Below are 111,958 nucleotides of genomic sequence, written 5' to 3' on the forward strand. Positions count from 1 at the left end.
GATTGAATGAATTCATGGAGTACAAGGGCAGTAAGAGTATATCGACGAGGGAAATCAGTAGGGCAAAAGGGGATATGTGATAGCTTTGGCAAATAGAGTTAAGGAGAATCCAAAAAGGTTCTATAAATACTTTAAGGGAAAGAGTCAACATTTCAGGCAGAACCCTTCATCAGGACACCTGCTCCTCTGAACTGCTTGATCTGCTGTGTTTTCTCCTGCTCCATATTTTATTGACTCTGGTTACTGCGGTTAGGTCACATGGCATCCAAAGGGAGCTCGTCGATTGGATACAAAATTGGCTTGAAGGTAGGAGACAGAGGGTAATGGTAGGTTGTTTTTCAGCCTCAAGGCTTGTGACCAATGGTGTGTGACCAGATTCAGTGCTAGGTCCACTGCTCTTCATCATATATTTAAATGATTTAGATAGGAATATAGGAGATATGGTTAGTAAGTTCACAGATAAAAGTAGGTGTTGTGGACAGTGAAAAAGATTATCTCAGAGTACAATGGGACCTTGATCAGATTGGCTGATGAAGTTTAATTTAGATAAACATTAGGTGGGTTGTATTTTGGTGAGGCAAACCAGGAAGGACTTCCATCAGAGCCCTGGGCAGTGTGGCCAAAAAAAGAGACACCTGTGGAGAAGATACATAGTTCCTTGAAAGTAATCACAGGTACACAAGGATAGTGAAGGCAGCGTTTAGCACACTTGCCTCCATTGGTCATAACATTGAGTACAAGAGTTGGGATGTCATGTTGCAGTTGTATAGGACAGCGATGAAGCCACTTTTGGAATACTGTACTACATTCAATTCTGGTTGCCCTTCTACAGGATGTTACTCAACTTGAGAGGACACAGAAAAGACTTACAAGGCTGTTGCTAGCACTGAATGGTTTGAATTATAGGGAGATGCTGAATAGGCTGGGGCTTTTCTCCTTGTAGCATTGGAGGTTAAGGGGTGAACTTATAGAGGTTTATAAAATCATGAGAGGCATGGAGAGGGTGAATAACCAAGATCTTTTTCCTAGGGTGGGGGAGTTCAAAACTAGGGGGGAGAGGGGGGGGCATAGGTTTAAGGTGAGAGGGAAAGGACTTAAAAAAAGACCTAAGGGGCAGAAGGTGGTGCATGTCTAGAACAAACTAGTGATGGAGGCTGGTACAATTACAACATTCAAAAGGCATAAGGATGGGTATATGAATAAAAAGGGTTTAGAGGGATATGGGCCAAATGCTGATAAATGGGCCTACATCAGATCGGGATATCTGGTCAGCGCAGATGAGTTAGACTGAACAGTCTGTTTCCATGCTATATGACTTGCTGTAAATAATACTTGGCCTTTCGGTTTTTCCTCATTGAAATATAATGAGCCATGTTGTGCGGCATCTGCCATGCATTTGCCCATTCACTCAACATGTCTAAATCATCTTGAAGGTGATGAAGGGCTTATGCCCGAAACTTTGATTCTCCTACTCCACGGATGCTGCCTGACCTGCTGCGCTTTTCTGGCAACACACTTTTCAACTCTATCACCATGAAACCTACTTACAGCCTCCTCCCATATTGCTCACACTGGGACTGTTTCAAAATATAGTCTCTCTAAAGAGCAGAAAAAACACAGCAGAAAGTGTCTAAAGCTATGAGGGGCATGTTTTTAGCCCCAAGTGAAGGGTATGTATTCAATACTAGGGAACAATGTGAGAAAGAGTCTATAGATCAATACATAATGTATTTAACTCCACGTGCAGACCAGTGAATGTGTGCAATTAAAGGAGGAGTTCATTAGATGCAGGACTTATGTTTAAAAATAAGGGATTCAAAAATGACAGCCTGCCTATGGACAGAAGACAAACTTAGGAGAGCAACTGACAGAAGTACCAAAGTTGTGAATCAACAGACTGAGCAGACGCATGGCTGAGCAGACCAGTTCTTGCATTATGAAGACAGATAGTTCAGGTACAGAGGGCAGAACAATCACAAAGCATGGGATGCAAGTACTGCAGAGGACATCAGACAAAAACAAAAACATATCTAGCATGAGGGAAGCAGTGTTCTCTTTCTACAAAAACTGAATAATCTTGCACACAGATATACAGCTAAAAAGAGTCACAACAAGCAGATACAGCTGGCCACTGAACAGATAGCAGCTAAAGATTCGGATGAATCAGTGTAGTCTATACGACAGGTTGATCCAGTCAAATCAAGAGGGAAGTTATGGTTTGTGACTTTTGGAACGATGAATTCAGAAGGAGAACATCAAGTCAACATAAAGTGTTAGATAAACACTGTTGCAAATCATGACTTTGACAGACCTATGCAAAGTGGCTCAACATAGCAAGCCAAACATTGAAGCCCTTCAAAGTAAGATTAGGCTTTTTGATAACACCATACTCATTCCAACAGACTAGATTAATGAACTAGTAACTCTCAAGAGTGCTAAAAGAGATCTGCAACGTGTTGCAGTGCACTAAATTACAAACTATGAAACACATTCCAGATGAGTGCAAGAACGTGTCCATCTGCCATCAAGGCCAGGCTGAAAAATAAGATACAAGAGCTGGAAAAGATGGAAGCAAGCAAGAAAGTGATGACTCCCACTGAATATCAACACAGCAGCAATGAAATGACCTAGCAAACAGTGAATGCATCAATCCATAGAATCCAAATGAAGTCTTGAAGAGATTGCAATTCCCTCCAGTCAACTATTGAAGCAATTTTGCCACAACTTGGAGACAAACACTTTTGCTAGCCTAAAGCAAAGGATGGTTACTGGCAAGTAACACTGGATGAAAGCCGTCCTTTTCTAACCACATTCTGCACACTCTTTGGGAGATGCAGATGGTTGCAAATGTCATTTGGCATTTCCATTGCTCTAGAAGAATATCAACACAGGCAACACAAGGGAGGCAGCGAATTTCCTGGAGTGGAAGCTATATTGGATGATCTGCTAGTTTATGGATGGAGACACAATGGTAAAAGATATTTCTGACAGCGATCAAAACCTAGTGTGTGACTGATTGACAGAGCTCACTAGGTGATACTGAAGTTGAAGAAAAAAAATTACTTTACAAGATGCCGGAAATCTTGTAGATAGGCCATATACTGACAGCAAAAGGTATCTGACTAGATTCGGAAAAAGTGGACGCAGCAACCAACAGACGTAAAGGCGGTGCTATGATTCGTCAACTATATGGCAAAATTCTTGGCCAATTTGTCATTGGAGTGTGAACCATTATATAAGCCCTGAGCCAAGGACCTGCAGTGGTACTGAGGCACAGACACAGATTCTGGATTAGTTGTGCTAGAAAAGCACAGCAGTTCAGGCAGCATCTGAGAAGCAGTAAAATCGACATTTCAGGCAAAAGCCCTTCATCAGGAATACAGGTATAGTGCCTGAAGGGTGGAGAGATAAATGAGAGGAGGGTGGGGGTGGGGAGAAAGTAGCATAGAGTACAATAGGTGAGTGGGGATGGGGATGAAGGTGATAGGTCAGGGAGGAGGGTGGAGTGGATAGGTGGAAAAGAAGATAGGCAGGTAGGACAAGTCATGGGGACAGTGCTGAGCTGGAAGTTTGGAACTGGGATGAGGTGGGGGAAGGGGAAATGAGAAAACTGTTGAAGTCCACATTGATGCCCTGGGGTTGAAGTGTTCCTCCAGGCGTCGGGTGGTGAGGGAGCGGCGGTGAAGGAGGCCCAGGACCTCCATGTCCTCGGCAGAGTGGGAGGGGGAGTTGAAATGTTGGGCTACAGGGCTGTGTGGTTGATTGGTGCGGGTGTCCCAGAGATGTTCCCTGAAGCGCTCTGCTAGGAGGCGTCAAGTCTCCCCAATGTAGAGGAGACCTCATCGGGAGCAACGGATACAATAAATGATATTGGTGCATGTGCAGGTAAACCTTTGATGGATGTGGAAGGCTCCTTTAGGGCCTTGGATGGAGGTGAGGGAGGTGGTGTGGGCACAGGTTTTGCAATTCCTGCGGTGGCAGGGGAAGGTGCCAGGACGGGAGGATGGGTTGTAGGGGGGGGGGGTGGACCTGACCAGGTAGTAATGGAGGGAACGGTCTTTGTGGAAGGCGGAAAGGGGTGGGGAGGGAAATATATCCCTGGTGGTGAGGTCTGTTTGGAGGTGGCAGAAATGTCGGCGGATGATTTGGTTTATGCGAAGGTTGGTAGGGTGGAAGGTGAGCACCAGGGGCGTTCTGTCCTTGTTACGGTTGGAGGGGTGGGGTCTGAAGGCGGAGGTGCGGGACGTGGACGAGATGCGTTGGAGGGCATCTTTAACCACGTGGGAAGGGAAATTGCAGTCTCTAGGAGGAGGCCATCTGGTGTGTTCTGTGGTAGAACTGGTCCTCCTGGGAGCAGATACAGCAGAGGCAGAGGAATTGGGAATATGGGATGGCATTTTTGCAGGAGGTAGGGTGGGAAGAGGTGTAATCCAGGTAGCTGTGGGAGTAGGTGGGTTTGTAAAAAATGTCGGTGTCAAGTCGGTCATCATTAATGGAGATGGAGAGGTCCAGGAAGGGGAGGGAGGTGTCAGAGATGGTCCAGGTAAATTTAAGGTCAGGGTGGAATGTGTTGGTGAAGTTGATGAATTGCTTAACCTCTTCACGGGAGCATGAGGTGGCGCCAATGCAGTCATCAATGTAGCGGAGGAAGAGGTGGGGAGTGGTGCCGGTGTAATTACGGAAGATGGACCGTTCTGCGTAGCCAACAAAGAGACAGGCATAGCTGGGGCCCATACGGGTGCCCATGGCTACCCCTTTGGTCTGGAGGAAGTGGGAGGATTCGAAGGAGAAATTGTTAAGGGTGAGGACCAGTTCGGCCAAACGAACACAGAGCACCATTCAATAAAATCAAGTAGTGATAGCAATGCCAATGCTGAAAAACTACAACATAATTTATGAAGTAAAACTGTGATGTGCTGCCAGCGAGACTGGACTTTGTGCAACCAGCATTTGAATCCAGGGTGCTAATACAAGCAGAGAGGCATTATGACCAGATTAAGCAAAAGTGCCTAGCCATTGATTTTGCTTTGTGCACATTTTCACCAACACCTAATTGGGAGAGAGAGAAAGTGACAATAAAGTCCAACCACAAGACACTTTAAAGCGTTTTGCTCAAGCCGCTACCTACTCCAAAAATATTACTCTGATTATAGAGCTACTACTTGGATGTGATACACAAGTGTTATGGACCAGACCAAACCCCCTCAAAATATATTAAACAGATAGTCTAGACTCGAATGTTTTCTTATTTTAAAAAGATAAGTGTAAGGCTTTGTGTTCCAGATGCAATTCTATCAGTCAAACTACCATGCTTGAGACAAAAATACACTGTACATGAAGTAGCAACTCGCCATGCACTGGAAGTAATTAACTCGCCAAGACACTGAATCTAATCGTAAAGTTCTTTTTCAAATCAAGCAAATTATCCAAGACGCACACCTCCGAGGGGTGTAAAAAGTCAAGGTGAAGGGCTGGTCCGAGAGCATCAAGGACAAACCTGTTGCTGTAACAGCATATTAGGCAGACAGAAGTGAATTGAAAGGTCAGAGTGGCATACCATGCAAAGGAAATATAGCCATTATCCTGAAGGAGTTGAGAGGAGAAATGCAAAAGTGCGTCCATGACAGCCTCAGGAATTAAGTCAAGTCTGAGAAAGACATGAGATGTGCTCTATTGGCCAAAAATGAAGGCATTGAAGTTGGAGACCACATCAGCCAGTGAAGTACTTGTAATGGGAACCACACTAAACAAACTAGACAGCTACTGAGGGCACATGACATCCCAGACAGACCATGGATGAACAGGTGGTTTCATCCTAGTTTTTGGCTTATGGGTATACCCCCCACCTTTTCCTCCGCTACATCGATGACTGTATCGGCGCTGCCTCGTGCTCCCACGAGGAGGTTGAACAGTTCATCCACTTTACCAACACCTTCCACCCCGACCTCAAATTCACTTGGACCGTCTCAGACTCCTCCCTCCCCTTCCTAGACCTTTCCATTTCTATCTCGGGCGACCGAATCAACACGGACATTTACTATAAACCGACCGACTCCCACAGCTACCTAGACTATACCTCCTCCCACCCTGCCCCCTGTAAAAATGCCATCCAATACTCCCAATTCCTTCGTCTCCGCTGCATCTGCTCCCAGGAGGACCAGTTCCAAATCCGTACAACCCAGATGGACTCCTTCTTCAAGGATCTCAATTCCCCCCCAGACGTAGTCGACGATGCCCTCCACCGCATCTCTTCCACTTCCCGCTCCTCCGCCCTTGAGCCCCGCCCCTCCAACCGCCACCAGGACAGAACCCCACTGGTCAACACCTACCACCCCACCAACCTCCATGTACAGCGGATCATCCGCCGTCATTTCCGCCACCTCCAAACGGACCCCACCACCAAGGATATATTTCCCTCCCCTCCCCTATCAGCATTCCGAAAAGACCACTCCCTCCGTGACTCCCTCGTCAGGTCCACACCCCCCACCAACCCAACCTCCACTCCCGGCACTTTCCCCTGCAACCGCAAGAAATGCAAAACTTGCGCCCACACCTCCCCCCTTACTTCCCTCCAAGGCCCCAAGGGATACTTCCATATCCGCCACAAATTCACCTGCACCTCCACACACATCATCTATTGCATCCGCTGCACCCGATGTGGCCTCCTCTATATTGGGGAGACAGGCTGCCTACTTGCGGAACGGTTCAGAGAACACCTCTGGGACACCCGGATAACCAACCCACCCCGTGGCTCAACACTTCAACTCCCCCTCCCACTCCACCAAGGACATGCAGGTCCTTGGACTCCTCCATCGCATGACCATAGCAACACGACGGTTAGAGGAAGAGCGCCTCATCGTCCGCCTAGGAACCTTCCAACCACAAGGGATGAACTCAGATTTCTCCAGTTTCCTCATTTCCCCTCCCCCCACCTTGTCTCAGTCAAATCCCTCGAACTCAGCACCGCCTTCCTAACCTGCAAACTTCTTCCTGACCTCTCCACCCCCACGCCACTCCGGCCTATCACCCTCACCTTGACCTCCTTCCACCTATCACATTTCCAATGCCCCACCCCCAAGTCCCTCCTCCCTACCTTTTATCTTAGCCTGCTGGGCACACTTTCCTCATTCCTGAAGAAGGGCTTATGCCCGAAACGTCGATTCTCCTGTTCCTTGGATGCTGCCTGACCTGCTGCGCTTTTCCAGCAACACATTTTCAGCTTATGGGTATACTTAGCTTTTAAAGAACCACACCTCTTAAAACACAACAGGACTGGTGCACAAAATTCCAGAATGACACCAGTGAGGGAGTGCTGCAATGTTTGTGGTACCATCTTTCAGATGGGATGTTACATTAGACCCTGTCTGCTTCTGTCAGGAGAAAAACTCATAGCACTCTTTCCAAAATGAGATACCAATATCTTTATCAACAAAACACTGACCATTATCATCTTATATTTGCTTTAAGAACTGTGGGAGTTTGCTGTCTGCAAATTGTCTCCCCATGCACAACAACAGGACCACAATTCAAAAGAAAACTAAGTGATTGTAAAGCAGTCTGAGACATCTTTCAGTCATTAAAAAATCTCCTATCACTGCATTGGAACAGGATATAAATGCCAAGGATTTCATTCCTGTGCACCCACTGTTGCTACCTCCCTGTGCTGCCCCACTTACAACTACCCTACTTTCCACATCATTCTCCCATTCAGTTCAGTCACTGCTCACTGTTCTGTTCTCTTCACTCACTGCTCAGCTTGCCACCTGGCTTGACAGCAGGGCAGCGAGAAGAGCAAAAAGGTGGATGTTAGCAGGACAGTGAGTGAGCTGGGAAATATGGCAGTGAGGGATTGGGAAGGGGACCAGCAATTGATCTTTCGTACATGCTGTGGCATCACAGATGCTGTTTCAGTGGCAGCAAACAGCCCCATATAAATTCAATTCTTTCTCTTGTGTCTGTTGTGGCTCTTTGAAAGTGCATTTCTTCCCCAAGAACACCTGCCTCATTACTCAACTTTCTCTGTCCTTTCTTCATAAGAATCACTAGTGTCTTTGATTGTACAAAACAAATGTAAAGTCACATCACTAATTAACTAGAGTCAAGATGTTATCTGGAATGCATTGCTTGAAACGACTGCAGCCAAAAGATTAAAATTTATTCTGACTTAAATTCTGGCATGTAACATTTTCCTCATTAGTGAATGTGCTGTAGCTAGACATTCAGGACAGTGATCACCAAGAACAGCAAAATGAAAATAAAAGTGAGTTCTTCAGCAATAGATGTGATGTGGAAATACTCTTATGTCACTGATCATAAATTCCAAGCATTTTATCTTTGAAGCAGCAGTTATCACATTTATAAAGATTTTTTTTTCCAAAGTTGCTTGTTTTTAACAACAAGGAAACCAGCAACAAGATGCACGGTCATTAAAAAATCTTAAATCGATTCTTGTAAATAAAATCAAGTCACTTTCCAATTTATACAAGTTTTATTTTTATTAGAAGTACTAAGTTACAGATGTTAGGATTCATTTTACTCATTTACATGTATTTTGGTTCTATGGGAAATGCAGATCTTTGAGCATTATTTTATTATGGGCAAATTGACAATTGCTAAGGGTTTGGCTAGTATTAAATATCCAATTTTCTAAGTGTTTCTGCCTTCCCAAATAGATTGAATCTGAGATGGTATATAATTTAAGACATCTCTGGTTTTTAGGAAATACTCTAAGATAAATGCTCATTCTTGGTATGCATTGCTCAACGTATGGGCACAATGAGTAAATACTGCACACGATTTAATTTTCCTCACAAATAGTTAGTATTAATGTTTTACCTAACCAACACCCCACCACCGTGATTTTTAAAAAAATATTAAAAGTAAAGCAAGTGTTTTGATTAAAGTATGACAACTGAAACTCGAACTACCTACATTACAGCTGTTAAAGTACAGAGAACTTAAACCATGTTGTATGGTCATATTCCTCGCCGGGTCTCAACAATGCATCTGGGAAATTTGCCTGCAAAATAAAACATTTGAATGCATCAAATTAAAATGTAATGCAACTATCAGAAACAGTAAGCAACAGTTTACTCTCCTGGCCAGCTTTCCAGTGCTCAGAGCACCCCAGTACACTTAAATTCATCAAACGTTCTGCAACTTGCATCAAATTTTATCTGGTAATGTTCTCATGAAGCCCCTTAGGAGGTTTTACCACAAAGGTGCTAGGAGTGCAAAATGTTTTTCTAACAATTTGCAACTTGTCCTAATTTGACACACCATCTGTTTTTTCTTCATCTTAGCAACACAGTTTTTTACACAGTTGCAGGAAACATTATGTTATGCTTTTCTTTCAAGTTAGAAGTAAAGGTTTAACTTAAATTGTTTTCATAATCCATATGTCAACCTTGGGCACATTAACAGAAATTTTATTCAACCAGAATTCTTATATTATTTCTAAATTAATGCACATTAAAATGTGAACAGGTTCCTTTCCCCTCTCCTTCAAACCTTGTTAACAGCATCAGGCCAATTCTGAGTTTCCAAACAAAAAGCTGAATGCTTAGGGTACACAGCCCCTCCTTTGCCCTTCAAACTCCCATCCAGAAAATTGGCAGTGTAGAACTGAACTCCAGGCTGCGTGGTCTCGATCTCCAGTAACCTGCCACTTGGCTGGTGGTAAACCCTGTAAATAAGAACAATATGTCTTCACTGGCCATCCTTTTTTCATCCCCGAGACCTGAACACAGTCGATCCGTGGACGATACTGAAATCGTCATCTCGGATTCGAAATATTAACTCCATGCTGCCAGACCTGCTAATCTTCTCCAGCATTCTTGATCATTGTTTCAGAATTCCAGTATCTGCAGTATTTAGCTTTTATTTTAAATAGAATCCCTACAGTTTGGAGGCAGGCCATTTGAGTCACAGATGAGTCAGAGCTGTTCAGCACGGAAACAGACCCTTCGGTCCAACTCATCCATGCTGATCAGATATCCTAAATTAATCCAGTCCCAGTTGCCAGCACTTGGTCTATATCCCTCCAAACCCTTCCTATTCAGATACCCATCCTGATGCCTTTTAAATGTTGTAATTGTAACAGCCGCCAACACTTCCTCTGGCAGCTCATTCCATACACGCATCACCCTCTATGTGAAAACGTTGCCCTTAGGTGTCTCTTAAATCTATCCCTCTCACCATAAACCTATGCCCTCTAGTTCTGGGACTCCCCACCCCAGAGAAAAGACCTGTGTATTCACCCTAACCATGCCCCTCATGATTTTATCCGGGTCGCCCCTCAGCCTCAGACGCTCCAGGGAAAACAGCCCCAGCCTGTTCAGCCTCTCCCTATAGGTCAAATCCTCCAACCCTGGCAGCATCCCTGCAAATCTTTTCTGAACCCTTTCAAGTTTTCACAACATCCTTCCTAGAGGACAGAGACCAGAATTGCATACAATATTATAAAAATGGCCTAACCAATATCCTGTACAGCTGCAACATGACCTCCCAACTCCAATACTCAATGCTCTGACTAATAAAGGCAAGCATACCGACCACCTTCCCTACAGTGTCTACCTGCGACTTCACTTTCAAGGAGCTATGAACCTGCACTCCGAGGTCTCTTTGTTTAGCAACACTCCCCAGGACTTTATCATTAAGTGTACAAGTCCTACCTGATTTCCATTTCCAAAATGCAGCACCTCGCATTTATCGAAACTAAACTCCATCTGTCACTTCTCAGCCTATTGGCCCATCTGATTAAGATCCCATTGTAATCTGAGGTAACCTCCTTCGCTGTTCATTATACCTCCAGTTTTGGTGTCATCTGCAAAATTACGAATCATACCACCTATGTTCTTACCCAAATCATTTATGTAAATGACAAAAAGCAGTGGACCCAGCACCAATCCTTGTAGCACACTACTGGTCACAGGCCTCCAGTCTGAAAAGCAACCTTCCACCATCAACCTCTGTTCTCTACCTTCCAAACAGTTCTGTATCCAAATGGCTAGTTCTCCCTGTATTCCATGTGATCTAACCTTGCTAACCAGTCTACTATGAGGAACCTTGTACAATGACCAACTGGTCTATATAGATTACATCCACCGTCCTGCCCTCATCAATCCTCTACGTTGCTTCTTCAAAAACCCTAGTCAAGTAGTGAAACATGGATTTCCCATGCCGCATCCCTCAGGATTCTCTCCAACAATTTGCCCACCACCAATATCAGGCTCACTGCTCTGTAGTTCCCTGACTTTTCCTTACCACCTTTCTTAAGTAGTGGCCATGTTAGCCAACCTCCAGTCTTCCGCCACCTCACCTGTGACTATCGATGATATGAATATCTCAACAAGAGGTCCAGCAATCACTTCCCTAGCTTTCCAGAATTCTAGGTTGCATCTGATCAGGTTCTGGATACTTATCCACCTTTATTCATTTTCAGACATTCAGTAACTCCTCCTCTGTAATATGGTGACATTTTTCAAAATGTCACCATCTGCCTCCCCACATTCTATATCTTCCATGTCCATGTCCACAGTAAACACTGATGCAAAATACTCATTTAGTATCTCCCCCATCCCCTGTGGTTCCACACATAGGCTGCCTTGCTGATCTTTGAGAGGCCCTATTCCCTCCACACCCTCTGCTAGTGAAGGGTTCTTGCCCAAAACGTCAATTCTCCTGCTTCTTGGATGCTGCCTGAACTGCTATGCTTTTCCAGCACCCCAGCCTCGAAGTGGGCCCTATTCTCTTTCTAGTTACCCATTTGTCCTTAATGTATTTATGAAATCCCTTTGGATTCTCCATCACCCTATCTGTCAAAGCTATCTCATGTCCCCTTTTTGCCTTCCTAATCTCCCCCTTAAGTACACTTCTACTGCCTTTATACTCCAAGGATTCACTTGATCTCTGCTATCTATACCTGACATATGCTTCCTTGCTTTTATTGACCAAAACTTCAATTTCTCTATAGTCATCCCACATTCCCTCCACACCAACCCACTAGAGAGCATTCCACCTAGACCCATCCTCCTACTCTATCCCTGTAATTCCCATGGTTAGTCCACCTAACCTGCACATTCCTGGACACTATAGGTAAATTAGCATGGCCAATCCACCTAACCTGCACATCTTTGAGATTGTGGGAGGAAACTGGAGCACCCGGAGGAAACTCATGCAGACACGGGGAGAATGTGCAAACTCCACACAGACAATTGCCCGGTAGAATTGAACTCTGGGTCCCTGGCACGGTGAGGCTGCAGTGCCAACCAATGAACCACCGTGCTGTGTCACATAGATGCTATTTGCTCTCTGTTCAGTATCTCTCAAGATGAAAATGGAAGTCATCAACTTGTGAATTGAGACTACATTCCTTCATTTAGCTGCATCTCTCAACCACGCAATTCTACTTTTAAAATCCTGTTGGAAACCTTAACTACACAACTTATCTTGTTGGTTGATCTTATTTCACAAACCTCCTGGGGTCAAGTCCCTCCAGAGACTTGAGCACAGAATCGAGGCTGATGCTTGGTGACAATACTGACAGTGTGCCACATTACCATAAATGTTGTTTTCCAGAATGGACATTAAATAAGAGATGCTGCTTCCCCTCTCAGATGGGAACAACTCGCTTTTAGCAATATAAAACATCTCAAGTTTTACAGAATAGTGAACAAATGCTTAAAATATACTACTTCAACCAAGCTGACTCTAAGAGAAAGATAATGATTGAGTTTTATGGAGCACATTCTGTGACTGCATGGGTAAGAGTTGAACAAGGCAAGGTTAGTCCCTTTCATTTAGCCAACAGAGGCATTCAAGGAGAATGGTGAGCTCAAATGTGGCAAAGGCTAAAGGAAGAAGAACGAAAAGGAACACAGGATCATGAGTAGGCCATTCAGCCCATCAAGCCTGCCTATCATTCAATACCATCATGACTGTTCATTTACTTTAATACCTATTCCCACACTATACCAGTGTATCTTTATATTGTAGATAGATTTCTAAATACCAATCTCTAAACATACACAATGACAGAGCTTCCACCACCCTCAAGGATACAGAATTCCAAAGATTGATAATCCTGTGAGTAAAGTAAAATTCTTCTCATCTTGGTCCTAAGTGGCTTCCCCCTTATTTTGAATTACCCCTTGGTTATAGATTCCCCAATAAAAAGGAAAAAAAAGGCTTACCTGCATCTATCCTTTTGAGCATTTTGTAGGTTTCGGTGAAATAATCTCTTATTCTTTGAAACTCTAGAGAATCTAGGCTCAGTTTACCCAATCTCTCTTCTAGGACAGTCCTACTATCCCATGAGTGAACCTTTATTGCACTTCTATATGGCTGTAATATATTTTTGAAAGGGGATCATATTGCACATTAAGTACTCCAGGTATGAGCTACCAAACATCTATACAATTGAAACAAGACTTTGCTACTCCTGCTTACTTATATCTTCTTGCAAAAAGTCCATCATACCCTTAGCCTTCCTTATTACCCACTGCATGTTAACCTTGTGTCTTAGTGCCAAGGATACCTAGGTTCCTTTGTACATCTACCATTTCTAACCCCTGCAAAAATATTCTGCACATCTATTCCTCTGACCAAAGTAGTTAGCCTCACATTTTTCCACAGTACATTCCATCTGCCAGGTTCTTGCCCACTTAATAAGTCTGTCTAAATCTTCCTTAAACCATACTCGGGGTTAGTACTCCATGGTCACATTCACATAGAATGTCACTTGTGATTTTGATCAAATTTGTTTCAACATTGATGTAGGGACAGAAACCTGATTGAAGAGGTTCAGTGACAGGATTGTGGAAAAAATTGGCACAGATTAGGGAGGCAGCAACACATTCTTCAAGGTCCTTGAGGAGAAAAGGGTGGATGGAAATGGGACAGTAATTTTCCAAGGAGGAGAAGGTGAAGACTAGTATTTATTGAGGGCAAGGTGATGATGACAGATTTGAAAGGAAGGGATTAGTGTCTCGAAATAGTAGACCATTAATGATATCAGCTAACAACAGCATCTCTAAAATAGATTATTTCTTAATTCTCACCCAAAGTATTGTGGAATCATACAATGTTCAGAAAACTGTCTTATTACATATTTCAACAGTGATTACATTTCAGAAATACTTCATTGGTGTTTAAGATAGTGAAAGACACCATGTCAATGGACGTTTTTCTCTTTAAATAATCATCCCCAAAATTGCTACCGCTAAATCCCAGCAGTTGAGTTTGGAATAAAAACACAAAACATACCTTAGACTTGGGAAAAGGTAGACTTTGGGGCGGCACAGTGGCTCAGTGGTTAGCACTGCTGCCTCACAGCACCAAGGGATCCGGATTCCAGCCTGGGGCGACTGTCTGTGTGGAGTTTGCACATTCTCTCAGTGTCTGCACGGGTTTCCCCCAGGTGCTCCTGTTTCTTCCCACAATCCAAGGATGTGAAGCTTAGGTGAATTGGCCATGCTAAATTCCACATAGTGTCAGGGATGCGTAGGTTAGGTGCATTAGTCAGGACAAATGGGTCTGGGTGTGATACTCTTCGGAGGGAGAGTGTGGACTTGTTGGGCCGAAGGGCCTGTTTCCACACTGTAGGGATTCTATGATTTAAGTGCAGTAATATGAACACCTGGGGTTTTGGTTAAATTATTGTTTCAGTGTGGCTGATTTATTTTAAAATAAAATAATTTCTGAAGAAATTATGCAAACTTATTTTTACAAATGAAGAAAATCACAAGTATAGCTAGCAGCACAAAACATACACAATTATGCAAATAAGGCAAACCTAAATTCAAGAGGAATATAAGTCCTTTTCTCAGGTTGGTTACCTTGCACAAGGAGATTGTTGTTTTGAGGAATTTAAACAGAAGTTGTGGTCAAAGCCTCCAGGTAACTTATTTGCGATATGGTCTCCAAGAACTACCGGGTTCCTCAAGTCAAAACCTGTGTTCTCCACCGCAGCAATCTCTCCTTTATAAACGAGAAATACTGAATGAAGCACAGGATATAAAAAAAATGTCTGGTTATCTTTTGTTAATAAGGAATAAAAGTACTGATAGTCTTCATAACCTTCAAAGTCTTCAAGTGTTAGCTGTGATGTGTTGGTTACCTTCCACCTCCGAATCAGAAGATTGAGATTTCAAGACCCCCACCAGACATTTGAGCAAAACATCTAGGCTGAAACTCCCAGCTCAGTATGGAGACATTGCTGCACCTTCAGAGATGGCAGCTTTCAAATGAGATGTTAAACTGTGATCCTGTTGACCCTCTCAAGTGGATAGGAGATATCCCAGGACATGATTAAGGAGGAGCGTTCTCCATGCTGTCCTGGCTGATATTTATCCCTAAAAGCAGATTATATGCTCAACATCATGCTTATGGGAGCTTGCTGTGCATAACCTGCTTGCTTTGATTCTTACATTGAAACGAAAACAAAAATTGCACTTCATGACTGTAAAGCACATTGGGAAATCCTGAGGTTGTGAAATATACTACATAAATGCAAGTCAGTCGTGTGTTGTAAGAATGTCATAACATTTACTTCCTCTGAAGGCTCTCTGCATAACTCTTCCTCATGTCCACCACAAGGTGGGTTTACTTACTGTACAACTTTAGTTTTACATCAAAGTTGGAGAGACTAGAAAAAAAACAGGTTAGTTCTAGTTTAAAGAGGAGATTATAAGGGGTGTTCAAAATAATGAAGGAATACTACAGAGAAAAGCAGCTGTTTTCAAACACAAGTGAGTCAGTAACCAGATATTGCTGATCTATTGACAAAAAAAAGAGTTACTGGGAGACAAAGTGGATTGTTTTACATGCGGCCAATTGTTAAGTCTAGAATGTATTGCCTGAAAGAGTGGAGGAGGCAGAATCCATAGGTACTCAAAATATTTAAAAGTGAAATTGCAGGGCTATAGGGAAACAATAGGAGAGTTTACCTAAAAGAGCTAATGCAGTAAAATTAATGGCTCCCTACACATTGTATGATTCTAGATTGTATTGTAAGTCTAGACTATTTAAAACTGAAATCAGAACCAGCTTCAAGAACCAATTGAAATGAGTCTCCATGTGCTAGCAGTTACTGCCTTTATTTCAGATACAACTATGTCAAAAAGCTGTAAAACAGATTAACCTTTTTTTTTGGCTTTGACCTTTTATTGGCACTTAAATGCTGATGAGGTACATCAGTTCCTAAATATCACCAAACGTAAAGGAAACAGGATTTCTCCTCACAAAACAGGAAGTTGCATCATTCATCAACTGCTTATTAGATAAAATCAACACTGGTTTAATGATGCAGTATAAACATTCACCTCTGGAAGGCAATTAGAACGAATGAGAAAATAGATGAGGTGGTTTTTTTTTAAAATCAAGAGAAAGGTGCAGTTACCTTAGCATGAAAACAGAGAATGGTGAAAAAATAATAAGTTAATTCCCTCCTGACAAACAACCGGTAACACAGGATGCGTACCCTTAATCTGTTCCTCTGAATGTATCTTCTGACAAATAGTTTACCTGATCGAATAGGAGATAACTTGGCAAATTGGGTATAATTTGTCTCTGCTTTGACTCAATAGTTTGCACATTCACCCTGGCTGTGGTTACCTGTCTCAATCCAGAGATGTGAGCTCATTGATGCTGACATTTCATGCTAAGGAAGGTGCTGCCCCTGTCTGCTCTCACAAATGGATATAAAAGCTCCCAATGCACTATTTTGAACAGCCTGCCATTACAGCAAATGTTTATCTCTGAAGCAACATCATTGGAACAGATTATTTAGTTCTGCATCACATCACTATTTGTTGAATCTAGCTTTGTACAAATTAGCTGTCATGGTTCCCACATTACAACAATCACTGACAACTTAAAGCGACAGTACATTGGGGGTCATCCTGAAGGATTTAAAGGCACTATATAAATTCAAGGTTTTAAACACTACCAATAGTAACCACGATCATGTTTACCGTCTTTAAAGGCTATGTGTATATCCTGGAATCAACACAAACAGATTGACTAGTTATTTGTCTTTTTGTTTACAGCAGCCTTGCTGTTATTACTGATATACTAATTACCACAATAATTAATGGTAATTGATTCACAGTGAACTATTTTAAAAACAGCAAAGAGGATGTGACCAATACTTTGCAAAGTACAAAAAGTTTCTTCATCGCATTTGTGCCTGCAAGCTGAGAATTCAAATCTGACAATACAGATTGGAGCATAAAATCTGCAATAATAATTTGAAGCATTACAATGCTGCATTCTCAGAACTGCAGCCTTTTGACAAACATCAAACCTATCTGCTCTCAATTAATTCACGCTGAGAAAGAGAAGGGAGCTGTTCTGGCCTACTGGACAAAATAAGTCTCTCAAACAGTATCACCAAACAGAGATTATTAGATCATTATCACACGATGTGGAATCGTACTGTGTGCGAACTGGCTGCTATATTACAATGAGAATCTTGGAATTTACCTGGAAAATCGTTTGATTACAGAGATCTTGAGGACTGCTGAGAAAGAGACATGTCAAAGCTGTTCATCTTGCATTCATGTCAGACACAAGAATACTTAATATCAAACAGAACAACAATTTATACTGCCTGTGAAAACAATGAGTACAGGGACTCTAAGTGAGTGAAGCATTGCCATGGACAATGCAGCTGGGAACAAATATCCCAACCATTCAAATTCAGAGTCAAGTAGATTCTGATTGGTTAATGTATTGCCGTGGGAACTGTTGCCCCTCGTATTTGACGAATATAAAAGATAGAAGACCTTATTCTACTTTCTTTCTGTTTACTGATGACAAGGTTTTACACAACAATATATACAACTCCCAATAAGCGCTGGTGAACCACATTGCAAATCTAATTTATAATCTTACACTGGCTGTTAGTGCAATTCCTAGCATACTTGGGACTCTTCAGTATGTGCTGTCCTATACAGACTCCTGGACATTACGGGCAGAATCCTGTAATTTTGGGGAGAGACCTGTACTGCCACTTCCAGGGGTGCCTCACTGAATCTAATGTGAAATAGGATTGGCAAAGCCAGTGGTAAGCCTTCAGTTGGAACAAAGATCTCAGGGAGGGGGGTGCATAAACATCCCATCCAGTAAATACTGCCAACCAATCTTACGTGCTGCAGCACCTCATACAGATGACCGTAACTAGTGCTGAAAAAATATTAAAGAATGCAGAAGATATTGGAGCAAGTAAATGATTTTTGAGTGGAGGGGAGATTTATAGGGATTGGGGTTTATGGGCAAGGGCCAGTGATAGACCACAGGCAAGGAAATGGGAGCTAAGGTTGAGTGTGGGCACCCAGTGGACACTTCCCTGCTCTGTGTCCAATCCCTTGATCAGGCATTGACCACATCTGATCAAGGGACCACAACTATCTCCCCAGCTCCCAAACCACACAACCCCAGCTGATAAACTGTCTGTACAAGTTGATCTGTTGGATGTACCACACGGTAACAGACCTGCTTGCGGCCGGGTTAAACTGAGGATTAGTGAGCTAAGGCCCTAAAGTCTTCCCATAGTTGGCCACTTGGCTTCAAATGGCAACAAGGCAACAAATGGTCCTTTTTGTCCTGATCTTAATTCCAGTCAAAGCAAGAGGTGGCAGAGGTTTGGTTAATCCAGGATGGGACCATTCGCCACAGCAGATTCACCACCAACAATTAGCCATGCCCTTTGACCACCGAGGATGCTTAGCCACCGTCCATTGGCCACTGAAGATGATTCGCCACCGCAAATAAGTTTAAAATGTTAGAGAACAAGCATATCTAAACTATATAAAATTGGCATTATATTGGTTAAGGTAGTGTTTGCGCTGTTTCAGTAACAACTTATTTTCATTACAGGAGAGTTTTTTAAGCTTTTATTTCTTTTCCCATTTACCCTCAAGTCTTCAAAACGGAAACAGAAATTATTAGTAAACGTGGAAATAAGAAGTTTTACCACGATGGTTTTATATATGTTTTTGATAAACTGTCCAAGAGTGATTCAAGTATTAAGTTTTGGTGATGTGAACATTCTTATTGTGTTCTTATTAACGAATGCATAGCTGATGTCCCTCAGTCAGTCCTAGCATCTTTACCTACGACAAGCAGCATGAAGAAAATAATTCAACGTGAAAGGAATGATAGGAGACGCAGACAATAGAATACAAACAATTGTTCTTGAATACGGTAAAAGAGATTGTTTGGAATATCTTAGAGGAATAGCGCATAACTATCAAATTAACTAAAAATTTCATTGTTTAATATTAATGTGAGATTTTACTGCCATTATAAAGATTTTAAAAATATATTTCCTTTTTCTGGTTAAAGTTTGTAACTCATTTTTATATATAAACCAATAAAATGATATTTATTTTACCTTTTTTTTAAAATATGTAGTATGTAGTTGTATAAATAAAGGGGAATGAGAAGTATGAAAGAACAGGTGAGAGGGAAAACAATCAGTACATATATATATTTCCCGTGGTGAATAGTCTCCAGAGGTCAAACGACCCCAGTGGAGAAACGCTGGTGGAGAACTGGCAGTGGCTAATCATCAGCGGCAAGTAGTCACCAACCCAGTTAATCACCACCTCCAGGAATGGATAATTCTGCCATAAGTTCTGAGTTTTGCCATCAAGGGGCTGATTGAGTAGAGTCAGTGTCTACCTGTTCTGAGCAGCTGAAGAGACAACTCGAGTGCAATATATATTGTTGTTCCCCTTGGAACTTTGTGGTATTCTTGCTTACTTTTTATATGGAAGGACTACTTTGAAAAAGGCTTCCTTCCTTTAGTTTCTAATATTTCCCTTCACTAACTTTTACTGACCTCCTCACTGAAATGCTCCAACCCAGGTAATACCCTACTGAATCTCTACTGCATCCTCTCTAGTGCAATTACATCCTTCCTACAGATGGTGACCAGAACTGCATGTACTACTCCAGTCATGGCCTATCTAAAATTATAGAGAGCTCCATCATAACCTCCTTGCTCTTATATTCAGTGCCTCAACCAATAAAGACAGGCATCCCACATACTTTGACCATCTTGTCACCTGTCCTGCTGCCTTCAAAGATCTATGGACATTGTTGATGCTGTTATTCTTATTGTTCTGTATTTTTGATTGTAGATTGAAATGGGAAAAGCATAGTTTTAAAACTAAGGATTTAGGAAGGAATCACTGCTCTTTTAAACAGCAAGCTGTAAGTCATGCTTACGCTGCTGCCTTGTCCAAGCAGTGGGGAAGGACTGTTTGCAGAAGCACTGGCACTGGAGGGTGTATTTTAAGTGAGATTCAGCCAGCGACAGATTGCTAATTAGTTTATGGAACTGTGAAGAATTGTGGATGACAAAGGCCATTAGACTAACAACTACCCAACTGGCTCGTGGGCAGCTGAGCAGTTTCTAGGTGGGAACAATACTGGCAGAAGCCTATGGACCTCTAGAAGGGAAGGTGGAGTGTCTGTGCAGCTTAAAAAAAGAACATTAAGTTTGAAGAAAGCCACTTTTATTCTCTCACCAATTGCTGCAAGCTATTGTTTTTAAACGAAGAGCTAAGAGACTTTGCAGTTAACTCCTGCAAAGGGGTGAAAAGGTCTAGAGAGGTTGAACAGCAGCAAGTCCTGACAAACAAAGAAAATTTCAACGAAACCTGTGGGCTACAGGCTATTAAACTGCTTTCCCAGGATTTTCCCTCCATTTTTAATAGTACTGTTTTTTAATCTGTCTATACATGTGCACTAGAGTAGCATTTTAACTGGGAGTGTTATTGAGGAATTTTGGATACTTTGATAAGTACTCCGGGAATAGCAAGGCTTGATTTCCAGTGCACTACCTCTGAGGTATAACAAAATGCACACTAAGGTCTCTGTGATACAATTCCAATGGTGCATTCATTTTTTTCTATATACATTCACGTTCATCATACATAATCCCCCAAAAGTGCAACATCTTATACTTCAGAGAGTTAAATTTCATTTGCCACTGTTCAGCCCATCTAACAAGCCTGTCAATGTCATTCTGTGGTCGAAGTCTTTCATCTTTGCTATTTACCACATCACTAATTTTTGTTAAAAATCACAACACCAGCTTATAGTCCAACAAGTTTATTTGGAAGCACTATTTCTTCATCAGGTGGTTGTCACCTCCAAATCATGACTAATTTTTGTGTCATTTATTAAATTTATTCATCATAAATGCTGCAATCATGTAAAGATCATTAATGTACACAACAAACTGCAAGGGAGCCAGCACCGAGCACTGTCATATGCTGCTGGACACAGGCTTCCAGTCACAAAAATAGCCATTAAACATCACCTTCTGCTTCCTGCCATTAAGCCATTTTTAGATCCAATTTGACAAACTGCCCTGGTCCCTAATGGCCTCTTAGCTTCTTAACCAGTCAGCCATTCAAATCATTATCTAAAGCATTACTGAAGTCCACGCGGGCTACATCAACTCCATTAACCCTCATCTCCACCTCAAAAATATTCAAATTTGATACCTATGATCTCCTCTTGATAAGTCCATGATGAAAATATTAATTCTGTCCCTCAGAACTTTTTCCACTAGTTTCCTGACCTAGTCAGACTCACTTAACTGTATTTTCCTGGTTTATCCCTCTCATCCTCCTTGAATAATTAAGCCACATTAGCTGCCCTCAGTCCTTTGAGCACCACATCTGTATCTGGAGAGGATCTGAAAAATAATTCATTGTCTTCCACACCAACATGGGATATATCCCATCTGAACCTGATGATTTATCTACTTTTAAGCCTGATAAAACCATTCATGTCCCTACCTACTAAATGCTAGTTTAAGTATATCACAGACCCCTCTTTGATTTCTATACTTACACTGTCCTTCTCTACAGATGCACAGTACTCAACTGAAACCTCACTTAAGTCTGCTGACTCCACACGAAGATGGTCAAATTGGTCCCTCACGGGCCTACTGTTTCCCTGATTATTCTCTTGCCCCTAGTATATTTTGGACTTTAACTAGACAGTATTTTTCATTACACTCGTCCCTTAAAGTTGTCAAAACTGCATGGCTGTGTATGATGTCCGGAATCTGGATGACCTCTAAATTTGCCTAACAGGCCCACTGTTCCGTATGTCTGCCTAAGTGGTGAAAAACAAAGTGACAGGAAATAATGCAGTGAAGCCCAAACTCATTCTCAGCCACATTTCATTGAGCTCTGTGTGCCTCAGTTCCAAATGTCACATGACGTACTGGAAAAGCATGTTCTTGCACATTCCTCCCACAGAATGAATCATCTATATACACTTTAGTTTTTAGTAATTCACTACCATAATTTTACACATCACTAGTTAAAAAGCTAGGCATCTAAAAAGAATTTATAACAAGGTTTTCTTTTTAAATCAATGGCAATGGTGAAGTAGTAAACATCGAAGAAGAACATAGATCATGACAGCGCAGAACAGGCCCTTCAGCCCTTGGTTGCACTGACCTGTGAAACTAATTTAAAATCCACCTAACCTGTGCTATTCCATTAGCATCCATATCAAACCTTAAAGTTGGTGAATCTACTCAAAGTTTGTGAGAAGATTTGTAGCTCAGGTGCTTGTTGTTGTGGTTCACCGAGCTGGGAATTTGTGTTGCAGACGTTTCGTCCTCAGTCTAGGTGACATCCTCAGTGCTTGGGAGCCTCCTGTGAAGCGCTTCTGTGATGTTTCCTCCGGCATTTATAGTCTACTACTGTTGCAGACAGGGTATCCCATACCCTTACTAATCTGAGTAAAGAACCTACCTCTGACATCTGTCCTATATATCACCCCTCAATTTAAAGCTATGTCCCCTCGTGCTAGCCATCACCATCCAAGAAAAAAAGGCTCTCACTGTCCACCCTATCTAATTCATCTTGTATGCCTCTATTAATTCACCTCTCAACCTTCTTCTTTCTAACGAAAACAGCCTCAAATCCCTCAGCCTTTCCTCATTAAACCTCCATACCAGGCAACATCCTGGTAAATCTCCTCTGAACCCTTTCTAATACTTTCACATCTTTCTATAATGCAGTGACCAGAACTGTATGCAATACTCCAAGTGTGGTCGCATCAGAGTCCTGTACAGCTGAAACATGACCTCATGGCTCCGAAATGCAATCCCTCCATCAATAAAAGCTAACACACCGTATGCGTTCTTGTTGGGGAAAAGTTAACATTATTTGCCTGGAAGCCATTTTCCTGATTCGGCTGAGGGTTCCATTTTGTTCCCACAGCCAGAACTTGCTGGCTATGCATTCCTTACTATGAGTTAGTGTGAAAGGTTGTCCTTATCTTCCCTCTCAAGATAGTGTCTCCTCCCTTTGCTGAATGATCAACGCAGACTGTAGAACCAGTCAAGCTGATATAGACTTTCCAATTAGTCCCCCTTCCTCCTCTAGTTATTGCCTCTTTACGGTCATTCAGCCAGTTAAGGATATCTCTGCTTAGTATTAGCAATCTGTGTAGCTAGAGCAGGTAGTGAAACAAGTTGATCTGTCCACTTGTGGAATGCATAACAGTGCTTTAGTTTTAACCTTAATGACTAACCTCTAATTTAATACCAACTTGTAAGCATGCCAAACTGCATAATTAACGATCAGCTCCTAGCTGTTTTCTCTATATAACCCTGTAGTACACTGATGTACTTTGGAATAACACTGAGCCACAGTTAGGACGGTGAATTCTCCATGATATATCATTTAATAAACTAATCAGTTTGCAAAGTCCAAGTCTGAGAGTTTTCTTCAACAGTTCTTACAACCCTCTCAACCTGGGTGGCACCTTTCAAGGATATATGTACCTGGACACAGATCTCTCTGCTCATCTACACTACCAAGAATCTTACCATTCACCCAGTACTCTTTATTTTCGATGTTCCTTCCTAAGTGAATAATCTCACTTTTCCACATTAAATATCATCTGCTACTTCTCAGCACAGCTCTGCAGCATCCTTCCACTGTCCAAAACTCCACCAACCTTAGTGTCATCTGCAAATTTACTAACCCATCCTTCTACGCCCTCATCCAGGTCATTTACAAAAATGGCAAACAGCAGTGACCCCAAAACAGATCCTTGCAGAACACCACAAGTAACTGATGGGATGAACATTTCCCATCAACCACCACCCTCTGTCTTCTTTCAGCTAGCCAATTTCACCCTCAATCCCATGCCTCCATATTTTCTGCAATAGCCTACCATGGGAAATCTGATCAAATGCTTTACTGAAATCCATGTACACCGCATTAACCACTACCTTCATCCACCTTTTTGGTCACCTTCTTAAGAACTCAATAAGGTTTGTGAGGCACGACCTACCCTTCACAAAATCATGTTGACTATCCCTGTCTCATTCCTGATGAAGGGCTTATGCCAAAAATGACGATTCTTCTGCTCCTTGGATGCTGCCTGACCTGCTGTGTTTTTCCAGCACCACACTCTCGACTCTGATCTCCAGCATCTGCAGTCCTCATTTCCTCCTAAAATTCAGGTTCTCACCCCCCTGCTGAATTAGTTTAAACCCTCCCGAACAGCATTAGCAGATTACACCCCCCGAGATATTGATGCCCCTCTGGTCCTTGTGCAGACCATCCCATTTGTATAGGTCCCACCTACCCCAGAATGAGCCCCAATTATCCAGGCATCCAAATCTCTCCCTCCTACAACATTCCTGTAGCCACGTGTTCAACTGCTCGCTCTCCCTATTCCTTGCCTTGCTAGCACGTGGCACGGGTAACAAACTAGAGATAACAACGCTGTTTGTTCTAATTCTAAGCTTCCACCCTAGCTCCCTAAATCTCTGCCTTACATCCCTATCCCTTTTCCTACCTATGTTGTTGGTACCCATGTGGCAATTGAAACCACTCCCTGTGCTCATCTCATAGCCCTATATCTTCCTTTGTTTGATTTACTTTTCTCATAAAAGCCACTTCACAACTTCAAATGCCCCTGTGCTGAAGTAATCTGTGTCCTAATCATCCTTTGCACAAATAAATCATTCCTAACTTCTCTCCTCATTCTTCCTATGACATCTATACCCCAGAATATTAAGCAGTCAGTCCTGCATATCACTGAGCCACATCTCTGCAATAGCTTTGATGTCCCATACCCATGTTCCCAACCATGCCCTCAGTTCATACTTGTCAAGATAAACTGCACTTACTTCAATACAAGTTATTAGTTTTACCTCGTTCTCTGCCAAGCTCTCGTCTGCCTTGATGAAGAGACTTGTTCCCCTTATTTACCGTATCAGCATCAGCCTTTTCTCACTATCACTTTGGTTCCCACCACTGCATCTGCATCCCCCCCCACCTACTAGTTTAAAGCCTCTCAAGTAGCACAAGCAAATCTCCCAGCAAAAATATTGGTCCTCTTCCAATTCAGGTGGAACCCGTCCTCCTTATATAGCTCATTTCTACCCCTGAAGAAATCCCAATGATCCAATAATGTGAATCCTTGTCCCCTGCACCAGCTCCTCAGCCACGCATTAATCTGCTCTCTCCTCGTATGCCTATTCTCACTAGCACATGGCACCGGTAGTAGACAGATATTATTACCTGCACATTCACAAATGTCATTTACTGTATCCGTTGCTCCCAATGCAGTCTCCTTTACATTGGGGAGACTGGATACCTTCTTGCAGAGCGCTTCAGGGAACATCTCTGGGACACCCGCACTAATCAACCCCACCGCCCTGTGGCCGAACATTTCAACTTCCCCTCCCACTCTGCCAAGGACATGCAGGTCCTGGGCCTCCTCCACCGCCACTCCCTCACCACCTCATCTTCCACCTCAGCACACTTCAATCCCAGGGCATCAATGTGGACTTCACCATTTCCTCATTTCCCCTCCCCCCATTCCCCCCCACCTTGCCACCCCATTCCAACCTGCCAGCTCAGCACCATCCTCATGACCCATCTTACCTGCCAATCTTCCTTCCCACCTGTCTGCTCCACCCTCTTCTCCGACCTATCACTTCATCCCCATCTCCATCCACCTATTGCACTCTTGGCTACCTTATCCCCAGCCCCAACCCCTCCCATTTATCTCTCCACCCCAGAGGCTCCCTGCCTCATTCCTGATGAAGGGCTTTTGCCCAAAACGTCATTATCCTGCTCCTTGGTTGGCCTGGCCTGCTCTGCTCTGCTTTTCCAGCACCAGTTTAATCTTGACTCTGATCTCCAGCTTCTGCAGTCCTCATTTTCGCTCGATATTACTACCATCAAGGACCCACTTTTTAAAACCTTCTGCCTAGTTTCCTATATTGTCTCTGCAGAACCGCATCCTTTTCCTTACCTGTGTTGTTGTCAACAGCCTGCACAACCTGCTCCTGCTGGTCACGCTCCCCTTTGAGAATATTCTTCACCCACTTCAAGACATCCTTGACCCTGCCAACAGGGAGTCAACATGCTATTCTGATGTCTCACTGATGGCCTCAGAAACCTCAGACTAGAGGACTTTCTATTACAATCGATCGCTTGGAATCTGAAATTCCTCATGACAGCAGAGCCAATCACTACCAGAAACCTGGCTGTCAGTCTACACTCCAGAGATGCCACCCCTACTACAGGATCAGGTGGACCAAATAGCCTACACCTATTCCTATTCCTATTTCTTATGGTCTTAAATCACTCCTTAACGTGTATTGAATACAATTTATATCATTCATTATAATTTAATTCTTGGAGGACAGGCATCATTCTGGTAAATCTACACTGCACTACCTCCACAGCCAACATGTCTTTCTATAGGCAAGATGTCCAAAAGTGCACACACTACTCCTGGTGTGATTTAACTGTGGTTTTGTTATTGCTGAAGCATGACTTTTACCTCCTTGTATTTTAGTCCTCTAAATATAAAGGCCATCTTTGCATTAGTCTTCATGATTATTTCAAAGCCTGTTCAGTTAGGTATTTGGACCCTACTCCTCCCTCCCACTAACATGCTCTGAAACAGATTTGAATCAAAACATTTTGTAGATTTCCACTATTTAAAAAATACTATCTTTTTATTTAGTTTGAAATGTTGCTGACCTTATGTTTGCCTATACTGAAATACATTTGCCATAGATTTACTCATTCATTCAAATGATGAAAGTCTCATCAAAATATTTTTTTGTATTCATTCATGGAAAAAGGAACATCACTGGCAGTTTGTTACTCATCCTCAATTGCCCTTGAGAAGGTAGAAATGAGCTGCATCCTTGAACTGCTACAGTGCACATGCTGCAGATATACCCAAAATCCTGATACGGAGGAACTTCCAGGATTTTATGCTTCTAGCAATACTGATTACAACTCTGGACATTTTTCGTGTCATCGGCAAATGTGGATATATGGCTTTCAATTTCATCATCTAAGTCATCTAAACACCAAATAGTTCAGACCCAAGAACAGATCCTTCCAAGCCACCATTTTGTGTACTGTTAAATAAACTACCTGCCCATTATCCTTGTGGTATGTCTTCTCCTGCTCAATGTTATGGAAGATGTCAAAGTGTACTGTACCTTTAAGAAAGTTGAAAGCTAACAAGGACTTAGAGAAGCACAGAGTGCTAGAGAATTTACAATGTAACTTTTGATTCAGAACAGCTAGCTCTGGCTTGGCTGCCTGGAGACAAAAACAAATTCAAATTTGGCTAATCAGTTTACATTATACCCCAAAATACCAACCTCCAATCAAGTTTGAACTTAGTATATTGACAATATTAAAAACCAATGAAACAATCGATGCTTTGGGGTATAAGTCTGGGAAAAATTGAGCAGTTGGGAGGAGAACTGTCAAGCCACCAACATCTGCAGACTGCCAAGAGAACAGCTCTCTTAAAGGTACTGTTGTCTATCGATGACCTGTGAAACAGAAATCCTTAAAGAGAAGAAAGTCTACTGAGGAAAATACAAAGGAAAGATTCAATAGCTGCCAGGTTTTGAAATTTGAATCTTACTCAGGGGTTTTATCGGACTAGTATTATAGAAGGGAAAGTAAAAGGTTAGGAGGAGGAGTTGTAAATAGTTGTTAGCTAATTATTCTGTTTTACTTTAAGCAATAAAATTGTTATTTTTTTTCCTTAAATACTTCTTGGCCTCTTGAAGTTTCACAGAATACAATCTTTTCTGTGTTGCTGGTTTATGTTAGCAGAGGGGTTTATCAGTGTCATAACATCAACAAAGTCCTAATCAGGTCAATAATAATGCCTTCAATTTCATGAACTTCAACTTTAACTAATAGTCTGTTATGGGGGACTTTATCAAATACCTTTCCAGAAGATCACAAATAACATCCACAGGTAATCCTTAGCCAGTATTTCAGCTGCCCCTTCAAAAGATCAATCAGATGTATTAGGCGTGATCTAGTCTTTGTAAAAAGCATGCCGGATCTCAGTAATCAAGTTTTCAAGGTGCCCAGAAAACCATAGTACAGAGAACTGACCCCTCACAATGTCACCAGGAAAGAATGTTAATGGCAAGCTGAACAGATGGAGAACAAGATTTGCCACCTACCAGAAGGGGGTGAGGATTGTGAAGGGATGGGTTTCAAAGGCCATACAAGTAATAAGGGAGGGATGCAATACCTTGAGTGCCCATGATGAGCCTTCCTTCCTGCGGTTTTAAACACTTTCCGAAAAGTGCAAGCTCTTCTGGCAGTGGTAGTGTCCCTCCATCCAAGCCAGGAGACCTGGGTTCAAGTCCAAGTTGCTCCAGAGGTGTGTCCTAATGTCTCTGAACAGGCTGATTAGAAAATATATACCCACTCCCACCTATCTGCCCATGCCAGGTATTACCGTGTCAGCAGAATAACACTGGGCTCAATTGAGCTTTTTTGATCTCCCCCCCTCCGCCTAAGTTCAGTTGGCCCTTAATTATTTACGTACAGGTTCCAATTTCAGTATTCATTACCGCACCCTGTAAGAGTGAGTTTAGAAGTTGGTGGGAAGATGGTGAGCTATACACCTACCCTACTTTACTTGCCCCTCCCCCAACAGCAATCCCAAATATGAAAATTCAGCTTGGCTAGGGGCATGGAATATCGAGCCCCAATTTCCACCCATTTCCTAACAACAGATGTTAGACTAACTGGTCTGTAATTCTCTGGTTTTCTCCACTATCTTTATCAGGCACAATTTTCCAATCTAAATAAATTGTTCTTAGGTCTACAGAGCTCTGAAAGATCAGGGCACTTGCAATGTCCTCATCTATTTTCTTTAAAACATTAAGATGAAACCTCCTAGTATTGGATAGTTTTTGGTGCCAATATTTATCTCATTGTTACTTTGCTTAGCTTAATTATGGAGAATACTCCTGATTCAATAATTCCTAATACAGGAACCAAAATATAAATAAAATAACCTGCATATTCTTACCAGTTGGAATTGATGTTTTATCGACCGGCAGGTAGTTCTCTGCTTCTATAGAAACCTCATGATCATAAATATTAGGGAATCCCTAAATGGAGAAAGGAAAAAGTGAAAATTCTGATGTTAGAATATCTTCCTTAAGATAGAACACAGAACAGCATATTACAGGCCCTTTAGCCCTCAATGTTGCGCAGACCTGTGGAATCCATCTGAAGCCCATCTAATCTATACTATTCCATTCTCATCCATACACCTATCCAATGACCATTTAAATGCCCTTCAAAAGTTAGTAAGTCAACTACTGTTGCAGGCAGTGCATTCCAAGTCGTTACTACTCTGAATAAAGAAATTATCTCTGACATTTGTCCTATATCTATCACAAGGTATTAGAAGGTATCTATCTACAGTAATTATTATAGTTCATGCTCAAAACAATCCATGGTCTCACCTCATTTTACCTATGATCAGAACTCACTCTCCCTCCATTTCTGGCCCCTTGCACATCTGACTTCCTACGTCCCGTCATTAGGTAAAGACCAAAATGCTCTGGCATACTTATTCTAAGCTGGATTTTTAAATGAGGTGTTCACATTAAAAATCCATGAAGATCCTGCGTGGGATCAACCCATCTAATACCTCAATATTTAACACTAAAAATTCCTCCTCAAACATCCCCATCCTCCACCAATCTGTCCCTTTCAGACTCTCCTTAAAATTTACCCAAGCTTATGGTCACAATTCCTAATGTAATTTTTATTGAATTAGTGGGAATTTCTTTTCTGTGGAGCATCCTGAGATCTTTTGTTACATTAAGAGGTGCTACTTAAATTCAAGTTATTGTTTTACTGCACTCAAGAAATTCTAGAAATGGCAAGTTACAGTTCTCTCTGCAGATGAGATTATTTACAATTTACCCTGTGTATTTGGAATAGAAATGAAAACTATGTTGTGTCAAATGCAAGAATTTATAAAACTAATATTTCTGGGTTTCATAGTAATAGAACCAGGAGTAGGCCATTCATTAAGATCATGGCTGATTTACCCATCATCTCAGCTCCTCCTATCTACATTATCCCCATAACCCTTAACTCCCCTACCATGCAAAACCCATCAACTGTGTCTTGAATATATTTATTGAAGCTGTCTCTACTGCTTCCTTGGGCAGAGAATTCCATAGATTCACTACTCTCTGGAAAAAGCAGTCCCTCCTCATCTCAGTCCTAAACCTACACCCCATAATCTTGAGGCCACACCCCCTAGATCTAGTCTCACCCACCAACAGAAACTTGCCTGCCTCCACCTTATCTATCCATTTCATAATTTTGTTTCTATAGGATCTCCCCATTCTTCTAAATTCTAGCAAGTACAGTGCCAGGCAGCTCAACCTCTCCTTGTAAGGTAACCCCCTCATCTCTGGAATCAACGTGGTGAAACTCCTCTGCACCACCTCCAAAACCAATATATCCTTCTTCAAGCAAGGAGACCAGCACTGTGCGTAAAGCTCCAGGTGCGGCCTCACCAACACGTTGTACAATTGCAGCAGAATCTCCCTGCTCTTAAATTCAATCCTTCTAGCAATGAAAGCCAAATTCCATTTGCCTTTCTGATTACTTGTTGCACCTGGAGGTCAACGTTGAGCGATTCATACATGAGCACACCTCAGTCCCTCTGCACAACAGCATGCTGAAATCTTTCACCATTTAAATAATACTCTTGACCTACTATTTTACTTCCAAAGTTGATAACCTCACATTTACTAATATTGTGCTCCATCTGCTACACCCTTGCCCACTTACTTTATCTAAATCTCTCTGTAGACTCTGCACAGTTTGCCTTTCCACTCAATTTAGTGTTATCACCAAATGTCACACTGTCTCCTCTTCCAAATCACATATCACTAACAGCTGCTGGCCCAACACTGACCTCTGTGGCACCAGAGAAATACCCATTTATTACAACTCTCTGCTTTTTATTGGTTAACCGGTCCTCTCTACATACTAGTATATTCCCCGCAACTTCATGCATTATCTTATGGAGGAGTCTTTTATGTGGCAGCTTGTCGAATACCTTCTGGAAATCCAAGTATACAACATCCATCCACCATGCTTGTTACATCCTCAAAGAACTCCAGTACACTTGCCAAACACTACCTTCCCTTCCCTTCCTGAATCCATGCTGTGTCTGCCTGATGGAACTCTTTCCATCCAGATGTCCCTCTATTTCTTCTTTAATGAAAGCCTCTAGCATGTTCCCGACTACAGATGTTAAGCTAACTGGCCTATAGTTACCTGCCTTTTGCCTACACCCTTTTTTAAGACAGCGGTGTGACATTCGCTGTCTTTCAGTCCACCAGAACCTGCACTGAGTCTAGTGAATTTTGGTAAATTACCACTAACGCATCTACTATAACTTCCACTATTTCTTTCAGCACCCTTGGGATACATTCCATCAGGACCAGGGGAATTTATCTACCTTTAGACCCTTGAGTTTGCTCATCACTACACCTTTAGTGATAACAATTGAATTGAAGTCTTCATCTCAATCATTCTTTGACATGTTAGACACATCTTCCACTGAAGACTGACACAAAATAGTTATTCAAGCCTTGGCCGTTTCAACATTACCCAATATTAATTTCCCTTTCTCATCCTGCAAGGGACACACATCTACTTTAGCCACCCTTTTCTGTTTAATATAAAAACTTTTCCTACCTGTTTTTATATTCTGTGCTTGCATTCATAATATAACTTTCCTTTCTATATTGCTTGCTTTGGGAAAACTTTGAAAAGCAACAAAGAACCACAATCTTCCTGTTTCCCACTACTCTTGGCTACTTTGTAAGCCTGAGCATTTAATTGGATGCCTTCCTTTATTTCCTTGGTTATCCAAGGTTGGCTCTTCCTCCTCTTACTATCCTTGTTTTCGACTGGAATATACTTTCCTTGAGCTCTGTGAAAAATCTCTTTGAAAGGCCTCCACTGTTCCACCATATTACTGGTGTTCAGTCTAATTTAGCCAATGCCTTCCTCATCCCATTATAGTCTCCCTTGTTTAAGAATAACACCCTTGTTTTAGATGATACTATTTCACCTTCCAATGTATCCGGAATTCTACCATAATTTGATCACTCTTTGAGAGGATCCTAACTACAAGATCATTAATTTTACCTGTGTCATTACATAGGACCAGATCTAAGATTGCTCGCTCCCTTGTAGGTTCAGTAACATGCTGTTCAAGAAAGTTATCACGGATGAGTTCTCTGAACTCCTCAACATTGCCTTTACCGATTTGATTCGGCCAATCAATGTGCACGTTAAAGTCACCCATGTAAGAATGGAATGGCAGCAGTCATATGTCAGATATTTCTTGATTACTGTCGTCATGTGGATATGGTTCAGGGTTTCAGTCACTGATTTGACGAGATCACAAATGTGAGGTACCAACTGAATGCCATGGTTTATTCCAGCTGGGGGTAAGGAATAATAACGAGGAATGGTCAAGTCCATACACATCCTGGGCATCGTCTTGGCCCAGAATTAGCAACAGTTTGTGAACAGACCATGCAACAACTAAAAAGGGAAGTCCGGTTAGGCAAAGGAGGAGTTAACAATATTGAAGAAAAAAACCAAGCGGAAATTCAAATCATTAAAATATCCACGAGGTAAAGGAACAATCATAAAAGTCTGTATTCCTGCAGCAGACTAACTTAAACTTGTGAAAAATCCTTGTTTGACAAATCCTGGTCAGAGACCACCAAACATTTCCTCTTGAACACTGATTAGAATATTATCGACTGATTAACTTGATTTGAGCTATTATTGTCACATATACCTGTGTACAGTGAAAGTTTTGTTCTGCTTGCAGTACAGGAAGACTATATCATACAAAGATCACAGGGTGATAGAACAGAGCAAGAAATACAAAGTTACAGCTACAAAGAGATGCACAAAAAGCAAGATCAATATTAGATTTGAAATTAGGGAGGTTCAAAAGTCTAATAACAACGGGAAAGAAGCTATTCTTGAACCTGTTGTACCTTTTGAAACTTTTGTATCTTCAGCCTGATGGAAGAGTTGGAAGAGATTACAACTAGTTCAGAAAGGGTTTCTAGCTGCTCTACTGGGCAGAAAAGTGACCCTGGGATGTGTTCCCAGCAAGTGACTGATTTATTTTTGCATTAAATGATACAGCGAACTTTTAAAATTAACCAGCACTTATAGGACCAAGAGTGTGCCAGTAGATCAAATATTCTGGTTGATCAAGAGGGCCATATAATATAAAAACCATACACCAAGTAATAGAAACATATTGCAGGGGGTATACGCATCACTGATTTACTTGATTTATAGCATAAATTACTTTAATAATAGTGCAACTTTGCCTTAAATAAAACTTAGTAGAGAGCACCTGCACACACATACACACAATACAGTAATCTTCCAGTATTTGAGTTACACAATTTTTGCCATTTTTCAGTTCATAAGATGCTGGTTAAAACAAAAATTGCTGTAATGTTTTCTTTTTTAAAAATTTGCTGCAAAAAAGCTGATTTGTTAGGTATCAGCATTGGCTCAAATGGTGGCATGCATGCTTCTGAGCTTGAAGGCTTGAACCCCATTCCAAATGTTTGAACACAAAGATTAGACCAACAATTCAAAAGGATTACTGAGGGAGTTCTGTATAGCCAGAGCTGCCGAATTTTGAATGAGATGTTAAAGTGAGCCATGCGTGCAGCTACGTCCAAAATATATTTTAACTAAAATATTTTTTTTCTGCCTTTGGTGGTGAGCAAATTTTCCAACAGAGAAAGGTAATTACAGCTTTGTAGAGGTGCAGGTCATGTTTCCAGCTTAAATGCCTCTGTCCCTCCTTGGTGACTTCATGGTATTTATTGTACAATCCCTATAAACTGCAATATTTTTAAAAAGAAAGGGATTCCCACAAGATCAACAGAAAGTAGTGGACAAAACTACATTTTAAAAATTACTGCAACAAATCAGACAAAGCCAAAGTACCTCAAACATTAGTTGATGGGTGAAGGATATTTGAAACAAAAAGTCATTTTTATAATCAATACAAAGGTATACTTCACATTGTTGCAAACTCTTGCATTAATTTTGTATAAATGAGGCACACAATCTCACAGTCTTTCCAAATTAATTTCAGTTTTGAAGTATTTCTGATTTTCCACCAAATAATTTTAGTCATTGAGTCACAATCACGAGCAACTGTATTCCATTCAAAGTCCCAGGACAACGTACACAATGCCAAGGCATACATCTATGAACCCTCTCTCTCACCCCTGTCATGACAGTCCTGATGGCACAGATTCCTCAGTGACTCCCTTCTCCAAGCCATTTAAGCGGTCAGAGAGCCCTTATATAATTGAAACAGCAGCAATGAAATAGTCTAATCCACAATCCATTGTACCTAAATCTGTCTCTTTCAAGTATATAACACACGCTTACAGTCTCTGCTTTATTCTCAGAATATACCATAAGAAAATTTCCCCATTTGGGGAGAACATTAATTTCTCCTTCTCCTGATCCATGCATCTCCATGACAACGTCAAGTCACGTGTAAACCAATTAATCTTCTTTCAGAATACACCCCAGTATACTTTGGTCTTCGAGGGATTATTGCACAAAAGTAAAATCCTGTTTCTAAAAAAAAAAGACATTTTGTCAAAGCTTCTCATTTTGTTTCATCAAGACAATTTAGAAAAAATACCAATATATAAGGAAAACAACATGCAAAACATGCATGAGAAAGAGTGCTGATTGGAAATTATGTTACCATGCAGGATTCACCATTTAGTTGATGACTGACAGGCTTTATTTAAATTTTAATCAAGACGTTGACATTGGTGGGTCAAGACATTTAAGTGACTGTCAGCTATTTTGTTGAATTGAAACAGATGCAATATGTATACTTTTTTTCTGCCTTCAAAAGAATATTGTCCTGTGCATTAATACATGTAGCTTCTGGTACATGAAAGTGTGCCATACTCTGAACCCAACTGACATTTCTCATATTCAGCATAATTCTTAGCACACTTAGTAAATGTTGTCCAATCACAGAATCTTAGTCAAAACATGTGGTGCTGGAAAAGCACAGCCAGTCAGGCAGCATCTGAGGAGCAGGAGAGTCTGTTTTGAGCATAAGGACACTGCCTGACCAGTTGTGCTTTTCCAGCATCACACACTTTGACTCAGAGAATCATATCTAATATTGGACCTTGTGTGTTGAATTTTGCAAGTGCAGGCTGGTTGGGTAAGATTGATGGTGATACCAAACAGTATCTTTGCTTGTTATCAACTATGGAACCTGCAGCCTACACACCCAGTGTCATAGACTACATTACTCACACGTGTGACAGGCAGAAGATGGTTTTGATTTGAAGGCAGCTTCCTATTAGTGGCGAACACCATTTATGCAGTTACTGTACAGGAGCACATGAAACAGCAAACTTCATCTTTTGCTCAAACTTCAAAAACACAAACATGATGGCCCCTCACATCCCATGACCAGTTCTGCAAAACTTAAATTGACCAAGTAACAGATGAATTATCACCACCAGTTCTGAATAAGTTTTCACTCATATGGTGAAGGATTCCTTCATTTTAGAACTTTGTTTCCACACTGTAGGGAAACTAATCTAATTTTTTTTTTAAATGGGCAGTGGCTCGATGGTTAGCACTGCTGCCTCACAGCACCAGTGATCTGGATTCGATTCCAGCCTCGGGCGACTGTCTGTGTGGAAATTGTACATTCTCCCAGTGTCTGCGTGGGTTTCCTCCAGTTTCCTCCCATAGTCCAAAGATGTGCAGGTCAGGTGAATTGTCCATGCTAGGTTGTCCATAATGTTAGATGTATTAGTCAGAGGGAAATGGGTGGGTTACTCTTCAGAGGGTCAGTGTGGAGCTGTTGGGTCAAATGGTATGTTTCCACACTGTAGGGAATCTAATCTAATCTAATCTAAAACCTCCATATAGGACATGCAGATCAATAGCAATATTTGTGCTCATTTGAGAGAACTAGCTTTTTCAACTATGTATCAATGTGAAAACAGGATGCATCATTGCCACCCTGTTCAGATCATTCCTTGCTGTTGTGTTATTCCTAAAAAGCACCTACCTCAGATTGCCCTGGAAGGATATCTCAGATCTATGAGCAACAGGTGAAGCTAGCAATTTACAGATAATCCTTAGACTGTAAGAATTACAGTGACAACCAATTTTGGATTGTTAATTAGGCTCACATTGTGACCTACTAGCACATACTAGAAACTACATATATTAACTACCAGGGCTTTGCTCTTGTAGAGAGAACAGATCCATACATTGAGACTGTTACAAATCAACAAAACACATGACAACCACTTTCTGATTCATTTCTCAGGGAAATGCCTTGACCAGAGTCACTCTGCCCAGTTCAAAACTTAAACAAAGCCTGGTAAATAACTATCATTCATCATCTCACTGGTATTCGCCATGTCAACACCTCTACAATAATCCATTTGCCAGCCAATCAACATCTCTTCTCTCATACATGTTGTTTTCCTTTACTTTAGCATTGTCCTGATGGTTGAAAGATTCAAGGGCTCAGCAAAATATCTTTTTTAAACCTCTCAGGTTCAATACTACAGGCTTTTCCCAATGCACATGGGTCATCACTGTGAACCTAGGTTCACCCACAGACACTGTCAGATTCCTCTGAAGATCCAGTGGACACATATTCCCAACACACGCACACACACGCGCACACACACACACACACACAGAAGCCACTCTGACTAAACAACTTGGTTTGGGAGTCAGACAGAGGCTGCTCACCTCTCAAGGGTTCATCCCAGATATTCTGTTACATCCCAGTTATCCATGATGCCTGGCAAATTAAATATTCCTCCAGCACACATCATTCTTAAAATATTGATTTGTGGAGAATGGACACACCAGCAAGCTAACTGTTTGTTGCTTATTTCTAATCAACTTGAAAGATGTCGGTAAGTCTCTTCTTGAATGGTGCTCCTTGAGATGAGGATATTCCCAGAGCCATTATAGCAGGGATACAAGCCATGGCTACCCACTTCTGCCACCACATTCCCTCATAATGGTCCGAGTTAGATAAGTGAAGAAGTGCCAGAGATGAGGACACTGAGATGGGTGGATAGAAGCTAAAGATGCTAGAAATAGAACAGAGAGGTTAAAGAAAGATTTCAGAAGTACTCAAATTAAGAAGAGTAATTCAGGAGAATTCAGTTCCAATTGACAACGCCGGCAATAAGCAAGCACAGATTTAAGGTGATAAGCAAAACATGATGTCATAACAAAGCAAATTTTCAGTTATGATCTGGAACGTGCTACTTTGGAAAGACATTAGAAACAAATTTAACACTAAATCTCAAAATGAAATTGAATGAGTAATTGAAAAGGAGGGCATTTCTAGTGTTTGGACAAAGGGCAGGATAATTGGATAGCTCTTTTAAAGAGCCAGCAGAAGAATAGCCTTCATCTATGTTCTCTGACTGTATGACTTCATCATTACTCAACCACTACACCATGATAAGCAGGAGAGGCTCAGGGTCCAAAGTTTGCTAGTCACCAGTTTTTACGACAATAGGTTGCGGGTCAAGTTGTCCGGTCTTGGAGAGGTAGGGCAATACTCTTAACTTTCCTATTTAAGTCCACTCTCTCAGTATCGCAGAAGACAAAATCTAAATATAAAAGCTCAAGTTGGGTTTCCAGGGTTCGGGATATTGAACTGCTAAACAGTGACGTGAAAAGCCAGCTGCAACAGCTAAGAATATTTTGGAGCACCTGTCATGAGCCAGGAGGTGCAGAAGGCTCTTCCAAATTCCTTGAACATTTGGCCTCTTCTCCTGCTCATTGTGATCCCTCAGTGCTGTGATCAGCTCAAACCCTCTTCTCCAACCACCAAACTTGAACTCCTTCCCTTACTATTATTGTGCTCTCACTTCTCCCAGCACCCTGATCTGTCTCTCTGTCTCTGTCTCTCTCTCTCTCTCTCTCTCTATTAGAATTTGGGATTGGCAATTCACACAACTATATTAAGAATATTGCATCACCCTGGTGCCTAAACGTTGAGAAGAGCTCCCCAGCCTGCCCCCCACCAGCCCAAACCTCTTACAGTCCTTGCAGACCATCCAAATAGTCCTCAGCTGTGGTCTCCTGTCACTGCTTTTAAATTTCGACAGGGTCTCCATGATCCCAAGACTTCTAGATTTCCTTTTCCCTCTAATCCCTCACCTTACCTCCATGAATAATGGGCCCTGAAATTCAAATAAATCCAAAACTGATGGACAATATGTAGCGAAGGAACTTCAATGGTTAATGGGACAAAAGGTCTTCGAGGAGAAAGTGAGGTCTGCAGATGCTGGAGATCAAAGTTGAAACTTTATTGCTGGAACAGCACAGCAGGTCAGGCAGCATCCAGGGAACAGGAGATTCGACGTTTCGGGCACAGGCCCTTCTTCAGGAATGAGCAGAGAGTGTTCAGCAGGAGAAGATAAAAGGTAGGGAGGAGGGACTTGGAGGAGGGGCGTTGGAAATGTGATAGGTGGAAAGAGGTCAAGGTGAGGGTGATAGGTCGGAGTAGGATGGAGGCGGAGAGGTCAAGAAGAAGACTGCAGGTCAGGAAGGCGGTGCCGGGCTGGAGGGATTCGGCTGAGACAAGGTGGGGGGAGGGGGGATGAAGAAACTGGTGAAGTCCAAGTTCATCCCCTGTGGTTGGAGGGTTCCCAGTCGGAAGATAAGACGCTCCTCCTCCGACCGTCGCGTTGTTGTGGTTTGGCGGTGGATGAGTCCAATGACCTGCATATCCTCGGTGGAGTGGGAGGGGGAGTTGAAATGCTGTGCTACAGGGTGGTTGGGTTGGTTCGTCCGGGTGGCCCAGAGGTGCTCTCTGAATTGCTCCGCAAGTAGGCGGCCTGTCTCCCCAATATAGAGGAGGCCACACCGGCTGCAGCGGATGCAGTAGATGATGTGGGTGGAGGTGCAGGTGAATCTGTGGCAGATATGGAAGTTTCCTTTGGGGCCTTGGAGAGAAGTGAGGGGGGAGGTGTGGGCGCAAGTGTTGCACCTCCTGCGGTTGCAAGGGAAGGTGCCGGGAGTGGAGGTTGGGTCGGTGGGGGGTGTGGATCTGACAAGGGAGTCGCGGAGGGAAAGCTGATAGGGGAGGGGAGGGAAATATATCCTTGGTGCTGGGGTCTGTTTGGAGGTGGCGGAAGTGACGGCGGATGATGCGCTGTACATGGAGATTGGTGGGGTGGTAGGTGAGGACCAGTGGGGTTCTGTCCTGGTGGCGGTTGGAGGGGCGGGGCTCAAGGGCGGAGGAGCGGGAAGTGGAGGAGATGCGGTGGAGGGCACCGTCGACCACGTCGGGGGGGAAATTGCGGTCCTTGAAGAAGGAGGCCATCTGTGTTGTACGTATTTTGAACTGGTCCTCCTGGGATGCGGCGGAGACGAAGGAATTGGGAGAATGGGATGGCGTTTTTAGAGGGGGCAGGATGGGAGGAGGTGTAGTCCAGGTAGCTGTGGGAGTCGGTTGGTTTGTAGTAGATGTCCGTGTTGATTCGGTCGCCTGAGATAGAAACAGAAAGGTCTAGGAAGGGGAGGGAGGAGTCCGAGACTGTCCAGGTGAATTTGAGGTCGGGGTGGAAGGTGTTAGTGTAGTGGATGAACTGTTCAACCTCCTCGTGGGAGCACGAGGTAGCGCCGATACAGTCATCAATGTAGCGAAGGAAAAGATGGGGGGTGGGGCCAGTGTAGTTGCGGAAGATGGATTGTTCCACATACCCTACGAAGAGGCAGGCATAGCTGGGGCCCATGCGGGTGCCCATGGCTACTCCTTTTGTTTGGAGAAAGTGGGAGGATTGGAAAGAAAAGTTGTTCAGGGTGAGGACCAGTTCGGTCAGTCGAAGGAGGGTGTCGGTGGAAGGGTACTGGGTGGTACGGCGGGAAAGGAAGAAGCGGAGTGCTTTGAGTCCTTCGTGATGGGGGATGGAGGTGTACAGGGACTGGATGTCCATGGTGAAGATGAGGCGTTGGGGACCGGGGAAGCGGAAATCCTGGAGGAGGTGGAGGGCGTGGGTGGTGTCACGAACGTAGGTGGGGAGTTCTTGGACTAATGGGGACAGGACCGTGTCGAGGTATGCCGAGATGAGTTCGGTTGGGCAGGAGCAGGCTGAGACGATGGGTTGTCCGAGGCAGTCAGGTTTGTGGATTTTGGGCAGGAGGTAGAAACGGGCGGTGTGGGGTTGTGGGACTATGAGGTTGGAGGCGGTGGGACAAAAGGTCTGACTTATTAGGACCATCATGGGATTCTTATCTTCATTCCAGTCACTTCAATATTAAACTTCAACAGATCAATCTACTGCAGTGAACTTGTTTAAGAAAATTGATCTTACGTGTCCTGCCAGATTGAAATAGGAATGATTGGTCAGGTTTACAGGGGTGGTCTCAGTGGTTTGGGCCTTGTAATTAATAGCCAGCACTGCTCCATCAAGACTGTACGTCACACAGACTTTCAGCTCTCCAGGATACCCTTCTTCACCATCAGCACTTGTCATGGAAAACCTCACTCCATTTGATAATATTTCGGATGTCCAAAGCACCTATAAGAAAAATAATTTGAATTAAAAATGCATTCAATTGAAATGACTAATCAATGACGAGTCTAAAGAATAATGCAGTCCAAAGATGTGCATGCTGGGTGGATTGGCCATGGGAAACTCAGGGTTGCAGGGATAGGGTAGGGGTACTTTAAGCATCTAAAACTCAGGAACAGTTCCAGTTCCTTCACCATGCTCTTGCAGCTACTCTCAGCCTCAACGCTTCAATGTCACAGACCCATCCACTGCCTTCAGGCTTCTCCGAGCACCCAACTACTCACATCCAGCTCCAATTGCCCTCAGCATATACAGAGTCTTTTGAAGGAAGACAGCTGGAGGCTAGAGCCTGGACAGGATTCAGAGACTGCTGTTACTTTCACAGGTGCAGTGTTGGCAGCACAGGCTTTTTGCAGAAAGACCCACTGCATCACCTAACAAATCAGGCAATTGGTAGACTGTCCAGAAACCTTCCTGCTCCAGCCTTAATCAAGGTGAAGGCAGGAAGGTGCCACTACCTCCAGTGGAATTAAATGGCTCCCTTGCCACTAGACATACTACAGGGGACAGCACAAAACTCTTTCATATATCTAATACTTAGAAAAGATTTTGACATTCCAAACAGTAACTTCTAATAACCCTATGTCACAAGTGAAGAACCACCTGTACGTAGGTCTTGAAGTTATATTCAAGTTTAATTACAACTAAAATTAGGAACGTTACTCTAATCCTTCTAAAATATCACAACACAGTATTAACCGTCTAAAGAAGTGTAATAAAGTAATGCAATATATTTTAAAAGGGGGAGGAAGGAAACTTTTCTTTGGTTTCAAAAATTGAATTTCTCTCAAACTCCCTTTCACTCCAGTGGTTAAACAAAACAGATAATTAGTGATCAGGTTACAAGGCTGGTATGAAATAGACAGGGATGGGGAATTCCAATTGGAACAGACATCAATGTGAGTAGTTCACAAATGTCTGTCAGACTTGCATTTACTTATTGCCTTTCATGACCATTAATGTCCCAAAGTGCTTTACAGCTAATGAAAAACTTCAGAAGAGTTATCATTGTTGAAATATAGAAACCATGGCAGCCAGCTGACATAAAACAAAGTCCCATAAACAGCAAAGCAACATTGACAGAGATCTGCTTTAGTGAAAAAATAAACATTATAAATATCGCCTCATACACCAATGAGCTCTCCATTTTGGATTTTCTGCATTCAGCTGAGAGGACAGTTAACTCAAAAATAAAGGCATCTCCAACAGTACTGTATTCCTCCAAGTTTTACATTGGATTGCCAGCTTAGAACATCTGCTCAAGTCAGTTGGCATGTGCTAAGTATAGAATTACTTATTTCAAACCTATATCTACATTATGTATACAGCATTACCACAACACAATCCGTAGATAAACGTTTTGCAGTTTAGTTATACCAGAGGTTGAATTACCAACTTTTTCACGCAGAGGGTGGAATGAACTTCCAGAGGAAGTGGTGGAGACTGGTACAACTATATTTAAAAGGCATCAGGATGGGAACATAAATAGGAAAGGAATTTAGCATGTCTGGTCAGCATGGATGAGTTAGACTGAAGGGTCTGTTTCTGTGCTATAAGTCTCCATGACTCTACTGTACACTGTTGCATGTGCAACATGATATGACTTGTTCTATCAGAAGATATTCATCATGGTATCAGATAAAATATTTCTCAAAAGTAATTTCCTGCCAGACAGCGTATATATGGATTGTATCCATGTAGTGCTCATTGCAAACTTGAAACATAAATCAACAACTTGCATTTATATAATGTCCTTAAGACAAGTTCCATTTTGCTTCAGAAGGAGAGAAATACGAGACAAAAACTGACACCATGTTAAAGGACCAAGTGGTTACGAGTTTGGTCAAAGGAGCAGGTTTAAAAGAAGGAAACAAAAATAGACAGTTAAAAGGAGGCAAATCCAAACCTGAAGTCAATGATAGAGAAATGCTTTATAGATTGGAAGAGCAAATATTCACAAAAGTACTAAGTACACATACACAATTCTCAAAGATGCAAGATCAGTTGGCAAATTTTAAAAAACAAAAAGGAAAACCTCTATTGATGATCTATTCTATTGCACAGCAAGGTCTTCAGAGGCATCAAGAAATTAAATTTATATGACACTACTTACATTGATATAACATTTATAATGTAGACAATCATTCCACAATATTTCAAAGTTGCGATCAGGGAAAATTGATGCAGATCACATCAGGAATCCATGGAACAGTGACCCAAAGTTTGGTCAAAGAGGTGGGTACTTGGGACTACCTAAAAGAAGACAGATGGAGATATCTAGAAAGCATTTCAGGAGGGTGTACCAGAGTTTAAGGCCATATAGGCTGAAAAGACAGATACCCAGTTAGAAGGTGAAAGATGTGGGCATGGGGCATGAGACCAGAATCTGAGGAACATGCGGGTTCTGAATGTTGTCAGGCTCAGGGAAACTACAGAAATGGAAATGGATAAGGCATGAAGGAGTTTGAACATTAGGAAGTATTGGGAAATTGAGAGTCAATGAAGGTCAACAGGAATATGAGTGTTGGGTGAGCCGGAATTTGTGTGAAATAGGATAAAGGCTGTAGAGTTTTAAATTAAAACTACTTTAAACAGAATTTGCTCTTAGTGGAGATGCTTGGTAATCTAAAATGCAATAGTCTAAATAATGATTTGAGATCTCCTTAACTAAAATAATATAATGTAAACACCAAATGGTGATCATAGACAGCACACATATTCTGTCATCAAAGCACAATACACTGCAAGCACCTGGAACACAATGTACAGTAACTCAAAATCTGTAACTGAGGTTCGGTTTGTTTACAAATAGACTGCGTTGAGCGCTAGTTAACTTTCTGACAATGCTCTACTTATAATGTAGATGTGGGTTTGAGCTAAGTAGTTCTATTTCAGAACAAAACTGCAATGAAGTGGCACAACATATTTCTGCAGCTCAGATCAGATCTATTTTTCAAGGGGTTTATTTAGTGCCCCCATTTTCAAACTGCATCAGCCAAAAGGAAGGGTTCAAAATCCCACATCGATGTAAGGTTGTAGCAATCCAGTGAGGTGGAACTTCAGATTCCAAATTTAGGAACAGATCAGTTAAATATGCTGGGTAGGTACACAATACCTGCACAGCCACAATGAAAGCCATCTGCCCCAATAAGACATTTACCATCTAATATCTGGCTTCTGATTTGCGGGTGACAGAAGGTTACTTTTTAAAAAAAAAGTAATGAATTCCAAATGGATCGAATTCTGGTCAGCTATGTTTAAGACCAGGAAACATTCAGCTTTGGCTGATAAATGTCAAATGCCAGGCAACATCCACCTCCAGAGAGAATCAAACTATATCCCTTTGATATCAAACGCTATTACCATCAACGAATCCCTCACCATCAACACAGCAAGAACTGTCATTGATCAGATGAACCAGTTACATAAATTGTAGCTTTAAGAGCAAATCAGAGCTGAGAGCTCTGTGACAGTAACTCTTCACTCCCCACAGCTTTTCAAGACAATAAGTCACAAATGTTTTGGAATATTTTGCCCTTGTCGTGATCTACGGCTCCAAAAACTTTCAAGATGCTCAACCATCCAGGATAAAGCAGCCCATTTGATCAGCACCTCATCTCTTGCTTAAAAATTCACTTCTTCCAAAAATGACACATAGAAGCAGCAAAGTGTGCTTATATACAAGGTACTATATACAATGCAATGCAGCAATTCAAAGGTTCCTTTGACAGCACATTTCAAACCCATGACCAGTACCACTAGGGCAGCAGACATATAGGGTGAAATCTTTCCAGACACTGAACGCACTGGCATTGGTGAAAATGTAGAGAGAATTGCATGGGATCAGCAATAAGGAAATTCCCAATGGAATGTCTTATTCTCCAAGCAAGTGTTGAATGGTGATTCTCACTCGTCAGTGATGAGAAGCCTATTTGCATGTATTAATGTTCTCATTATAAAGTCTTCTTGCCTTGTTGATGTGCAGTTTCTATTTTTCCACCCACTTATAGAAAGTAGACAGTGACAATCCCCAGCATGAAAGTCAGAGCAGTTACCTAATAACATTAGCTTGCTCCTCCAGCCCTTCCTCTTGCACACCAGTGCCAACATCAAGGCAATCAACTGCATGCTCACCGCTGTCCACTGGGATCTCCATGGACCTCCAGCAAAGTGTCCTACCAATTTCCCTCTGTTCAACATGTCTGAAACATTTGACAGGAACTGTGCTGTGCAAACAAAACCAGGCAAGTGCTTTACTGGGTGCACAGCTAGACTTTAAAGATGGCTTTAGTACCAAGAATCTTCAGAAGTCCCAGCAGTCTCAAAAATTTGAAGAGGTTACTGAGAAGATGGATGAAGGCTGAGCAGTAGACATGTCTACAATGGACTTCAGCAAGGCCTTAGATGAGGTTCTGCATGGTGGACTAGTTAGTAAGGTTAAATCACATGAGATCCAGGTAGAACTAGTCAACTGATACAAAATTGGCTTGATCGTAGGAAACACAGGGTGGTGATAGAGGGTTATCAGACTGAAGGCCTGTGACCAATGGTACACCGCAAGGATCAGTGTTGGGTCCATTGTTGTTTGTCATTTATATAAATGACGTGGATGAGAACATAGGAGGCACGGTAAGTTTATGGATGACAGCAAAATTGGTGAAACAGTGGACACTGATGAAGGGTTTATGCCCGAAACAACGATTCTCCTCCCCCGGGATGTTGCTTTTCCAGCACCGAACTCTCAACTCTGATCTCCAGTATCTGCAGTCCTCATTTTCTCCTAGTGAAGAAGAGTACAATGGGATCTTGATCAACTGGACCAATGAGCTGAGGAATGGCAGATGGAATTTAATGCAGATAAACATCAGATGTTGCATTTTGGTAAGACAAACCAGGGCAGATCTTTCATGGTTAACAATAGGGCCCTGAGGAGTGCTGTTGAACAGAGAGACCTAGGGGTGCAGGTACATAGTTCCTTGAAAGTGGCACTACAAGTAGACAGGGTGATGAAGGCATTCAATTTGCTTGCCTTCATTGGTCACAGCATCGGTTATAGGAGTTGAGACGTCATGTTATGGCTGTACAAGACATTTGTAAGACCACATTTGGAGTACTGCATAGAAGAACTTTGGTTGCCCTGCTAAAGAAAAGATGTTATTAGACTGGAAAGGGTGCAAAAAAGATTTACAAGGATGTTACTGTGACTCAGTAAGTTATAAGGAGAGGCTGGATAGAATGGGGCGTTTTTTCCCTGCTGCATCAGAGGCCGAGGGGGTCATCTTATAGAGGTTTATAAAATCGAGAAAGTCATGGATAGGGTGACTAGTTAAGGTCTTTTCCCCAGGATAGGGGAGTCCAAAACTATACAACACAGGTTTAAGGTGAGAGAGGCAAGATTCAAAAAGGGCCTAAGGGGCAACTTTATCACAGAGGGTGGCATGTGTATGAAACAAGCTGTCAGAGAAGTGGTAGAGGTGGGAACAATTACAACATTTCAAAGCCATTTGACAGGTACATTGATGGGAAGGGTTTAGAGGGATATGATGCAAGCAATTGGGATTAGTTCAATTTGGGAACCTGTTTGGCATGGACGAGTTGAGCTAAAGAGCTTGTTTCGGTGCAGTATGACTTTTGACACTGGTAAGTACTTGCACGTATGGCAAGTGGGAAAAAGTGACAAGTGGAACGCCATAGGAGTGTTGTGCTTCGATAATGAGATGAATTTGGGAAGATAGTGAGAGAAAATTCTTTAGGGCTTGCAAAGTAGCTTCCCAAGAAACTTATCAAAATTGACATCTAGCCAATTTCTGCTTTTTCTTTTAAAAAAAGCACATAGGAGTATCACCTGAAAGTTTCCCTACAAACCATGCACCATTCTGACTTGGAAACATATCAGTTTCCTCACTGTTACTGGAACTTCATTTCTAACGGCACTGAGTCTACCGACACCAAACAGATAGCAGCAGTTCAAAAAGGCAGCTCATTACCACCTTCTTAAGGATATTTTTAAAAACTTTATTTCTTTATTTTTCTACTATTATACTAAGCCTGTAGTGCTGAACTTTCTAAAACATTTCTTTATTTTTCTACATCTGTAATTAAGATTTTGTACCTGGGTACTTTGTACCTAAGATGGCTGTGTGTCTGGTGACATTCTATACTTTTTACACCTGCCCTCTTTTCAGAGTTCATGTGACAATAAAACCTAAATCTAAATTTAGGATGGGTAATGAATATTGGCCTTGCCAGCAAATGAAAGAATTAAAATAAAACTTCAGTTCATTTGTAACACTTTCAGCCAAGTCAACGCTTTTGGGTTCAAATCCTACTCCAGTACTTAGGCACAATATTCAATGCTGACACTCCAGGTCAGTACAAAAGCAGTACTGTGTTGTGGGCCTTGTTTTGATAGGTAACGTGGCCCAATGCCCAATCACCACACAAAAAAAAATCCCATGATACTATTTTGAACAGCAAAGAAGGTTTTCTAAACATCCTGGCCAATATTTATCTCTCAAATCAATATCACTAAAACAGATTATCTGAACTGGAATCTCAATGCTTTCTGTGGAGGGCTTCTTGTGCATAATTCTGTTGTTGCATTCATTACATTACATCATTGACATTTCTCTTAAAACAATTAATTTACTCACAAAACTCGTAGACTGAGACTTTACAAAAAAAAGAATTCACTTGACTGTTACAGAAGGGGCAAGAGAAAGTTAATGTGTCTCAATACAGCACCTCCTACTCTATACTATTGTAATAGTCTTAATATTGGCAAATTACTTACCATGACAAGTAAAAAGGCCAACGGCAAAACATTTCAATTTGGAAATTACAGACTTGCAATAAGTGTAAAACTTTCTTCAATGTCAATTTCCACTCAGAGGTGCCTCAATACATTTTCAATACTCTTGCTCTACAAGGTATATTCTTCGTAAGGCACCCAACACAAGGATACAACATGATTTGGAGGTGCCGGTGTTGGACTGGGGTGCACAAAGTGTATTAACTACCTGATGAATGAGCAGCACTCTGAAAGCTAGTGCTTCCAAATAAACCTGTTGGACTATATCCTGGTGTTATATGATTTTTAACCAAGGATACAACAGTTTCCAACAGCTGGATTTTTAAATGCCTCAAAAGGACTTCACTGCACATAAAAGTGCTTTAAGCATTTCCTAAGACTGTGGAAAGTGCAACACAAATGCAAGGCCATTCTTTTCCTTCATGCTATCTGCTTTTTGCAATGTAATTTAAATAATAAGTTTTGAAAGAAAGTGTTAACCTGTGCAAATCTATATGCAATAGAGCGGAAAACGCTGAGGTACTTTAGCCACAGACAACATGCAATACTTCCTTTGAAGCACAAGATGAAGCAGATAAAGACACAATCTTTGTCTTATTTCCAAAGTAAAAACTACAATAACAACACTTTTAGTTAACTTGTTATATTTCTGATTGAAACTGGCAGCACCTCACTCACAAATACAAAAGGTTTCTGTCCTCACCTAATTAAACTTCAACGGTATCTGCTTTTTAAAAGATACCTACTCCCAACTGATCTCTATATAGGGTTGTGATACAAAGGTACAAAGAACAAAGCAATATTCTCCATAAAATCAACAGATGATATCAAGCTACCCAAGAAATTATAGATTAGGTACAGAGATCGAGAACAGACATAGAAATTGAGAAACCTAAAGAGATTATCAGATTCTGCACAGTGCACAGTTCAGAAGCTCCAACCTTCATGCACCTCCCTCACTTGTCTCATTTGGCTCCTACTACTCCTCCTGATCAAGGGTTTTTGGAGGCTGGAGATCAACAATTCTTATAGCTAGTTACTGAAGCAGAGCTATAGGAACTAAATTAGATCATTTAGTCCCTCCGTTGGAACATGAGTAAGCCCTTTGGTCCTTAAAGCCTGGTCCTGCATTCAGTCTCAATTCCAACTTCTTGTCTGTCCCCAATAAACCTCAATTGCCTTGTCTAACTTAGCCTTGAGTAAATTAAATAACAGAGTTTCCACTGTCTAATCTGGAAGTGAATTCCACAAACTAATGATTTGGAGTGAATTCTTTTTCCCTTCCTCTTCACCTGAAAAATGAAGACCTCTTACTTTTAAAATTGTGCCCTCCAGCATTCACCACTATTTGATTAGATTATAGCTGATCTGGTATGGCACTCAACTCTAGTCAAGTTCATGGAATGCAGACAGTCAACAAATCAGGATCTTATCAAATGGCAGAACAAGCTCTAGAGACTGAATGGACTAATCCTTCCTCAAATTTGTATGTCACTTTGTATGTTTGTCTGTATTAAGAAATAAAGATAAAACTGATCCAATTCTTTTGTGAAAGATATACTGAATCTGTATCCATTATTCTATCAAACAGTGCACTTTGTCTTCATGTTGCCTCTGCTTCTTTTTACAATTCCTTCAACTTGTGTCATCGCATTATTAAACCATCAGCCACTAGAAAAATTTATATTTACTCTACCTAAACCTTCAGGATTTTAAATATCGCCATCAAATCTCCTCTTAATTTATTCTAAGGAGAGCAACTCCAGCTTCACTTCACTTAACTGTAAACATACTAGCAAAAGTATTCTGCACCCTCTTCAAATCCTTTGCACTATTTCTAAACCAGTGTCTAAAATTGACTGTGATACCTTAGCTTTGGGTGCATTAGAATATAGCTGTATATAGTATGAGCACGAATAGTGCTCTACACCTCTATTTAAAAAGCCCAGATTCCCATCAATGCTATCAACCGCTTTGCTAAATTGTCATGTCATATTTACAGATCTATACAAAGCCACCCATGGACCCTTTTCACTTTTTTTTAGATTAGATTACTTAGTGTGGAAACAGGCCCTTCAGTCCAACAAGTCCACACCAACCTGCCAAAGCGCAACCCACCCAGACCCATTCCCCTAACACTACGGGCAATTTAGCATGGCCAATTCACCTAACCTGCACATTTTTGGACTGTGGGAGGAAATCCACGCAGACACGGGGAGAATGTGCAAACTCCACACAGGCAGTCGCCTGAGGCAGGAATTGAACCCAGATCTCTGGCACTGTGAAGTAGCAGTGCTAACCACTGTGTCACCATGCCGCTCCTTCTTTCAAGTACACTCTTAAATTGTATCATTAAGCATATATTGTCTTCACGCTCCCTAACAAAATACATCATTTCACTTTTTTGTGTTGCATTCCTTCTGCTACATGTCCTCTCAAAGTCTATTGCTCACTTTCTCACCATTTCCTATATTTAAGGTAATTTGCATATATAAAAATATAATTGGATATAAATCTAATTTACTAATGCTTAGCAAAAACAGTGGTACTCTAGTACTTAACCTTAGGAAATTCCAGTGTATACCTTCCTTTAGCCCAAAACAAACCACTCATAACAAATACTTTCTAATTTTTGCCAATTTTATATTATCCCTACTGTTACAGCTCATTTTATGCCATCAGCTTCAATTGTTACTGACAAGTTTGAAGTGTCACTCCATCAAAAAATGGTTGAATGTTCATATAAATAACAACTGCACTGCCATCATTTATCCTTTCTGTTAACATATTCAGCCACAATATGATCTCGCAACTCCTATACTCAATGCTCTGACCAATAAAGGAAAGCACCTTCTTCACTATCCTATCTACCTGCGACTGCACTTTCAAGGAACTATGAACCTATACTCCAAGGTCTCTTTGTTTAGCAACATTTTCCCTATTGGTTAGGCCACTTTTGGAATATTGTCTGCAAATTTTGTCTCCCTCCTTTCAGGAAGGACGCTGTGAAACTTGAAAAGGGTTCAGAAAAGATTTACAAGGATGTTGCCAGGTTTGGAGGATTTGAGCTATAGGGAGAGGTTGAATAGGCTGGGGCAGTTTTCCCCGGAGCGTCAGAGGCTGAGGGGTGACCTTATAGAGGTTTACAAAATCATGAGGGGCATGGATAGGGTAAATAGACAAGGTCTTCTCCCCAGGGTGAGGGAGTCCAGAACTGGAGGGCATAGGTTTAGGGTGAGGGGGGGAAAATGTCAAAGGGACCTAAGGGGTAATCTTTTCACGCAGAGGTTGGTGCATATATGGAATGAGCTGCCAGAGGAAGTAGAGGAGGCTGGTATAATTGCAACATTTAAAAAGGCATCTGGATGGATTTATGAATAGGAAGGGTTCAGAGAGATATGGGCCAACTGCTGGACTAGATTAGGTTAGGTTAGGATATCTAGTCGGCATGGATGAGTTAGGCCAAAGGGTCTGTTTCCGTGCTGTGCATCTCTGACTCAAGTCAAATATAACTTATCCAAAACAAACCCTAGCTCTCTTTTATCCATCTACAATTGTGGAAGTGGCTACTAATATTTTCCTGCTTGTTTCTAAATGTTTCTCCATGAGCAGACTTAAATTCACTTGACGATAATTGTCATATTTACCCTTTGCCTTGTCCTGAACAAGGCTGCAATACCTGCAGTCCTCCAATCCTTTTGGAACCACCTCTATATCTAAGCAGCAGAGGAAGATGCTCTGAACCTCTACCCTTACTTCCCCAGCATATGGCACACCTGGCCTCGATAACTTAATTCTAAATACAGCCAGCCTTGCACTGCCTATTTTTATGGTATCCAGTATTCCAACAACCTCATTTAGCTTTAGCAATATCTTCTTCATTGGTGAACACTTCTACAGAATACTTCTCAAAAATCACAAACCTGTTTAGTATCTCCGTCATGCCATCTATCTCCACCAGTAGACTGTCTTTTTGGCCCTGCATAGGCCCCAGAACCTGTCTGATAACCCTTTTACTGCTATTATGCTTAAAGATGCCCTCTGTTAGATTTCTCCTTAATATGCTGAAATTATCTTCCTTTAGTTAAGCATTTTACTGGTGTGCATGATGGCCTAGTGGTATTATCACTGGATTGTTAATCCAGAGGCCCAGGCTCTGGTGACCAAAGTTCGAATCCTGTCACAGCAAATGGTAGAATTTGAATTCAATTTTAAAAATCTGGAATTAAGAGTCTAATGACTATGAATCCATTGCCAATTGTTGGCAAAAACCCATTTGGTTCAGTAATGGCCTTTAGGAAGGAAGCTACCATCCTTACCTGGTCTGGCCTACTTGTGATTCTAGACTCTCAGCAATGTGATTGACTCTTAACTAGTCCTAACTAATCTTCATTTTATTTAATACAATGGTCACTATTGGCTAGATGCTCCCCAACTTTGACATTCACCAATTCATCCATCACATTCCTCAGGCCAAAATCCAGCCGTACCTCCTTCCTCATTGGGCAGAAAACATATTGACCAAGAACATGCTCCCAAACTTCAGAAATACCCTTCTCTACCGTTAACAAAACTACTATCCCATTCCATGCTGGTTAAGTTATCTCATCTTATTATCATGACTCTATAATTCCTGCACTTGTGTAATTTCTTTGCAAGCCTGTTATTTTATTCCCTTCCTACTACTCAGAGACTTATAAAATACAAGTGATGTTGTGGCTCTTCTTTTTTTCCCTAAATTCCAAGTAAATAAATTATCCCCTTAAAGGCAATATCTCTTCCAAACACAAAGGTTCACAAATACAACTGACAACACTGGATCTACTTCAGTACCACTTCTCTTCATCACTGATTTGTCACACTTCTTATCTGACCACTAGTACTAAATGAGTATAAACTTTCTCCAATTAACCATTGAAAAGACTGAAACCATTGCCTTCCATCTCCAAAAACTCCATTCCCTATCCATTTTTATCCCTTTCCCCAGCAGTTCTCTCTACACATCTGCCCCAGCCTACTTTCATCTCTGTATCATTCACAAACTCAGATCTGACCTCAGAACATCTGCTACTGAATTCTTCACTAAACACTTCCTATTGCCTTAACAATTCTTTGCAAGCCTGTTATTTTATTCCCTTCCTACTACTCAGAGACTTATAAAATACAAGTGATGTTGTGGCTCTTCTTTTTTTCCCTAAATTCCAAGTAAATAAATTATCCCCTTAAAGGCAATATCTCTTCCAAACACAAAGGTTCACAAATACAACTGACAACACTGGATCTACTTCAGTACCACTTCTCTTCACCATCACTGATTTGTCACACTTCTTATCTGACCACTAGTACTAAATGAGTATAAACTTTCTCCAATTAACCATTGAAAAGACTGAAACCATTGCCTTCCATCTCCAAAAACTCCATTCCCTATCCATTTTTATCCCTTTCCCCAGCAGTTCTCTCTACACATCTGCCCCAGCCTACTTTCATCTCTGTATCATTCACAAACTCAGATCTGACCTCAGAACATCTGCTACTGAATTCTTCACTAAACACTTCCTATTGCCTTAACAATTACCACATTCTCCTCATCGACATCCAGCCTTCTACCTTCCACAACCTTCAGCTTAATAATCCTGCAGCTCATATCCTATGCTTTAGCACCCCATTCACCCATTACAGTTATATGTAGTTGGTTTGCAAAGCAGTGTAATGCCAACAGCTTGGGTTCAATTCCCACACCTGCTGAGGTTACCATGAAGGACACTACTTCTCAATCTTCACCTCATCCGAGGTGTGGCAGCCCTCAGATCAGATTACCACCAATCATCTCTCTCTAACGACAGAGCAGCCCTATAGCCTGGTAAGATTATGGTGGCTTGACCTGACCCCTACATGCTTCCTGGCCAAACTGCCTCTCAGTTCAGCAAGACCTCTGTTCTACCATTTCATCCTTGATTCCAAATCCCTCCATGATCTCATCTCAATTTTTTGTGTAACCTTCTCCAGCCCCACAACCTCGAAGATCACTGGTTCTCCATTTCTAGCCTCTGATACAATCCCGATTTTAGTCACTCCTTTAGTTGAGATCATTTTTACCTGCTAGGGCTCATACTTTTGGAATTTCCTCCATAAACATCCACAGTTTCTCCAGGATAAATGGCAAAATTATCAAAAGCCATGTACGGAGAAAGTATTTTTAAAAAAGGGTGCATTTAGGATCTTAAGTGCATTTCGCAAGTGCGTGGAGAAGGTAGATTCAATTTTGGTTTTCAAATAATTATCCAATTTCTTTTTGAAGAGAAAATATTTGTAGGCTACGAGGAAAAAATGGGACAATGGGATTCTTGTAGACAACATGAATAGGACAATTTGTATGTCTTCAGATTGTGCTGAAACCATTCTGCGTCCATAAGACACTCCCTGCGAGATCGGAACCAGATGGATTTTATTGACTACGAGATCCTTGACCGGGGTTGTTAACCTGGGTCAACCAGAGAGCCGTGTCTGACTGATATAAACAGAATATTCAGAATACCCACACTTCAGGGACCCACACCGAGCTGGCTGGCCACATGTAGATAAAGGGTGACTTGGTGACCTCTGCAGTTATTTCAATCCCTAAAATCTAACTCTTCAATCAAAGGAAGATGATTTAAGGTGACTAGTTAAAAAGACAGAAATAGATACTGTAACATGGTAAGCCTACAGGATTAGGCACACCCATCACAGAGAGATAAATACCACACATTGATTGGATTGAGCAACAATTCCCATTATTGTTATAAAACATATTTTGTCTCTTTTACAAAGAGAGCAGAACGGTGGCTCAGTGGTTAGCACTGCTGCCTCAAAGGGACCCAGGTTAAATTCCAGTCTTTGGCAATTGTTTGTATGGAGTTTGCACATTCTCCCAGTGTCTGCGTGGGTTTCCTCTGGGTGCTCAGTTTTCCTCCCACAATCCAAAGATGTGCAGGTCAGGTCAACTGGCCATGCTAGATTGCCCATAGGGATGTGTAGGTTAGATAGATTAGTCAGGGGCAAATATAGGATAGGGAATGGGTCTGGGTGGGTTACTCTCCAGAGGGTCGGCGTGGACTTGTTGGGCCAAAGGGCCTGTTTCCACACTGTAGGAATTCTAATTCTAATCCTAATTTAAATGTAGACCTAATGGTTCTTTCAAAGTATTAACTTGTGTGATTAGGATGATCATTTGTGTCTTCAAACATTCAGTTCTCCAAATTGCAAAGAGGCATAGGTAGCAGACTACAGCATATCTGCTATCAGTGGTGTTTCCGTAATGGGAAAGTGCATTCTATTCAGTTTTCTATTTCAATATTAGTTTGTAAGAAACCGTGTATGTACAAGGCAGAGTGGTTAGTGACGGGTTCAACCTGTTTTCCCAAGCATACAACTCAAGCACATCAGCTACATTTAACTTTAACACACCACAATGACTCAAAGCCACAGGCGCTCTGACTTAAGTACTTTTTGCTACTTTGTTACCCAACAATTCCAGGAGTGAAACATCAAAATAAAGGTATTGACACTTCTTTTCTTTGCTGCTAACATATCTGCAGTTCTTCCCACATCTCCTGCACAATGACTGAAGAGGCATGCCAATATACTGTAAACACCTACCAATATAGCACTGGGATATAAATGGGGTCAGATAGATCAGTTGGCTGGATGGCTGGTTTGTCACCAACAGTGCAGGTTCAGTCCCTGTGCCGGCTGAGGCCACCATTAAGGTTCTATCTTAACAACCTCATCCATCACCTGGGGCATTGTAGCCCTCAGGTTAAACTCACCACTAGGCTTCCCCATCTAATGAGAGAGCAAACCTATGGTCCTCTGAGATGATAGCACCTAAATGGAGGAGACTCAAAACGGTTGGGTCTGGGCGAGTTTGAGAGAATTTGTAGCTCCAGTTAAGCTTCTGGATGTAGGTTTGTTCAGTGAGCTGGAAGGTTCATTTCCAGACATTTCGTCACCCTACTAGGTAACATCTTCAGTGGGCCTCAGGCAAAGCACTGTACATGATTCCTGCTTGCTTTCTATTTACATGCTTGGGTTTCTTTGGGTTGGTGTTGTTATTTCCTGTGATGTCATTTCCTGTTCTTTTTCTCAGGGGATGGTAGATGGGGGTCTGACTATGTGTTTGTTGTTAGAGTTCTGGTTGGAATGCTGTGCTTCTAAGAATTCTCATGCATGTCTCTGTTTGGATTGTCCTAGGATGGATGTGTTGTCCCAGTCGAAGTGATGTCCTTTCATATCTGTATGTAAGGATGCTAGTGACAGAGGGTCATGGCGTTTTGTGGCTAGTTGGTGTTCATGTATCCAGGTGGCTAGTGTTACGGAACATCTAGAAATGAACCTTCCAGCTCAGCGAGCAAACCTACATCCAGGTTGGGTCTGGTTTTGATGCTGGATTGACTTGACATTGAATCTGATTTATGAACATAGGAATAGGAATAGCCAGTCAGTCCACTAAACTTATTCTGCCATTTAGTGAGATCATGGCTAATCTAGGTCACCCATCTACTTAACTTGGATCATCCATGTTCCTCAATGCCATTACCTAACAAAAGTCTATCAAAACAAAATGATTAAGTGAGCTAGAATCTACTCACGTTTGTGGGAGTGAGTTCTACACTTTGCATGAAAAGCTGCTTCTTAATTGTCACAACCAAGTGAGGAGGAATGAATGCATCCCCCACTCTCCAACCTTTTCAACTGACCACAAGGAAGATTTAATGGTCTTTTTAGCATGCAGCTCTACCTCACCTCAATAAAAATGTAGTTATTTAGTTCACACAAAATATTACACAGCCAGTTAACAAAGTTTTCTTGAGCACAAGCAAGAGGAATCTTATTACTTTCAAATACTGATAAAATTAATAAAGACAAAACACCAAAACACGCATACGTACAAAATTAAAGACGTGAGAATATCCACTGCAAAGGGAAGAATATCCTCCATAATGGGATAACTTTCTTTCCTGAATGGCCTAACTCTTATTTTAAGGTTATGTCCCTTTTACCAAATCAACCCACCAGGAGAAAGGGTTTCTCTTTACCTACTCTATAAATTCTTCTTCCTTAAGACTGTAACCAAACTTTCCATCTACATTCCAAGGAATACAAGCTTTGCTTGTGCAATTTCTCCTTATATTCTAACTTTCAAAATTCCAGTAACATACTAATAAGTTTATTCTATGCCTGTCCAAAGTTGATACTTTTTTTTTTAAGGTGTGGTGCATCCATCTCTAAATATTTCCTGTACCCAGAGATTTGCATTACGATAGCAAAGTCTTTTCTCCATTATATTCTTGCTCTCAACTTGTAAAGGCCATACTTTCATCATGGCAGGACTCTTATCAGCATTGACGCACAGAGGGATCTTGGGTTCAAGCCCATAGCTCCCTGAAAGTGGCCATTCAATTATATAGGGTGGTAAAGGAGTCATGTGGCATGCTTGCCTTTTTTGAATGAGGAATTGAGTGCAAGAGTTAGGATGTTATGTTGCAGCTTTATAAGGCTCTGGTTAGGCTACACAGGGTATTCCATTCAATTCTGGTCGCCACATTACAGGAAGGATGTGGAGGCTTTAGATAACGTGCAGAAGAGATTTAGCTGGATGAGAGGGTATGTGCTATAAGGAAAGGGGAGTGAAACTGGTGTCATTTTCTCTGGAGTGGTGGAAGCTGAGTGGATACTTGATAAGAAGTCTACAAAATGAGATGCATAGATAGGGTTGACAGTCAGAATGTTTTGCCCCCAGAATTGATATGTCTAACACTAAGGGGCGTGCATTTAAGGTGAGAGGAACAAAGTTCAAAAGAGATGTGAGGGGCAAGTTTTTTTAAAACAGAGTGGTAGGAGTCTGAAATGCACTGCCAGGGGTGATAGTGGAGGCAGACATGATAGCAGCATTTAAGAGACTTTTAGATAAGCACATTAATATGAAGGAATGGAGGGATATGGACCAAAGGCAGGCAGAAGGGATTAGTTTAATTTGGTATCATGTCTGGCACAACATCATGGGCCGATGGGCCTGTTGCTGTGCTTACAGTTCTATGTTCATACGTTATTGCACATATCAAATACATTTTAGTGATCCATTTGCCTGAACCCCTAAAACTCCACATTTTACACTCATCATTTAAAATAAAAATTATGAAGGGTATGGATAGGGTGAATAATCAACATCTTTTTGTAGGGTGGGGGAGTCCAGAACTAGAGGGCACAAGTTTAAGGTGAGAGGCAAAAGATATAAAAAGGACCTGAGGGGTAACCTTTCCACACAGAGGGTGTTGCATGTATGGAACAAGCTGCCAGGGGAAGTGGTGGAGATGGCTACAACGACAACATTTCAAAAGCATCTAGATGGTTATATGAATAGGAAAGGTTTAAAACGCTGTGGGTCAAATGCTGTCAAATGGGACTAGGTCAGAATGGGATGACTGGTCAGTGCAGAAAAGTTGCACTGAAGGGTCTGTTTCTATGATTGTATAAAAAGTGCTAAAAATCTATCTTATTTTAAAAGTCAAAATGAGTTATCTCACACTTAACTACCAGTTACTTACTGTTACCTGAATACAAGTTATTTTAGAATTTGGATATGAACTAGTAGCATATAGGTTTGCTGTGTGTCTATGAAGGGTTGAATGATTAATTAGTAAATATTTCTATAACCAAAGTGATTTCCTTTTTTAAAAAAAAACAGCCTGAGGAAGATAAATTTTGAAGGCTAATGGGAATTTGTTTTCATTGGGAGAATTTTTAATGAGCAAGTAAAGTACTCTATTGTGCATTAGGCTTTCAAGTGTAAGTTTTTTTTTCAATTAGCAGAAATATCCACACCTTGTCCAAAAATCCCAATTGTTTCAGATGTCAAGGCATCCTTGTTAGCTCTCGCTAATCCGTTAAAATTTCTGTTGGTTTTCAGTAGATTTGTCTTTTATTATAAATTCTAATAACTTCCCCTCAATAGATGTTACACCAATAGGAATAATTTCCAATTTTTTTCTCTCAAAACCTTTTTAAATAATGGAGTTACATTTTCAATTTTCCAATCTCCAACGACAACTCTTACATCAAGTATACTTTAGACTACAGCTAATTCATTTGCAATTTGCTCACTAACGATCAGGCTCTTGAAAGTTTTCATTTTTAGAGCCATCGTGTTCCCCATCATGTGTTGGATCTAGTTTGCTTACTTACTTGCGACTTTTTGGATGTCACACAGAATCATTTGGCAGTGGGAATAGATCAAGAATATATCAAAAAAAAAACTTCACCAGCGAGACAAACTGCATTTTTCAGGAAAGATCACCCAAGTGTCCTGGCCAACATTTATTTCTCAACAAACACACCGAAACAGATCAGGTGGCAATTACCACATTGTTCTTTGTGGCTCTTGCTGTGCACGAATTGGCTGACGCATTTCCTGCATGAAAATGGTGACTGCACTGCAAAAGTACATTAGTGATTGAAAGTCATTTTGAGACATCTGTGGTCACGAAAGATACCACGTAGATGTGTCTCTTTTCTTTACATATACTTCAATGCAAAGTGTCTAGCAAAGTAAAATGCAGCAAAAACAAAACCCAGAGATCAATCGAAGCTAAATAAATAGGAGAAGGAGGGAACTCGGCGTCTGAGGTGGGCCCAGGGGCGAGGAGATGGCATAGAAAGGGAGAACAACTCTATATTTAATTCAGAATTGCATTATTGTTAAGCAGCCCAGCAGACATGACTAACATTTCAAACAAAAATGAGGTAGAGAGATTTGGAATAGTTGAGGTACTGAATACACGTCACTTTTAGTATATTGCTGTATGCAACAAGTACATTCAGTCATCACAAAGTTGGCTAAATTGATTCAGAAACTGAACATAGTTTAAACCTTTTGACACACGTGTACTAGGGTGGGGGAAGGGGTAGAGAAGCAAGGATTCTTCACCTACAACTGCCTATGTTGCATCTGAAAAACAAGTGGTTGGCAGTTGGAGGTCTAACACTTTGTGCATACATATGTTGAATGGTAATTTGTTCCCCCCCCCCCCACCCCCCCCACTGTGACCCCATTTCAAAGACTGAAAATTGCAGGACCCCACAGTTGAGAGCTATTGGACAATGGGGATGCAGGGCAGGGAGATGGTGGAGTGAGATGTGGCACAGAGAAGATTTGGGGATAGCAAGAGGCAAAGCATTTAATCCGCAGAGGTTTTCATTAGCATTTTTGCAACAGGACAGTGGAAGCACTGGAAGTTGACAAAAGGAGGCTACTCTACTTTCAATTCAAGTGCAGTCTGTTGTCATACAAACCACCAAAGCCTAGGATAGGTTCTTCCACCATCCCCTGCCTGCTGCCAAAATTGCTAAACTGACTACATTTCTGTTTCTCTTTATAGAACATGTCTCTTCTGCCACTCCCAATGACAAATAGGATGCAGATAGTGCAAAACATACTAAAATAATGCGGAAAGACTGGCAACAAAAGCTCTCCCCAGAATACTGTAATCATATACTTTAGTGTTACGAATGTATCAAGGCTGATTTTTAGCATAACAATAAATATCAAAACATACAAAATAAAACATTTGTAACGACTGGATAAAAACCATGACTGCCGATGCTGGAAACCAGATTCTGGATTAGTGGTGCTAGAAGAGCACAGTAGTTCAGGCAGCATCCTGATTTTACTGCTCCTCGGATGTTGCCTGAACCGCTGTGCTCTTCCAGCACCACCAATCCAGAATTTGTAACGACTGGTCAACCATTGCAAAGACTTTCTCTATTCATCCTATCCATACTCATGATTTTATAAACCTCTATAAGGTCACCCCTCAGCCAACACTCCAGGGAAAACAGCTCCAGCCTATTCAGCCTCTCCCTATAGCTCAAACCCTCCAACATCCTTGTAAATCTTTTCTGAACCCTTTCGAGTTTCACAGCATCCTTCCCATACGAGGGAGACAAGAATGGCACACAATATTCCAAAGGTGGCCTAACCAATGTTTTGTACAGCCGCAACATGACCTCCCAACTCCTATACTCAATGCTCTGACCAAAAAAAGGAAAGCATACCAAATGCCTTCTTCAATATCCTATCTACCTGTGACTCCAAAGAACTATGAATTTGCACTCCAAGGTCTCTTTGTTCAGCAACACTCTCCAGGACCTTACCATTAAATGTACATGTCCTGCCCTGATTTGCCTTTCCAAAATGCAGCAACTCATATTTATCTAAGTTATTTCTAAATTACATTACCTGACAGAGCTTATCTGGCAACATTGTTATAATGTCTTAAATTGTCCTTTGTTAATAATATCAATCCTCTTGTTGGCAATACTACAGATCACAAAATAAATGGATAGAAACTGTGTCATCGAAAAAGTCCCCAGTTGAGATCATCTTCCCACTGGTGCAAAATAAAAGCTGCTCAAGATTGAACGAAAAAAAGGTTGAGTGTTTTTTTTAATAATACTCAACATCAATCCTCTAACTAATTATAACAACAACAAAAAAATACAAAAACTGCAGATGCTGGAAATCAGAAACAAAAATTAAAATTGCTGGAAAAACTCAGCAGGACCAGCAGCATCTATGGAGAGAAAGCAGAGTTAATGTTTCTGGCCCAGTGACCTTTCAGTTCTGAAGAAGGATCACTGGACCTAAACTTTAACTCAGATTATAACTGTATTTATTAAGGATACATAGTGATGTCCTCTTGAACAGCCTCCCTCTTGTCAGCTCCTAACCACTTCCTGATTATAACCAGGTATTCATGTGTTCTTAATAACTGCTAAAGTACTCAGGACTACATTCCACTTTCATTTCTTTCTCTTTTCTTTAACTCTTCAATCATCATGTCTCCTTTCATTCTCAGCTCCACTCCCCCAACTACCCCACTCTGAAATACTGCTTTTGCAAATCCCTACCTCAAATCTGTAGTTTTCCCTCAGTGTCTCTCGATCTCACTGAGTCACTCTGCGTTGGCTTATTACCAGCAGCAATCCCACCCATCCATTCTATTCTCACTCTGCATGTCCAGCCCTGCACAGGAAAGGCATAAGATGACGACTTGGGGAAAGGAGCCTAAAAGGAAAGTGGTAAGGAGGATCCAAAGTCCAGAAAACTTCCAGGGAAGAGAGACAGATAGACCAACAAGAGACACCTCAACACAGATAATGGATGTGACAAAATATCCAAGAGTGCTATCATAGGAAAACCAAGTGCATTGGTTGGTAAGAAGCTGCTAAGTGAGCTGAATAGTTAAAATTTAGAAAAATGTATCATTTATTAGCGACTTCTGTAAGGAGCAATACCAAAAGAGAAGTAAAATAAAACAATAAAGTAAACCAAAGGAAAATAAAATTGACACAAGCAAACTTAAGCTACCAGTAATTTTTATAGTAAGTTCATACTTATTCTAAGGGTAACAAATAGTTTTTAAGAGAGTTATGAGATGGCAGCTCAGAAGAACCAAGTGAAGTGTACATCCGCAAGTATGTGTGAAGTCATGAACACAGCATGTATCCAAAACACATCTGTGGAAAATATCACCAACTGCACACGCGTGGGTTTCTGGTTTTCTAGCTTCAGCAGCAGCAGCAGTGTGCTTGTAAGGCAGAGGACTTACACATATGGGGTGGGGTGGGGGAGGGGCGGTCACACTGCAGGTTCGCAGCGTGCTGTCAGAGACGGAATGGCTGACACCAGATAGTCTGGGGTAGCCAGGCAATTAGTGCAAGAGACCCCAGTTATTCAACTTGCCAATCTGTATTTCATTTTGGAAACTGGTGAGCACAATAGTTCCTCAAGGGAATGCAGCTACAGCCAAGTCCATGGCATCACTGGCATCTCAACCATATGATAGTGGGGAAAGGGTGAGTGGGCAGAAAAGGAGAAATTGAAGGGTAACTCCATAAGCAGGGGATCAGACAAGCATATGTGCAGGATTAAATGTAACTCTAGGATCATGTTTTGCCTCCCCGGTGCCAGGGTCAGGATGTCACAGAATGGCTGTCAGACATCCTTATAAGAAAGGGAAAATCAGCTGCAGTCATAGTCCATATTGATAATACCAACATGGATAAGTTAAGTAAAGTTGCTCCAAAATTAGATTTCAGGTCATTTGGAAGGAAGTTAAAAATCAGGACTGACCTCAAAAGCTGTAATCTCAAGATTATTCCCAGTGTCACAGGCTGGTGAGCATAAGAACAGGACAGATCAAATGAACTTGTGGCTAGAGAACTGGGGTAGGGGGAGGACATCAGATTTCTGAGGCACTGGGGCCAGATCTGAGGCAGGTGGGACATGTACCAGCTGGAAGGGTTATATCTTAACAGGACTGGGGCTGATACCCTTGCAGAGAGGTTTGCTGGTGCTGTTGGGGTGGGTTTGAACTAGTTTGTCAGGGTGATAAGAACCTGAAGGACAACACAAATTAGAAGGGAGTAACAGGAAATAGAAAAGATTCTCAAGAGCTGGAAGACAGGGAAACAACACCATGCATCATGTACACATCAAATCCAGATTTTCATCAAAAAAGAATTAAGGACACTGTAACTGAATACATGCAGGACTTAAGACCATAAGACATAGGAGTGGAAATAAGGCCATTCGGCCCATCGAGTCCACTCCGCCATTCAATCATGGCTGATGGGCATTTCAACTCCACTTACCCGCATTCTCCCCGTAGCCCTTAATTCCTTGTGACATCAAGAATTTATCAATTTCTGCCTTGAAGACATTTAGCGTCCCAGCCTCCACTTGCAACAAGGCAGATGTTTGAAAAGGCACAAACAGACATAAATGTGGTCTAATTGCCATGACAGAAACATGGCTGCAAGGTGAGCAGGATGGGGAATTAAACATTCAAGGACATTTGAAGTTTAAGAAGAACAGATGTGGGAAAATGAGATACAGTTGCACTGATAATAAGGGACGGCATCAGTATATCAGTGAGGGAGGATCTCAGATCAGTAGAATAATGCATGGAATCGTGAGCTTTGAATGGAACTAAGTAATAGCAAAATGTATTAGATATTGGTTCGAGTTATTTATAGGCCACCAACCGGAAGTAGCAGTGTGGAGCATGGTACTAATCAGGAGATGAGAGAAGCATGAAGCATGGGAATATTATCATGGATGACTCCAATTTGTAAATAGACTGGATAAACCCTGAACACTGAAGCTGTGGAGGATATGTTTCTGAAGAGACTTAAGGATGGTTTTTAAACTAGTATGTTGAGGCCATGACTTTAGGATAGGCTATTTTAGATCTTGTATTTTTTAATGAGAAAGGATTAGTTATGTTGTAAAATAACCTTTATGGATCAGAGCCCTACTGAAAGTGAGGTAGTTCAATTTGAAGCAAGGTTGTTAAGTTTGAAGAAGAGACATTATGAAGGAATGAGGCATCAATTAACAGATGGATTGGGAAAACATATTAAGACCATAAGACACAGGAGCAGAAATTAGGCCATTCAACCCATTGAGTTTGCTCTGCCATTCAATCATGGCTGATAAGTTTCTAATCCCATTCTCCTGCTTTCTCCCCATAACCGTTGATCCTCTTGATACTCAACACCCTATCTATCTCAGTCTTAAATATATTCCATGATTTCGCCTTCTGTGGCAATGAATTCCATAGAGTCATCATTCCTTGGTTGAAGACGTTTCTCCTTATCTCCATTCTAAAAGGTCTTCCAAGGCTGTGCCCTCGAGTCCTAGTCTCTCCTACCAATGGAAACAACTTCCCAACATCTATTCTGTCCAAGCCATTCAGTATTCTGTATGTTTTAATTAGATACACCCCTCATCCTTCTAAACTCCATATATTCCTCATATATAAGCTTTTCATTCCTGGGACCATTCTCGTGAACCTCCTCTGAACACACTCCTGGGCCAGTGCGTCCCTTTGGAGATATGGGGCCCAAAACTGTACACAATACTCCAAATGTGGTCTGACCAGAGCCTTAAAGAGCCTCAGTACATCCCTGCCTTCATATTCAAGTCCTCTCAAAATAAAAGCCATTATTGCATTTGCCTTCATAACTACTGACTCAACCTGCAAGTTTACCTTGAGAGAATTCTGGACTAGAACTCCCAAGTCACTTTGCACTTTAAACCTCTGAATCTTCTGCCCATTTAGAAAATAGTCCATGCCTCTATTCTTCCTACCAAACCTTCCCACATTGTACCCCACTTGCCACTTTGCCCAATTGCCCAACCTGCCCAAATCCTTCTGCAGCCTCTCCAATGCTACCTGTCCCTTTACCTACCTTTGTATCATCTACAAACTTAGCCAGTTCCTTTATCTAGATCATTAATGGTTAAAGTGAAAGGCATGGCTGTATAAAAGCAATGAATAGTCTTTAAAGAACGGTTACCTGACTTGCAACTATACATTCCTTCAAGATACTAAAACTCAAAATGCTTCATCAGCAGTTGATGACTGACAAGTTAAAGATTAAAATAACAGGCATATAAAGTTACATAGAAACAGAAGATGGGAGAAGACAACTCGAGCCTCCGTCGCCATAGCTGATTATCAAGCTGATTACCATTTCCCTTCATCTCTTTAGCCACAAGAGCTATATCAACTGCCTTCTTGAAAACACATGTTTTGACCTCAACCTCTTTCTATGGTAGCAAGCTCACCACTCTCTGGGTTTCTCCTTATCTCACTCCTAAAAGGTTTACCCCTTATCCTTAAACTATGACCCTTGTTTCTAGATTCCCTCATCATCAGGAACATCCTTCCTGCATCTAACCTGTCTTGCCCTGTAAGAATGAGAAGTTCTCTCTTATTCTTCTAAATCCATTCTCTCTTCCCTCTCTCTTCACATCAGGCCCTGCTATCCCAGGAGTCAATTTGGTAAATCTTCGCTGCAATTCCTGTATAACAAAGCATTTTTCCTCAGAAACCAAAACTGCTCTCAATATTCCAGGTGTGGTCTCATTAATGCTCTGTATGATTGCAGCAAGACATTCTTGTTCCTGGACTCTAATCCACTTGCTACAAGGGCCAATGTACAGTTTGCCTTCTTTACTGCCTACTACACCTGTGTACATACTTTCAGCAACTGGTCCACAAGGACACCCAGGTTTCATTGAACATTCCCCTCACTCAATTTACAGCCTTTCAAAGATTAATCTGCTATTTTTGCAATCAAAGTGGGTAACGTCACATTTATTCACATTTTACTGCATGGCCTTGCATTTGCCGATTGACTCAGCCTTTTCAAATCAATCAAACTGCAATATCTCTGCATCTTCCATACAGTTGTGTCACCTACAAATTTTGAGATATTACATTTTGTTCGCTCATCAAAAATAATAGTAAATCTCAGGAATGGGAGGCTTTTAGAATACAGTAAAGGAGAACAAAGAAACTGAGAGGAAAAGGAGAATAGAATAGGAATGCAATCTAGCGAGTAACATAAAATATGGACTGTAAATACTTTGAAGACTACACAAAATGGAAACATTTCAAATGTGAGTCCATTAAATGCAAAGGCACAGAATTTATAATGAGAAACAAAAATGGAAGAGAAGCCAAATGATTATTTGAGTCATAGAGATGTCCAGCATGGAAACAGACCCTTCAGTCCAACCCGTCCATGCTGACCAGATATCCCAACCCAATCTAGTCCCACCTGCCAGCACCCGGCCCATGTTCCTCCAAACCCTTCCTATTCATATACCCATCCAAATGCCTTTCAAATGTTGCAATGGTACCAACCCCCACCACTTCCTCTGGCAGCTCATTCCAAACACGTACCACCCTCTGTGTGAAAAAGTTGCCCCGTAGGTCTCTTTTATATCTTTCCCCTCTCACCTTAAACCTATGCCCTCTAGTTCTGGACTCCCCCACCCCAGGGAAAAGACTTTGCCTATTTACCTTATCCATGTAGCTCATAATTTTGTAAACCTCTATAATGTCACCCCTCAGCCTTCGACGTTCCAGGGAAAACAGTACAGCCTCTCTCTATAGCTCAAATCTTCCAACCCTGGCAATATCCTTGTAAATCTTTTCTGAACCCTTTCAAGTTTCACAACATCTTTCCGATAGGAAGGAGACCAGAATTGCACGCAATATTCCAACAGTGGCCTAACCAATGTCCTGTACAGCCGCAACATGACCTCCCAACTCCTGTCCTTAATACTCTGACCAATAAAGGAAAGCATACCAAACGCCTTCTTCACTATCCTATCTACCTGCGACTCCACTTTCAAGGAGCTATGAACCCGCACTCCAAGATCTCTTTGTTCAGCAACACTCCCAAGGACCTTACCATTAAGTGCATAAGTCCTGCTAAGATTTGCTTTCCCAAAATGCAGCACCTCGCATTTATCTGAATTAAACTCCATCTGCCACTTGTCAGCCCATTGGCCCATCTGGTCCAGATCCTGTTGTAATCTGAGGTATCCCTCTTCGTTGTCCACTACACCTCCAATTTTGGTGTCATCTGCAAACTTACTAACTGAACCTTTTATGCTCGCATCCAAATCATTTATGTAAATAACAAAAAGTAGACGGCCCAGCATCGATCCTTGTGGCACTCCACTGGTCACAGGCCTCTAGTCTGAAAAACAACCCTCCACCACCACTCTCTGTCTTCTACCTTTGAGCCAGTTCTGTATCCAAATGGCTAGTTCTCCCTATATTCCATGTGATCTAACCTTGCTAATCAGTCTCCCATGGGAAACCTTGTCGAACGCCTTAGTGAAGTCCATATAGATCACATCTACTGCTCTGCCCTCAATCTTCTTTGTTACTTCTTCAAAAAACTCAATTTACACAGAGGAATAAACAAGCTGTCACCCGAGTGACGAGGGAGTTAAAGGAAATTAGTATTAGTAAGAAGATTGTACTGGAGAAATTAATCGGGATGAAAGTTGATAGCTACCCAGGACCTGACAGTCTACATCCCAGAGCTTTGAAGGAAGTGGCTAGAGAGATAATTACCAGTGCATTTACTATCTTCCAAAATTCTAAATATTCGAGAACAGTACTTGCAGATTGGAAGCTAGCAAATGTTACTCCACTATTTAAGAAAGGAGCAAAAGAGAAAACATGGAACTACAAACCTGTTAGCCTTATATCAGTAGTAAGCAGAATCTATTGTAAAGGATGTGCTGAATGGATAGTTGGATAATAATCTGATTAGAGACAAAAAGCATGGTGCTCCTAATAATCCGATTTGGCATGTCAGCATGAAATTGTAGATGGGAAATCAGATTTGCCAAATTTGTTGCAGTTTAATGATGTTACTCACAAAATTGACAAAAGGGAATTGATGGACGTTTGGATTTTCAAAAGGCTTTTGATAAGGACCTAAAGGAGGCTGTTTAGCAAAATTAAAGCACATGGGATAGAAGGCAAAGTGTTGGCATGGATTAAAGATCAGGTAGCATGCGTAAAGCACATCATTGGAATGAATGGGTTAATTCATACTGACAGACTGTAACTAGCGGGATAACACTGGATCAGTACTAGAGCCCCAGCTGTACACAATATTTATATAAATTATTTGGATGTGGAAATAAAATGCAATAGTTCCAAATTTTCAGACTTTACTCTGGTAAAAATGTTTACATGGAGAATGTGGGTAAAGGATATTGTGACATTTGATTAGCTACGATTGTATTAAATGTTGGAGCAGGCTCGATGCGCTGAATAGCCTACCTCTGCAGCTATGTATGTCAGATAGATCTATTTTTGTCAATTTCCTTCCTGTTCAAATCATCCATTCCACTGCTGACCATGCGGACTCTGCAAGTGGCTCTGCTCTCACCACCCTATCCACATCACCTTCCAGAATATTCATTCACTTGTGGCCCTGGTCATCCATAAGGATATTGTGAAGGATTGCTTCAGCATCATTGCCTTGATGGAGTGTGACTGAAGGGGTGACATTTTCTCCGTTAATGAAGTCTCATATCTGGCTACACATTCTACGACTTGCCTCATCAAGAACATTGCAGTGAAGGTGTGGTGCTAATCATCAGATTACACTTTGTCCTGGCCCTCCACTCTTTTGGAACCAACACCTCCTTTGAGTATCTCACCTTATTCCACCCTTCTCATGTAAAATCCTCATTGTGAACTATCCACCCAAGTTAACAAGAATTTCCCCACTTTACCTGACTTTTAGACACATTTTGATAGGAAGAGATTTTTCTACTGAACAAGCAGCACTATTTATTCCTCACAATTAGACTCCAGCTACTGGTAAACAGTTAGAAGCCACGTATATATTATTACCAACCAAAACTCGAATCCCCTTGTAAACCCCCCATTACATACACAAACAAGCAAATGGGGAAATAGATTATTGGACAGAGGGGGAAAATGGGACAGTTCAGTAGTTTTTGTTTCTAGATTCTGTTGTTGAGATGATCCTTCTGACTTTTTTGTTGCCCAGCGCAATGCTTCAATCACCTTTTGCTAATGCTTCCACTGGTTGTAAGAGACACAGATAGGCCAGTTCTTTATTAAAATCCTTGCAATTATCAGTTAAAACAACTGTTTGGGAAGATAAACTGATTTTTTTCAGGTTTATAGTGAGTTTTGACTGCAAGTAAACTGCTCCTGAACTGGGAAGAAGTAAATAATTCCCAGTTCCAAGCTGTTAAGTTACCAGAGAACCAATCACACAATGTTGGCAGGCAAATAACTGTCACTGATAGCTGGTCACCAGTCCATAGACCAATCAACTTTTTATTGCCTGCACAAGAATGCAGTTTTGTTGCATTAGAGTGAAACTGGAGTTTGATGAAACAGGGAGTTAGGTGAAAGAAGGGAAGTAATCAGTAACTCCTTTTCATTTATTGGTGAGTACTTCTGTTTTTTAAATATAAAAGTAAAGTCTAAGGGCATAATGGGAAAGAGTGACCAGAAGAAACTCTTACAGTAAAGACCAGAGGTCAGAGAGAGACTGAATCTGGCAAGGACCTTCACAGCAGAACAGTGAGAAAACTTTTGAATGACCAGCCCAGTGTTATTTTTATTCAATCCAGAGGCAGAGCTCGTGAGGTGGTGTCAAAGTGACATGGAGAAGTGGAAGCTGCTGAATGAGTGAGTAAGGGCAACAAGCATTATTGCATATTGGTTGTGAAGTCTTTTTTGTGGTTTATAATTTGTAAGGGCTATATTTTGTTTTAACAAGTGAAGAAGGGCTCTAAAGTAATTAATGTTATTTGAATAGTCCTTTAAAAATTTAGTCCAGAGGGGTACATCATGGCAGGTGAGCTCAAAGCCATGGTTTACTCCTCCTGAACTATGTGGGAAGCTGGGCACATTTACAATGCTTAGGGCCAGGATGTGTGCAGGAAAAATCACAAGCTGCAGTTCCTGGAGACCTGGGTTTTAGAGTGGCAGCTGGGTACACTATGGAGCAAATGTAAAGCTGAGAATATTGTGGATAGCATGTACAGAGAACTGTTCACACTATTCGCAAAGACTCCATAGGTAGAAAGGGAGTGGGTATCCACCACAAGAGAATGAGAACTACATAGGCTTGAACCCATTGTGGTTAATCCTCTGCAAAGCGGACATACCACTCCGGATAGTGTTTTTGGAGATGGGGGGGGGGAAGCGCAATGACTTCTTAGGGGAAACCAATAACAGCCAAATTAATTGTACCACAGTTGGCTCTGCTAAACAGGAGAGGAGAGAAAGTGTAGGAATGCAATAGTCATTGGGGGATTCAAACGTAGAGGGAAAGGTGGGTGTTTCTGTGGCTGCAAACAAGATTCCATAATGATATGCTTCCCTGATGCTAACGTCAAGAATGTTTTTGAGTATCTACAGGACATCCTGGAGGGGGAGGGTGAACAGCCAATTGTAACGGTACAGACCATCCATGGCCTCACTCCTCCCTATCTCTATTCTCCTTCATACCCTATTATCAGTAATGTTTCCTACACAACAGCTGTGACTGCATTTCAAAAGTACTTCAGTACAAAAATCTGTGAAGCATTTTAAGATATTTCCAGTGCTCATGAAAGGCAAAGTGTCTCTCTTTCCATCTGCACTCATCTAATTCTGGCCTCTTGAGAATCCAGTATTTTAATTGTTCCATTATTGGTGACTGTGTCTTCAGTTCCTGAATTCTCTCCCTGAACCTCTCCACTTGTCTCTACTCACTTTCCTCCTTTAAACACTCCCCAATATCTGACTCTTTGACCAGGCTTTTAGCTATCTATCAGAATATCTAATAGTATCAAAGTTTGCTTTGCAGTGCTCCTGTCAAATTCCAATGAATATTTTATTTCTCTTTTTCTATCCAGAAGGGCAATCACACACAGCCAAATGACCTTTTCCACAACTAAAGCAATGGGTGGCAATTTTCACCTATTAACCACCACCATTAAAATTACCAATGTTTTCCAATTGTTCAATGTCTTTCAGCGGTGAATTTTATTTTATCCCCCATATCCAGAAGTCCTCTCTCCTACAACTGAACATTTATTTCTCAATCATAAAATCACCCATGCATTTTTCATCTATTAACCATCACCAGTAAATCATTGAAGTTTCCCAACTGATTAATTTATATGCAAAGCTCGTTAAGGGCAACGAAGACCAGCAAAGGGGAAGGAGAGGAAGCAGAGTTGGAAGGGAATGAACATTTTGTTGTTAATGTCCATTTATAAAACACATGAAGTTGCTGTCCTGACTGTTAGACTGCAAAACTTCACATGAATCTAGCACATTTTAGAGTCGTACTTACAAAATAAAGCAGAAATTATGCAGATTTCTAGAATTTTACAAAATGCAAGATGACATTTTGGCCCCTGTACTACTGTCCGCTCTTTGAAAGAGATATCCAATTAGTAACACTCCCTCTTTGTTGGCACAATCCAGAAATGCCTTACTTTTCAGTATATTTTAAATCTTTTGCAAATTTCTATCGAGTCTGTTTCCATGCTTTTTCCAGATCACATCTTATGTTAAAAAAACTCCCAATGATTTTAAATCTTGGTCCACTGGTTACTAACGGTATCGGCAGCAAATACCAGACTAATGTCATTTACAAGTTCGCTGATGACACCACCAGAGTTGGTCAGTCTTAGATGGCAATGAAACAGATTAGAGGGGAGGTGGATGACATGGAAAAATGGTGCACTGAATACAACCTAGCTCTCAATGCCAGAAAAACCAAGGAACTCATTACTGACTTCCAGTGGGATGTTACTCATGCCCTCCCCTACACAGTAACAGCACAGAGGTGGAATGAGTGGAGAGTATCAAGCTCCTGTGTTAATCAACAACAAGCTTTCTTGGACTCTTCATGTGGACACACTGATTACAAAGGCCCAACAATGTCTCTTCTTCCTCAGGCAGCTGAGGAAACTTAGCATGATGGTGAATACCCTTGCCAACTTTTATAGGTGCACCATCGAGAACGTTCTGTCTGGATGTATCACTACCTGGTATGGCAACCGTACCATTCAAGATTGGAGACGGTTACAGAGAGTGGTGAACTCAACCCAGACAATCACAAAGGCCAATCTCCCATCTATAAAATCCATCCACTAGGCCCGCTGTCAAGGAAAGGTCGCGAACATTTTCAAAGATCCATCCCACCCTGGCAATGCTTTTCTACAACCTCTACCATCAGGGAGAAGGTACAGAAGCCTGAACATATGCACCAGCTGGTTTTGAAACCATTTCTACCCTACTGTTGTTAGGATACTGAATGGACTCTCAAAATCTTAGCATTCGTTTGTACCTGTTTTTGTTTTGCCACTGTTTATCTATTATTACTTAGCTATGCTATTTAACTATGTGATTTGCCTGTATTGCTTGCAAGACAAAGCTTTTCACCGTGCCTCGGTACAAGTGACCATTAACTTCAATTCAAGAGTTTCATTAAAACCCTTCTGCTTTGAGCACCTGTATCAATTCTCCCTGAACCTTCTATGCTTGAAACAGAACAATCCCAGTTTCCACAATCTCTCCACCACCTGAATTGTAATATTGCTCAGCATTGTTATATATTTGCCTTACCTTGTCAAATCCTTTCAAGCCACCATGTATACTGTTTGGCCCATTATTAATGGGCAGCTGATATTCCTTTCCATCAATACTAAATTTCCCTCCTGCAATTCGATTTGCAACACGGCCAATCACTGCCCCAAAGTATGGATGCTTGTTAATATAACCTGTAAACATAATTTAAACAAGTTATCATCCAGGAGTGAGTGATTTTGACTTCTTAATACTTTTTTGCACTTTACAAATTACATTGACACTCAATCGAATTTTGTTAGTTTCTTCCTCTCTAAAATTGTTACTGTTTTGCAATGTCTTTTGGAACGAGCAATAACAACCCAAGTTTATAAAGCATTTTTAATGTATTCAGGCATCTAACATATCTCACAGGAACACTGTAAACTGTCTGACTTGTTGCTTTGTCCTGTTCAAAGAGGCAATGGGACAGATCATCTTGACATTATATTCCATCTGCCAATTTGTTGTTCATTAGCTCAACCTGACTATATTCCTTTACAGATGTTTGTCATCCTCACCACTTGCTTTCCCAATTATTTTGGGTCGTCCACAACTTGATAATAGTTCATTCATTTACCTCAGCCAAGTCATTAATATATACTGTAAATACCTGTGGTCCCAGGACTGTTCCCTGTGGCACACTGCTGGTAACAGATTGTCATTGTGAAATGCTACCCTTACGCCAGGGCCTGGAATAATGATAGAGGAGGTAAAACTACACTGTCTCTGAGCATTTTGCTTTGACTGCGCGGGAGGGGGAAGAACAGGACAACATCAGATTGATCTCTTTCCTCAGTATCTCCCTGGGTCCCACCCCCCTACCTTACTAGTTTAAACCCTCCCGAGCAGCTCTAGCAAGTCTCCCTGCCAGTATTTTAGTCCCCTTCCAATTCCGGTGCAATCCATCCTTGCACAGGTCACTTCTACCCCAGAAGAGATTCCAATGATCCAAAAATGTGAATCCTTCTCCCAGATACCAGCTCCTCAGCCATGCATTCATCTGCTCTATCATCCTATTCCTGTCATCACTAGCTCGCAGCACAGGGAGTAATCCAGATATTACTACTCTCAAGGATCACCTTTTTAAGTTCCTACCTAACACTCTATATTCTCCCTTCAGAATCTCATCATTTTCCATTCCTGTGTCATTGGTTCCAATGTGTACAATGACCTCCTGATGGGCCCTCTCCCCCTTGAACATTCTGCACCCTCTCCGGTAATCCTGGCACCGGTGAAGCAACGCACCATTCTGATTATTCGCTGCTGGCCACAGAAACATCTGTCTGTACCTCGGACTGGAGAGTCTCCTAACATAATTGATCTCTTGGAACCAGATGTACCCCTCATTAAATTAGAGCCAGTCTTGATACCAGAAACTTGGCTGTTCAGGCTACATTCCCCTGAGAATCCATCACCCCCTATCTTTTCCAAAATAGCATACTAGTTTGAAAAGGGGATAGCCACAGAAGACTCCTGCACTACCTGCCTACCTCTTTTACCTTTCCTGGAGTTAATCCATCTATGTGACTGTATCTGCACCTTTTCTCGCTTCCTGTAACTGCCACCCATCACACCCCCTTGCTCTTGTAAATTCCTCATTGCCTCTAACTATCTCTCCAACCGATCCATTCGATCTGACAGGGTTTGCAACCAATGATATTTATTGTAGATATAATCCTCAGCAACATGTAAACTCTCCCTAAACTCCCACATCCGTCAAGAAGAGTATATCACTCTACTAAGGGCCATTTTTGCTTATTTTAATCTACAGACCTAGAAAATAGCACTGCCTTATTCTTCTGCTCCAGGCTAACTTAATATGGGGCAGCATGGTGGCTCAGTGGTTAGCACTGCTGCCTCACAGCACCAAGGACCCAGATTCGATTCCAGTCATGGGCGACTGTCTGTGTGGAGTTTGCACATTCTCCCTGTGTCTGCATGGGTTTCCTCTGGGTGCTCCGGTTTCCCCTCTCAGTCCAAAGATGGGCAGGTCAGGTGAATTGGCCATTCTAAATTGCCCATAGTGTTAGGTGCATTTGTCAGAGGGAAACAGGTCTGGGTGGGCTACTCTTCAGAAGGTCAGTGTGGAGTTGTTGGGCCGAAGGGCCCGTTTCCACAGTGCAGGAATGTAATCTAACTTAAAAAATATAAGCTATAAGTATTAAGTTAATCAAGAGACATATCTCAATACAACACATAAATCAAGAAAGAACCCACTCTACTCACTATTGCAGACTTATTGTTAGGCCACAGTTAAAAATATTCACTTATCTGTTTCTGTGCTGTGACCTCTCCTTCAAGATCAGTTGTGAATTTCACTGTTTGTTAGCCTCTCGCTCTCTTGCGCTGCCTGACCATGTGCTGCCTTTGTGTGTTCCTCTCCCTTTTAAAAGTGCTGTTATTTTGACTGTGTTTTTTTCCTCCAAAGTTCCAATACAATGCAACAGTATTTAAAACAGTAATTGCTGCTCCTGGAATTTAAGGAAATCACCTCCAACACCTAAAATACCTCAAAAAAAAAGAGCAGCCTGTTAGAGCCAGAATTTTTTCCTGTCATCCATCTTGGATTACCCAGAATCCATCTTCCCAATAATGAACATTAAGGTAACTAGCCTTTGTTACTGGTTTTTATTCACTATTTCAATGAAGATGCTATATTTTCAGTTTTCTAATCTTCTGATTTTCCCAGAATCTAATGATTCCTACAAAGATTACTATTCATATATCCACTATCTCTGTAGCTACTTCCTTTAATATCCTGGGACACATGCAAACAGAACCATGAGAGTTATCAATCTTTAGCCCCTTTAGTTTCCAAAGCACTTTTTCTCTAGTGATAGTTATTGCACTTATTTTATCTCGTAAATATTTAGTAATTTTAGAATGCTCTTAACATTTTCTACTGTGAAGACTGAATTGACGTATTTATTCAACTTCTCCACATTTCCTGGTTCCTCATTATTTCCCAAGCCTCATTCTTGATGGGGGCCGATGTTTATTTTGGCTTCCCTCTTCCTTTTTGTTTATTTGAAGAAGCTCTTGATGTTACTTGCAAGTTTACCCTCCAAGTTTATTTGCTCCCACTTAATTTATTTTTAGTCAGTTTTATTTGAAATTTCCCAATCCTCTGCTTACCATTAACCTTTGTGTGCTTTTTGTTCATGTGATAATATGATGCTTGTTAACATTCTGGTTAACCATAGTCAGTTTATCCCCTTTTCAAAATCCTTCTGCCTCACTGGAATATGTATCTGATGTGAGGTATGAACTAATTTCTTAAACATTTGCCAGTGTCTGTCCTCAGCTGATTTTACTGCTAAACTCCTTTAGCAGTAAAGTTCACTCCAGTCAGCTCTGCTCATTCCTTTCCAATTGCCCTTTTTCAACCATAGCAGTGTTGCTTCCAGCCCAAGTTCTCAAACAATTGCTAAATTCTGCATTTTATGGGTCCCTGCTTCCAAGTGGATCTTTTACACTAAGATTACTTATTAAATCTGCCTCATACACATCACCAGATCCAAAACATCCTTTCCTGGATCCACAACATACTGTATTGTTCCAGGAAACTGTGCTGAACAGCATCGGAATTCTTCATGACTTCCTCGGCCAATCGGACTCTTCCAATCTACGTTAAGGTTAAAGTTACCCATGATTAATGGGTTTGTTACATGCCCTCATTTTCTACTGATTTTATTCAGTGTCCCACTATAAAGCTACTGTTAGGAAGCTTACAGATTACTTCTCTACCAATATCTTCTTTCCCTTTTCACTTATCTCTACCCATATGGATTCTACATCTTCCAATCAAAGTTCATTTCTTGCTATTGTATTTACTCCATCCCATATTAACAATGCTACCCACCACATTCCTTCCGTTGTGTCCTTTTGAAAAGTCACATTCCACAAATATTTACTTCATATCTTTGATCTCCTTGTAATCATGTCTCTGTAATGGTTATAAGCTCATACTTGTTAACCTGTATTTGTACAGGTTAATTCATCTATTCTGTCTTCAACATTATGCAGGTTCAAGGAAAGAGCCATCAATTTTGCCTTTTACCAATTTTCCCTCTTTGACCTTATTTTGTTACTGTCACTTCCTGTCCCACTCTGGGTATTGTCATCCAAATAACTGCCCTACAATGTCACCAAATTCTGGGTGCTAAGTCTACATTTCCCCTCTCCCAAAAACTCCCCCACTCAGGTTTCAAGCTCTCTGTACAGCACAGTTCAAGTGAAACCTATCATGTCCAAACTCCACCACCCCACCCCACTGATCTCCAGCATGGCAGGCCTCCTTAGTCTGTTTGCCAATGGCTCAAGTAATAATCCAGAGGTTATCTTGGATGTTCTGCTTTCTAATTTAGCTTCCAACTACTCCAAGTCTTTCAGCAAAACCTCTTTTCTCTCCAGTCCTACCAGTGTCACTGTACCATGTGGATGACTATTGGATTCCTTCCCTCTCCAAACTTTTATTCAGTAGAGAAGAGGCTGCCTTAATCCTAGCACTATGCAGGCAACACAACCTTTGGGCCTCTTGCTCATGGATACAGGAACCAGTATCTATTCTCCAATGATATTGTTCCCTACCACAATAACATTCTTATTTCCTTCCCCCACTTCAATACAGCTACCATGGTCAGTTCTCTCATACTCCCTGAAGTCCCCATTCTTGGCTGGATAACTTGCAAGAACCTCCAAACCCAACTGTCAAGACTAAGGACACGTTTTTAAAGGTCAGGAGAAAGATTTTAAAAAGACACCAGGGGCAAAAAGATCAGAGAGAAAAAAAATACACTAAAGGAACTGCAGATGGTGGAAATCAGAAACAAAAAAACCAAACTGCTTCTAGAAGGATTAGGAAATAATAATATGTTGTGGATCCAGGAAGGGATAATTTGGATCTGGTGATGTGTATGAGGCAGGTTTAATAAATGTTAGTGCAAATGACACACTTGGAAGCAGGGACTACAAAATGTAGGATTTAGCAATCCCCATAGATGCTGCCAGACCTGCTGAGTTTTTCTAACAATTCCTGTTTCGGTTTGAGAAGCCGAGAGTTGTAGACAGAGCATTGCAGAGCCTAAATTGGAATTTCTTCACAAGTAGACTATTTTGTTTTTAAATAAGTATGCGAAGGCCCGGTTTGTTTTGCCTCATGAGCGGCGACAAAACTCTCCACTCTGGGGAGCTAGCGGCTGAGTGTGAAGGCCTTGCGGTCAGTCGGTAGGTGTCCGCTAGCCCACCTTGCAAGTGATCGAAGCCCAGGACGATGTCCGCCAGTTCTCCGTGCCGGTCCCCGGTCTCCAGGCTGGTTAGAATGCCTCCGAAGCTCAACACTGACAGCTTCACCGAGTCGGAGCACAGCGTGAACCGGTGAACCAGCCGCCCGTCCGGCAGCGTCCCGAACACATCGCGACTGACCTCGGCCATAGTCCGAGCGGCCGCGCGGCGTTTCTGCCGGAGTCACTCGGCAAACCCGGAGGCCGCGGCTGATCGACGAAGGCCTTCCCTCGCCTTATTCTCCACTCCTTAGTGAGCAGATGTGGCAACTCCCGACTTAGGTCGTAAACAAAAAGTTCGTTCGGGATTTTGCAAAATCCAGTTTTCGGTTTAACTTTGCGCTTTTTGCCGTTTTCTTATTCTCGACATTTAAACTGTACGGCGGGATCAGCCGTGTCGCTTGCCGTCCAAAACCAGATCCCGCCAGCACTCTCTGTCCTTGGGCCCCTATTTCCTGGCTGAGCTGGGAGGGCAGAGCCTACCTGCAAAAAGGGTTCCCTACATTGATTTAATTTATTCATAAGATTGCTCACAAAGTCTGCCACTTATTGCTTTGCTTCCCCTCCTAATTGCCCACGTGCCATGACCATATCAAATAGTTGTGAAATGGTAACCTCAGGATGTTGATAGTGGGATGGACCGTGTTGCTATTAGCTGATTAGACGATGATTAGAATCTGTCTTGCTGCAGATGGTCATTGCCTAGAAATTGGGTGGTGTAAATATTATAGTCATGATTAGATTCCCTACAGTGTGGAAACGAGCCCTTCAGCCCAACAAGTCTACACTGGCCCTCCGAAGACTAACCCACCCAAACCCATTTCCCTTTGACTAATATACCTAACACTACAGGCAATTTTGCATGGCCAATTCACATTTTTGGACTGTGGGAGGAAACCGGAGCACACCCACGCAAACACCGGGAGAACGTGCAAACTCCAGACAGTCACCCAAGGTTGGAATTGAACCTGGACCCCTGGCGCTATGAGGCAGCAGTGCTAGCCACTGTGCCATCCATGCTGTTGTAGAGGTCAGCAGCACAGAAAAAAAGTCATTCAGTCCATTACTTGCTACTTACCAACTCAATCCTGAATGTTGTCCAGGTATTTCCACATATGTGGAGGTGCTGGTGTTGGACTGGAGTGCACAAAGTTAAAAATCACACAACACCAGGTTATAGTCCAACAGGTTTGTTTGAAAGTACAAGCTTTCAGAGCATTACTCCTTCGTCAGGTAGCTGGTGGAGTAGGATCATAGGACACAGAATTTATAGCAAAAAAATCATCATTCCATACACTAATGCGATGTATTGAACAAATATAGATTGATATTAAGTCTTTCATCTTTTAGAATGGGTTGCAGGTTTCGATTCATTAGTAAGTAAATCCCACAACATCTTTCAAGTCAGATTCCAGAGACAACTTAAGGTTTTAATTTTTAAAAGTGATTTCTCAATTCAGACAATGATAACCTCACAATGCTGCACTTCATTAGCTTCCGCCTTAAACTTATTAAAACAGCCATCCCCTATGGACAAGCCCTAAACATACACAGGATCTGTTCAGATGAGGAGGAATGCGATGCACACCTGAAGTGCTGAATTCGCCCTCATAAGAACAGGATACAATGTTCAACTCATCGATCACCAGTTCCAACGTGCCGCACTGAGAAATCACAATGATCTCCTCAGGAGACAGACATGGGATGCAACCAATGGGGTACTCTTCATTGTCCAGTATTTCCTAGAGAGAAGAAACTATGCCATGCTGTTGGTGTACGACAGTTGGCATTCTGTGTCCCCGATGTACTGTATCCGTTGCTCTCGATGTGGTCTCCCCTACGTTTGGGAGACAGGACGCCAACTTGCGAAATGTTTCAGAGAACATCTCTGGGGCACATACACCACTGCCCTGTGGCTGATCACTTCAATTTCCCCTCCTACTCCACCAAAGACATGCAAGTCCTGGGCCTCCTCCACTGCTAGACCTTAGCCACCTGATGACTGGAGGAAGAACACCTCATCTTCTGACTTAGACGATCCAAACACACAAAATCAATGTCAATTTCACCAGTTACCTCATCTCCCCTCCATCTTATCCCAGCTCCAACCTTTCAACTCAGTACTGCCATTTTGAACTGTCCAACATGTCCATCTTCCTTCACACCTATCCGGCCCACCCTTCACTCTGACCTTTCACCATCACCCCTCACCTTCATCTACCTATCGCATTCCCAGATACCTTTACCCCAGCCCCACCCCCTCCCATTTACATCTCAGCCCCTTTGGACCGCCGCGCATTCCTGATGAAGGGCTTATGCTCGAATCATTGACTCTCCTGCTCCTTGGATGATGCCTGCCTGACTGGCTGTGCTTTTCCAGCTACACACTTTTTGACTCCATTATAGTGGACTCACTGTCCAGCTTGTCCTGGACAGTAAAGTGTGGAATGGCACTGAGAGCTTCTTCAGTGAAAATGTTCTCCAACAGGTTGAGTTTAAGCTAGTGCCTCATCCACCTTTCCATTTGCCTGCTGAATTTAGTAATGTTTCTCACTACCTTTATCCTCAAGTGGGCTGATTTAGTTGCTGCTAAAGCTGTTGATTTCTTGGTTCCTTCATACATCCCTCTAGCATCTCTGATCTAGCAGATCATGTGCTGTGCAAAGTTTTAAACAACACTGATTGGCTCAGTTAAAAATAACCAAAAGAATTAGAGATGCTGGAAAAAACAAAAACCCCCCAGGGACCTGGGTTCTATTCCGGCTTTGACTGTCTGTGTGAAGTTTGCACATTCTCCCAGTGTCTGCGGGGGTTTCTTCCGGGTGCTCCAGTTTCCTCCCACAGTCCAAAGATGTGTGAGTTAGGTGAATTGGCCATGCTAAATTGCCCATAGTGTTGGGGCATTAGTAAGGGGTAAATATAGGGGTCTGGGTGGATTACTCTTTGCAGGTTCGGTGTGGATTTGTTGGGCCAAAGGCCCTGTTTCCACACTGTAGGGAATCTAATCGTAAGGCTCAGCCAGTCTGGCAGCATTTGTGGAGAGAAATCAGAGTTAATGTTATGGTCAGAGTGGTGTTGGAAAAGCACAGCAGGTCAGGCAGAATCCAAGGAGCAGGAAAATTGATGTTTCGGGCAAAAGTCCTTCATCAGGAATAGAAGCAGGGAGCTTTGACAAAGGGTCAGTTAGACTCGAAACGTCAGCTCTTATCTCTTCTTACAGATGCTGTCAGACCTGCTGTGATTTTCCAGCATTTTCTCTTTTGGTTTCAGGGAGCCTCCAGGGTGGAGAGATAAATGAGGGGGGTGGGGCTAGGGAAAAGGTAGCAAAGAATACAATAGGTGAATGGGGGTGAGGATGGAGGTGATAAGTCAGAGGGGAAGGTGGAGGGGATAGGTGGGAAGGGAGATTGGCAGGTAGGACAGGTCATAAGGACAGTGCTGAGGTTGGAACTGGGTAAGGTGGTGGAGGGGAAATGAGGAAACTGCTTCGGGTCCAGTGACTCTGCCGCAGAACTGAGGACAATTAGGAAAATGTCAATTTTTTTTAATGCAGAAGATAGGGTGGGTGGATAGTGTAAGGAGTAAATAATAATGATTTGGAGATGCTGGTGTTGGACTGGGGTGTACAAAGTTAAAAATCACACAACACCAGGTTATAGTCCAACAGGTTTAATTTGAAGCATACTAGCTTTCGGAGCAACGCTCCTTCATCAGGTGGTAGTGGAGGGCTCAATCCTAACACACAGAATTTATAGCAAATATTTACAGTGTGATGTAACTGAAATTATACATTGAAAAATTGATTGTCTGTTAAGCCTTTCATCTGTTAGAATACAATTATAGTTTCACTTTCATGTGTAAATCACAAAACCTTTTTATATTAAAAAGTTGCATTCTCGGGTTAGCTGTTAACAATGGTGATAGCTAGACAATATGTTGAAGGTGTTGGCCCCCTGTGTTCTCTGTCTATGCCATGATGTTTAGATTGATTCTAATCTAAAAAGTGAGATAACGGAGTTTTACATAAATTCATGCAGTTTTTGAGCAAAGTACAATGTAACCCTGCAAGTACAAATTGACCCCACAAAATATGTGTGCATGTGGGTCTTTGTCTGTCTCTGTGTGTGTGTCTGTCTGGGTTGGGGGTTGTGAGTGTGAGAAAGTATGTGTGAGTGTAGTGAGTGCAGAGTGTCTTAAGTCTGTGAGGGGGTGCATGGGAGTGTGTGTGTCTGTAAGGGTGTGTGTGGGTGTCTGTGCGCGCGTCTTTGTGTATGTGTGAATAGGAGGGCCTGTGTGTGTGAGTGTGTGTGTATAGTGCAATGGTGGTCACCTGTAATGTGACATGAAACCAAGGTCCCGGTTGAGGCCCTCCCTATGAGTACCGAACTTAGCTATCAGCCTCTGCTCAGCCACTTTTCTCTGCTGCCTGTCCCGAAGTCCACCTTGGAGGATGGTCACCCGAAGGTCCGAGGCTGAATGTCCTGGACCACTGAAGTGTTCCCCAACTGGGAGGGAACCCTCCTGTCTGTTGATTGTTGTGCAGTGCCCATTCATCCATTGTTGTAGCCTTTGCTCAGTTTCCCCAATGCACTATGCCTCCGGGGTTACATTGTACTTTGCTCAAAAACTGCATGCATTCATGTAGAACTCTGAGCTCAAAAACTGCATGAATTTATGTAAAACTGTTATCTCATTTTTTATATTAGAATCAATCTAAACATCATGGCATAGATGGAGAACACAGGGGGCCAACACCTTCAACATATTGTCTAGCTATCACCATTGTTAACAGCTAACCCGAGAATGCAACATTTTTTAAAAAAAGGTTTTGTGATTTACACATGAAAGAAGTGAAACTATCACTGTATTCTAACAGATGAAAGCCTTACAGACAATCAATTTTTCAATGTATAATTTCAGTTACATCACACTGTAAATATTTGCTATAAATTCTGTGTGTTAGGATTGAGCCCTCCACTACCACCTGATGATGGAGCTTCACTCCGAAAGCTAGTGTGCTTCCAGTTAAACCTGTTGAACTATAACCTGGTGTTGAGTAAATAATAGGTGGAGATAGAGCCCAAAGAGAGAAAACGATAGTTGGCGTGGGTAACGATCAGGCTCGGAGGGTGAATAGCTGCTAATGTAGACTGTTTTGACTAACAATGGGCTGTGTGTAATAGCAGACAATGTGATAACAAGGCCTGGAGTGTGGGGATTGGAGTAAGGACATGGAGACAGTGCCTCAAACTTGAAAATTATTGAACTTGATATTGAGTCCTGAAGGCTTTTGAGTTCCCAAGTGAAAAATGAGGTGCTGGACCCTGTGTCCCCACCTAATGCATTAAAAGAATAACATTTTGCTAACTGCCATCAGTCTGAGGAAGGGTCACTGGACCCGAAACGTTAACTCTGATTTCTCTCTACAGATGCTGCCAGACCTGCTTTGCTTTTCTAGCAATTTCTGTTTTTGTTCCTGACTTGCTCAATGCTGTGCACTCTACTCAGACTTGACTTTGAAAGCATCTAGAATTTGTTTGCCGCGGATCTGCTTATAGATCATGAGGATTCTCATCTTGGTTTCAGTCACTGGTTCCATTTCCATCCAATTAATCTCATACCAGTCAGCAGTGAGTCAAGACTTTTAGATGCAGTTGTGCGCAGGTGATCACATTTTGGGACTGCATCTTGGCTTTCAGTGTAGTTGTCCAAAACAGATTAGAGTCATAGAGATGTACAGCACGGAAACAGACCCTTCGGTCCAACTCGTCCATGCTGACCAAATTTCCTAAATTACCCTGCTCCCATCTGCCTTCCTTTGACCTATATCCCTCTAAACCCTTCCTATTCATATACCCATCCAAATGTCTTTTAAATGTAGTAATTGTACTAGCCTCCACCACTTCCTCTGGCAGCTCATTCCATACACGCACCACCCTTTGCTTGAAAATGTTGCTCCTTCAGTCCCTTTTAAATCTTTTACCTCTCATCCTAAATCTACACCCTCTAGTTCTGGACTCATCCACCCCAGGAAAAAGACCTTGCTTATTTACCTAATCTATATATCTTTTGTTTTTATAAACCTCCTATAAGGTCACCCCTCAGCCTCCGATGCTCGAGAGAAAACAGCCCAGCCTATTCAGCCTCTCCCTATAGCTCAAATCCTCCAAACCTGGCATCACCTTTATAAATTTTTTCTGAACCCTTTCAAGTTTCACAACATCCCTCCTGGGGAGACCAGAATTGCGCACAATATTCCAACAATTTTCTTGAGCGACATCAGGGGCCTCAGTGCAAATGTTGATCAAAGAACATTTCTTCTAAGAGTGCCTTTGCTATGCATCAGGAAGCAACCTGTGTCAGCAGATCAGTCAGCACTGTGATAGCTGAGTATTGAAAGCACTGTTAGGGGTGATACACATAAAGGTAATAATGATGAGATCTAGCTGGTTCCTGTGGTGTGATCTCCATTGTCTCCACCACAATGTCTTGCATAACTTGCTTTGGAGGTAGCTATTTATTACACCAAATCCCTGTCAACAGTATAGTTCCAGAAACCTCTTGCTCATTTTCACCCACCTTGCCAATTGCCCAGACCCTCATGCATGTTGGTCAAGCTGTGTAATATGAAGCCAACCTTGCGTTGAGGTGCAGTTCCTTAACGCAGGGAATCCTGCTCATAGCAGCATCAAACATTTCATAGAATCGATCCTTGATATCAGAGATGAAGTTGGGTGTTGGGGCCTAGCTGAGGTTGACCAGCAAATAAGTTTCTGTAAGGTTCCCGGGGGGTTTCAATCATCACGAGTGGGGTGTTTATTTGCTGTGAAATCTACATTGTTCTCATGCTGCCTCTGGGGTCTTCCCTGTCAGAAAAGAAAACATGGGTTTCTTTCTAAGGGATCCCATTTGAGTGAACCCATTTTTTACTGTCCACCTATAGCCTTATAGAGCTTTGTAAGTTCTTTATCGATCACAGGTGTGTATCTATCTGCAGAAGGTCAGTAAGGTCGAAACACATGGTCCTTACCTTTGAACTTGCAATGCAAAATAACTGATGTCTTCTTAGCTGAGTTTATCTTGCTTAGTGCATAGATTATTGACCAGCCTGCTGAGAGAAAACTCTCTAAACTTCAACTATAGAAGCAAGCAGACTGCAGAAAGAGAGCAGTTGGGTGCTGCCAGTTTGAGACATGAAGTAATGAGCCAATTGATACAATGATCTTGTGCTCTACCACCAATCAAGTGAGCTTATACCTCATATATTGCTTCCCTTGTTGTGTTGACATAAATACGATATTGAATGAATTGAAAGCAGACATTGTGAGAGCACTGGCTATAAATTCCCAATTCTCCTTCAGTGCAGGGATAGTGCCAGAGGACTGGAAAATTAAACCCTTGTTCAAAAGACACGGCAAATCCAGGCCAGTTAAATCTCTGTGGGAACACTTTTAGATGATAACTGGGGACAAACTTAGTGGGATAAATGTGGATTATTAAGGAAAGCCAACACAAATTCAAGGGTAACATGTTTAATTAACTTGATTGAGTTTTGTTTTGTGAGGTAACTGTGATATTTTTATGATCCCTTTTAAAGTCAGGTTACTTTTATAAAGAAATTTTAACTTCCAGTCAAAGAAAGAATGACAAAACAAGATTTCATGTTTTAAAACTTACTGAAACAAATGATTAAAAACATTATTGACTGAACTTTTTTTTGAGACAACAGTGCAAGAGATTCTCTTTTATAAACACATAGCACTGTCTAGAGAATTACAGTCCTTAAAATTAAACAGTCCAGAGTGCTCCCACCTTCCAGTGAATTTCTGTATCCCTGCTTCACTTTGACTGGTTCTTTCCTCACTTTTGGAGGGTGCTTAAGTCCAGCACCAGCAGACTAAACTATTCTGATTCCTCTTCCCTCAGCCATGCCAGAACAAAATCTCTTGGAATCTGTTGAAGGCCGCTGAATGCACCTATTCAACTGGAGAATATCTCCTTCCTGCATCCACTGTGATACCTCACAAATTAAAGTTGCTTTTTCTCTGACCACACAGAGTCTCTCAATCCTATTGAAAAAGCCTGAAACTGAAATCCCTGGTCTCTGGAATCACAGACCCTAGGTATAAGAATTTCACATCTTGTCCAGCAAGTTCCTCCACTTGAGGTCCCATAGCAACCAGGCTTAATATCAAGCTGTGTTTGAATAGGTCACATGAGCCCCAGCTTTACCTACATTTAAAGATACGGCCTCAAAAAAACTAAGTTTTTCAAACCTCAAAATTGGAACAGATTGTGTTTAGTGTGGTTAACGTGATGTACATGGACTTCCAAAAGGCGTTTGATAAAATGCCCAATAGTAGTTTTTAACAGGAAAGTTAGAGTCCATAGAATAGAAGTGGTATGAAATAGTAATGTGGAACAGATTTTCATTGGAATGGAGAAAGATATATACAGTAATAGGGTTCTCCAAGAGTCAATGTTAGGACCACTATAATTCTTATATCCATTACTGACATGGACCTGGGTGCTCATGACACATTTTAAATTTCCCTAATGTTACAAAATTTATAATTATTGATAAGTGTGAGGAGGATAGTGGTAATCTCAGAGGAAAGACAGGCTGATGGCAGATGAAATTTATTGCAGAGCGGTGTGAAGAATGAGGAGAGGCAATATGAAACAAAGGGTATAATTCTGAAGTGTTGCAGGAGGACAGCAACATGGGGATGTCTGTACAAAAGTCATTGAAAGTGTCAGGGCAGACTGAGAAAGCAGTTAATAAAGCATACAGCATCCCGGGCAATATAAATGGGGCTGTTTTCTTGGAGAAGTGAAGACTTAGAGGAGATTTGATAGTAGATACCCTACAGTGTGGAAATAGGCCCTGCAGTCCAACAAGTCCACAATGCCCCTCCAAAAAGTAACCCACCAGACCCATTTCTCTCTGACTAATTTACCTAAACTATGGGCAATTTAGCACAGCCAATTCACTTAGCCTACACATCTTTGGATTGTGGAAGGAAACCCACGCAGGGGAGAACATGCAAACTCCACACAAACAGTCACCTGAGCTTGGAATAAAACCCAGGTCCCTGCTGCTGTGAGGCAGCAGTGCTAATCACTGAGCCAATGTGCCGCTCAACAAAATAATGAAGATTCCAGACAGGTTTGTTAAGGAGAATGTTGTTAAACCTTCAAAAAAAAATTGATAGTTACCTGAAGAAAAAACATTTAAATAGATGTGGGGAAAAATGGGTGAGGGGGACAAATTGAATTGCTCTTACAGAGAACTGGCATGGATACATCTCACAGAATGGTATCTGTCTGTGCTGTACTCACTTTTTGATTCATCTTTCATATTGCAAAATGACATTATTTCTTGTGTAATTTTGTTCCAGTAAAAATAACTTTCAAATTATCATGGCATCCCTATAGTGTGGAAGCAAGCCATTTGGCTCATCAAGTCTACACAGACCCTCAGCATCCCACCCAAATCCATCTTCCTACCCTATCTCCAGATGATATGCTGAAGCTTTTGCAACAATCTTCAGCCAGAAGTGCTGAGTTGATGATCCATCTTGGTCTCCTCCATTGGTCCCCAGCATTACAGATATCAGTCCACTCCTCATGATGTCAACAAACGGTCAGAGAAACCGGTTACTGCAAAGGCTACAGGCCCTGGCAAAATTTCCGGCAATAGTACTGAAGATTTGTGCTCCAGCTTTTGCTGCTCCCCTAGCCAAACTAATCCAGTACAGTTACAACACTGGCATCTACCCAACAATGTGGAAAATTGTCCAGGGCTATGTCCTGTACATAAAAAATCCAAATCCAACTAATTACTGCCCCATCAGTCTACTATCGATCATCAGGAAAGTGATGGAAGGTGTCATCAACAGTGCTATCAAACAGTGCCTGCTCAGCAATATCCTTCTCAGTGACTTCTAGTTTGGGTTCTCCTAGGGCCACTCAGCTCCTGACCTCATACAGGCTTCGTTCAAACATTGACAAAAGAGCTGAATTCCAAAGGTGAGATGAGAGTGATAGTCTTTGACATCAAGGCTGCATTTGACCAAGTATGGCATCAAGGAGTCCTAGCAAAACTGGAATCCATTGGTATCGGGGGAAAAACTCTCCAATATTTAGAGTCATACCTGACATACAGGAAGATGGTTGTGGTTGTTGAAAGTCAGTCATCTCAGCTCCAGGACATCTCTGCAGAATTCCTCAGGATAGTGACATAGGCCCTAACAACTTCAGCTGCGTCATCAATGACCTTCCCTCCATCATAATGTCAGAAGTGGGGATGTTCGCTGATGATTGCACAATGTTCAGCACCATTCACTATTCCTCTGATACTGAAGCAGTCAATGTTCAAATGCAACAAGATCTGGACAATACCCAGGCTTGGGCTGACAAGTGACATTCAGAACAGACAAATGTCAGGCTTTGACTATCACAAGTAAAAGACAATCTAACCACCGTCCCTTGACATTTAATGGTGTTACCATCACTGAATCCCCCGCTATCAACATTCTGGCGTATATCATTGACCAGAAACACGACTGGACTCACCAAATAAACACAGTGGCTACCAGAGCAGGGTAAAGGCTAGGCATACTGTGGCAAGCAACTCATCTCCTGACTCCCCAAAGCCTGTTCATGATCTACAAGGCACAAGTCAGGAGTGTGATGAAGTACTCCTCACTTGTCTAGATGAGTGTTGTTCCAGAAATTCACCAAAGATCCTTAGATAACACTTTCCAAACCCACGACCACTTCCATCTAAAAGGACAAGGGCAGCAAGTACATGGAACCACCACCACCTTTCAAGTTCCCACCATACTGACTTGGAAATATATTGCCATTCCTTCAATGTCACTGGGTCAAAATCCTGGAATTCCCTCCCAAATGGTATTGAGGGTCAACTCACAGCAGGTGAACTGCAGTGGTTCAAGAAGGCGGTTTACCACCACCTTTTCAATGGCACCTTTTCAAGACAAAGACAGTAAATGCTGGCTGGCCAGCGATGCCCACATCCCACAAATAAATACATGAAAAAAGTATTCCTGTGACCCTGTATTTTCCCATGGTTAATCCACGAAGCCTGCACATCCCTGGACACCATGGGCAATTTAGCATGGTCAATCCAGCTAACCTGCAATTCTTTAGACTGTCAGAGGAATCAGATACCCTGGCAAAAACCCACGCAGACATGGGGGGAATGTGATGTGCAAGCTCCACATAAACCGTTGCCTGAGGGTGAAATCAAACCCAGGTCTCTGGCCCTGTGAGGCAGCAGCGTTAACCACTGAGCCACTATGCTGCCCAAATTAATTAATAATCCATCCTTTATGAGATCAAAGCTTTTATTTAAAACAAAAAAAGAACTGTGGATGCTGGAAATCTGAAACAGAAATTGCCGGAGAAATTCAACATATCTGGCAGCATCAGTGGAGAAAATACAAAGCCACGTATCAGGACCAGTGACCTCTTTCAGAATGAATACTCTGTGCCGATATTGTACACTGCCTCTACCAGAGGGAGACTGAAATACTATGTGGTTTTTTTTTATTGTAAACATGGAAAGAAGAATTTATTGTGGGCAAGTTAACACAAAGCATTCTTGAAAATATGACAGAAACTCAAGATTTGTGTAGAAGAAGTGATTATAAATGCAAGTAATAGGCCATTTTTCAATATTATAATTTCTTTACAGCCTTTGTTTCCCCGAGGCCTATTGAACCATCATTAAAGTGTTTGCCACATTGTGAGACATGTGTTCAAGAATGTTTTAATGTTGGGTGTAACTGTTGTTTACTGTGACTTTTTTTGTTGTTGTGTACTATGTAAAATTATTGTATTATTTCACATTACAAAGGGCTAAGTTTCAATTTGTTTGGGTGCTGTAGTTGAAGCTGTCACTCGGGATAGCTAGCTTTCAGTTTGATCAATGAGTTAATGATTAAAGAACATTAATCTGATCTCCCTGCTTTAGGAAAATTGTTGTCAAACTTGAAAGGGTGCAGAAAAGAATTACAAGGATGTTAATTAATTAGAGGGTTTTAGTGAAATGAGGAGGCCAAATAGTCTGGGACTTTTTTCCCTGGAGTTTCAGAGGCTGAGGGTTGACCTTATAGAGGTATATAAAATCATGAGGGGCATGTTGAGCGTGAATAGCAAAGGTCTTTTTTCCAAGTAGGAGAATCCAAAACAGGGAGCATAGGTTTAAGGTGAGAGGGGAAAGATTGAAAAGGGACTTGAGGGGCAATGTTTTCACACAGAGCATGGTGCGTGTATGGAACAAGCTGCCATAGGCAGTGGTGGAGGCTGGTACAATTACAACATTTAGAAGACATCTAGATGGACAGATGAATAAGAAGGCTTTAGAGGGATATGGGCTAAATGATGGCAAAGGGACTAGATCAGTTTAGAATATCTGGTCAGCATGGACGAGTTGGACTGAGGGTCTGTTTCTGTACTGTACAGTTTCATTACTCTGTCTGGAAAATGTTAACTTTCACTTATTTCAAACTATTAACTCGAGGGCCTTGGTAAGGTTCTAAAGCAAGGAGGTAATGAAAGCATGGCTTCATAACTAAAGCTCCTGTTCCCCATTCTCTATGACATATGAACCATTCAGCAGTCTTGTGGTCTTATAGACTTCTTCATTTATCAGTATGATCTGTGTAATTATGAAAAAATGATGAAGAAAGACATTGACATAAGTTACAGATTTCTTAGGGAAAAGATTAAATAAAATCTTATGATGTAAATGGAGACGTCCAAATCTCATAAAAGGGAAATTTATATCAGACCTATCACAATGAAGTAAGCCTTGATATTTGGCAATGATGTGTGCAATTGTGGGTTATCAGACACTGAAAGGGACATGAGCCAAGTTTAATTCTTTTACTTTAAAAACACAATTATGATACATAACAAAAGAACCATTTCATTCAGAAAATTTAAATCTTTTCATATCAACTTTCCACTTCATAGACTATTAGCATAAAAGGATTTCAGACATTTATTTGGAAGAAAGTTTTCCCATTTCTCAATGGTTGCTTACTTTATCTTTCATAATGGACAATAACTGACTTGCTCCGTCACTGTTCTACCAGGCAATAATTCTGACAGAATTACTCTTGAAGTTGCCTTAGATCCACCCAACCTGATGATGTCACATAGTCTTGGATGGAGAGATAATTATTCTTGGATGAGTTCCCATTGGAGACAAATGTAATATACACTTTTCATTATCTGTGGATCTGTATACTCACAGATTCATGTATTTTTAGACCTGTGTATTTGCAGATCCATGTACTCACAGATCCATGTATTCATGAGGTTGGCCCCAGACCCAATTTATTTTCTCCATTGACAACCCCAATGGGACATGCATCCTTCACGGTAGATAGAGTCTTTCCATTATAGTGATAACCTTTTTTTCTGGTATCTACGGAAGGTACATACTTCTATACCTTGTAGATGACAAGGACTAAAACCATAGGCCCATGAAATACAAAGTAGAAATAGGCTATTTGGCCCATCAAGTCTGCGTTGCCATTTGATCATGGCTGATATGTCTCTCAACTCTGCTCCCTGACTCTCTTGAAGTTCTGGTATGCTGCTGGTGTTAGTGAGTTTTGAGAAGATTTGTAGCTCAGGTTGAGGTTCTGGATGTAGGTTTGCCCACTGAGCTGGAAGGTTCATTTTCAGACATTATATAATCATACTAGGTAACATCATCAGTGAGCCTCTGACCCATTTTCTATTTATGTGTTTAGGTTTCCTTGTGTTGGTGATATCATTTCCTGTGATGATGTCATTTCCTGTTATTTTTCACAGAAGGTGGTAAATGATCGCTGGTTTGAAGTTCGCCATTGGCTGTTTGCTCTACTGTGACATCTAGGAATGGCGGTTTGTTGTTGTTTTCCTCCTCTTTAGTGAATTTTATGCCTGTAAGGGTATTATTGATGGTCTTGAAGGTTTCCTTTAATTTGATTTGTTTAGTGATAACAAAGGTGTCATCCATGTAGCTGACCCATAGTTTGGGTTGGATGGTTGGCAGAGCTGTTTGTTCAAGTCTCTGCATTACTCCCTCTGCTAAGAACCCTGATACTGGAGATCCCATGAATGTTCCATTAGTTTGGCTGTAGGTTTTGTTGTTGAAGGTGAAGTGGGTGGTAAGACATAGGTCCACTAGCTTGACAACATTGTCCTTGCTGATGAAGTTGGTGGTGTTTGGTGTATGTGTTTTTGGTTCGTCTAATAATGTAGTCAGTGTTTCCTTGGCCAGTTGATCATTTACCACCTCCTGAGAAAAAGAACAGGAAATTACATCACCACAGAAAATGGCGTCCCCATGGGAAATTACATCACCAACCCAAAGAAACCTAAACATATAAATAGAAAGCAGACCATGCCACCAATGCTTCATCTGGACACTCACTGATGATGTTACTTAGTATGGTGATGAAATGTCTGAAAACGAACCTTCCAGCTCAGCGAGCAAACATACATCCATGCTGCTGGTGTCTTCCACTGTGAAGGCTGATGCAAAGCATACCTGTCATATAAAACCAAACCACTCTGGATGTAGTAAAAGATGTTGAAATTCAGTAGGTCTGGCACTATCTGTGAAAAGAGAAAAATCATAGGCTGCATTGTACATTTTTTGACTAAGTCCGAGTTTCCTGGAATATTTTGCAAGGGTCTGTCATTGCACAGCCTAGTAAGTTTGTTTGCACTTTCTTACCAAACCCATTGGATTAATTACTAGACAGGAAAACTGAAAGAACTGTGGGTGTTGGAAGTGTGAAACAAAAACAGAAATTGCTGGAAAATCTTGCAGCATCTGTGGAGAGAAATCAGAGTTAATGTTTTGGGTCCAGTACCCCTTCTTCATAACTGATGGTAGCTAGGAAAAAGTTGTTTTTTATGCAGAAAATAAGGTGGGGGAAGGGAGGGTGGTTAGGGCCAAAATGAGGGACGTAGGTCGGACCTGGCTGATTGCCCTGTCAACCATGATGCTAGGGAGTCCTCAGTTGAGGAAGAAAGTGGACATTTCAGAGGCCTCCTTGTCAATGTTGTCATCATCAGAAGAGATGCGACAGAGACAGAGAACCTGGGAGAATGGAATATGTCTTTACAGGAAGCAGCATGTGAGGATATATAGTGTAGGTAACGGTGGGAGTCAGTGGGTTTATAACAGATGTTAGAGTCATAGAAATGTACAGTATGGAAACAGACCCTTTGGTCCAACTCATCCACGCCGACCAGATATCCTAATGTAATCTTGTCCTATTTGCCAGCACTTGTCCCATATCCCTCTAAACCCTTCATATTCATATACCCTTCCAGATGCCTTTTAAATATTAGTAGCCAGCCAATTCTTAGAAATAGAAACAGAGATGACAAGGAAGGGAAGGGAAGAGTTAGAGATGGATCAGGTGAAGGTGAGAGCAGCGTGGAAATTGGAAACAAAATCGACAAACTTTTCCAACTCCAGATTAGAAAGGGAAGCAGCATTGTTAGTGTCATTGATATACAGGAGAAAGAGTTATGGGTAGAGGCTGGAGTAGGATTGGAACAAGGAATGTTCCACATATGACACAAAGAGAGAGGCATTCCTGGGGCTCTGTAGGTAACCAAGGCCTCCTCTTTGACTGAAAGGAAGTGATAAAGGAGAAGTTGTTCAAGGTGAGGATGAGCTCAGACAAGTGGAGGAGGGTGGTGGTTGATGGGAACGGTCCAAGGTTTTTTCTGGAAGAAACAGAAACTTGAGACCATCCTGATGGGAGATTACACACCCATGATAAAGAGGAGGCAGCTGCAGCACGCAGACTGGACATTCTGAAACCGACACAAAACATCAGAAGAATCATGGATATAAGCCGGAAGGGAGTGGATAAGGGGAGAAAAATATCAAGTCGAGGTAGGATTTACACTTTACACACATATATCAGCAAACAGAACACAGGATTAGACACCTTGGACAAAAACATTCCACGGGAATCTGTGGATAATTTCAATAATAACCTCGACAGATTAATGAAAAAATGTGACTATGGAACTTTGAAATCTGAATTAGCAAGAGACTCTATTGTTGACTCTATCAGTGAGACTTTGTCAGATTTCTTCCAGTTTAAGGAAAATGTAACTTTGGAGGAAACTGTTGAAGTTGTACTGAAAGCAGAAACAAAAAAGGCTTAGACAGATCCTGAGAGGGGAACAGCTACCCCAAAAGAGCCACAGCATCTGTTCACTTGATAGCATGCAAAAAGCCCAAAGAAGCTCATGGCAAGCCAACACAAAGACTAGGTCAACAGCAGATACTGATAGTCAAGATTAGAGTGGTGCTGGAAATGCACAAGTCAGACAGCATCCAAGGAACAGGAAAATCGACGTTTTGGGCAAGAGCCCTTCACCCGACACGTCGATTTTCCTGTTCCTCGGATGCCGCCTGACCCGCTGTACATTTCCAGCACCAGTCTAATCTTGACTCTAATCTCCAGCATCTGCAGTTCTCACTTTCGCCTAACAGATACTGAGAGTCAGTATTAGTGCTGTGGAATAACACAGCCTCAAGAGCACAGACAATATTCAGCCATGACAAAATAATGCTTCATCTACAAAACTGGAGGTCACTTGCAGAAGACATGTAGAACTAGCACAGAACTTCAGAGCAACAAAAGGCTAAATTCTTGAGAACTTGCTGCCTCAGGAAGTGGTGGAACTGGGAATCATGAAAAATTTTAAGTAAGTCGCTTCTTGTTAGGTTAGGGAATCAAAGGGGATAGTTGGGAATGTGGAACTTTGAACACAAAACAATTAGCCATTACATTATTGAATGGAGTAACAAGTTTGAGGGGCCAAATGGCCTACTTTTACTCCTAATTTATACGTTCTCGACAGCATCTTGTACATTCTTCTTTCCTCGCTTCATCGTTGACTTCAACTGTCTATATTACGCTTTTCTTGACTATCAGATGCCCCAAATCGCTTATTAGCTAATTAAATTTTTTCGAAAAGTAGTGACTTTTTTATTTCAAAGACATATGTTATTCCTAAAAAAAAATCTTTATACGTACATAGTCACAAACGCAGTCCGATTCTGTACAGTAGCATATCAAGGAAACAAACAAACATTGGAGTTTGACTCTATCTAAAAAAATCAAAGGCATCTCTTATTTGTACAAAATTATATTTACATGCATTTAAGGCACCGGGGTTCAATAACTGAACAGAGTCCCAGTTAACTTCAGCAGAAAGACCCCAGATAGTGGCCTTTTCCCACCGCACCTCGGCAGCAGCTGCCCCAAGGATTTTGGAATGTGCCAGTCTCCAGCACTCGGTTGAGGTCAGCTCCTTTTTCTGGAAGAGCAACAAGTTTCGGAAAGACCAAGGATTGTCTTTCACCAAGTTGATGGTCCTCCAGGTGCAGTTTATGTTTATCTCTGTGTGTGTCCCAGGGAACAGGCCATGGAAAAGCACAGCAAGCCAGGCAGTATCCGAGGAACAGGAAAATTGGCGTTTTGGGCAAATATCCTTCATCAGGAATAGAGCACAGAGTCCTGTGTCACTGAGCTGCTTGGGATGACTCTCAACAAAAACCAGTGCATCTTTCTCCACACTTTGTTGTGGCTGTTATAATGTAGGAAATAAAGCAAATAGCTTTCCCACAGCAAATTCCCACAATTAGCAAAGTGATGGGGAACAGATAGCCTCTTTTAATCGAATTGACGGACAGATAAATATTGACCAGAAATCTAAGGCCTAAGTCTGCTGCTGCCTTTCAAAAAATGCTGGGTGACCTCTTACATCTATCTGTAGAAGGCAATCAGGTATTGGTTTAACATCCCGTTGGCATAATGTTTTGTAATACCCTCCCAAAACTTCACCACTTATCTTTTAAGGCCCCTCTTCAAACTTACCTCTGACCAAACATTTAGTCATCCCTACCCATCATCTAGTATCTTCCTCTTCGGCTTGATGTCCCATCTTTAGTTGAAATAAATTATGTATTGTTACACCAGCTTTCACCACCATATAACATCCTTAAAAGTTACATTTCAAAAGTGCTTTCTTTGGTTGTATAGTCACTGTTGTAAAATAGAAAATGCTGCAGGCATTAATCTTGAACAAACCACAATAGGATAATAATCAGGTTTATTACTTTGTTTATTTTACTTATGTTGATTGAGGGATGAGTATTGGCCAGAACTCTGGCAATAACTCCCTTAGTCTTCTTTGAAGTAGCATCCTAAGGCCATTTTTGTCCACCTGAGAGAGTACATAGGGCTTTAGTTTAACAATTACCCTGTTTTTCCATGTTAAAAGCATTGAATAAATAAAAGTTGAAGTCAACACTATCTTGTCAAAACTGCCCTAACAAAGGTAATGTAACATTTACAGAGATGCTTTGCTCCTTTTCATTCTCCTTGATGAGTAATATAATAATAGAAGGAGAAAAGAAAGAAATGTTATGGAAATATTGAGATGAAGAAATGAATTGAGGTAAACATCATAAAGTGCTGGAAGAACTCAGTGAATCTGGCAGCATATACAGAGAGAGAAGAATAGATTTAATATTTGAAGCCTGTATGAGACTTTGGCACTGAAGAGAGATAGAACAGTGAAGAGTTTTATCTTTATTTATTTCATCTAGAAAAAGATGGGGAGGAGCACATGAAACAGGAGAGAAGGTTCAGGAAAGATTTGAAGTTGTGAGAGATAAAAGGTCAAAGGTGTCACAGAAGAAAGGGCAAAGAGAATTGCAATGATTGTAGAGGAGAGAAAGTGTAGATCCACCGTACGTGTTTATATTAGGTGAAAATAACAGAACATTGGTCGGTTCTGGTCGAAAATAAAACACAGTAGGGAATGGGTGTTGATGATCTTAAGTTGTTGAGTACAATGTTGAGCGAAAAAACCTATAAAGTGACCAAAAGGAATATGAAATGCTGTTCTTGCAGCTTGCTTTGGGCTTCATTTGAATACTACAGCAGGTTCAGGACAGAAATACAAATGTGGGAGAAAAATGGTGTATTGAAATGGTGAATGACCACTTCCTTGGCTTGTTAAGCATCTCAGTTGGGCTCATGGTGGTGGATTAATGGCTGCCTTGACCACCCCTTGTAATATGGGAACATATCAGTGGGCTAATAAAGGTGAACTAGCATTAATTTGTTTTGAGTAAAATGAATAGACTGTTTTTTTATATAAATATTTTTATTGAGAAGAAGGCTTTGAGTTTTTTACAAAAATATAAAATTACTACAAAACAATAGAATAATCTTGCAATATAATAACAATAACAATAACAGTAAACAAATTACTACTCCACTCCACAAACAATTTAGGAGAAAAAAAACTCTACACAATCTACAATTCAATAAATAACTAAATCAAAACAAAAAGAAACTAAATTAAACCAAGCTGAACCAAAGCAAATTAAATGAAATTACATTTAAGTTACAACACTCAGCGCAATCCCACCAAAGCTCCCCATCACCGGGAGCATCAGTTGGCATACCTGTATTTGTTCAGAATTCTTCCCTCCCCAGGGGCCCCCAGGCACAGTCCTCATGGCTACACAAAGGCCCTGACCAACATAGCTGATAAGTCCGCATCTATATGGTTCAAAAAGGGCTGCCACGTCCTATAAAAAGGTTGCGTTTGGAAGGAAGTCCAGGGGATGTGCTCCATAACTAACCTATGCCACCCTGAGAGTCCTGGGGGATTTTCCAACACCCAGCTCATCAGAATGTTCTTCCTCGCACAAAATGAAAGAATACTAAATAATTTCTTCCCATGCGCGTACAAAGAGGGGAGATTCGGCGAACCCAAAAGGAGGGACACCAGATCCACCTTGACTTCAGTTCCTAAGACCCCTTGCAAAACATTCGCTACAGCACCCCAATACCTATGAAGCTTGTGGCATGACCACAACCGATGAGTAAAAGTACCAATATCTGTTTACATTTGGAGCACGTTGGGGACGTTGCTGTCTTAAATTAAAAGAAACTACCTCTGACATCTGTCCTATATCTATCACTCCTCAATTTAAAGCTATGCCCCCTCGTGCTTGCCGTCACCATTCTTGGAAAAAGGCTCTCCCTGTCCACCCTATCTAACCCTCTGATTATCTTATACGTCTCTATTAAGTCACCTCTTAACCTTCTTCTCTCCAACGAAACAGCCTCAAGTCCCTCAGCCTTTCCTCGTAAGAACTTCCCTCCATACCAGGCAACATCCTAGTAAATCTCCTCTGCACCCTTTCCAAAGCTTCCACATCCTTCTTATAATGCAGTGACCAGAACTGTACACAATACTCCAAGTGCGGCCACACCAGAGGTTTGTACAGCTATAGCATAACTTCACGGTTCCGGAACTCGATCCCTCTATTAAGAAAAGCTAAAACACTGTATGCCTTCTTAACAACCCTGTCAACCTGGGTAGCAACTTTCAAGGATCTGTGTACCTGGACACAAAGATCTCTATGCTCATCTACACGACCAAGAGTCTTACCATTAGCCCAATACTTTGCATTCCGATTACTCCGACCAAAGCGAATCACCTCACACTTGTCAGCATTAAACTCCATTTGCCACCTCTCAGCCCAGCTCTGCAGCTTATCTATGTCTCTGTAACCTACAACATCCTTCGTCACTATCCACAACTCCACCGACCTTAGTGTCATCTGCAAATTTACTAATGCACCCTTCTACACCCTCATCCAGGTCATTTATAAAAATGACGAACAGCAGTGGACCAACCCTTGTGGTATACCACTGGTAAATGGACTCCAGGATGAACATTTCCCATCAACCACCACCCTCTGTCTTCTTTCAGCAAGCCAATTACAGATCCAAACTGCTATATTTCCCACAATCCCATTCCTCCGCATTTTGTACAATAGCCTACTATGGGGAACCTTATCGAACGCCTTGCTTCAATCCATATACACCACATCAACTGGCTTACTCTCATCTACCTGTTTGGTCACCTTCTCAAAGAACTCAATAAGGTTTGTGAGGCACGACCTACCCTTCACAAAACCGTGCTGACTATCCCTAATCAAATTATTATTTTCTAGATGATTATAAATCCTATCTCTTATAACCTTTTCCAACACTTTACCAACAACTGAAGTAAGGCTCACTGGTCTATAATTACCAGGATTGTCTCTACTCCTCTTCTTAAACAGGGGAACCACATTTGCTATCCTCCAGTCTTCTGGCACTATTCCTGTAGACAATGATGATTTAAAGATCAATGCCAAAGGCTCGGCAATCTCCTCCCTGGCTTCCCAGAGGATCCTAGGATAAATCCCATCCAGCCCAGGGGACTTATCTATTTTCACACTCTGCAGGATTTCTAATACCTCTTCCTTGTGAACCTCAATCCCATCTAGTCTAGTAGCCTGTATCTCAGTATTCTCCTCGACAACATTGTCGTTTTCTAGAGTGAATACTGTCAAAAAAAAAACAAGGTAACTTAAATAACAAGGTAACATAAATAATATTCAATTAAATTACTGCACTCAGTGCAATCTCATCACAGCTCCCCATCACAGGGAGCAATAGTAAATAGATCCGTATTTGTTAAGGATTCTTTCTCCCGGGGCCCCCAAACTGACAGACACAGTCCTCATGGCAAAAAAAAGGCCCTGAATAATATAGCCATTATAGCTACATCAATATAATTCAAAAAGGGTCACCATGTTCTGTAAAATAGTTCTGTTTTCTGGTGCACTATATTCATAAGGAAGTCCAGGGGTATGTGTTCCATGACTATCCTATGCCAACACGAGGGTCTGGGGGATTCTCCGACACCCAGCTCATTAGAATGTTCTTCCTCGCACAGAAAGAAAGAATATTAAACTATTTCTTCCCATGTGTATCCAGTGATTTGGGAAACCCAAAAGGAGGGATACCGGATCCAAGCTAACCTCAGTTCCGAAAACCTTTACCAAAGCATTCGCTATGTCATCCCAATACCTGTGGATCTTGTGGCATTATCACACGCAGTGAGTAAGAGTACCAACCTCCATTTTGCACATGGGGCACATTAGGGACAATCTGTCTTGAATTTCGCAAGCCGTCCTGGTACCAGATGAGCCCTATGGAGTACCTTCAATTGAATAGCCCGGGTCCTATTACAAATCGAGATCTTCCTAACATATGCCCAGATATCCTCCCACATCTCTGAGGAGATTTCCACCCCTAATTCTTGAGTCCAGGTTTTATATAGCTGTTCAATGTCCTTCGAAAGATGACTACCTAACAAGTAATAGAGAGTGCTAACCAAGAGGGCGCCCGTAGACTGGAGCACTCTCCTCTCCATGTCCGACTTTTAGGGATTAACCATCAATGTAGTCTTTTCTTGTACAAAGTCTCTAATCTGGAAGTAATGAAAGAGATCCTTCCTAGGTAGCTTGAACTTCTGACTCAGCTGTTCGAAGGACATCATGACCTCCCCGTCAAATAGACCTCCCAAACAGAAGATTTCTCTGGACTCCCAGAGCTAAAAGCCAAAGTCCTGAACATTCATTTTAACCAGAGCTATTCTACCCAACCAGGATATTGGAAGATCCTCCCAGTGCTGAAGGTACTGTCTTATCTTCTCTTGCAGCTCCACAAAGTTAGCTTTATATAATGGATCGAATATCGGGGTGATAAAAATGCCTAAATACAAAAACCTCCCTGTGACCATCTGAAAGGGAATTGGATTCCACCCTCACGATCGGGTACTCCAGTAAGACCCCGACAGACATGGCCTCCGATTTCATTAAATTGATTTAATATCCCAAGAATGAGCCATATAAATTAATCACATATTATATGGGTCACAGATATCGTCAGGTTATATAGAAAGAGAAGAATGTCATCTGCATAAAGGGTGATCTTATGCCTTTCTGATCCTACCTCCGGGGCACTTACATTGGGTCATTCCAGATGGCTTCTGCCAACGGCTCAATCACCAATGTAAATAATAGCAGTGAGAGAGGGCACCCTTGTTGGCTGCCTTTGCCAGTACTAAAATTGTCAGACCTTATACCATGAGTGAGAACCGCTGCTTTAGGGTCACTTTATAACACTGCCACCCACAAGGCAAAAAGCAAACCGTTCCAGGACATAAAAGAGGCACGGTGGCACAGTGGTTGGGCGGCATGGTGGCACAGTGGTGGGCGGCATGATGGCACAGTGGTGGGCGGCATGGTGGCACAGTGGTGGGCGGCACGGTGGCACAGTGGTTGGGCGGCACGGTGGCACATGGTTAGCACTGCTGCCTCACAGCGCCAGAGACACGGTTTCAATTCCTGCCTCAGGCGACTGACTGTGCAGAGTTTGCACATTCTCCCCATGTCTGCGTGGTTTCCTCCGGGTGCTCCAGTTTCCCTCCACAGTCCAAAAATGTGCAGATTAGGTGAATTGGCCATGTTAAATTGCCCATAGTGTTAGGTGCAGGGGTAAACGTAGGGGAATGGGTCTGGGTGGGTGCACTTCGATGGGTCGGTGTGGACTTATTGGGCCGAAGGGCCTGTTTCCACACTGTAAGTAATCTAAAAAAAGGTACAGCCACTGCACCCAGTCAAACAATTTCTCTGTGTCCAGGGAGACTATTAAGCCCGGAATCAACCCTTGCTGGTATACCTGAACCATATTTAGCACTCTCCTAATATTATTAGAGGGCCTGCAAATACAAATAAAACCTGTCTGGTCCTCCCTTACGATGAAGGGCAAGACCTTCTCCAGCCTCAATACCAGCATTTTCTACAAAATTTTAAAGTCCATGTTTAATAATGTTATGGGCCTATATGAAGTGCAATCCTCTGGGACTTTCCCTCTCTTGAGAATAAGAGAAACATTTGCTTCTCACAGAGGCTAGGAGCAGTCCTGACTGTATGATTGACTGTACATATCCAACATTGGCCCAGCCAGCATGTCTATGAACTCCCTATAAAACTCACTCCGAAATCCATCTGAACCGAGCATTTTACCATTCTGGAGCTGCCTCACCACCTCCTGTATCTCTTAGATTGTCAGAGGGGCATTCAAAAGAGACGCCTGCTCTGAAGTTACACCTGGGAGGTTCAAGGTCCTAAAAAAGGACTCAATCTTCACCAATCTGTCCTCACAGCCCTCCGACCAGTACAACTCACAGTAGAACTTCCTGAATGCTGCATTAATCTCCCTCTTTGCTGTCTGGGTGAGCGCAGTATTTAGAACAGCCCAGAGGGCTGTAATCCTCTGCAGCTTAGTTACAGACGGTTTGTCAAGATAGGTTGTCTCAGCTGCCTTCAGCCAGGCCTCGAGCATACGGTGCTGCTTTCCCTTCTGCTGCTTCCGAGTCGCTGAGTAAGAAATAATCAAACCCCTTGCATAGGCCTTGGCGGTCTCCCAGAGCACTGACGGATTACTGGTCGTACCTGAATTAATGTCTCAAAAAAATTTTTAATTCCCACAAAAAATACTCAATGAACTTGCTATCCTTCAGGAGGAAAGGATCCATGCGCCAGTGCCACAAGCCTGTCCCATCATCACTGGCCTTAACCTTCATGTACACTGCCTCATGATCAGAAATGGCTATGTTCCCAATTCTGCAGGAAAGTACCAAATTCAAAAAGGCGGATGGAACAAAAAACATATCAATCCTAGTATAGCACTTACATGGGTTAGGAAAAAAGCTCAAGTCCTTACCCTCAGGGTGAAGACATCTCCACAAATCCACCAACCCCAGCTCCCTGTTCAGGTCCAGCAGCTGCCTGGGTTGCAGGGAAATGCTCGCGAGACCCCTAGGCATCCTATCCAGCTCGGGGTCCATAATTCGGTTAAAGTTCCACCCTATAATTGTATGACACGCCCCAAGGGCCATTAACCTGGAGAGCGCATCCATTTAAAATTTAGGGGGTATGCCCAGCAGGCAATATATATTCAAGATTCCATATTCCTCTCCATGTATTAAAGCTTTAAGGATCAGAAACTGCCCACATTCATCCTTAATTTGATCTAACAATTGAAATGGAAGGTTCTTCTGAATGTGTATCGCTACTCTACTTTTCGAATTAAAGGATGAAAAAAATCACCTGGCCGAATCCTCCCTGCTGTAACTTTTCTTTTATATAATATATTTTTATTAAGAATAAATAGTTTTTTAAATATTACGACAAATACAAAACAATGCAATTCAAAACAGTACAAAAATAGTGCAAAACTAAACCCAAATAATAAAAAAAATTCCCCAGCCCACCCTCCTATACGAATGTATAAACATATATAGAAAAGTATAAAATTAAAAAAAAACTAAACTAGCTATTTAACTAACTAAATAAATACCTAACAACAAACAAATAAATAGTAATTTATCAAGGCTTTAAGAATTACAAACCTCCCATATGTGTCTTTAACACATTCCAACAATTTAAATGAGAGATTTTTCCTTACCAATATAGCCACTCCCCTACTTCTGGTATTAAATGATGAAAAATAAACTCGGTCAAAGCCATTCTGCTGTAATTTCAGATGCTCCTTGTCATCCAAATGTGTCTCCTGTAACAAAACAATATCCACCTTCTCCTTTCTAAGACTCAAGAGTACCTTCTTCCTCTTAATTGGTGAGTGACTTCCCTTGATATTCCAGGTATACCATTTAATCAAATCTTCTGCAATTACATTTAAATTCCAGAGAGGAGGAACCCAAACCACAAATTGCTGAGCCTTAGTGTCGCATGGTCCACCAAACATAAAAACTACATAAACTAAAACACTACATTTAACAAACATACAAAATTATTAAAAATAAAAACAACAAAAACCAGAAAACAAACCAACATATAAAGCGCCAATAGCACTGAGTAGGGGAACTCATCCCCTGCCCAGAGGGGGCAACTACCCATCCCAAACTGCCCATAAATAGGCATCTAACCATCTCAACCACCTTCACTTCTCCCAGCTAGAGCCGCATCGCAAGCACAAGCTAAAAAGAATAAACACCCCATAGAATATAAATATGAATAAAAAAACATTTTTTTATAAAATAAAGGGGGAATAAATACCCCACCCTTCCTTTGGTATGTCCTAACTTAGAAATTTAAAATGTACATCTTAACCACCGCCAGACATAGTTTGAACCAAATTATTATCAATAGAGGAACAAAAAGGGGAAAAACAAAGCTCCAACCAGATTTCCTCCATTTCTTTTACAGAATGATAAACGCGTACCCAAGCAACAATATTTATACACACTACAATTGTTTAAATTAGGTTAGTTTGTCCACAAAGTCTCTTGCCTTCTCCGATGTGTCAAAGAGATGCATGGATCCATCTAAGGTGATCCGAAGCACTGCCAGATATCTCACGGAGTACTGAATCCCAAGCTTCTTCAGTCTTCTCGTGACATCATCATGCAATTTTCGTTTCTGGAACCGCCGCTGAAAAGTCCTGAAAAAACGTGATCTTAGACCCCTCATAAATTAGGGCCTTTGGATCCTTCCCCTGGTGTCTGGAAGCCTCCATGACACTCTCCTTATCCTGGTAATGATGGAACCGCATCAGGAAAGGACGAGGGTGTTGACCCAGACGCGACCTCCGCACTGCGACCCGGTGAGCCCTCTCTATCTTCAATCCTCTCATGCCAGTCTCCAAGTCAAGGAATTTCGGAAGCCAATCTTCAACAAATTCCGCAGGCCGCTCACCTCCCTTACCTCAGGCAGACCGATGATCCAAATGTTTTTTCTCCTGCCCCTGTTTTCAAGATCATCCATTTGGTCACGCAAATTACGAACCTGCGAGTTCAGGACTTGGATCGCTTCCTTGAATGAACTGGCATCAGCTTCCACCACTGTGACCCTGTGCTCCACCTCATCCATCCTCTTCTCCAGGTCTCCCAGCTGCTGCTCATGCTTCTGCAGCATGAGAGAGACTGGAGCCAGCTTTTTTTTCAATCTGTTTCCCCAACATCTTGCGAGATTTCAAGAGCTGGTTCACCAGGTCCTGGAGAGTAATCGTCTCTGAGGCTGCTGCAGGCTGAGCTGCAAGCCCAGCCTCAGATGATCCTCCTCCCTTTTTAGGCATTTCTGGACAGCTGAAAATACAGGTAAGTCAATTTTTAAATGTTTCTTGAGGCTCCACAATCTTTCCAACGCCCCAAGAAATCCTGATGACCTGGGTTGGGTGGATTAAAGAACCGTCCTGCTCCTGCTGCGATGCGAAGCTCTGCAGTGTGATCTTCTCAGATCAGCGCCATCTTAGATCCCCCCGCTGTAACTTTAAGTGCTCCTTAGATGTGTTTTTTGCAGCAAGGCTACATCAACCTTTTCCTTTCTAAGGCTTGAAAGTACTTTTTTTCTCTTAATCAGCATTTAAATGAGTGTTTAGCCATACCCATCCAAAGCAGCCCATGACCCCGTGGGAGGAAGAATCCCATTTGTCGCGCACCCCATAGAATATAAATATGAATAAAAAAACATTTTTTTATAAAATAAAGGGGGAATAAATACCCCACCCTTCCTTTGGTATGTCCTAACTTAGAAATTTAAAATGTACATCTTAAGGAAGAGTAAACAATTTGTACAAACTTGAAAATAAAATAGATTGATTTTTGATGAAGTAACAGAATTGTTGGATGAGACCGCACAGTTGATGGTATGTACATGGAGTTTCAAAAGGTGTTTGATAAAATACCACAGAATAAATCTCTTAAAGCTGTGCAAGTGCAGCTTGATAGCACTGTGGATATTGTAGTTAATAGAATGTCCCTTTCAAATGAAACAACAACTTTTTGGGCACACTAAAAGTAACATTAGTCAATTGAATGACATGCTGGGAAAACTGTTGAACTGAATAGCATGTTGGGAATTGGATCAGTCCAGACAGATATGCAAACCATTGATTGATTATATTGAATAGGTGTTAATGAAACAGTGGAACTGAGTAAGCAAAAATACTTGCAGGATTCACAGTCAAAATGGATTAAGCTGGACAGAAATGCAAGCCATTCACCTTGACTGACCATATTGAATAGGTGTTGATGGGACAAGGTTTCAGTGCAACAATAGATCGGTGTTTCAATAGAAACAAAAAGTGTTGGCGATCACAGCAGGTCAGACAGTATCCATGGAGAGAAAGCAAACTAACATTTGGAGTCTGGATGACTCTTCATCAGAGCTCAGGCCATATTGCAGCATCTGCAGTAATTTCCTCCTATGTGGAGTTTCAGTGAAATTGTTTTGAGACAGCTGACCTCCTAGGGTCAGCTCAATCATGAGTGAAACTACAATATCCAATACTGTCGTTGGTAAGACCCTTCCTGTAACACTGAATTATGTTGATTACATTATTACATCAAACTGGTGATACTTAGTGATATTAAGTGAAGCTTGCCAAATGCCTTCTTCACCACCTTGTCTACTAGAGTTAAAAATCACACAACACTAGGTTATAGTCCAACAGGTTTAATTGGAAGCACACTAGCTTTCGGAGCGACGCTCCTTCATCAGGTGATCACCTGACGAAGGAACGTCGCTCCGAAAGCTAGTGTGTTTCCAATTAAACCTGTTGGACTATAACCTGGTGTTGTGTGATTTTTAACTTTGTACACCCCAGTCCAACACTGGCATCTCCAAATCTTGTCTACTAGAGTGGACTAATTCAATTGGAGCAAAGCAAGCAAAAACCAGATTTAGTCAAGGGTTTCAAAATTAGTGCTTTAAGGGAGGCATAGAGGAATAACTCTGCTTTTATTTGGGAAGTCAGTGTCAAGAGGTTATCAGTGTAATATGGTACAGGATTTCCTAAGCTTGTGCAAAAGAAGAATAACAAACCAAAGGAACTGCAGATGCTGAAGATATGATAACACGTGATAACAAGGTCTGGTATGTGGTTGTTGGGGTAAGGACATGGGAGAAGGTGCCTCAAACCCTAAAATTGTTGAACTCAATATTAAGTCCAGAAGGCTGTACAATTCCCAAGTGGAAAATGCGGTGCTGTTCTTACAGCTTGCACTGTTTTCTAGTGCACTGCAGCAAGCCTGAGCCAGTGATGTTGGCCAGGGAACAAAGTGGTGTGTTGAAGTGGCAGGCAACTGGAAGCTCTGGGTCTTTTTTGTGGACAGAATGTAGGTGGTCTGTGAAGTGGTCACCCAGTTTACACTTCATATCCCCCAAGTAGAGAAGACCACATTGTAAGCAGTGAATGCAGTAGACTTTGATTAAGTGAAGTACGGGTAAAGTGCTGCTCCATCTGGAAGGTGTGTTTGGGCCCTTGGATACTGAGGAGGGAGGAAGTGAACAGGAAAGTGTTACACCTTTTGTGACTGTAGGGGAAGGTGCCATTGGGCTGTGGGGTCACTGGGAGTGAAGGAGAAGCGGACCAGGGAGTCCTGGAGGGTGTGGCCCCTCTGGAAGGCTGAAAAGGGAGGGGAGGGTCTGGTTTTGGCATCCTGCCAGAGATGGCCAAAATGGCAGCTAATGATTCCCTGCTTCTGGATGCTGGTCAGATGGTGGGTTAGGAAAGGGGGACCCTTTTGCTGTTGTGGGAGGGAAGAGATGGAGTGAGAGCCGAAGTGTGATGGGTTGGACCCGGCTATGGTGCTGGGGAATCCTCGGTTGTGGAAGGTGGACATTTTGGAGGCTCTCTTGTCAAAGTTAGCATCATCAGAAATGATGCAACAGAGACAGAGGAACTGGGAGAATGGAATAGAATCTTTAAAGGAAGGAGAGTGTGTCCAAGGTAACTGTGGGCATCAATGGGCTTGTAGTGGATATTAGTGGCCAGTCTATTCCAGAAACAGACATCGAGATGTCAAGGAAGGGAAGGGAGGAGTCAGAGTTGGTCCTGATGAAGGTGAGAGTGGGGTGGAAATTGGTAGTGTAATTGATACATTTTTCCAGTTCTGGATTAGAGAGGGAAGCAGCACTGATGATGTCATTGATATAGCGGAGAAAGAATTGTGGGTTGAGGCTGGAATGGGCTGGAACAAGGAATGTTCCACATATCTCACAAAGAGACAGGTTTAATTCGGGCCATGTGGCCACTCCTTTGACCTGAGGAAAGAGAGAGGAGTTAAAAGAATAGTTTAGGATGAGAATGAGCTCAGCCAAGTGGAGGAGAGTGGTGGTGAATGGTTACGGTTCTGCCCAAGACCATCCTAATGGGGGATGGAATGTAAAGGGATTGCACGTCCATAGTAAGGGGGAGGCAGCAGGAGCTTGCAAACTGATGTAAAGCATCAGAGGAATCGCAGACAAAAGTGGGAAGGGACCAGACAAGGGGAGAAAAAAACTGAGTCAAAGTTGGAAGCGATGAGGTCTGTGGGGCCGGAGCAGGCAGAAACAAATTGTCTGTGCGGGCAGTCCTGTTTGTGGATTTGCAGAAGGAGATGGAAGCAAGTTATTTGGGAGACTATGTGCTTAGCGGCAGTGGGTGGGGGTGGGAAATCACCGGACAAAGTGAGGTTAGTGACTGTAGTGGACACAATGGCCTAATGTTTCATAATGGGGTCACGGTCTGGGGGAGTTAGGAAAAGATATCTGGGAGCTGGTGCTCAGTGTCTGCAATCTGGAGGTCAGTCCGCCAAACTACAACAGCACCACCCTCGTCAGCAGGCTTAATTACAAAGTCAAGGTTGGATCTGAGAGTTAGGACTGCAATCAGTTCATGGGGAGATAGTTTCGAATGGGTGAGGGGGCAGAGAAATTGAGGCAAACAATGTCATGTCGACAGTTCTCAATGAACAGGTCAAATGCAGGTAAATTGCCAGAGGGAGGGGTCCAGCTGGAGGGAGAGTGTTGGAGCTGGGCGAAGGGGTCTGTGGAATAGGGAATGGACTCTCATCCAAACAAAATGGGCATGAAGGTGAAGGAGATGGAAGAAAAATTCAATGTCATGCTCAAAATTCATTAAGGTGGGGACACAGAGGGATAAAACTGAGACCTTTGCTGAGGACAGAACATGCAGCATCAGAGAGTGGTCAGACGGGATGGTAAACTCTCATAAAGAGGTGGGGTTGTGAGAGGCTAAAGTGGGGTAAGAGAAGGAGAATAAAGTTAACACACAGGAATTAGTTTAAGATTAAGCCAAGGCATGGCAGGGGAGCTCAGGGGAGTATTGCACAGCCTGTGACATGTGGGAAATCTTAAATGCTCCTGATAGACTGGATAACTGGTTTGTCCAGCTTGATGGTCAGCTGAAGGCACTTCAATGCATCCATGAGGCGAAGAGTTACTTGGACATCATATTTTTAAATGTGGACACAACACCCCTAAGGAAGTGCAGTCAGTGAGGGAATGAGTAACTATCAATTAGAAGAAGGGAATCAGACAGGTAGTCAGGAAAGCCCAGTGTGTATCTCACTCGTAGCACATTTTCTGTGTTGGAAGATGATGAAAGTTATGGTTCCACCTGGGAATGCAGCCAGAGCTCATCTGAACAAGGGGAGAGCACAAACTGAGGGAGAACAATAGTGATAAGTGATTCAATAGTGAGGGATAGAAACAGGTGTCCCTGCAGCCACAGACAGAACTTCAGGATGGTGTTTCCTCTATGAGGCCAGGCTCTCTTGTGTTTTAATGATAATAAACCATGCCTCATGTAAACCACATCTTATTATTAGTGCAAATCGAGTCCCACTAAGTACGTATCTCCTTCCACTATGATACTGATGATCGAGAGTAGGTTGCTGGGCCAATAATTGGCTGAGTTGGATTTGTCCTGCTTTTTGTACACTAGTCATACCTGGGTAACTTTCCATATTGTCAGAAAAATGGCAGTGATGTTGTTGTACTGGAACCGTTTGGCTAGGGGTATGATAGGTTCTGGAGCACATGTTGTTTCTGTTGCTAGATCATTGTCAGGGTGCAAAATGTATGCAGTATCCAGAGCCTCAAATCTTTGCTTGATATTAAATTGAGTGAATCAAATTGGCTGAAGGCTGGCAACTCTGATGCTGGCAATCTACAAAGATGTCTGTGCTACAAGAGCCCTAAGAACATCTTTTTTAAATGTGCAAAGCTAGGAAATGTAGTAGTCCAAAGAGATTTAGGAGTTCTTTAACACTGAGCACTAAATATAAACATAGGGAATGTTAACCTTTAATAGTTAGAAGGCTCGAATATAAAGGAGACGAATTTTTGGTGCAATTTTAATCAAAATCCTGGTTCCACCACATATCAAGTAGCTTGTCCAGTTCTGGTCACAATCCTCAGAAGGGATCATTGACTCTGAAAGAAGTGCAGTGGAATTTTATCAATCAGTTCCCAGGTATAATTTACAGGGAAAGACCCCTTGATTCATTCACTCGTTGCCACATAGCTGCAGTGACTTGAGTATCTCATACATGTTCTCCACCTACAAAATGTGAAGATTTCAAATGTCAATTTCAATAATTGGTTTTAATCGTGACTTTCATTTGCTTGAAAATATTCAATAAAAAAGAACAAGTCGATATGGAGTAACACAATAAATGAGTAGCACAGTTGCATGATTTCTTGTGGTCTATTATTTGGATGCTTTAATCAGTTTATATATTAAAACACTTTACCGAAGCGTTCTTGTCAATGAGCTGGACAAAGGGACACAGAATTCAGTTTGCAGTTCCATTCAATTTTATTAACAAAACATTCCTTATAAATTTCCACAGTATTTACACCCAATCTAGCTCTATCCTTCTGCAATAATCCACATGTTTGAGATTGAATCTCCCTCCTCCCCGATGAAAGATGGCTTTCTTCTACGAAAATCAGTCTCACAGTCAGGGAGGATCTTCTTAGGGTGCGACATGGTCTTCTGACACAAGACTTGCTAAGGGGGTGCCTTCTAGGTGTGTGTTTTATTCCCCTTGCCCCAGACATCTCTGATTGTTCTATGGCTTTTGGCCAATGGGATCATGAATACCGTTCAAAGCATCCAACAGGGTCACGCCAACACACTTCACTGTTACCATCCTGAGGCACTGGCTGGAAGTCAAGGTGCTGGAAAGTCTGATCAATAATTTTCCAAAACATAATCCTCTAGCTGACCTTGGTTTCTACTATTGTCTGTAGCCCCATAGCTGCTGGCTCCTGATTAATTTATTTTGGCCAATTATCAGTCAGACACGATTTCTACAGCTATGGGTCACTTGACCACATCCTTTTGTACCAACAAGAATTTTGAATTTTTTGGTACTTTTTAAACAGGACGTGCCTCAAGATGTTTTATATTGGGGAGTGCAAAACGAATGCGAAATGAACTGTAGTTTGTTAAGAAGTGTTTTGGGCGTTTTGTTTTCAAGGTAAGCTGGAGAGAACTGAATCCAGAGGGGGAAACTTTCAGTAAATAAGTGAAGTGAAAGTATACTTTGTAGATAATGAATATTGCTTTGTGGAAAAGGGTTTGGGTGGTGAGTAAAATAAACTGGGGCAGTTTCGGGTCTTCGCAGAGCTGCTCTCTTTAACAGAGTTGGCAAAGTCAACAATTCGGTTCTGATCCCGAAGAAAATGTCAGCGGCAGAAAAATCCTGAAATTTCAGAGCTCTCTCGCGAGATCAAGAGTGAGGCTAGATTTGACTAAGAAACTGTGCCTCTGACAATTTTGCCAGAGATGGCATTTCTATGCTCCACAGGAAAATAAATATTTCTTGGTGCTAAAAGGCAGTAGAAACCTTTCCTCAAAATGCAGCAGATTCTAGCTAAAGCAATCCTGTTAAACACAAGATCAGCGATTTTCCGCTGGCCACGGGTGTGGAGCCGAGCTGGATCGAATACGGATCAGCC

General features: G+C 41.8%; 1 protein-coding gene and 1 long non-coding RNA gene across 2 annotated transcripts; one reads left to right on the plus strand and one right to left on the minus strand.

Annotated features, from left to right (window-relative positions):
* Window positions 1-8,476: 8,476 nt before the first annotated feature.
* On the minus strand, window positions 8,477-78,346 carry galm (galactose mutarotase). The gene is made up of 7 exons (XM_043696410.2): window positions 78,160-78,346; window positions 72,911-73,065; window positions 40,805-41,011; window positions 29,383-29,464; window positions 14,838-14,979; window positions 9,511-9,685; window positions 8,477-9,019 (listed from the first exon to the last, which is right to left on the minus strand). The coding sequence occupies exons 1-7, from the start codon at window positions 78,344-78,346 to the stop codon at window positions 8,942-8,944; spliced, it is 1,026 nt and encodes a 341-aa protein (XP_043552345.2). The 3' UTR covers window positions 8,477-8,941.
* Window positions 78,341-90,182, plus strand: LOC148149014 (uncharacterized). Its single transcript, XR_015758504.1, has 2 exons — window positions 78,341-78,477; window positions 87,634-90,182. It is a non-coding gene; the product is annotated as an uncharacterized LOC148149014 (long non-coding RNA).
* Window positions 90,183-111,958: the final 21,776 nt, after the last annotated feature.

The sequence above is a fragment of the Chiloscyllium plagiosum genome, unplaced genomic scaffold (genome assembly GCF_037043375.1).
Source record: "Chiloscyllium plagiosum isolate Xiang-an unplaced genomic scaffold, Cpla_swu_hap1 HiC_scaffold_10, whole genome shotgun sequence".
NCBI classification, from domain to species: domain Eukaryota; kingdom Metazoa; phylum Chordata; class Chondrichthyes; order Orectolobiformes; family Hemiscylliidae; genus Chiloscyllium; species Chiloscyllium plagiosum.

Excerpts from the sequence above, each read along its gene's own strand:
- galm (XM_043696410.2), bottom strand. The coding sequence starts at position 78,346 with ATGGCCGAGGTCAGTCGCGATGTGTTCGGGACGCTGCCGGACGGGCGG. Across the intron at positions 73,066-78,159 it reads GGGCTTCGATCACTTGCAAG|GTTATATTAACAAGCATCCA; the intron begins GTGGGCTAGCGG and ends TTATGTTTACAG. Across the intron at positions 41,012-72,910 it reads GCTTGAAAGGATTTGACAAG|GTGCTTTGGACATCCGAAAT; the intron begins GTAAGGCAAATA and ends TTTTTCTTATAG.